At 41.3% G+C, this 141,259-nt stretch overlaps 4 protein-coding genes across 8 annotated transcripts in view; 2 read left to right on the top strand and 2 right to left on the bottom strand.

Annotated features, from left to right (window-relative positions):
* Positions 1-11,658: 11,658 nt before the first annotated feature.
* foxh1 (forkhead box H1) lies at positions 11,659-19,747 on the bottom strand. Its single transcript, XM_060938741.1, has 3 exons — positions 19,331-19,747; positions 12,925-13,029; positions 11,659-12,537 (listed from the first exon to the last, which is right to left on the bottom strand). Exons 1-3 carry the CDS (start codon positions 19,745-19,747, stop codon positions 11,659-11,661), a joined length of 1,401 nt encoding a protein of 466 aa, XP_060794724.1.
* A 14,796-nt stretch (positions 19,748-34,543) lies between these two features.
* Positions 34,544-122,719, top strand: ppp1r16a (protein phosphatase 1, regulatory subunit 16A). The gene is made up of 11 exons (XM_060939310.1): positions 34,544-34,672; positions 67,809-69,687; positions 69,939-70,009; positions 72,259-72,404; positions 73,978-74,081; positions 74,380-74,504; positions 74,589-74,714; positions 114,939-115,014; positions 115,237-115,366; positions 115,499-115,655; positions 118,392-122,719. The coding sequence occupies exons 2-11, from the start codon at positions 69,417-69,419 to the stop codon at positions 118,851-118,853; spliced, it is 1,668 nt and encodes a 555-aa protein (XP_060795293.1). The 5' UTR covers positions 34,544-34,672; positions 67,809-69,416; the 3' UTR covers positions 118,854-122,719.
* Positions 100,437-107,471, bottom strand: LOC132897472 (C-type lectin domain family 4 member M-like). Its single transcript, XM_060938740.1, has 6 exons — positions 107,331-107,471; positions 102,496-103,503; positions 101,667-101,809; positions 101,489-101,595; positions 100,881-101,021; positions 100,437-100,792 (listed from the first exon to the last, which is right to left on the bottom strand). Coding segments are annotated over exons 1-6 (1,503 nt in total). The 5' UTR covers positions 107,434-107,471; the 3' UTR covers positions 100,437-100,791.
* A 16,217-nt stretch (positions 122,720-138,936) lies between the features above and the next one.
* Positions 138,937-141,259, top strand: part of si:ch211-217a12.1 (alanine aminotransferase 2-like) — a 25,081-nt gene continuing 22,758 nt past the window's right edge. For 3 of the 5 annotated variants that reach the window (XM_060938735.1, XM_060938737.1, XM_060938739.1), the window contains exons 1-2: positions 139,290-139,388; positions 139,531-139,690. In XM_060938735.1, coding sequence (XP_060794718.1) covers positions 139,553-139,690 — 138 coding nt within the window. In that variant the 5' untranslated portion in view covers positions 139,290-139,388; positions 139,531-139,552. Of the gene's footprint in view, positions 139,048-139,289; positions 139,389-139,530; positions 139,691-141,259 lie in introns of those variants that run through there. The other 2 variants (XM_060938736.1, XM_060938738.1) reach the window with 2 other exon arrangements.

The raw sequence follows: 141,259 nt of genomic DNA, 5'->3' as shown, positions 1-141,259 counted from the left end.
AGATTTGGGACACTACGATATATGTGAACTATTTAGGACTTCTAAATACACCAGAGATCCTAAAGGCTTACAAAAGTACAGATGCCTACCGATATTCCGAGGCAGATTTTGTGCTGGAATGTTATGGGAAATTCCCGATAAAGAAAAATGCCTTATTATGACAAAGGTAAGCTCAAACAAAATAGACTTCTAACAGTAATAAACAAGCCAGGGCCTAGATCTAGCATATTTTATGGTGTTTAGCCTTATCTACATTATCAGTACATAACAAACATGCTGCTAGTCAAGCCAAGCATTAGGTCTAATAAAATGTATCATGTCCAAAGCCCACATCCAGATACACATTTTAACGTTGCACAGAGCTTTCATACTAACCTGATATAAAATGTTCTCCACACACGGGAATATTTTTATCAGCCAGTCTTCCTGTCTAACTGCAGCTTACTGTTTCTCTTGTCTTTCTGGGTTCACCGGGAAACAATGAAAAGTTAAACCAGGCTTAATTCCATGTCTGTTATTACATCCAAAAGCACTACAGGTCTCTGGCATCGTTCTTTTAGATGCAACTTCAACAAGTTTATCTGTAGATGTTTACTGAACTAGGCTTACAATCACTCGTGTACACTTGTGCCAGTCATCAAACACAAAGCTTTCCAGGCAACATGGCCACATAAACAAATCCGCAGTTGCGATGACATCACATGAAAGGCCTCTATTTATCTCCCAACGCCATTCCAGATAAGACCAGTTCAGTCATTATTACTGTACTAAGGTTGCAGTCTGGACTCTGAGAGAGGAAAGCCGCTCCAGCACTAGGGTAATTCACGCTGGATGATCTGCCCATAGAAGTCTACCCTGATATTGTATTCTCAAACCTGATTGGTCAGAAGGTGTTGATTCATGTTCTATAACATCAGCTTTGATTGTAGTGCAAATCACAGGTTTATATTAATGTTCTCGTTTCTGTAGCAACCGCTCATTCACAGGGACTTGTGTGTGTGTGTGTATATATATATATATATATATATATATATATATATATATATATACAGTGGTGCTTGAAAGTTTGTGAACCCTTTAGAATTTTCTATATTTCTGCATAAATATGACTTAAAACATCATCAGATTTTCACACAAGTCATAAAAGTAGATAAAGAGAACCCAATTAAACAAATGAGACAAAAATATTATACTTGGTCATTTATTTATTGAGGAACATGATCCAATATTACATATCTGTCAGTGGCAAAAGTATGTGAACCTTTGCTTTCAGTATCTGATGTGACCCCCTTGTGCAGCAATAACTGCAACTAAATGCTTCCAGTAACTATTGATCAGTCCTGCACACCGGCTTGGAGGAATTTTAGTCCATTCCTCCATACAGAACAGCTTCAACTCTGGGATGTTGATGGGTTTCCTCACATGAACTGCTCGCTTCAGGTCCTTCTGCAACATTTCGATTGGCTTAAGGTCAGGACTTTGACTTGGCCATTCCAAAACATTAACTTTATTCTTCTTTAACCATTCTTTGGTAGAACGACTTGTGTGCTTAGGGTTGTTGTCTTGCTGCATGACCCACCTTCTCTTGAGATTCAGTTCATGGACAGATGTCCTGACATTTTCCTTTAGAATTCCCTGGTATAATTCGAATTCATTGTTCCATCAATGATGGCAAGCCGTCCTGGCCCAGATGCAGCAAAACAGGCCCAAACCATGATACTACCACCACCATGTTTCACAGATGGGATAAGGTTCTTATGCTGGAATGCAGTGTTTTCCTTTCTCCAAACATAACGCTTCTCGTTTAAACCAAAAAGTTCTATTTTGGTCTCATCCGTCCACAAAATATTTTTCCAATAGCCTTCTGGCTTGTCCACGTGATCTTTAGCAAACTGCAGACAAGCAGTGGCTTTCTCCTTGCAACCCTGCCATGCACACCATTGTTGTTCAGTGTTCTCCTGATGGTGGACTCATGAACATTAACATTAGCCAATGTGAGAGAGGCCTTCAGTTGCTTAGAAGTTACCCTGGGGTCCTTTGTGACCTCACTGACTATTACACACCTTGCTCTTGGAGTGATCTTTGTTGGTCAACCACTCCTGGAGAGGGTAACAATGGTCTTGAATTTCCTCCATTTATACACAATCTGTCTGACTGTGGATTGGTGGAGTCCAAACTCTTTAGAGATGGTTTTGTAACCTTTTCCAGCCTGATGAGCATCAACAACACTCTTTCTGAGGTCCTCAGAAATCTCCTTCGTTCGTGCCATGATACACTTCCACAAACATGTGTTGTGAAGATCAGACTTTGATAGATCCCTGTTCTTTAAATAAAACAGGGTGCCCACTCACATGTGATTGTCATCCCATTGATTGAAAACACCTGACTTTAATTTCACCTTCAAATGAACTGCTAATCCTAGAGGTTCACATACTTTTGCTCCTGACAGATATGTAACATTGGATCATTTTCTTCAACAAATAAATGACCAAGCCTAATATTTTTGTCTCATTTGTTTAACTGGGTTCTCTTTATCTACTTTTAGGACTTGTGTGAAAATCTGATTATGTTTTAAGTCATATTTATGCAGAAATATAGAAAACTCTAAAGGGTTCACAAACTTTCAAGCACCACTGTATATATATATATATATATATATATATATATATATATATATATATATATATATATATATATAATTTTATGTGTGTGTATGTTGTAGTGTACTTTACACAGAGATGTCTGGGAGCAGTATGACAGAATAGTTGAGCCAACAGACATCGTGCAGAGGCGTCACTCGCCACATAGTGCACGCAGAAGCTCTGTGGACCAACTCGGTCATTACAAATGAGGCATGACCTCATCCTGTTATTCGCATAAGTTTCTCAAGCACGCTAAACTCCTTGATCTTCGATTTGTTTCATGATCTTATTTCTCTCTGGAAATGTGCAGCATGAAATAATAAATAACCCATTGTCTTCATATTCTACCATTTAAGTTCTTCTGACTTTTCACTATAATTTACACTGTCTATGGTTACCCAAACTGTGTCTCTGACCTGATTTGCACTTTTTTTTTTTTTTGCATTTATCATTTATATTTTAAGTGTGGGCCTGCAAGTTTCAAAACCCAATGTTTTTGCTCGAGATGCGTGTGTGGTACAGATTGGGCAGCATCATCACTACCTGATCTGCATCCCCTGCCTAATTTGCACCTCACGTGCATGGATTAAGTAACCACATGCCATGAACTGTCATCTCTGAAATTTTCATGAAATTTTAACAGCACCACCTGCTGTACTGGATTGAATATAACTATAAATAGATAGAAAGTGTGTGCACCATACTGTACAGCTTTACTGTTTCATCTTTTTTATGGCTATTAATCAATGTTTTAATTACTAACCATGTCAATAATTTTCTAAAAATTGTATTTAAAAAAATTTAAAACTCACAAATAAAAATAAAGTCATCATCATGGTGTGTAATAGCTAATTATTTGAAGAATTTAAACAGCAATATCTAAAAAATAAAAAAGCTCAATAATTTTTAATTCATAAGTAAATGTAAAGTGGACCCCATTGTTTTAAATTAAAATAAGTAAATGGATTTTTTTTTTTTTTAAATCTGTTTTAATCTGTATAAGTTGGGAAAATGTAAATATGAACAGAATGCTATGATTTTCAGGGAAGACCTTGTTTATTTCAGCAAGACAATGCCAAACAGCTTTCTGCACATGTTAAAACTAATGCTCTGTAGTAAAAGAGTCCAGGTGCTAAACTGGCCTGCCTGCAGTCCAGAGTTGTCTCCCATTTAAACCATTTGGCGCATTATGAATCACAAAATACGACAAAGGAGACCCCAAACTGTTGAGCAACTGAAATTATACATCAGGCAAGAATGTGGCATTTCTCTTTCAAAAGTCATCTTGATTGGTCTCCTCAGTTCCCAAACGTTTACAGAGTGTTGTTAAAAGTAGAGGTGATGCAACACAGCGGTAAACATGCCCCGTCCCAACTATTTTGAAATGTGTTGCTGACGTCAAATTCAAAATGTGCACATATTGTATTTTTCAACAGACAATAAATTATCAGTTTGTACATTGGATATGTTGTCTTTGTACTATTTTCAATGAAATATAGGATTCCCATGATTTGCAAATTATTACATTCTTTTTTTATTTACAGTTTACATAGCATCCCAACTTTTTTGGAATTGGGGTTGTAGAATATTATTAAATTATAAATACCTCTACAGACATTAATGAAAAGGAAAAGAATTAAGAATATTTCTGATATCATTTGACTGATGTATTTGCCCACTGTCTTTCTGTGAGTTGTGGTTAAAGGTGTATTTCTGCAGTAATCTGTGATCAGGACAGTGAATAAAGCCAGAGCGCTGAAGCCTCACAGATTCCTGAGTGTGATAAAAGCAGCAGGGAGTCGAGTTAACGCTCATCATTAGAACTGATTACTCTCTGTGATCCAACATTGGGGAAAGAAACTGCTCGGACATTATTTGAATGTGTGTAATGTAAAGATTCGCTGATATGATCTGTCCTGAGGCATCTTCACCATGACAGAGAAAATACATGAGGTGTGTAATGTCCTGAGATTCCTCACACTCAGGTGGATGATGAGATGATGATTATCGTACTGTAAACATTCAGTCATAGAAATGTTGTCCTGCAGGTATTGGATCTGTAAAAAAAAAGTTTTTATTTTATTATTCGGCATGCAAAATGTATTTACATCATTAAAATGATTTATTTGTGAATTATTTACCCTGTAAAGGGATTAGTTTATTAGTAAACCTGTATTATAAAATATTTGCTGTACTTCAGCCTGCACTGTTACTTGTTTAACTGCATTAGTTTATTTGTAAATTAATTTTTAAAATACTTTTATTTTGGCATACAAATATACAGTATTTACATGATTAAAATGAGTAATTTGTGAATTATTTATTATTTAACTAGATTTCTTTCTTTATTAATTTATTTAAGAAATAAATATTGTGTACACAAATCTTCTATACAGTATTTACATGATGAATATTTTACAAATGTATTATTTTTATCATGTAAATATAGTTTATTTATAAATTTATTTCAGAAAGTTTATTTTCAGATTTTTTTTCCATGTGTAAAATGATTCATTTGAAAATGGTCTTTGAAATGCTTTAGTTTATTTGTAAAATAATTCAATTCATTATTAGATTCAAATTTATTCAATCATTTTTCAGAGCATCTTTTTTACATTAAATTTCCTTTTTTACTTTTATTTTAGTGATTTATTTGGTAACTATATTTCTGTTCTTGTTGAATGTAGATCCAGAGTCCAGGGTGTAATATCAGTAAAATTAGTGATACTGTTGCTGTAAATGACATTCCATGAGAAATCATTTATATGATATCAGATTATTTCATCCTGTATGATTATCACACCATGACCCCTGGTATCATTAAAGTCCCGCTTAAACATGCAGCCCTTTTACAGCGATGTGTTCCGGGTCAAGATGAGGTTTATCTCTGTAAAGGAGAGCAGGCTCAGGAGGGAAGAGGACAGAGGGGTGTAAAACAGAGAGACAGGAGAGTGAGACACAGCAGGAGGTTGAGTGAGACACAGCAGAAGGATGATGCATCACAGATCAAAGACACCAAGCCATATCAGCATTTTCTGAGAATAAAGTTATACACTATTATATATCAGCTTCCTGTAAGACAAAGTGTGCACTACATAGGGTGTAGGGTTTATTAGTGTTTCCTTCCTAGACATTTTTTGTGTCTTGATATAAGACACATAGTGTACCAGATAGAGTGTAGACACCAGTGATAGCAGATTATTTTTCTACCATCGAAAGTCGATGTATAGGACATTACTATGAGATAAATAGTGAACTAGTTATAGTGTAGAATTCATTAAGGGCTCAATATGAGTGGCAGAGCACACTGGGTAGGGTGTAAAGGTCATTATTACTGTATCAGCTATATAGCATACTAGTTAAATTTGAGAGCCAGTTCACTGACATTCAGAGGCCATTATTTGTGGCCTATTGGATAAATAGTGCACTAGATAGGGAGTAGGGGCCACTACTGGAAGCCTGTTGAACATTGAGTGCACTAGATTTGAAGAAGGCAAGAAGCCTTTATCTGTCACACATACACTCAAATACAGACTTAAGCACACAGTGAAGATAGGGAGTAGGGGCCACTACTGGAAGCCTGTTGGACATTGAGTGCACTAAATAGGGAGTAGGAGCCACTGCTGGAAGCCTATTTAACAAATAGTGCACTAGGTAGAAAGTAGGGGCCATTACTGGAAGCATATTGAACAAATAGTGCACTAGATAGGGAGTAGCGGCCATTACAGGTGGCCTACTGGACATACAGTGCATTAGATAGGGTGTAGGGGCCATTACTGGATGCCTGTTGAACATATGGTGCACTAGAAAGGGTGTAGGGGCCATTATTGGTGGCCTACTGGACATATAGTGCACTAGTTAGGGAGTAGGGGGCCACTACTAGACGCCTGTGGAACATATGGTACAACCCCAATTCCCAAAAAGTTGGGACAAAGTACAAATTGTAAATAAAAACGGAATGCAATGGTGTGGAAGTTTCAAAATTCCATATTTTATTCAGAATAGAACATAGATGACATATCAAATGTTTAAACTAAGAAAATGTATCATTTAAAGAGAAAAATTAGGTGATTTTAAATTTCATGACAACACCACATCTCAAAAAAGTTGGGACAAGGCCATGTTTACCACAGTGAGACATCCCCTTTTCTCTTTACAACAGTCTGTAAATGTCTGGGGACTAAGGAGACAAGTTGCTCAAGTTTAGGGATAGGAATGTTAACCCATTCTTGTCTAATGTAGGATTCTAGTTGCTCAACTGTCTTAGGTCTTTTTTGTCGTATCTTCCATTTTATGATGCACCAAATGTTTTCTATGGGTGAAAGATCTGGACTGCAGGCTGGCCAGTTCAGTACCTGGACCCTTCTTCTATGCAGCTATGATGCTGTAATTGATGCAGTATGTGGTTTGGCATTGTCATGTTGGAAAATGCAAGGTCTTCCCTGAAAGAGATGTCGTCTGGATGGGAGCATATGTTGCTCTAGAACCTGGATATACCTTTCAGCATTGATGGTGTCTTTCCAGATGTGTAAGCTGCCCATGCCACACGCACTAATGCAACCCCATACCATCAGAGATGCAGGCTTCTGAACTGAGCGCTGATAACAACTTGGGTCGTCCTTCTCCTCTTTAGTCCGAATGACATAGCATCCCTGATTTCCATAAAGAACTTCACATTTTGATTTGTCTGACCACAGAACAGTTTTCCACTTTGCCACAGTCCATTTTAAATGAGCATTGGCCCAGAGAAGACATCTGCGCTTCTGGATCATATTTAGATACGGCTTCTTCTTTGAACTATAGAGTTTTAGCTGGCAACGGTGGATGGCACGGTGAATTGTGTTCACAGATAATGTTCTCTGGAAATATTCCTGAGTCCATTTTGTCATTTCCAATACAGAAGCATGCCTGTATGTGATGCAGTGCCGTCTAAGGGCCTGAAGATCACGGGCACCCAGTATGGTTTTCCGGCCTTGACCCTTACGCACAGAGATTCTTCCAGATTCTCTGAGACTTTTGATGATATTATGCACTGTAGATGATGATATGTTCAAACTCTTTGCAATTTTACACTGTCGAACTCCTTTCTGATATTGCTCCACTATTTGTTGGCGCAGAATTGGTGATCCTCTTCCCATCTTTACTTCTGAGAGCCGCTACCACTCCCAGATGCTCTTTTTATACCCAGTCATGTTAATGACCTATTGCCAATTGACCTAATGAGTTGCAATTTGGTCCTCCAGCTGTTCCTTTTTTGTACCTTTAACTTTTCCAGCCTCTTATTGCCCCTGTCCCAACTTTTTTGAGATGTGTTGCTGTCATGAAATTTCAAATGAGCCAATATTTGGCATGAAATTTCAAAATGTCTCACTTTTGACATTTGATATGTTGTCTATGTTCTATTGTGAATACAATATCAGTTTTTGAGATTTGTAAATTATTGCATTCCATTTTTATTTACAATTTGTACTTTGTCCCAACTTTTTTGGAATCGGAGTTGTACATTAGATAGGGTGTAGGGGCCATTACTGGTGGCCTACTGGGCATACAGTGCCGTAAATAGGGAGTAGAGGCCTTTACAGGTGGCCTACTGGATATGCAGTGCACTAGATAGGGAGTAGAGGACACAACTGGAAGCCTGTTTAACAAATGTGCACTAGATAGGGAGTAGGGGCCATTACTGGACACCTGCTGAACATATAGTGCACTAGATAGGGTGTAGGGGCCATTACTGGTGGCCTACTGGACATACTGTGTACTAGTTAGGGAGCAGGGGCCATTACGGGATGCCTGTGGAACATATGGTGCATTAGATAGGGTGTAGGGGCCATTACTAGTGGCCTACTGGACATACAATGCAATAGCTGGGTTTAGGGGCCATTACTGGTGGCCTACTGGTCATACAGTGCACTACATAGGGTGTAGGGGCCACTGCTGGACACCTGTTGGAACATATGGTGCACTAGATAGGGTGTAGAGGGCACTGCTGGAAGCCTGTTTGAACATATGGTGCACTCGATAGGGTGTAGGGGCCATTACTGGTGGCCTACTGGACATACAGTGCACTAGATAGGGAGTAGGGGCCACTACTGGATGCCTATTGAACATATGGTGCACTAGATAGGGTATTGAGGTATTTCACCTGACGTCACAGGGTTACGTGACGCCCCGGTGTCCGCCATTTTGAACGTCAAGCTAGCTAATGTCAACAACAGTAGCTGGTATGTTACTGTAGCAATGTTTACGTTCAGTCATTTGGATGACTGTTAAAACCTTTCAGTCTCAAGTTTTTCCTTTACTGGATTTACTAGTTTACTGAGCTAGCGCGCGCCGGCCGGCTGGCAGGCTAGCATGTGCGCCAGCCGGCCGGCAGGCTAGCGCGCGCGCTAGCTCCCAGCTTGCCCGAGCGTGCTAGCTCAGTAAACTAGTAAATCCAGTAAAGGAAAAACTTGAGACTGAAAGGTTTTAACAGTCATCCAAATGACTGAATGTAAACATTACTACAGTAACATACTAGCTATGATGTTGTTGACATTAGCTAGTGCTAACAGCTAGTTGCTAATACACTGCTACAACTACACCGACCCTAATAATACAGTTCTTCATCATTGCCTGGTAACAGCAAATTTATAACGGGCCATGTCTCAACAGACTAAGAAGTTATTTCAATGACATTTAATAACATTTTGTTTATCCTGAGGACCGAAAGTAAATGAAAATGTGAACAAACCTTAGCTGTAATAAGATGGCGACCACCGGCTCCAGGGACGACCCGCTGATGTAGGCATGTTACCCAGCCTGACACAAAATATCTGTAGGTATCCAAACTCTTATACGCTTTCAGATCAATACCTGTGTATGGCGATGGGTTTTTAACGACATAGGTATACAGATCATGTGGGCCGAAGTCAGGTAAAGACGAAGGCTTCGTGTACTTCCGTACGTCAGTGAACAATCCTGGTGGAAGCAGGTAAACATCGTTCTCTAAGCCTGCTAACCTCAATTTTTGCAAATACCTCTCCCTCTGCTCGCCCTGTAAATGCCCTACGTTGCTGGATAGTGAAGGTGTTTTCTGCATCTCGCTCCTTTTTCTTTTATGTTTTTCGTTTGTCGCCTTCCTCGCATTCAAACTGATTCGAGCCGTGCCGTCCAAAATGGCAGCATCACATGACTTGGTCACGTGAGTGAAATACCTCAATAGGGGCCATTACTGGTGGCCTAGTGGACAGACAGACAGACAGGCAGGAACAGCTCATTCACAGGGACGTGTATCATGGAAAGATTTAAAAAATGACTATTTTTTTGACATTCTGTAATGAGATGTTTATTGAATGTTTCTGGAAGGAGTCCCCAGTGCGAGTACTTTGTAACAGTCACAGGTAAAGCAGTCACTAAGTTTCCCAATATCTCCAAGACAGAGGAATTCACACTGTATTGTGTTGTTTCTTGTTAAATATAACAAGCTGCAGGTTTACAGCTTTATAGAAACATGTTTTGTATATGTTCCACACTGTAACTATAAATGGATAAACAGTACCGTACAATAGGTAATTACTTAACATTTAAGAATGAAAAACAAAATCATTGATAAATTGCTATGGTCAAAGAGGAATAAATACTTTGGGATGTGCCATTATAGGAAAATAATCAACAATTGACTAATCAATCTTTGATTACTTTCCTTTAATAACAGCAGCAACCAGTTTTATTCCTCACATCATTTAATTCACCAAAAGTCAATGACAAATTTTGTACTTTCTGCATTCACAGTCATATAAAGTAAAAAAGCAGCATGGAAATTGTTAAAACACAACGGTTGGACAAAGTGTTGTTTTGAGACCCATGATTAGATTAGCAAAGACACAGTCTATCTCAAGAGCTGCAGCGTGACAGAAGAGGGAAAAAGACCTGCAAAATAAAGGAAAAAATAATCTGTTCCATTTGCAGTAACAAAAAGGACAATGTGGGGAAAATGTTCCTTCCACCTTTGCAAATCAAGACGAATACAAATAAAAAACAACACCACATGTATAAATGGTGTGTGTCCCTTTTAAAATCCCAGTATAAAATACTTCCAAAGAGGAAATGGAAAAAAAATTAGAAAAACACCACAAACACAAGAGAACACACACAAAACGAGAAATGCTGAAAATTATACATACATAAAGCACATTTTTGAGGGAGGATGGGCAGGAAATGGACAGAACCATTGGAATGAACCTTTTTTTAGTATAAAAATAGCCCTTAACAATAGAGAACAATGTTACACCCACACCCCCACCTATCTGCATTTGATAAGTTTCCCCTGAATAGCTCAGGAGATTGCAGACTAACGACGAGCCATCAACATGCAGATGCAGCGGCACCAAGATTCTCTCCAACCGGGGGGGGGTTTGGGACTCTCACACATACACACACCTGTAACCCACATGATCAACACCATTCATCAGATCAATGTGACAAAACAGTAACTGGACCATCAGTTAGCATTACTGTTTACAGTAGCATTACAGCCACATGTGGAATTTAGCATACAGGCTAGCTATGTAGCATTTTAGCATTACAAAAAAGGTAGTAGCATTTCTTTTTAAAAACGTTTTACAATAAAGTTGAGGTAGGAACGACTTGAAAAGCATGTAAACATCAGTTCAGTACCCTGTTTTTCCACATCACCTTCCTTTTGACCTCTTCAAAATGGCGAGGTTTAAAATACAACATTCAAACGTCAAGGTGAACATTAAAGAGATTACGCATATATATATATATATATATATATATATATATATATATATATATATATATATATATATATATATATAAAAACTAACAAATGGTGCAACAAATGAGTGCAAACTGTCAGTGCAAAGTTTTTGGTCATTGTTGTACTACATTCACAAGTCGATTTTCCTGAAGTAAACACTGGCAGAGACAGTGGAAGTAAAAAGTTCCTGCCTTTGAATGGAGAGTGAAAATTTATCGTTAATCGTTTAAAAATATTATTTCAGTAGCAGCAGCACTAGGAATACTTGCTAAATGGAGGTCCATATTGATTTGTTGATGTATGCACATCAAATACACTCTTGTTGGGTGGAACTGACTGCAACATAGTGTCCAAGTCCATTAGCAGAGGTGGAGCTTGTAATGAAACACGCCCACTGGATATCAAGGGCCAGTAAGAACGAGTACCGAAGTGATTGGGTGCGACATGATGGCTGTAGAATGGAACAGAGCCAAGAGGGACAAAAGGATTTGTGTTGAAACGCATACTGGGCGGGGCTACAGCATTCGGGGGGGTGTACTTGGCGTAAGAAGTTGGCAGCTCCCAAGGAGGCGGCGCTGAACCACTGCGCTTTGCTGTTTTGCTTGGCGGGAAATAATCTTCATATCTGTCAGCTCCGTGATGTCCTGCATCTGTTCCTCGTTTCCCCGCCTCGAATCGCGTCATCCCTCTCCAATCTTCATCTGATGATGAGGAAGACACAGGACTAGCAGAGCTGGCTGATGCACTCCGATTGGACGACAAATATCGAGGGCGTGGTGAGCGATGATTCGACTCCCCCCATCCATCACTTCGACCCCTAAGAGCATCTGCTGGTCTAAAGCTGTGCAAGAGTGAATCGATAGCGAAGGACGAATCCAGTTTGGGACGATAAAGGTCTTCCGGAGTGGGAGACGGGCGACAGATAGACAGGTCAGGCGCGGTAGGCTGTGGTTCATCTTGCTGAACAGGAGTGTGCCCTTGCAGGATGTAGGGTGCCAGGTCCTGGGCGAAGATGGTTTCATCTTGCCTGGACACGGCTGTGTTCTGCCTCTTTAGCAGTTCCAGAGGGACCCTGCTCACCTCCACAGCCCAGAAATTCCCCTTTCCCTGAGGCTTCCCCGGATCCTTCAGCACCTGCAGAGAGATTATACTTTTACTTTTTATAACAAACAAACATTTGGGTTGATAGAATCCCAAACATTAGTAGGGTTGCGATTATCTAGGTAGCTTAGCAAAGACTGCCTAATTAAATTCATTATTTTAATGCAAAGCTAAGGAAGTGAAAAGAAAGATTGGTGACCAAAACTTGTTGACCCTCACAAAACCTCCTGAGAACATAAAAATGCCACAATACCAGAACACTACTGTCAAGTGAACATCACAACAGTACTCACTATTATGGTTATCTGTGTAGCTTTGTAACACCACATGCTTACTCCTGGATCAGTGCTAATTGGAAGTGCTTGAAATCAAAGTGTTTCTTCACAGGAGCCACTCCAGGGACGTTGAGGACATACATACCTTGACGAAGCAGTCGTAGGAGGACAGATTGTGCCGCACTGAATCTCTCCACCCTTTGTAGTTCCCTTTGAAGAAGGGGAAGAGCATGCTGATCTCTTTCAGGATCTGAGCACAGGAAAGGAGGTCACGAAGTCATGCATCATCACCATACGTGTACTTTAAAACCAACAAACAAAACAACAACAAAAGGGATTGTGGGAGTCTCGGGTGTAACGCAGACCACAGATGGTTGTTAGCATTCCCTCCCTGTGAAGTGTTTCTTATTGAAAATTTTTTAAAAGAGCATGTGGTTTGGGACAGTGCAGACATCATACAAATTATCAAAAAGAGAAGACGTTACAACTTTTTCACTATCAAGCTAGTCAGATAAGAGGGGCTAGCATTAGCATAGAGGAAGCCACTTTGAGAATGTAGTCTATTCAAGTTAACTTGTCAACCTACACCCATCCATCCACCTGCTGTTTGATGCAGTTCTCTAATCAGCCAATCCCTTGACAGCAGCACAATGTATCAAATCATGCAGATACAAATCAAGAGCTTCTGTTAATGTTCACAGTGTTCAAACATCAGAATGGGAAAAATTGTGATCTCAAAGTGTGACTTTCTTTCACTGTGGCCTGGGTGTTGGTTTGAGCCAGATGGACTGGTTTGAGTATTTCAGAAACTGCTGATCTCCTGGGGTTTTCACACACAACAGTCTCTAGAGTTTACACAGAATGGTGCGAAAAACAAAAAAACATCAAGTGAGTGGGCAACAGCTCGGTGGGTGGAAACAAACACCTTGTTGATAAGAGAGGTCAGAGGAAAATGGCCAGATTGGTTCGAGCGTCCAGGAAGGATATAGTAACTCATATAATCACTCTTTATAACCATGATAAGCAGAAAAGCATGTCAGCAGGCAATAGCAGAAGAACACATTGGGTTCCACTCCTGCAGCCAAGAACAGGGATCTTAGAATCAAGAAAAAGTTCCTATTAAAGTGGCCAGTGAGTGTACATGCCAACTACGCTGAAGCAATAAATTGAGGAAAATTAACATCGCAGCTATTTTACTGTACATGTTGTATACAGATTACACCATAAAATATTGTGCTTTTCTCACACTTAGTAAGAAGCAGTCAACATTATTTTTACTGCAAACTCACAACCCTTGGTTCAGTTTGTTTTTGGAAAATATCCACCATGCTAGCATTGTCATGCTACACCAATACTTGGTGAAAAAAGTAGTTTGTTCATGGAAAAACTACATTATTATGAAAATATCTTAGAGGTAGTCAACCTAGTTAGCTACTCTTCGTGACTGTACCATTAAACGGACACTTTAGTTCATTACACCCTTATCTTTAAGGTACGATTTAAATGCCCTGAAGAGCATTGTGGATAATTCTAGTGTTCAATCATTTAATTATCCCTCATTAATACAAGTGACATTTTGACCCTTACACACTTGATAGTGTGCATTACTTTCACTCCTCCTCCCTTCATCCCTCATTCTTATCACCCTGTCGGAGCAGATCTCCAGTTTCGACTCACTCCCTGCACCAAATACAGTCTGTGTGTGTGTGTGTGTGTGTGTGTGTGTGTGTGTGTACTGTATCAGTGAACAGTATTATACTTCTATTAAAATTTAAACTATTTAAGGTCTAAGGTTTATTAATTAATGTTGTTTATTGTATCATACTTCTTTATTTCGAGTTCATTAAGTCAATATACAGAATCATTTGAGATTTTTTTTTTCTCCTCCATAAAGTTCATCTTACCTTTTATCTTTAACCATGATCACAGCTAGCTATGAGAACATTAAGGCCTGGACCTCAGAAGTTTTGCATACTTTTGGTTTTTTGCTTAAGGGGTTTGTGCCTGGGTGGGAAATCAGCCCCTGTCTGCTTTCATTAAAAAGTAGACACTAAAGAGTTTATATGCACTTTTTAAAAAATTATTAAATTAATTACTGGACAAAACATTTTGTTTCTTGGAATATGTATGTTTTGCAGGTTTGTCGAGCAAAAACAATCATCTCATCATCCTGTTCTACAGGGTTGCAGGCAAGCTGGAGCCTATCCCAGATGACTACGGGCGAAAGGCGGGGTACACCCTGGACAAGTCGCCAGGTCATCACAGGGCTGACACATATGCCGCTTTTCCACTACCAACGCGGCTGAGTTGGGCTGAGCCGTGCCGTGCTGAGTTGGGCTGAGTCGAGCTGAGTGGGGCTGTTGGAGTTGCATTTCGACTACAACCGCGCTGAACCGTGCTGGCTGGAAGTGGGTGGACACATTGGGTGGAGTTAGCGAAAGTGGGTGGACGTCACGTGATGTCGTTAGGCGGCGCAAACAGTGACATCAGTGGCCTTTTAAGCGGTAGTCTCACGACCCGGATAGTAAACAATAAACATGGAGGACATGGAGTCGTTAGTGTTGCTGGTCTTGGTGCTGTGGCTTGTTGTCACCGACAACGCCAACAGATACTGGCAAGAGCGTATAGATGAGGCGAGGCGCATAAGGCTTCAGAAATTCTCGTAATTCGTAATTCTTCTTCTTCCGGGTTTACGGTGTTTACAGATCCCAGCGTGCTCGCGGGGCGTGTGTGGGCATGTGAGGACACTCCTCCTCACCAATCAGTGCACAAGGGAGTGTCTGCTCACGCCCCTAGCCCCACTCAGCTCGGTTTGGCTCGCTTCAGCCCTACTCCAAAACCGTGCGAGTTTTGGGGGCTGAGCAGGGCTGAAGCGAGCTGAGTCGCGCCGTTCTGAGGTAGTCGAAACGCGACCCATGTCGGGCTGAAGTGAGCTGAAGCGAGCTGAAGTGAGCTGAAAAAGGGTAGTGGAAAAGGGCCAATAGACACAGACAACTATTGAGGTATTTCACCTGACGTCACAGGGTCACGTGATGCCCCGGTGTCCGCCATTTTGAACGTCAAGCTACATACTAACGCTGCAGACAGAGAGGGAGAACCGGCTTGAAAAAAAAACGTGTTACAGACACCTAGAATAGATTAATTTGTCAGTAAGCACTCTATAAATAACCATGGTGTTTGCTTGTTGTGCTGTGGGCTGCCACAACAGACAGGGACAGCGTGCAGGACGCTCCTTTTACCGGTTTCTAGTGATGGGAATTTCGGCTCTTTTTCGGGAGCCGGCTCTTTTGGCTCTTCTTACTATAAGGAGCCGGCTCTTTCGGCTCCCAAACGGCTCCTGAGATTTTATTTTTGATTTAATTGCTGCAATTAACTAGTTAATTAATTACATTATTTATATTTTATCAATAGGATGTTTTCCATTTTATTTTTTAGTTTTTGTAGCCATTGTAAAGCTTTGTAAAGTATAGCAGTGTAACAATGTTCTAGCAATAGAAATAAAACTTACTTACAGTACCAGTTAATAAATTATTTTCTCACAAACATAATGCAAAACTGTGTTATATTACCAATATAAAATACACAGCGGGCGGCACGGTGGTGTAGTGGTTAGCGCTGTCGCCTCACAGCAAGAAGGTCCTGGGTTCGAACCCCGGGTCCGGCGAGGGCCTTTCTGTGTGGAGTTTGCATGTTCTCCCCGTGTCCGCGTGGGTTTCCTCCGGGTGCTCCGGTTTCCCCCACAGTCCAAAGACATGCAGGTTAGGTTGACTGGTGACTCTGGATTGACCGTAGGTGTGAGTGTGAATGGTTGTCTATGTGTCAGCCCTGTGATGACCTGGCGACTTGTCCAGGGTGTACCCCGCCTTTCGCCCATAGTCAGCTGGGATAGGCTCCAGCTTGCCTGCGACCCTGTAGAAGGATAAAGCGGCTAGAGATAATGAATGAATGAATGAATGAAAATACACAGCTGATTTTCCCCTCCTCAGGTGCCTCACAGACTCCTCTCCCCTGCGCTCCACAGCTTTAAGCATTACACCAATTTTCGTATTTTCGCAGCTGTGAATGACATCAACCCCCCCAACCAAAAAAAGTAGGCATACACCATGCTACTTTTTTTCCTTTGAATGGTAATAGACAACACAAAGACGCAATCGGACAGCAACTTTTTTTTGTGAAAGTCTCTCTCTCTCTGAGGCACCGAAGGACAAAAAACTAATTCGGCTCCCCAACTCGGCTCCCACCGAAGAGCCGTTCACTTCAAAGAGCCGGCTCTTTGAACTGGATCGTTCGCGACCGACACATCACTACCGGTTTCCTACTGACCCAGACAAGAGGGCCAAATGGATTGCAGCTGTGAAGAGACAGGATTGGGAGCCAACAGAGTACTCCAGACTTTGCAGTGATCATTTCATTTCAGGTTAGTTTATCAGTTAACGCAATTTTGATAAAATATATAGCAAAAAGTAAATGGGTCAGTGTTTGTTAACCCATCTGAGCAGTGAAACAAGGCAGTGTTAATTTGTCTAGGGTTGCATGTAGCAGACATCAGACATAAAACGCAATAACAAAGGCTAGAAAGAAACGGGACACAGAAATAAACAGGGAAATTAAGTAAAAAGAAAGAAAAAAAAGAGCGCGGATCTCCAAGCACATGAGAAGCCTATCTTACGCACATATCACGCGGACTCCACACCTCCACACACGCATCGCGTCTTAAGTCATAACTCATCAGGGGAAATCGTGCCCGCATTGGCATGTTCAAAAAATAACCTCGCGTCAACAATGATACCACACACAAGAAAAAAAAAAAAAAACAGTCAGGCTACTCAACAACCAACCTGGCAGCAGCAGTCGTTGTCATGTAAACAACACTTTGGATATGCAAATGCTTCCCGTTACACACGATTGCTATGTCAATAAACATCATTTTGCCAATATTTTAGAGACCCCCCAACATTTCCCAAATCATGTTTTCAAAGGATCTCATGTCTGTTTCAGGGGATCTCGGATCCCCCGAGTAACAAGACAGTGTTGTGAACATAGCCTACCTTGTACCGTTTCAAACTGCTGGGGTCATCCTTCATCAAACTGTTGACTTCTGTCGACAACCTTGGCTCCATACCAAGGCTGGGTACAGGTGTTTGTGATAAAAGACAGATCCAATTTAACACGAATCACAGCTTACTTTCTTGTTAAAATGTGCAAAGGTCTCCACCATCTCATACCGCCTTGCACTGAAGGACTTAAGCGTGCCGTCCAAAATGGCTGCGTCACGTGACTTGGTCACGTGGGTGAAATACCTCAATTCACACTCCCATTCACACCTACGGTCAATTTAGAGTCACCAGTTAACCTAACCTGCATGTCTTTGGACTGTGGGGGAAGCCGGAGCACCCGGAGGAAACCCACGCAGACATGGGGAGAACATGCAAACTCCGCACAGAAGGGCCTTCGTCGGCCACAGGGCTTGAACCTGGACAGTCTTGCTGTGAGGCGACAGCGCTAACCACTACACCACCGTGCCGCCCCCTCCAACATCTCATTTCTATAATTTATAATAACTGAATAAAAGTAATTTTTTAAGTGCTCTGTAAGGAATAGACAGGACTACAGTTCTGAGACAGACCCAAAGCTGTTTCAGGAATTCATTGTTAACTGGTGCTCAGGAAGAACAACCTAGATAGTAAGCTGCTGAAGACCTTCTACAGATCCTGCATTGAGAGTCTGCTGACATACTGCATCTCTGTGTGGTATGCCAGCTGCACTGAAGCAGACAGGAAGAGGCTGCAGAGAGTGGTTAAGACAGCGCAGAAAATCATCGGCCACCCTCTCCCCACTTTGGACGACATTTACAACTCTCGCAGCCCCACCAGAGCAAGAAATATGGTTAAGGACAGTTTTCACCCGAGCCATCAGTTGTTTGATCTGCTGCCCTCTGGGAGGGACTACAGGTGCATCAGGTCCAGGACTAACAGACTCAAGAACAGTTTTATCCCTAAAGCCATAACCCTGCTGAATGCTAACATGCACTAAACCCACTCCTTGTTGACTGTTCCATATTATTTATTATCTATCATTAGTTATCTACCTCAATAGTGCAATAATAACAAATGCAATATGCACTTTGTGGGGGTTTTTTTCCGTAGATGTATGTTGTGTGTGTTGTATGTTTTGGGTGTTTGAAAAAAATGTTCTATTTTATGTGGTCTTGTGTGGGGTTCCCCCCGTTCTATCTTTATATGGTCTTGCACTTTAAGGTTAGCTTTTAATTTTGTTGCACTTATTACAATGACAATAAATTCTGATTGTGTCATTTTTAAGGAATACAAAAGCAAACATCAAGTAAAAAAAAAAACAAAACACTGTGGCAAAATATATAATAATCAACTCAGATTAATCAAACTAACTGTAATCAGAGCAGTTTATGGAAGAATAGAAGGAGAACATAAGATTAAATAAAATAGCACTTAATGTAGCACACATTATGAATTGTGATTTATTATAGATTAACTATGACACATTTAGCATTTCTTCCAGGTGTGCAGTCTTACCTGGGACAGAGTGAGCTTCTTCTGCGGGGAGTTCTGGATCACCATGGCGATCATAGCCAGGTAAGAGTACGGAGGTTTCGGGTAGCGCTGATAGTTCTTCTTCTTGCCCACGTTCGGCGCCCATTCTCCAGCGTGCTGATCCGCGGGGAGTCGGGAGGCACTGCGAGTCCCGACCCGAGGCTCGTTCATCAGTCCGGGTACAGGTTTCTCTGCGGGGCCGGTTAGCTGTGGTAACACACTCCCCATAACCCCGCTGTGTTGCGCCAAAACCCTGTCTATGACCCCGGAGTTTGGGTGTAAAGTTTCCTCGGAGGTCCCGGTGCACCGCGGCGGGGCTGAGATCTGTAGCCGGGCTCCGGACTCTCTGTACGGGCTGAGCGCGCCGCGCCACTCCGCTCCCCCCCGGAGCTTTGTCATGCTGATGATGATGATGATTATGGAGGAGGAGGACAGTTGAAGGCACCACGTCCTCGCTGTCTGGAGAGCAAACAATTAACAGTTTCACGTCAATCCCGCTGTGTAAATAGAGAAGGAGCCATCAGCCCCCATCTAGAGGAGGGGGTGGAAACCAGAGCTGTTTCATTCCCATTTCATATAATTTCTTACTAAACATTTCTGAGGTCATATGCATGATCTTTGACCCATTATTGACCTTCCATCAGGTCTTTCAGCACTTCATGGATTCGTAAGCTGATTTATGGAATACAGAATCTCTTGCAAAAGAGATTCTGAATCTCAATGGGATTATTCCTGGTTAAATAAAGGTAAAGAAGAAAAGAAGTTTACTGCTTCATTTCTTCTGATTAAATTTTTATCTGGAATCTGGACTCCCAAACTAATTCCCAATTTCATGCTTACCAAACTCGACAAAGCGACCAACTGCAATAACCTCCCCCTCCACCTTAAAAGTTTTACATCCATGATTAGTTTTAAACGTAATCTCAAGAACCACCTATTCTCATTCCCCAGCCACACTTGACCTTTATCTTTAAGTAAAGTTCAGTACTGGATCAAACTGTAAAATATTACACTACACCATGCACCAGGCTTCTGTTATTAGTACAATATTTATTCACCATTTTGAAATCAATCAGTTACACTTTTTTTTACTTTATGTATAGATCCTAGGTTACATTTAATTCGTTTCTTATTTTCACTCATTAACTTATATTTTGTTATCTGCAATTGACATTTTGTTTATATTTGTTATTTCAGTTATGATACCAGTTACAGTTTAATGTATAATTTTGTTATAAATTATTATATTATTATCATTATTTGTTATTTACTATTGTTAATATAGTTATTCTCTAATTTGTTAAATTTGTATTAATTACTTGTTAATTTAAATGGGGGAAGACTTAGAACAAGCCATTGTGCTTTTTTCTTCCCCCAGCACGTTTTCTGTTTTTGTTCCATTTATGTTTATCCTGTAAATTTCTTTTATCATGTGCAAATAACTAAAAAAAATAAAATAAAATAAGCCTGTAAGGATTTTAAAATGCTCTTCTGAGAGCCAGAATTCAGGATTCAGGACTACATCCCAGCATCAAATGTCAACATCTCATCAGCATCGAAATCTTACATACTGTATAAACTTCTGCCAGAAAGTACAAGTACCCAGTGTACCTGGAGGGCCAAATCACCCTGAAACTCCCTCATTACCAGTTTGCTTACAGTCAGCACTGATAAGTATTGAAATGAAGTCATCGGCTCCAATGGGGGGGAAGGGAACCTGAAAAAAGGGGCTTGTTTGCAAACCAAGCATGACAGAAACTATGGGTTTTAAAAGAACATACAGAAAAAAGAAGGAAAGGAATGAGGAGAGAGAGAGAGAGAGAGAGAGAGAAATAATGTAACAGTGGTTTCACTCAATAAACAAAAGCACACAATATACACATGGCTAATAAACATGATCCCAGGTCACACTAAGAGATTAAAGCATCAGCACGAAATCATACATCAAACAACATCCAGGTCTTTTACACAGGAGACACTTTGAAGACCTGAAGTCATTTGTGTATTAAAACACATTCATCTTTAGTTATTTATTCAATCAGAAATATCCATGAAAATATTTCCTGTTTGGATTTTAGATAATCATATGATATATGAATATGAAATGGTTCCTCCAAAGTGCACTATGTAGGGTTTATAAGTAGAGTGCCCTTATGTACAGCACGTGGTATAGGGAACTTATTTCACATTTAGAACACATTTGGACATTTGGAACACAGCCCCTCAACCTACATATTCCAGACAATTCATATGCATTTAGGACAATCCATTGTGCTCAGTGTGCTAATGTCTAAGTCCCCCTCGTCAGTAAGACACACACACACACACACACACCACAGGGGCCAGAGGAGAATGAGTTTCAGTTAGCGAGAGATGAGACCGTTCACACTTCACCTGCTCACTCAGTCAGGGTGATAATGACAAGACTGGGCTGAAAGAAAGTTGACAAAAGTGCATGTCTGGGATTCCTGGGTGAGAAAAAAAGGAATGAAAGAATAAACCAGATCATAAGGAAAGAAAGTAAAGTGCTAAAAAGGAAAGGAAAGAACAGACAGTAAGATGGGAAAAGAAATACAGGTCAGAAGAAAAGAAAAAAATGACAGATGGACAAAAGCTGGTGGAGAGGGAGGGAGGGATTGATGGATGGATAGATAGTTACACTAAATGAAAGAAGAATAAATGTCAGAGACTTGCAAGAAAAAGAAACAAAGTAAGAAAGAACAAATTACACAAAAGAATGTATTTTATGCTGGAAGTAAAAGTTATGTGTCAGAGAGTGGGCACTCAGGAACCTGTGCTGAAGATAAACAGGTTTGTTCAGCAGGCACACACACACACACCACACACACACTTCACCTCCGTTTGAGTGAAAGGCTTTCCCTTTGGCACAAACTCTGTTTTTATTTAAAACTCAGGAGCAGAAACCCAAAGGAATTCTAATGAAGTGTGTGTGTGTGTTCATGAGGCTCCACATCACCAGCTGCAGCTCCAATTAGACAGACTGAGATTGGCCCAAACACACACCACTGAAACCAAGCACATCTCCAACTTCCATGATCTCTCTCTCTCTCTCTCTCTCTCTCTCTCTCTCTCTCTCTCTCTCACACACACACACAAAACACATGTGATGAGATCAGCAAGTGTCCATTTATCTCCCATATTATTTCTTTTGTCTAAGTGTGTATTCACATTCTTACTTCCTGAATTTCAGTTTTAACATTTTTTTAACTTAGTTTTTAAGCGCTTTGATCTTGATTGCACTGGGACACACACTTCAGGTTTAATATTAATAAAAAATAAGGATAAAGCAGCTAGAGATAATGAGATGAGATTAATCTTATCAACAACTTAGCAATCATAATGGAGCTTGTTCAGATAGGTTTAGTATTGTGTTCCTTTAAATGTCTCATCTCATCTCATTATCTGTAGCCGCTTTATCCTGTTCTACAGGGTCGCAGGCAAGCTGGAGCCTATCCCAGCTGACTACGGGCGAAAGGCAGGGTACACCCTGGACAAGTCGCCAGATTATCACAGGGCTGACACATAGACACAGACAACCATTCACACTCACACCTACGGTCAATTTAGAGTCACCAGTTAACCTAACCTGCATGTCTTTGGACTGTGGGGGAAAAATCTGCTTTTCAGATTTTTCAAGTGTAGGTCAGAAAAAGAATTTTCCCTAACACCCAGTTATTTTTGTTTAGTGGACCAAAAGCTACTAAATTCAAATTACAGACTTCCAATTTTATTCATTTTTTTTAATAGAACAGTTAATGAATTTAGAGACACGTGGCCCTAAATTCTCTGCTATTTTTTCCTGCTTCACCATGACCCAATTCAAGATACGATGTCATGCATCATCTGGCGGGCTTTCCCCGTTCATGCAGGGCATTATGGGATACAAATTTGAAACAGGAGAGAAAAATGGAGGACATGAATGTTCAAATGAAATGTGAAAGACTGACTACAGTAACGGAAAGTGAGAAAAAAAGATGTTATGTTGTGAAGGAAAGGAAACGCAGGATCAAACTAATAAATATCGGCGGTCAGCAAGCACCTCAATGTGATCAGCTGTTTGTTTAGTGACAGAATGATGTAACTGTCAGCGCACGGTCAAAGGTAAACCTGCGCATGCACACACGGACTTCCTCTGTCTGCTTGACTGCACAAAGCAAGCAATTTCATGCACATTATTTGCTAGGGAATCCTCTCAAATAACTTCCCAGCCACAGAAAGGTCTGATATTTTGTGAGATATTACAGAAATAAACATACATCACAATGACCAAATTTCAGAGGGAACTAAATTTAACCGATTTTATGAAATTGAAAGGCAGCCTAGCTTTATTTCTTGACAAAATAATTGAAACTTTCAAATATAAATAAATAAATCGACACGGTTTCTATTTTTAGGCTCCTATATGTAATAAATATCAACTTTTTTGTATTTATATTTGTATATTGTATGGTTAAGCCTTTTATTATTTTTCATTATTTTCCTTTTTTTTAACTTTTCTGTGGATGATAGATTTCAACTGAGTAAAATTCATGGCAATAAAAATAAAACAGAATTTTTCATGGTGTAGATTTTGATTAAAATTAGCAGTTTAATGTGACCGCGTTCTTTGTGTCACTTAAAAAAAATCCAAGATAAAAAGACTTCTGCGAAATTAACCAAACACCTGATTCCTCTTTCCTCAGATCCTCTGGCTCAAGCTGAGATCATTGTTCACTCACATCATTCTGAATTTCAAAAACAGATTTTTTTGCTTCTTCATTCAGAATGTTTTTCTCAGAACTGAATCACAACTTTGACAGACCAGTCCAAGCAAAACATGTTTCTGTGATGTTGATTTGTCAAACAGTACGTCCAGAACAAACCTGAGAGCAACATCTCCAAACGGGAAGTGACGGGATTGCTCAGCCACACCTTTACAGATTTACACCACCTTTACAGATTTACACCACATTTAACCTGGTTGTTACGTATGTTTAACAACATGACCTAACATTAAGAAAAAAGCTTCATTCACCACTTGGGAGGATGACTGAAAACAGGACGTGGCTTTACATTTTGCCTTCAAGTGCAGCTTGTCCTTGGGAATAAACACTAATGGCCCCAATGGCTCTATCCTTATGGGGAGGGTCAGGTGGGGTTTACATTAGACTGTATCAGCGGATCATTAGATTAACGTTTTAAAAACGATTAGTGTGCACACAGCAACGCCAATACACGATTCGCGTGCACACAGCAACGCCAATACATGGATACGCTTGGCTCCGCAGGCATCCTGCGCTCCAAATCACTCCGCCCTGAACAGCGAGTGCCCTCTGGAGGGTGCGCACTCCGGCCCTGCGCAGCTCACAGAGCACGCGAGTGAAGCACACAAGCAGTGATTTGGGACTGAGCCGCTGTGTGTGTGATCTCAGTGCATGTCGGGCATGTGCATCACTTACCACTTGCAAGTGGAAGGATGGCAAGCCTAAAGACAATCATAACTACACAATGGGCAGTATTTGCATCAGTATTTGCAGTATTTTCATACTTTTATACTCTTTAATGAAAGGTGATACAAGGCGGAAGTCCGCGCCGTTTTTCAGCAGTCACGTCACATGACCAATGCCAGCGAATCAGGAAGGTGGATGTCACAGTGACGTTGTCCAATGACGACGCCAGCTAGAGCTCAGCACAGCGTATCCGCGTATTCTCAATGTTTACACAGCACCGGACCAGACACGATCTGGATTGAATACGTGGACCCTGGTGGATTCCCGTTTCCCGGCGTTTCCAGGCATTTTAATGTAAATGGACAGTGCATCCGCGAAGAAAACGAGACAGATACGGTCTAATGTAAACTTGGCCTCAGTGTGCTCAGGGTGCTTGGCCCCCTTAATTGCTATTCTAAAGGACCCAATTTGTGTCTCTGATATTAGCGAGCATGCTAGCAGACCTGGATTCTGGTTTTAATTCTAAAATAAAATAGCCTAAATAACTCGGATAGCTACTTAATGTAAATTGGCTACTGTTTGAAATGTAAAGGATTAGCAAGCTAAAGTTAGGCAGTTTCATATTTTTTTTAAAAACCTTTATTCGTCACATGCACACTTCAAGCACAGTGAAATTCATCCTCTGCATTTAACCCATCTGAAGCAGTGAACACACGCACACACACCCAGAGCAGTGGGCAGCCCAGAGTGCCCGGGGAGCAGTCAGGGGTTTGGTACCTTGCTCAAGGGCATCTCAGCCCAAGGCCGCCCCACATCAACCTAACTGCATGTCTTTGGATTGTGGGGGAAACCAGAGCACCCGGAGGAAACCCACGCAGACACAGGGAGAACATGCAAACTCCACACAGAAAGGCCCTCACCGGCCTCGAACCTGGAACCTTCCTGCTGTGAGGCGACCATGCTAACCACTACACCACCGTGCCACCCTAATTAAAACTAGTTTTTTTTCACCTAAACATGGCGTTGAGTCAAAAAAACAAAAAGTGAAAGAGGAGCTGTGATGGAAGTTTTACTGAAGCGCTGTCCTTGTTTTTACTCTCATGGATATGATACATGAACTGCTGAAATTAGACAAATCCTGTACGGAAAACACACACACACACATTGTGCTCAACAAGCCCCCCACTGATTCCGAGATGCCGAGGCTGAAAGGTCGACTTGTCCTGCTGAGAAGATCCCAGTGAGCCCTACTGACTCCAGCTTTGTCCTGAATCGGAGTCTGAGCTGCTTTTAGACTCCAAAGGGACCCTTTTACTCTCACTTTCTGGACCAATGACTGGAGAAAACAGACAAGAAGCTTAAAGCCATCTTGGGACTCAGTGTCTTGGTTAATTTTCTATTTTTATCTTTTTTAAACAGGTTTTCTGACTTTATTTAAAGGAAAAGACGGCAGTTTTGCAGAAAGGAAGACAAAAATAAAGACATTAATGTAAAAACACAACACATTCCACTAGTTAAATTAATGTCTCTTTGACATGAATGTTAAAGTGTTTTAATTAAGGCTTCATCATTTATAAATCAGATTTCCGCAGTAAGAATGTGATTGTGGCAGCGGGGGCATGGCTAAGCAGCAGTCTGTGAATGGAGGGTGGGGTCGGGGAAGGTAAGTGGCTAAGTCATTCCACCTGCTGTCAATTAGTCTGTTTGTGTGTGTGTGTGTGTGTGTGTGTGTGTGTGTTACAGGGATGGAGCATAAAAGGAGAGAGAGAGCAGAAAAAGGGAGCTCTCTCCCCGACTACAATGCATGTGTGAGTGAGTGAGTGAGTGAGTGAAAGAAAGAAAAGCCAAAATAAAAGTGTTTGTGTAAACATTAACTCTCGCCTGCCGTGCTTCTGTGCTCCACCCACATCAGGAAGTGCTACAGTGGTGCTGAAACCCGGGAGCACAGAAGGGAACCACCCCATGGAGTCGTCGCCATTCGGCGAGCTCATCCTTGCCCTCACTACCACCCAGCAGAACCAGCATCAAGCGCTGATCACCCTCCAAAAGGAGCAGGAGCAACGCTTCGAAGCCTTGATGCTGGCCAAGCAGGAAGATCGCCAGGCGTTCCGGCACCTGCTTGAGTCAGCAGGGGCATTGACCACCACTGCCGCCACCCTCATGAAGATGGGGACGATCTTTGGGATTGCAGGACGATCCAGAAGCGTTCCTCGCTGTCTTCGAGCAAGCAGCCTAGGCATGGGGATGGGCGCTGGAGCAATGCGCAGCGCGCCTCCTCCTGCTCCTGACTGGCAAGGCGCAGCTTGCAGCACAGCAGCTCCCTGCTGAAAGCTGACTGGTCTACACAAACCTAAGGAAAGCCACCCTGCAACAGCTTGGCCACTCCACGGAGCAACATTGCCAGCGCTTCCGGATGCTGGCATTGGAGGGGGTCGGCCGGTCGTTTGCATTCGGCCAGCAACTCCAGGACGCCTGCCAGCGGTGGCTGAGGGCAGAAGACCGTGACACCGACGAGATCATCAATCTGGTGGCACTGGAGCAGTTTGTCTCTCGACTTCCGGAAGGAACGGTGGAATGGGTCCAGTGTCATCACCCGGTGTCACTGGAGCGAGCCATCGAGCTAGCGGAGGACCATCTGGAGGTGGCTCCGATGGCAGGCAGACGAGGTGTCTCTCCTTGCTTCTCTTCTCTCTCTCTCTTTTCTGCCCCTGTCTCTCATCCCCCTCTCCACCCCGTTCCCCTGCCAAGGAGACTGGCTCCTCCCCAGCCGGCCCATTGCACCCATGGTGTCCTCCCCTCTCCCTCTCCTGTGTCTGTGTTGTCTCCCCTTCAGGTAAGTGACACCCATAACACCAGTGCAGAGGGAAAGCCTGGGCCAGAAATCGCCCCCAATCGGGCCGGAACATATCACATACCGATCAGTATTCAAGGGGCTACATATCACGCTTTGGTGGATTCCGGTTGTAAAAAGACCTCAATTCACCAACACCTGGTGCAAGGTGAGGCATTGGGGGGAGCACAAGCAGTGAAAGTGTTGTGCGTGCATGGGGATGTTCACCATTACCCTCTAGTGTCTGTCCAAATTCTATTCTGGGGCCAAATGCGTAGAATAAAGGTGGCAGTTAGTCCCCGTCTCACCCACTCATTGATTTTGGGTACTGATTGGCCGGGATTTAAAAACCTAATGGAATATTTAACACGCAGTGGGTCCTGCACTAGTAGGTCATGGGAAGATCCCAGTGTGGCGTTGACTGGAGAAGCTGTCGCAGAGCCGTCTACGTCAACACTGCATCAGAGTGAGGAGCAGCCTGCTCCTCCTCCCTCTCTCAGGGATTCCCTTGGGGATTTCCTATTAGAGCAGTCGTGAGACAAGACTCTGCGGCATGCGTTTGACCAAGTGAGGGTAATCGATGGTCAAACTCTTCAGCCAAGTGCAGCACTGACCTTCCCCTATTTTGCCATTATTAAAGATAGATTGTACCAAGTGACGCAGGACACTTAAACTTAGGAACGAACAGCCCGGTTGTTAATCCCAAAGAGTCGTAGGGAACTCGTATTCCATGCAGCTCACTTTAATCCCATGGCTGGACACTTGGGGCAAGATAAAACACTAGCCAGAATAATGGCCCAGTTCTATTGGCCAGGGATTCGTGGGGATGTCCGTCGGTGGTGTGTGGCATGCAGTGAATGCCAATTAGTAAATCCCGCGGCCACTCCAAAAGCACCTTTGCACCCTCTTCCTCTAATCGAGACTCCGTTTGAGTGAATTGGGATGGATCTCATCGGGCCATTAGATCGGTCAGCACGGGGATATTGCTTCATTTTAGTTCTAGTGGACTATGCAACGTGATATCTGGAAGCAGTGCCTCTCCGCAATATCTCAGCACGCAGTATTGTGGAAGTGCTCTTCCGCTTTATCTCCCAGGTTGGGATTCCGAAAGAAATCCTGACAGACCAAGGCACTTCGTTTATGTCATGCACACTGCGCGAGCTGTATGGGTTACTGGGAATTAAGTCTATCCGCACCAGTGTCTATCACCCACAAATGGATGGCTTAGTAGAGCGATTTAACCAAACACTCAAAAATATAATCTGTAAATTCGTAAGTGAAGATGCGCGTAGTTGGGATAAGTGGCTCGAGCCCCTGTTATTCGCAGTACAAGAGGTCCCGCAAGCCTCCACTGGGTTTTCTCCCTTTGAATTATTATATGGGCGTAAGCCACGTGGCATTCTGGACGTGCTATGGGAAAATTGGGAGGAGGGACCTTCACCAAGTAAAAATGAAATCCAGTACGTTCTTGACCTGCACGTAAAACTCCACACCCTCACGCACCTAACCCAGGAGAATTTGTGGCAGGCACAAGAACGTCAAAGCTGGCTGTATGACAGGGGTACACACCTTAGAGAGTTCACACTGGGAGACAAAGTGCTCATATTATTGCCCACATTGAGTTCTAAATTAGTCACCAAGTGGCAAGGGCCCTTTGAGGTCACACGGCGAGTCGGGAACGTCGACTATGTGGTGAAACGAAAGGATAGGGGCAGGGCACTGCAAATCTACCACCTCAACCTTTTAAAATGCTGGAATGAGGGGGTCCCTGTGGTGTTGGCATTGGTAATCCCAGAGAAGGCGGAGCTGGGGCCGGAGGTAAAAAAGATAACATCTCGGACCACTCCGGTCCCTTGTGGAGACCACCTCCCACTGACCCAGCTCATGGAGGTAGCCAAGTCGCAGAGGGAATTTTCTGACGTGTTCTCGCCCCTTCCTGGTCGTACCCACCTCATAGAACACCACATCGAAATGGCCCAGGGGTGGTAGTGCATAGCTGCCCTTACCGATTGCCCAAACACAAGAAAAAGGTGGTTCAGGATGAACTCAAGGCCATGCTTGAAATGGGCATAGTCGAGGAGTCCCACAGTGACTGGAGCAGCCCAGTGGTCCTGGTTCGTAAGACGGATGGGTCGGTCCAGTTCTGTGTGGACTATAGGAAGGTCAACATGGTGTCTAAATTTGACACATACCCAATGCCTCACATTGAGGAGTTGCTTGATCGGTTAGGCGCTGCTCACTTTTATTCAACACTGGATCTAACAAAGGGATATTGGCAGATCCCCTTGACTCCTCTATCCTGAGAGAAAATAGCCTTTTCCACACCGTTTGGATTACACCAATTTGTCACGCTCCCTGTTGGGTTGTTTGGGGTGCCCGCTACATTCCAGCGGCTTATGGACAGGGTCCTCCACCCTCACAATGCCTATGCAGCTGCCTATCTAGACAACATCGTAATTTACTGTAATGATTGGCCGTGGCACCTGGAACACCTGAGGGCCGTTCTAAAATCACTGAGGCAAGCGGGCCTCACAGCTAACCCAAAAAAGTGTGCAATTGGGCGGGCAGAAGTACGGTATCTGGGGTTCCACTTGGGCCATGGGCAGGTGCGTCCCCAAATTAACAAGACCACAGCAATTGCGGCCTGCCCGAGGCCCAAGACCAAAAAAGAGGTGAAATGGTTTTTGGGGCTGGCTGTCTATTATCATAGGTTTCTACCTAATTATTCGGATGTCACCAGCCCGCTAACCAATCTCACCAAAAAGGGGGCTCCAGATCCGGTCCAGTGGACGGAGCAGTGCCAACAGGCCTTCTCTGAGGTAAAAGCTGCACTGTGTGGGGGGGCACTTTTACACTCCCCTGACTTCTCTCTCCCCTTTATTTTGCACACTGATGCATCAGACAGAGGGTTGGGGGCCATTTTGTCCCAGGAGGTGGAGGGTGAGGAGCACCCTGTGCTGTACATCAGCCGGAAACTCTCAATGCGTGAAAGCAGGTACAGCACAATCGAGAAGGAGTGTCTCACCATCAAGTGGGCGGTCCTCACCTTCCGATACTACCTTCTGGGGTGCAGGTAATTACGCTGTAATTAGCAGCACCAGAGCACCCCAGGGCACGGTGCTGGCCCCTCTTCTCTTCACCTTGTATATCACAGACTTCTGCTACAACTCGGAGCTGTGTCACATTCAGAAGTTTGCTGATGCCACAGCCATCGTTGGGTGTATCAGTGATGACAGAGAGGAGGAGTATAGGAGCCTGGTGAGGGACTTTGCTGTGTGGTGCAACAGGAACCATCTGCAGCTCAACACCTTGAAGACCAAGGAGCTGGTCATTGACTTTGGGAGGTCCAGACCAAGGTCACAACCAGTTCTGATCGAGGGAGTCAAGGTGGAGGCTGTGGATTCCTACAAGTACCTCGGGCTGTGGCTGGACAGCAAGCTGGCCTGGACTTGCAACACCAATCACTTATACAGGAAGGGACAGAGCAGGTTATACTTCCTTAGGAGGCTGTGGTCCTTTAACATCTTCAGGAAACTCCTGTGGATGTTCTATCAGTCTGTGGTTGCCAGTGTCCTGTTTTACACCATAGTGTGCTGGGGGGTCAGCACATCCAAGAAGGACACATCCAGCCTGGACAAACTGATCAGGCAGGCCGGCTCTGTGGTTGGCATGAAGCTGGACTCTCTGGTGACAGTGGCAGAGAAGAGGCCTATGGACAAACTATTGAACATCATGGACGATGCCAGTCACCCTCTGCACACCGTCATCAGCAACCAGAGGAGCCTGTTCAGTGACAGAATGCTCCTTCCCAAGTGCAGGATGAACAGACTCAAAAACTCCTTTGTCCCTCACGCCATCAGACTGTACAACTCCTCTCTGGGGGGGAGGGGTACCAGAAGGACGGGAAGGAGCAGTAGCCTAGCCTAACAATAAGCAATACCGGACAATGTGCAGTAGAGATTAGATTAGATAAAACTTTATTGATCCCTTTAGGAGGGTTCCCTCAGGGAAATTATAATGTGCAATATAAAGTGCAATATCTTTCCTGCTTCCCCCACCCTACCCCACACACTTACCCTAACCCCACTTCTCCTTCCTTTCCCCCCTCCCTCTCTTCCCCATATCTTATTCTTTCATATTTGTATATGTAAATACTTAATTTATTTTAATTTATCTAGAAGTTTTCTCTATTTCTTTTCTCTGTTTATCTGTAATGATGCTGCTGGAATCTTAATTTCCCTGAAGGAACCCTCCCAAAGGGATCAATAAAGTTTCATCTAATCTTTCACTCTCTGTTCGGACCACGTGCCCCTCCAGTGGCTCCACCACATGAAGGATGCCAATGCGCGGATCACCCGTTGGTATCTCGCCCTCCAGCCATTTAAGTTTGAAATGTGATCCACAGGCCGGGGGCGCAGATGGTGGTGGCGGACTTCCTGTCCTGTCGGGGGGGGTGGAGTCAGCTTCAGGCCGGAGTCAGGCGGTGGGGGTATGTGGAAGCAGGGGCGTGGCCAAGCAGCAGTCTGTAAATGGAGGGCGGGATCGGGGAAGGTAAGTGGCTAAGTCATTCCACCTGCTGTCAATTAGAGTGTGTGTGTGTGTGTGTGTGTGTGTTACAGGGATGAAGCATCAAAGGAGAGAGAGAGCAGAGAAAGGGAGCCCTCTCCCCAACCACAATGCATGTGTGAGTGAGTAAATGAAAGAAAGCTGAAAAGCCAAAATAAAAGTGTTTGTGTAAACATCAACTCTTGCTTGCCGTGCTTCTGTGCTCCACCCACATCAGGAAGTGCTACAGTGATATATATATATATATATATATATATATATATATATATATATATATATATAATCACATTAAAAAATGGGCATTAAAGAACAACAAAAAACCCTGTTTCTCAATTTAGGCATGAACCATATTTTCTTAACTTTATTATTTTTTTGATAATTATTTTTTTATTTTAAATATTTTCTTTCTTTGATGTACTGATTTGTATTTTTTTACAGAATTAATAATAAAATAATCTTTGACATGACTTGATATTTATTATATGGTCATTAAATGACTTTTTTTTTTAACCATTTCTAATTATTCTCTGACACTGGGGCTCCTATTTTCACAGAGAATTGCTGCACTTTTTATCCACAGTTCATACAGTCTGAAAACAAAATGAGTCAAATGAAAAGATTATTATTATTATTTTAAATTTTGCATAGTTTATTATACATATGTAGAAAACTATAAGTTTCTTATGGTTAAGGCTTTCACCAAACTTCTTTTATACATATCATGACCTGATTTCATTTTCCATTTTAAACAGAAGATTTCCAAAATTTCGTTTAACACATTTTTTGTAGTTCCCTTCCCCCTGGTAACTCAGATCATTTCATTTTCCAGAAACTCACTGCTTTGTGTTGATCTTCACTTTTCCATCTTGTAATCTCTGGGTGTGAAAGGGCATTTCTGCTGATAGGAAGCTGAATGACAGCTAATTAAAAGCAGACAGATGAGAGAGAGAGAGAGAGAGTGAGTGTGTGTGTGAGTGTGCAGAGGATGATGGGACACAGTGTCAGGAGCGTAATCTCCAGATTAAAGACTCAAACTGACTAAGGTCCGTGACTAAAGTGACTGTGTTTCTGTTTAGATTTGAGTTTCAGAACTTATCTCTATAAATATAAGAAGAAAAAAAACAAGATGATGGATTTTATTCTTTCATTGCCTTGTTTATTTGTCCATTCTTTACCTTTTAGCAAATTCTGAGTGACAGAAAATGACACTCCTAATCTTCAAACAAAGTCTGTAACAATACATTAAAAAAATCTGTGATACACATTGTTCAGTATTTAATTTCAGATGTGAAGAACTATGTTTATTAAATTATTTGTCTGTTTCTATCCATCTGTCTCAGAACAACACATTTCGAGGTAATAATGAGTAAACGTTTAGTGTTTTCCCCTAAACTTTTTAAGTCTACTTATATCCAATTTTATTCTGATTATTTTGTATTTAAAAATGAGTGAGTTATCACTAACATTAGCTGGATAGCTTGTTGCTAAGCAACTCACTGTAGTTGCTGTGCTGCAATTTCAGTCCAAAATGTTGCATGAATGTTTTAAGTCTACGCCAGTAGAACAGAACCAATAACCACTCAAGCCTGTAACCCTGCAACTGTAAAAGTATAAAAGCACCTAAAACCTTTCTGACAGAGTAAAAAAAACAACAACAACCCACACTTTAGTGGAAGCGTCCATGTTTTTCCCCTCCTATTTTTTAAAGTCACAAGTCTTGAGGTGGGTAATGAATGTTGATAAAGCTAGCAACAATATTTCTTATATTATAATATTCCTACCTAAAGTCACCACGAATGCAACATAATTGTGATATCTTTGGTTTAAGAAGAAACGCAGTGCACTTTCACCTGGGTGGTGTAGTGGTTAGCACTTTCGCCTCACAGTAAGACGGTTCTGGGTTCGAACCCAGCGGCCGACGAGGGTATTTCTGTGTGGAGTTTGCATGTTGTCTGTGTGGATTTCCTCCCACAGTCCAAAGATATACAGGTTAGGTTAATTGGTGGCTCTAAATTGACCATCAGTATGAATGGTTGTTTGTGTCTTTGTGTGTGTGTGTCAGCCCTGCGATGAGCTGGCGACTTGTCCAGGGTGTACTCTGCCTCTCGCCCATGGTCAACTGGGATAGGCTGACCATCTGTAACTGCGACCCCGCACGGGATAAGCGGGTACAGATTAAAAAAAAAAAAAAAGCTTCATATTAATGTCTCCATCTAGTGGACAAACTGAGTATAGCATAAATAGTCGCTGTTTTTGTCGCCGCCACATGGTCAGATGTGCACATTACAGACGGAATAATGAATGTGGCCCCCTGGCGGTTGAAGGTGATAAGGCGGCTGTCTAAGTGGGACAGCGGCGCGGTTGTTATGGAGAAGCTTTACCCCGCCGAGAGAGCTGCAGATATGGAGCTGCTTCTTGGGACATAACCGGGCCGATTGAACGCGGATATGATTTCACCGGGTCCTTGCAGTGAAACAGGTCGGGCAAACACAGCTTTTCTCTTTTCACGCACTTTTAGTGATTTTTTTAAGTTATTTTGTGAAGTCTGAGGGGAAAAACCCGCTCGCTCGGTTTCCGCGACAGGTTTCCATTCCAAGTTACGCTACGCTATGCTAAGCTAAACTACGCTAACTAGTTGGCTGCTCTTTTGCTTTGTAACTGATTAGCTAAATCGCCAAGGCGCGCAAAACACAACTTTTTCTTTCACTACTTTCTTAAACTTGGCGTCATTTTACGTCTGAAAACGCAGGTGACATGCAGTTTGTGATCTTATACACGATAAACGGTTTCATTTATTATGAAACATCCTGTCAGAGATAGTTGTGGCTTGATTCTCTTTCTCTTCCCATCCGTATTGCAACAAACCCCGCCTTCTTGTCCCAGGATTGGTCAATGTGCTCAGAGTTCTGCACTGTCGTTGGAGGAAAGCGTGTGAGTAAAACCGGTTAGCTAATCACATTAAAGAAGAAAGCGCGTGCCGGAATGCTGGTGTGGAAAGAAAACGAACGCGTAGTGGCTACCTGCTAGCACAGAATAGCACAGGAAGCATCCTGCTAACATCAAACACTGAAGATTGTGTTGAGAGGAATTTTTAATTATAGTGTTTTATTAAATTAACATAAACCTTATTTATAATATTTGGACGTGACGAAATTTTCAGTGTTATAACATCTAGTTTTGGAATAATTTTGACTTTTGTCAGGTTTTTATACTTTATTTAAAATAAGTGAAGTTTTTAGTGTTTATACATCACACTTCAGTGTATGGCTTATTTTTCATAATATTAATAATAACTTTTTTAAAATAGACATCTTCGAAAATAAAATCCAGAAATGTTCGTCTAAAGTTCAGCAATAAATCAGTAAAAAAAATAAAGTTGTGTAAGTTTTATAGGTTTATGATGATCATAGTTCAGAAATAAAGGTGTGCGAGTTCATTTAGTCCAGAATTTTCTTTATCTCAGATTCAACAGATTAACACGGAGTGTAACTAACACACACACACACACACTGGATTTCATGGCTAATATTTAGAAAAGTCACATTCATACAGAAGCACAAAAGGAAAAAAAATCCACCCTGCATCTCCTGATGATCAGTCATGCTCTCGTCATTATGAAAAAAACGTCAAGGTGCCAAGCGTTGGGTTTATTTTTGAGTAAGAAAAAGTTATCTGCTGTGTCTGTAAACACGTCCTGACCTGGAAAGACGAGCAATATTTTTATTAAATCATTTCACAGAGGGTTTTTTTGGGGGGTTAACTTTTTACTCATCATTACATGATAATACATGTCCATGCTTCTGTACGTTCAAACAAGTCATGTTAATGTTAATAACGCGTTATTTGCATTTTTTTTTACTGCATACAGAGGAACTTGGCTGCATCCGTCGACTGTCACTAAATAAACTAGTATTGTGTCTCAGATCTCGTCCTTATTACGCACTGAGTCCTTGGTCACACTGTAGCTCACGATGGGTTTACGAATACTTGGTGATGAAAAGTTTGTCGCATTGCTACCAAGCGTGTGGTGCATGGCGAAGGTTTGGCAAGCTTTGTAAGATGTTTTTTGGTGTGTCTCCACCTCCTGAGTGGCCAAAAATGTCAAACATTTCAATGCATGCATTGAAATTTGGTGGTGATGTTTGTTTTCATTGGCAAACGAAGCGGCAAGTACTCCCAGGTGGGTTTGGGAATACTTCCTGAAGCTCAGGGAACATTCATTGAGCCTCTTGATGTGTTTGTCCCAAATCCATGTCCCTGGTGCTCAGTGGCGAGGCATAGCTGAACCTTCAACAAGACTGGAAGTTTGCATTTACAGTACATTTTGGTGAGCCTTCACTGAGGTTTGTAATTGGTTGGGTGAAGGGTTCATGAATACAGTGTCTTGCAAAAGTATTCATCCCCCTTGGTGGTTCCTGTTTTATCACAAAGCTGGAATTAAAATGGATTTTTTGGGGGGTTAGCACCATTTGATTTACACAACATGTTTACCACTTTAAAGGTGCAAATTGTGTTACTGTAACGCAAACAATAATTAAGATAAAAAAAAAATAAACCCAGAAATCTGGAGTGTGCACAGGTATTCACCCCTCAAAGTCAATACTTTGCAGAGCCACCTTTTGTTGCAATTACATTACAAGTCTTTTGGGGTATGTCTCTATTAGCTTAGCGCATCTAGCTATTGGAATTTTTGCCCATTTTTCAAGGCAAAACTGCTCCAACTCCAAGTTAGATGAGTTGCGTTGGTGTACAGCAATCTTCAAGTTATGCCACAGACTCTTAATTGGATTGAGGTCTGGGTTTTGATTAAGCCATTCCAAGACATTTAAATGTTTCCCTTTAAACCACTTCAGTGTAGCTTTAACAATATATTTAGGGTCCTTGTCCTGCTGGAAAAATGAACCTTCATCCAAGTCTCAAACCTCTGGCTGACTCAAACAGGTTTTCCTCCAGAATTGCCCTGTATTTAGTGTCATGCATCTTTCCTTCAGTCCTGACCAGCTTTCCTGTCCCTGCAGATGAAAAATATCCCCACAGCATGATGCTGCCATCACCATGCTTCACTGTAGGAATGGTGTTCTCAGGGTGTTGGGTTTGCGTCACATATGGCGTTTCCCATGATGGCCAAAAAGATAAATTTTAGTCTCATCTGACCAGAGAATCATCTTCCATGTATTTGAAGAGTTTGACACATGCTATTGGGCAAACTTCAAACTTTTTTTTTCTTCCCTTTACACAATGGCTTTTTTTTTTCTGGCTACTCTTCCATAAAGCCCGCTCTATGGAGTGTATAGCTTAAAGTGGTCCTATGGACAGATACTCCCATCTCTGCTGTAGATCTTTGCAGCTCCTTCATTGTTATCTTTGGTGTCTTTGTTGCATCTCTGATTAATGCCCTCCTTGCCTGCTCTGTGAGTTTTGGTGGGCGGCCTTCTCTTGTCAGGTTTGTACCGTAGTTGTGCCATATTCTTTCCATGTTGTTATAATGGATTTAAGTGTTCTGTGGGATATTCAAAGTTTGGGATATTTTTTAGAACCCAGTGCTGATCTATACTTCTCCACAACTTTATCTCTGACCTGTTTGGAGGCTCCTTGGTTCTCATGTTGCTTGCTTCGTAGTGTTGCAGAGTCAGGGTCCTTCCAGAACAGGTTGATCTATACAGACATCATGTGACACTTTGATTGCACACAGGTGGACCTTAATTAACTAATTATGTGACTTATGAAGTGAATTGGTTGGACCAGCTCTTATTTAGGGGTTTCATATGCAAGGGGTGAATACCTATACACATTCCACATTTCTGTTTTTTTTTATCTTATTGTTTGTGTCACAATAAAACAACAATTTAACTACACCTTTTAAAGTTGTAGGCATGTTGTGTAAATCAAATAGTGCTAACCTCTCAACAATCCATTTTAATTCCAGCTTGTAATGTGACAAGAGAGGACAAACACGAAGGGGGATGAATACTTTTACAAGACACTGTATTCAGGAAATGTTAGATGACCCATTTATCATCATTGCTGATTGGTTGGTGCTGATGTCACGCATTGATGAAATCTATTGAGGAAGGCGTCCGTGATCATTCTCATGTCAGATGCCGATACGGACAAAACCCTCAAGCACGCCTCCGAGGAAAAATGCCTCCGCAAAAGAAAAAGGCCTGCTGCGTAACCACAACTTATAGCTCAGCTGTACGAAGTACACATCACCACCGAAACGCCTCATTTTCACCGATTGCGAGCTGTAGTGTGACCATCGCCTAACTGATTTTCCTCTTCTGCTTAGTGTTTGATTTTCAACCCTTTCACTAATACAGTAGAGAAACATCTTCTGGAGAAAGTCACGCAATGGTGAAAGGGTTAAAAAAATGTACAGAAGCTTTGTTCTGCATGCCAGTCCTCTGGATTTCCAACATTAGTAAATATTTTGAATGCAGGCTTAGAGTTTTTGTTTTGAGCTGCGGATCATGACAACAGTCACGGCGACGGCTGAGCGTTGTTTTAATGGAGACGGAGCTCCTCAGTCAGCGTGTTTAACGTTGCTGAGCATGAAATCGTTAAATCTTTTACAGTTCAGTGTTGAAACCTAATGAACAGGGATGATTTGTCTCTGATGGACATGACTTTTTATGCCTTCTGATGTATGCAAGATTCACAGCGAGTGTCTGACCATGAGGGTCGCTCACATTTTCTTCTACTTCTGCATGTGCATGTGAAATCATGCATTAAGTATCAACCAGGTTGCTTCGAATCCTTTGGTTTCAGTCACTTGTGTTAAATGAATGTTTTACTAATGTTATAAAGCATTACGATGGTCCTTAGTTATAACTCTGGACTGTTTGAGGACCCCTGGTCTTAGTGTTAATATCCAGATTAACAAGAGTGGGGGTTTTTTTTGTGTGTTTTTTCAAGTGTTTAGAGGTGAAGAAATGTCAACAGACTTGATGAGGGTGTGGCTGATGATCAGTTCCTCGGTACACTACGATATTTAAAATATCATGATAACGAGCATGAAGTGTCTGATACTGGTATTGTTCAAGCTTCTGTAGCTGGGTCATGTGTGTTCTTCTCTGAGAAGGTAATGCTGCTTAAAATCTAGTTCAAATGGATTTCTTTGTAAATTGTTTAATGAAGCATTCGTGGACAAAAGTAACGGCACCCTATTCTTCATTTGCAACCATGTGAGCAACACTGACCGTGGTGGAGGATATGCAATGGACATGTACACACACACACACACGTACACACACACACGTACACACACACACACACACACACACACACACACACACACACACACACACACACACAGAGTGATTCGAGTACAGACTGGAAGGTAAAGAGGAGTTGCATTTAGAAGCTTGGAGTCATTTCTCAAATCTACTTTAAAAACATTCATTTTGATTGCTTCAAACGATAGGGATCTAACGCACGATATGACACATTCAGTTATAAAAGAGCCCTCACCGGGTGAGGAGGCTGCAGTATTTGAGGTAGTAGATTGACGTGACTCTTGTTTGATTGACTCTGTGATCATTTGGGAAGATTCTTCAATAATTTTGCATTTCTTTCTGCGCTCTGTAAGCCTAGCATTTCAAGCTTCTGCTTTAGTACCATCTTTGATTTTGTTGTGGCCCATATTTTGTGTTTGAGCCCAGTCTGGATCTGTAAAATTGTAGAGATCAGCTGGTTTCCCTAATGGAAAGAAAAAACAAAATAAAAGCATCATCATCAAATTATATACAGCTCTTTTTAAAATGAAATAATCGTAGAAGCCTTTGATTGTCAGATCACATACTCGATGATGACAGCTTTGTCACGTTTGACAGTGGCGTGTTTCTGCACGAGGCAGCACGGTGATGTAGTGGTTAGCACTGTCATTTCATAGCAAGAAGGTTCTGGGTTCGAGCCCAGTGGCCGACGGGGGCTTTTCTGTGTGGAGTTTGCATGTTTTCCCTGTGTCTGCATGGGTTTCCTTCGGGTGCTTTGGTTTCCCCCACAGTCTAAAGACATGCAAGTTAGGTTAATTGGTGTCTCTAAATTGACCATAGGTGTGAATGGTTGTGTGTCTCTATGGCCCTGTCCACACGGCAACGGATTCGGGTGAATCTGATAAAATTGTTTATCGTTTCGGTCTGGCGTCCACACGGCACCGGCGTTTTGGGTGCCCCACAACGATATTTTTTGAGAACGGGTTCCAGAGTGGAAAAATCTGGCAACGGCGCCGTTGCGAAGTCGTCTGGATGAGTAGAACGGATTTGTTTACGATGACGTCACAACCACATGACTAGAACAAGCAGCACTCTCACTGTTTTGTATGAACCACTGCGTTGCATTCACTTTTGTATACAGCTTTTCTTTTAAATAAACAAGTGACTGAACCATTTCTTGAATTTCTTTTTTTTTTATTGGATAAGACTGCTTTTCAAAATGTTCACACACAATATAAAAAGTTATCTAAATTATATAAAAATGCTTTTCAAAATGTTCACACACAATAAGGAAATTAAGTTATATAAAACTATGCACACTAATAAAACTAATTTGTACACACAGAAGGCACGATTTCCTCGTGTAGTCGCAGCCATCTTCTTGTTGTGTGTTTGTTCCTGACAGTGCTTCACGCCGGGTAGAAGAAGGGGTTTATGCGCATGCATCTACTTCTGTTGTTCTGGTGTCTCCGATGGGACCGTCTTACAGCGCCCCTAGAGGTGTGGCATGTGTATTGCATCGTTTTCAGCAAGCGTTGCGTTGCCATATGTACCTGATATTTTACTGATCCGTTGCCATGTGGACGCGATATTTTTTTAATAAAATCTCGTTGCCGTTGTCGTGTGGATGTAGCCTATGTGTCAGTCCTGCGATGACCTGGCGACTTGTCCAGGGTGTACCCCGCCTCTTGCCCATAGTCAGCTGTGCCCGCGACCCTGCACAGGATAAACGGCTACAGATGATGGATGGATGGAGTTTCTGCATGACCAGACTATTAAATGATCCAATATTTCTTATCTATTGTGATCTTTCAGTAATAGCTAGTTTGTAGCACTTACCACTGTTAAAATGTTCCTTGCAGACTTGTGTGGTTTTTGCTTTCTCATTGCTTCGATCAGCTCGGTTTATGTTGGACAGCCATTGATGTCTACGCTCCCTTCGTGGACAACTCTCGTTTTTCTTTCCTCCCTCGATTATTTGTAATTGCTGGAATTCTAAAGAACTTGAGTCCTATTGTCTTGAATAGAGTTGTGCACACATCCAATTACTGCACAACGAGTTGGCATAGCGAAGAAACAAAAGGAATTCTCGAGCGTAACAACCTCTCGAGTTTATCTTCTATAGTGAATGTGTGCCGCATGAGCTTGTATATATCCTCCAACATGGCCCACTTCCGATTCGAGGCTTCATGCATAATTAGCTATGACATCACGTGCAAACAAAGAACACAGTCCACTGGAAGATTTAGCAGCACGCGATACACTTCCATTGTTTGCTCAGGAAGCATTTTGTCATCTTGGCCATCATCTTTCCTTTTATGGAGTTTTGTGGCTAAATGTAAATTTGTCAGGGGTAGTTTATAACTGATTGGTGCTTATCAACGTTTGCATGTGAACATGAAGAAAATCAGCAAAACTTCTGAAATGTATCAGGCTCAAGACAATGGAAAACAGGAAAAGGGAGAGGTTGGTGCATGGAACTGACCTACCATGAGCCTCAAACACTGTTGTTTTCTCTTTCAAATGCAGATCCCATGTATGCAAAAGAGGGCAGTCAAACAGGCGCATTCCAAAATCCTGGAATGTTTTGTAACAATCCATACTCATGAATAATCACGCCACCGAGATGTGTTTAAGTTCAGAGGCTGTTTCAATTTGACCATGGACCTGCTTGGCCAAAGCTTCAGCAGATCTGCACAAACCCACTGAGATGAAGTGTGGTTGGTGCACCAGGACTTGTTGATTTGAGATATCCCTGCTTTTACTGCCAGAGTCCTTTGTTCAGTCCATGCAGTGCTGCACCGTGGATCGTCATCCTCGCATTTGTGTTCTCTACAGTGCCAGAGTGGTGATGAAGAACAGAACCACTGGTGCGGGTTAGCTCTTCATCAACACTCTTGATGTTGCAGAAAACTTGTTCGCAACTTAAGCAGTTGCTCGTGGCTGTATGAGCAATTCTCCCTGTCGACTAAAGTTATCATAAAGATGATAAAGATCAATAAATATTTCAAACAGACTCCATATAGAGTGTGCAGAGCTGCAGAATGTGGACACACCACCGCAGTCAGGTCATTCCACATTCATATGTTGATTGGCTGATCTGCCATTTTATTTGGGTGAAAGACCTTTTGGTGTGCGTTTGAGTGATAACTGGTGCTGGAATACTCAGATGTCAAATTGTCGAGCTCTGACAGGCTGATAAGATAATCAGATCAAGCGACACTAGATATGGAGGTAGAGTAAAACGATGTATTTCATTATTGATTATCAGTGCGCACCTATATGAGACTCAGAGCTCAGGCAGTAAGCATTTTTTTTCCTGTTTCCACATCCTCTCTCTCTATCTGTACGTGACCAAGATGATCTCTGTAGGTTTATCTGAGGGCTTTAGGTTTCCTGTACTCAACACATCAGCATTCAGTCTCTCCTGCTGTACGCCTGATTTGATTAAAGGTGCAGTCAGTGGGTTTTTAGCCAGAACAGCAAAACATGCTGAAGTTCCTCTTGGCGTAATATCAGCAGTGGGCTGCCGCTTCACCCACCCAACCAATCAGGACATTCAGAACTCACCAAGCATGTGGTTTGTGGGCAGTGTTAAAAACATCAACTGAGAATGTGTTAAAAGCCGTAAAAATGTATTCAAGCGAAAGTTAAAGAGCTACTTTAAATGTAAAGGATTAAAAAGTAAATGTTTTCACTGCAGAAATGATTTTCATTTGGGAAGCAGGCCATTTAAAACTTATGAACAATCAACATAAGATGTTTTGCCTCACATCATTAATAATAATGATAATTATTAAAAATAATGACCAATATTTACCATTAGCTAGAAATTGACTTGCTGCTTATACTTAAGGTCACACACAGCCGGTTGATCTGTGAGAACCGTGGCTGGGGCTCCTGTGGAAATTCCGGCAGGTTTTGGAGGTGATCCATCGCATAAATTTGGGTGGAGTAAATATGCAAATAAAGTCACGGAAGATGCCAGTAAAATCAATGGAGGCAGCAAAGTATGGCCTCATAGACATGACGGCAGTGTGTACAGTTTTCAGGGCTGCAGCACGGAATAGCTACGGCAAGACATATCAACCACACCCCCTGAAAAGACAAACTTTTCACTTCCTGCAGAATAATGTTGTGTGAATATTTTGAGCTTGGTGGTTGTGACAGAATGCTACGGTAACTCCTGGTAGCCCACGTATGCCTCAAGGATGCTTTCACGGTTGTGACAGATGAATTCATTCGGCACTTGACTCACGGCAATTTTCGACACAAAACTTTCAGGGCATGGAAGTAACACCCTCTCGGTTGTTGTCAGGGTAGCTCTCAGGCTCTTGCGTATTCCGACATAGAGGCCCAGAAGGTGTGCTGGTTGACCCCTGGAAGGATCAAAATTGTCAACCGTGAAGTGATTCCAACTATGTGAGACCTTAGCTTTAGCCAGTTAATATTAGCTCCTGGATTTGATGCTAGTCTAACTTGGAAGCAACAACAACAAAAAAAGCTATCTTATGTTAAATATATCCAATTAATGTTAGCAATTTAGTTAATTTACCTCAATGTGCTTTTTCAAATTAGATGAGTAGTGATTTTTTTTTCCCTACGTTGATCAACTTGATTGGATGCTAAACTGAAATGCTTTGATGCTAAACTAAACCTGTTTGAGTGATGTCTAGCGTATGGTCATTGGCTGGAAGAGAGGAGAAGGACGTTCAAGATTTATATCAAGTGCTCTGAAAGTCTAAATAAAAATGTAAAGAGTTAAAACATTTAAGAGTTTAAAAAAAAGTTCTTGGAAATGAGCACAAATGACAAATTCAGGTATAATTACAACTACAATTACTTCCGGTTTGGAATTTTATTTTAAAAACTTGAGCTAACTTCCAACAAAAGTGATTCTCTGACTGCACCTTTAAATGTCTTCATCAACATAAGATCTATTTCCTGTTTATAGAACCCAAACTGAATTATGAGATGAGATTTTGGTGTCGTGGTGTGAGCTATGAGTATGAGCTGATGGTGTGAGTGATGTATCGCAAATCGTTTCACGTGAGAAGTAAAAAGGTATGAGCTCAGCAGTATTTTTACACACTGCTTCTAAAGTTGGACCTGGCCCAGAAGGCAGCCTATCTAGGTCACCTCGTTCTGCATGCATTACCCAACTGACACTGATAATAATTTGAAGTGCTAGCAATAATGAATGCATGTTCACTTTACATTTATCATCACTACTTCAGTCACTCTGAGGTTTATGGTGAAAAATGGTTTACCAAAACAATCAATGGATATGATGTGAATTTGTGACCGACTGATTCCTGTGCTAGCGAATGTGACTGAAGTCAGCAGCAGAAAGAAAGATGAAGAGGAAACAGATATGATTGTGTGGAATGTTCGTGATAGGGGAAGTATGCGAACACCCGAGGGGTAGCATAGGGCTGGATCTGATTCTCATCTGTGATAACGAAGCATCAGCTCAGCTTCTTTACAGAGCGTTTGTTTGGATGTGCAGGCTAGCTATCTGATTAAATAACTTTTGTAGTAGTTTAGCTCTTCTAACCACCACAATACTTGTGCACACATGACATGACCTTCAACAAAGTCACAAAGTGACCATATGACGTAGTACTTGATATAAATATGCACTGCTGGCATTTCCCTTTCTTCCTTTCACCGCATATACTCAGTCTTACCCTGGCAACACTGTTATCATTTAGTGGGCCAGGTCAGACATTATCATGCTGGCAGGTTGCTTTGTGTGGAACTGGCTCCTGCTGTGGATGCTAGGATCACTGACTGCAGCTGCAATAGCTTCTCATGAAGGGGGTCTGTCTGGAAGCAGGTCCTATCAGAGAGATTGTTACCATGGATGCCTGCCTTACTGTTAAGGGACAGTATGGTACTGTAGAGGTGCTGAAGGAGGGTGGAGTCATAGAACACCTCCACCACCTGGAATTGGGCGGTCTATGAAGCCTCCAAATTTACTGGTCTAATCTGACAACGTTATGTCATTCAGATGCATCAATTACTAGGGTGGCACAAGGTCAGAAGACACTCTCTGCCTTGCATGGGTGCTCCTCAAGTCGCCACTCACACTTAGACTCAACTCACTTGCCAGGATGGCACAATGTTGCAGTAGATGCTCTGTTGATGGTAGAGAAAGAAAGCACAACTTTATTCATCACACACTTGTGAAATGTCCTCTCTGCATTTAACCCATCTGAAGCAGTGAACACACGCATGCACACCAGGGCTTTACATTAACTTTTTTGCTCACCGGCCACTGTGGCTAGTGGTTTTCCCGAGTCACTAGCCATTCAGTCTTTTCACTAGCCACAATTTTGTTGCCAGGAAATCGCAGTTTTTTCTTCACCATGATACGTTAAAGTTCGGAAGATCTAGATTTAATTATGAATGGCAGTGTATAATGTATCTCTACAGTAGCACTCAAGTATTCAGTGCTGTTAAGGTAGCTCCCTATATGAAAACATGCAACCAATTCAGACAAAAATATAAACAGAGTATTCTGTTTATTGAACTCAAATTCAAGCCCCTTATTATATGATATTTCATATTGTATGAAAAATAACATTCAGTACAACTGAACTGATTCTAATATTAAAAGTCCAATTCAAAACATTTATTATTGAAAAACATTTGATGTTTTGATAAGCAAGTATTGTGTATTATTATGCATATTATGTATTATCTATTAGTAGTGAGTGTGTGTGAACATGTGTAGAGAGAGACATTAAAAGTCCTCATTACATTCAGGGGAATTAGCTCAAGTGGTAGAGCACTTGCTTAGCATGTAAGAGGTAGTGGGATCGATGCCCACATTCTCCAAAACAGCAACTTGCTTGCATTTTCTTAATTTCCTGAGGGAACCCGCCTAAAGGGATCAATAAAGTTTTATCTAATCTAATCTAATCATCAGATGAGTCTGAATGGTCCATGAAAAATGGTCTTCGTGACCTGAGGCTTCCAGCATGCCATAAGTTGATAGCTGGGGCGAGATCAACTTCTTTACAATCGCGTGAACGTTTCTAAACAGCAGCTCCATCCTCTCCAGCTCAGCCGACTTCATGACAGCCAGGGACTTGAAAGCAATGCTGTCCTGTAGTGAACCAGCCGTCTTCGCCGGTTTTGATGTTATAGTACCAATGTGTGCATTTGACTTTTTGTGGTCCTTTTGTAGTTTCGAGTTTAAAATTACTGGTGCCTGTCTTTGCCAGACTTTCTACAGTCTTCGCAGTACATGGTATTTTCGGTTTTGCTATGAACTAGCCAATCTCACCCGAACTTCCATTTGTCATTGAACGGTCTTATCTTCCTATTAGTGTCTTGTTCATCTCCATGGCCGCAGCCAGCTCTGAGGCCTCCGTGGTCCAGACCTCGGTCATTTTTAAGAGCTGAAAATACATTTGTATGCTAAATATTCAACTGGATAAAAAAATAAAGAACATTTAAAACGTATCCGTAAAAAGTGCATTGTTAATTATGTTAAATGTTGATTCTGTTTCGTGTGTGTGGCTCTGAGAACAAGAACACAAAAACGAATGAGTGTGCGAGTCGGGGAGGAACGCAGTGCGGGAGACACGGGGTTTCCATGGTAACAATCAGTGCACTTTCATGAAGCTGTTAAATTTACATTTTTGAAGCAGCACAGTTGTAGTCTACCTTGTTTGAGATTTTAAAAATAAATCATTCGATAAGCCAAAGCAATAGAGTGGAAAGTTTAAACTTGTTTGCCTTGGATAACTTTGTCTAAAACATGGTGGTGTATACTGATTTTTTTTTTTTTTTCCCCCAGAATGTTTTTTTTTTTTTTTGTGTGTCGGTGTAACGGATGCCAGATTGTTAATGTATCTTAGTTCCATAGGCTACATGGTTAGGGTATCTTTTGTCCTCATTGCTTGGGCCAGATCAAACCATTAAACAAGCTTAAATTATTCTTACTCTTGCCACATACATGATTTTTTTTTCAAAACTGATGATATTCAGTTCAAACACCATTAAAAGTAATTTCAGGAATAGATCTCTTGTGTGGCGTGTAATTCACCCCTCTCATTTAAATGTCAAATTTTTCGGTGCGCGCTTTGCGCATCACGGACCTCAGTGATTTTAAAATGCTGCTCCAGCCCTGCTCATCTCTGCCCCTTTTTTCCTGAGCAGCAGGGTTTGAAACTCCAGCTATATGCCGCCACATCGTGCGCTTGTCAGTCATCAGCAACTTTGTTGCTTCGTTCATTAACCGCAGGTTACCGTATCATTGATTTTATCTGAGACGTTAACGAACGTTCTAAATAATTCTAACATGTTGTGTCACAATGTTTATGCAGGTGCTCATGGGAGTTGTAGGTGCGTAATATCACATTGCAATGCGTTTATTATATCAGATGCCTTCAGAGAAAACTACAATTAAAATGTATTGTCATACCACAGAATAAACCACCCACCAAAGTGGCTAGTGGGACTAAAGTCATTACCCGCCAAAGCCGAATTTTACCCGCATTTGGCGGGTGCTAATGTAAAGCGCACACACGTGAGCAATGAGCAGACACATACCCAGAGCAGTGGGCAGCCATGCTAACAGTGCCTGGGGACCAGTTGGGAGTTAGGTGCCTCACTCAAGGGCACCTCAGCCCAAGGCCGTCCCATATTAACCTAACTGCATGTCTTTGGATTGTGGGGGAAACCGGAGCACCCGGAGGAAACCTGCGCAGACACGGGGAGAACATGCAAACTCCACACAGAAAGGCCCTTGCCGGCTGCTGGGTTCGAACCCAGAACCTTCTTGCCGTGAGGCAACTGTGCTAACCACTACACCACCGTGCCGCCCCAAAGGATACTCCCTTGAGTGTGGCATCTTCACCCTGAATGCTTTTGTTGATGTCAAATGAACTCCTTGTCAGCTGAGGTTCTCCCTGATGATGATGGACAGTTTGCTGGTGGATGAGAATGCACTAGCCCACAACTGGCCTCACTGTTGACTGCTGCCTCCGCTGCTGATTCCATCCACTTATCCCACAGAGTCCTACTTTTGGCCCCAGAATTACCTGTGAGGGGTTTCCACTGCTGTACTCACTCGTGGTTGGAACATCTTGGTATCCTCCCCAGATGAATGAATATACAGTCCCCTCTGAAACTCTCAGAACAGCATAGGCACGCATTTTGTTTTTGTGATGCACTAAAGACGTGGGTTTGAGATCAAAAGATGAATGAAATTATGGATTGGAATCCTAGCCTTTATTTCATGATATTTACAGTGGTATGCAAAAGTTTGGGCACCCCTGGTCAAAATTGCTGTTACTGTAAACAGTTAAGCAAGTTGAAGATGAAATGATCTCCAAAAGGCATAAAGTTAAAGATGACTCATTCCCTTTTATATTTTAAGCAAAAACAATTTTTTTTTTAATTTTCATCTCTTACATTTTTCAAAATGACAAAATAGGAAAAGGGCCCAAAGCAAAAGTTTGGGTTCCCTGCATGGTTAGTACCTAGTAACACCCCCTTTGGCAAGTATCACAGCTTGTAAACATTTTTTTTTTTTTTTTTTTTGTAGCCAGCTAATAATCTTTCAGTTCTTACCTAGGGGATTTTCACACGTTCGTCCTTGCAAAAGGCTTCCAGTTCTACAAGTTTCTTGGGCTGTCTTGCATGCACTGCTCTTTTGAGATCTATCCACAGATTTTCAATGATGTTTAGGTCAGGGGACTGTGAGGGCCCGGGCAAAACCTTCAGCTTGTGCCTCTTAAGGTATCCCATTGTAGATTTTGAGGTGTGTTTTGGATCATCGTCTTATTGTAGGACCCATCCTCTTTTTAACTTCAACTTTTTTACAGATGGTGTGATGTTTGCTTCCAGAATTTGCTGGTATTTATTCAAATCCATGCTTCCCTCGACCAATGAAATGTGCCCTGTGCCACTGGCTGCAACACAACCCCAAAGCATGATCGATCCACACCCATGCTTCAGAGTTGGAGAGGTGTTCTTTTCCTGGAATTTGGCACCCTTTTTTCTCCAAACATACCTTTGCACACTGTAGCCAAAAAGTTCTATTTTGATTTCATCAGTCCACAGGACTTCACTGTTCCCGAAATATCGTCGGACACCGGTCATGACAGACGAAAAATTCAGTTGTCCTACGTAATTAACATAAATGTCAGTCAACCTGACCGATAGCTTTTGTAATTAATATAAACATTCAAATCTAAAACATGCCTGAATTTAACGTGAGAAAAAAACCAAATATCATATTTATCGCAACTTAATAAACAAAGTTCTAACGCTCCATGCATCGATGTCTCTACGCGATTTTGCATACCTTAAATACACGTCAATGGTGCACAGAGTTTTCTCGCAGTGACCTACTTGGTTCATTGAGAAGATACTTTATCGATTGATATGCTGTCCGAATGCATTCGCGCCATATTTGTTTACCTTGTCACTGTATGGATGGCTCTGATTGGTCTGTCTATTGAGGCCTCTCCCTTTATCCAATCAAAAGGCGCCTTACTACCTCTTTTGGTTGCTCGCTGTCAAAATGTCCATGCTGAATGCGGCCAGTAAAAGCGTGCATTATTTTTTTTTGGAAAAAATGCAAAATCGGACACCGTCAAACCGCAAGTTGCTTTCAAAAGGAAAACATCTGTCAATTCTGAAGTGGGGAAGCAGCCATGTCGTCGTTTTCAAGAGGCACGGCGAGTTGGGAGGCCTTGGCTTTGTTACGATTACGGTAAAAAAACCCCTCATGTTTTGTGACTACTGATCGTGCTGTCAAGACTAGCAGGAACCAGCAGCAAGTTGTTCAGATGTGTGATATTGTTGATGTTGAAAGTGAAGCTGTGACTGGTTCTGATGGAGATGTTGAAGAACCTGTTCCTCAGATGGATGAGTGTTATGAGCAGGATTCTGATCTTGATGCAGGCTATGAGAGCTTTGATGAGCAGGATGAGGAAACTAACAACCGTCTGCTTGAGAAATTCAGAAATGAGCTTTGATGTGTTCAATGATAAACTGATACAAAAAATATCATCAGTAACCAACCGTTTCAATGTGCTGGAAAGGACACTGTCGAATAGGACATTGTGGAATAAATAATAGTCCTTGATTTTCTTGCTTGTTTTCATTCATTTTACACAAAGCTAAAATTGTCTGACAAGGTCTGAAAATGTCTGACATAGATCTGCCCAACGTCAGACAATATGACTGATGTTAAGGAAAGTTTTTCGGGAACACTGGGACTTGTTTCCAAAATGCATCAGGCTTATTTAGATGTTCATTTGCAAACTTCAGCTGCTAAATTTTGTGGCTAGGACTCAGGAAAGGTTTTCTTCTGATGACTCTCCCATGAAGGTCATCTTTGTTCAGGTGTCGCTGCATAGTAGAACAGTGCACCACCACTCCAGGGTCTGCTAAATCTTTCTGAAGGTCTTTTGCGGTCAAACAGGTTTTTTTTTTAAATTTGCCTTTCTAGCAATCCAACGAGCAGTTCTTTCAGAAAGTTTTCTTCATCTTCCAGACCTCACCTTGATCGCCACTGTTTCTGTTAACTGCCGTTTCTTAATAATATTACAATCTGAAGAAACAGCTACCTGAAAACACTTTGCTACGTTCTTGTAGCCTTCTCCTGCTTTGTGAGCATCAATTATTTTATTATTCAGAATGCGAGGGAGTTGCTTAGAGGAGCCCATGGCTGTTGATTTTAGGGACAAGTTTGAGGAGTCAGAGAATTTATACAGCTTTGAAATCTGCATCATCTGACCTTTCCTAATGAATTTGAACAAGCCACAGCTCAATAAGCTAATTAAGGTCTGGAACCTTGGTAAAAGTTACCTGAGAACTCAAATGTATTGGGGTGCCCAAACTTTCGCATGGTGTTCCTTTTCTTTTTTCACTCTCCAATTGTACAAAACAAAAATAATACACAAATCTTGCAGAAAACGCTGAAAAGGAATGTGTCGTCTTTACCTATGGTCAGTTCATCTGCTCACTTAACTATTCATACAATATCTCATTACTTAGTAGGCATCACAGTTTTGTTATTCATCATGCCTCTTCCTCCTCCTCCTCCTCCTCCTCCTTTTTCTTCCCCCTTTTTTCTTGTTTATTACTCCACACGCGCGCACACTTTTTAGAGAATTCCAGTGTAGTGTGAAATGTTTCTGCTGAAACGCACCGACAGTGTTCCAACTAACAGCTGATGTCATCGCAAATGTTACAGCAGTCGACCAATCGCAGCTTCTCTTCAACTCTTAAACTTCTAACACACATTCTCTAAAATCACACTTTTTCCTTTCTGCTTGTTTTGTTTGTTTTTCTTTATGCCTATATTTCTTTGTATTTTCCTTTTTTATGACCTTTTTCATTCTTTATTCCTTTTTCTTTCATTATTTTTTTATAGTTTGTTCTTCATAAGCTTAGTATAAATGCTTTACATCCGGCTGATTTACTGAAAGCTCTTCAGCAGAGCCAAACACAGGATGTATTGTTACCACAGATCCTGAACAATGAGCAAAGTGAAAGTGGTGAGGGAAATCTTGTCGAGTTGACCTGAAGAAACCTTAAGTGGAACCAGACTCAGAAGGGAACCCATCTTCTTCTGGGTGACACCGGGTAGTGAGATACGGGTGAACAGTGAGATACCTGTGGATACCACTCTATCAGTGATGATGCAGTTTCACTGGATAGTGTGATGCCATTGGATTTCCTAATTTTTGGTGACGCCACTGCCGTGGTGTACGTGTTGTGCTTCTGAAAAGTTTTTCGAAGCGAGTGTGACTTGCATCAAGTGCAGCACATTAATGTTGATTGACTATGGTCAATCCAGGTGCAGTAGAAACCAGCTGCAAACGTCATGCTCTGTATGCTCCTACCTTTGGTGTTGCTCTGAAGTGTGTTAGAAGAGTCAAATTCAGAATGAATCTTAAACGCAAATATCGTGACGTCTCAGAGGAGCAAAATTCATCTTGGCAGTATTTCTGGCTCATCGTTGATATCACCTGGAGAGTGAGATACCACCAGATGTTGCAGCTCTCCACCAAAAGTTCAAGGCAGCACTTTTTGGTTTATTAAACACAATCTTATGGTTGTGATTGAGTATAGTTGTGTGTGTGCGTGTGTACGTGCAGACATTATCAGAAGGTCGTAAAAGTAGTGAAAGTACAGTGAGCTTAACCTTTAACCTCATGTGACTGTGTTCTTTTGTGTTTAATATCAACCTAATTGACACACTCTCCATATGTGTATACTATATACCTGAGTCTGAAATAAAATGCTTTGCTACTGGCTAATGATCCAGACTCCACTCCGAGGATCAATCCCTTGATGTTGTTTCCTCAAGTCAAGGTGTGATGATGATGACTGAAGTATCTGAGCTCACCTATGACTTCTCACAAATCTCTCTGAGCAATCAGAGAAGCAGCTGTGCTCATGCTGCCTAAAATATGCTGGCTATCTAGGGAGCTAGGCTCTGAGTCACACAACTTTCCACTCCAGTGTTTACTGATGAAAGACACTTTATCTGAATATCAGTTTGATGTGATGTTTCACATCCGCTGTGCTGCTTCCTGCTCTGATCACTGCGAGATGATAATCTGACAGAGCTTCAGGTACTGGATAGTGAACAGCGCAGTCCCTTTAGTTGACCAGCTCAGCAGTGGTGTGCTGTTTACCACAGGATGTATGATATATCGATATTATGGTACACTTTTCTGGGGTATTGTGATTGGTATCGTAGCTAAATTTATATATTGTGTCACAGAAATGTTGTAAAATATCATGAGATTCATTATATCCTCAGTGTAGCAGCGAAATAATTACCATCTAGGTTTTCATTTTCTCGCCGTTTTATGTGAAACGCTGTAGAGCACGTTCTCATCCATTCGAACAAAACGAACGTTATTTCAAACATTTCAGTGTGTTAGTTTTCTTTATCACACATTGTGCACATCCACCCTTTGACTTCATAACTTCCTCCAACCTCCGTCTTATCTAGCATTCCAATCCCCAAATTCCTCCCAAATTCCTCCTGCTGTATCTGTTTAAACTCATGTTTCACACACAGCCTCCTTCTGACCATCTCTGAAGATGTACAGTCCTGGCAAAATGTTTTTTTGTCTTATGACTTCTTGGAATTAGTTTTCTTTTGGGGGGGGAAGCAGTGGGCATGCAAACTTTTGCACCATAAGCTAAAATGTTATTCTCATGTTCTTTTGATAGCAAACCTAAACGTTGTGTATCATGAACCTTCTTCGTGACTGATGTCATTAACCTGTTTATTATGTGGTCACAGTAGAGTGTCTTTGTTGCTTGTGTGTTACTCGAGTAGCCACACCCAGGGTTGAAACTTGGTGGTCACCAGTGATGATGAAAAACTGACCAGAGCCACTAAAAGTTGAGGTTTGATCACCCAAAGGGTGACTACGATTTGAGAAGTAAAGTTAAAAAAAAAATTTAAAAATTACAATACAATTTAAATAAGATGTACTTTCCTTTCCTCAACTCCAACTTTGTGAATTCTAGTAAAAGTTTAGTTCTAAAGTGCAAAATTCAAAGCCGTTCGCAGGGATGAGAATTTTCTGCCGATCGGCGGATTTCCGACTTTTTCAGACCAAAATGATCGTTTTTGAAATCGATGTAAATCCGTTGAGAAATTTTCGGGGGGGGGGGTATGGTTAATGATCTGTGGTCACCTTATAACGTCTTGATTCTTGGTGGGCTGCGGGTTAACACACTCGAGTCATTCGACATGTCGTAATTAACACTCAGTTTTGCGGCAATGTTCGACTTATTTGCGGGAGAATTTTTGGGAAATCCCATCGCGTGCAGTGTATAAACACAAGTACGCATGCTCTCCACGCGTGGCTTGCAATTGCTGTTCACCGACCGTACACACTGTTTGACGATATGCATTGGTAACATCGGAAAGACACGTATTCAGGTGGGATATTTTAGCATATCGACAATGGCAAAAGTCCTAGATAAGAAAGAAGAGGATCGAGTGAGGGAGATTGATAAAGGTGCAGGAATAAAGAACTGTTTTCTATGGGCTTGGTTAGAAAGAACACTGAATGTCAAGATCACAACGAAGCTCGGTGATCATACAGAAACTAGACGTCCCAGGAAAAGTACTTTGCTCATTGTGTTCTGACATGATAAACTACGCGAGTAGAGGGGCAAGGACGATCGAACTTCACATATACACCAAAAAACACAAAGGTAGGTCAAAAATTATTTTGCCTGTTCAATGATTCATTATATTTATAATGTATATTGCACGAATCAATGCTGTGTGTGTGTGTGTGTGTGTGTGTGTGTGTGTGTGTGTGTGTGTGTGTGTGTAATAAATAAATATATATAATTACACGTACATGCATACATTGGTGCTTGAAAGTTTGTGAACCCTTTAGAATTTTCTATATTTCTGCATAAATATGACTTAAAACATGATCAGATTTTCACACAAGTCCCAAAAGTAGATAAAGAGAACCCAGTTAAACAAATGAGATGAAAATATTATACTTGGTCATTTATTTGTTGAGGAAAATGATCCAATATTACATATCTGTGAGTGGCAAAAGTATGTGAACCTTTGCTTTCAGTATCTGGTGTGACCCCCTTGTGCAGCAATAACTGCAACTAAACGTTTCCGGTAACTGTTGATCAGTCCTGCACACCGGCTTGGAGGAATTTTAGCCCATTCCTCCGTACAGAACAGCTTCAACTCTGGGATGTTGGTGGGTTTCCTCACATGAACTGCTTGCTTCAGGTCCTTCCACAACATTTTGATTGGATTAAGGTCAGGACTTTGACTTGGTATTCCAAATTCCAAAACATTAACTTTATTCTTCTTTAATCATTCTTTGGTAGAACGACTTGTGTACTTAGGGTCGTTGACTTGCTGCATGACCCACCTTCTCTTGAGATTCAGTTCATGGACAGATATCCTGACATTTTCCTTTAGAATTCACTGGTATAATTCAGAATTCATTGTTCCATCAATGATGGCAAGCTGTCCTGGCCCAGATGCAGCAAAACAGGCCCAAACCATGATACTACCACCACCATGTTTCACAGATGGAATAAGGTTCTTATGCTGGAATGCAGTGTTTTTCTAATATGTAGTGGAAGTTCATTATGTCTAACTGTTTAAGTATTTTTAAGTTCATTTCTTAGACAAGGATTTTAAGATCGTTAGCTTGTTGACAGTTTCAGCGTTAATCTTCCGCCTTCCTCAGAAGTTCTGAGGAAGGTGGAAGATTCACGCTGAAACTGTCAACAAGGTAATGATCTGAAAATCCTTGTTTAAGAAACGAACTTAAATACTTTTGCAGTGTTTTCCTTTCTCCAAACATAACGCTTCTCATTTAAACCAAAAAGTTCTATTTTGGTCTCATCCATCCACAAAACATTTTCCCAATAGCATTCTGGCTTGTCCACGTGATCTTTAGCAAACTGCAGATGAGCAGCACTGTTCTTTTTGGAGAGCAGTGGCTTTCTCCTTGCAACCCTGCCATGCACACCATTGTTGTTCAGTGTTCTCCTGATGGTGGACTCATGAACATTAACATTAGCAAATGTGAGAGAGGCCTTCAGTTGCTTAGAAGTTACCCTGGGGTCCTTTGTGACCTTGCCGACTATTACACGCCTTGCTGTTGGAGTGATTTTTGCTGGTCGACCACTCCTGGGGAGGGTAACAATGGTCTTGAATTTCCTCCATTTGTACACAATCTGTCTGACTGTGGATTGGTGGAGTCCAAACTCTTTAGAGATGGTTTTGGAACCTTTTCCAGGCTGATGAGCATCAACAATGCTTTTTCTGAGGTCCTTAGAAATCTCCTTTGTTCGTGCCATGATACACTTCCACAAACGTGTTGTGAAGATCAGACTTCCCTGTTCTTTAAATAAAACAGGGTGCCCACTCACACCTGATTTCAATCAATGGGATGACAAACACCTGACTCGAATTTCACCTTCAAATAAATTGCTGATCCTAAAGGTTCACTTACTTTTGCCACTCACAGATATGTAATATTGGATCATTTTCCTCAATAAATAAATGGCCAAGTATAATATTTTTGTCTCATTTGTTTAACTGGGTTCTCTTTATCTACTTTTTAGGACTTGTGTGAAAATCTGATGATGTTTTAAGTCATATTTATGCAGAAATATAGAAAATTCTAAAGGGTTCACAAACTTTAAAGCACCACTGTGTGTGTGTGTGTGATATATATACACACACACACACACACACACACACACACACACGCGCATATATATATAAAAACACACACACACACACACACACACACACACAATTGTGTATCTTTTATAAATGGGGTTAGCTTATCTAATGTGGCATGTTGGGGAGAATCATAGTATCATATCTATATTTCTGATAAAATTTTAGGTATGATACCATGTATAACTCTCCTACTTATTGCTCATTTCATAGGGGGACAGGGGGGAATTGCTGGCATGTGCCCCGCGGGAGCGTCTGCCCAAATTTTTTTAGGTCAAGATGAACTTTATGGTTTTTGATTTAAAAAAAAATTTCCAATATGTAATGCCAATTGTACATGCCTGTTCTTTAATTCAAAATCACCATCTTGATCTTCAAATTGACCATATGGTATATGTATTACATTACATTACACAACATCCTGTCCAGATAAAGCCTAGTTAGTACACACAACAGTTGAAAGGGAAGTGATAAGTGATGTTGAATGTTACCTGCTTAATATGCAAGACCTCCTGCTACCATGATAACATCAGAAGAAAGCTTAAGAGAATTATATGATAGAACTTTTTTCTGGTTTGCACTTCATTGTAAAGGATTAGAGTATTCAAAGACATGAATAGCAAAAATACAGAAATATAATACTGTAGAGCTTGTTTATATTAAAAGGTGCATTGATTTGATTTTTTTTGAAGTCATCAAATGTGAATTGATTAAAAACAAGTCTCTTGTACCAGATTAATAATTTTCACCTGGTAGTCCACCAAGAAGGGGAATTTATTTCCAAATAAATTGCAACTTTTTGCTGATAAAATTAATGGTTTTGGGGTAAAAAAAAAAATAGCCAAAAATCATTAGCTCCCGCCCCCTGGGCCCCGCTGGGTGCCTGTGGCCCCCAAACCCCCGGCTTTTTTCAGATTTTTAAAATATTTTTCATTCTCATCCCTGCATTCATGAGTTTTCAGATTGCGCCACGATATCAACAACTTTCCCGAACTCTGACCTTTCCCATGATTCATTGCTGTCTCATAGCGGAAGCTGGTCATTTTCTTCCGCTCCACTGTGTTGATGTTTGTAGCTAACACTAACTGCTAGGTAGGTTGGGTAAAAGATGGTTATGCAGGTCCGGTTTTCTGACATGCTTTGGGAACAATACGATCAAAGTATCCCAACCATCTACCCTCATGGAACGGATAGATGACATGAAGTTGTGGCCCGACGTCAGCCATGTTGCCATTGTCAGTTATTTTATTCTTAGTGATGGCGTTGATGGTGGGGCGGCACGGTGGTGTAGTGGTTAGCACTGGGTCCTGGGTTTGAGCCCAGCGGCCGACAAGGGCCTTTCTGTGTGGAGTTTGCATGTTCTCCCCGTGTCTGTGTGGGTTTCCTCCGGGTGCTCCGGTTTCCCCCACAGTCCAAAGACATGCAGGTTAGGTTAACTGGTGACTCTAAATTGACCGTAGGTGTGAATGTGAGTGTGAATGGTTGTCTATGTGTCAGCCCTGCGATGACCTGGCGACTTGTCTAGGGTGTACCCCGCCTTTCGCCCGTAGTCAGCTGGGATAGGCTCCAGCTTGCCTGCGACCCTGTAGGACAGGATAAGTGGCTACAGATGATGGATGGATGGATAATACAATTGGCAAAATTGTATATAACAGAGAAGGTGAATTTGTTTGCTTCAAGGCTGAGGTTGAGCCTAGCCAGAGCAAAAAGTTGCAGCAGCTATCATCTGGAAGGTAGGTTATGTCAGAGTAGAGTGATTGTACAACCCCGATTCCAAAAAAGTTGGGACAAAGTACAACTTGTAAATAAAAACGGAATGCAATGATGTGGAAGTTTCAAAATTCCATATTTTATTCAGAATATAACATAGATGACACATCAAATGTTTAAACTGAGAAAATGTATCATTTAAAGAGAAAAATTAGGGGATTTTAAATTTCATGACAACAACACATCTCAAAAAAGTTGGGACAAGGCCATGTTTACCACTGTGAGACATCCCCTTTTCTCTTTACAACAGTCTGTAAACGTCTGGGGACTGAGGAGACAAGTTGCTCAAGTTTAGGGATAGGAATGTTAACCCATTCTTGTCTAATGTAGGATTCTAGTTGCTCAACTGTCTTAGGTCTTTTTTGTCGTATCTTCCGTTTCATGATGCACCAAATGTTTTCTTTGGGTGAAAGATCTGGACGGCAGGCTGGCCAGTTCAGTACCCGGACCCTTCTTCTACGCAGCCATGATGCTGTAATTGATGCAGTATGTGGTTTGGCATTGTCATGTTGGAAAATGCAAGGTCTTCCCCGAAAGAGACATTGTCTGGATGGGAGCATATGTTGCTCTAGAACCTGGATATACCTTTCAACATTGATGGTGTCTTTCCAGATGTGTAAGCTGCTCATGTCACATGCACTAATGCAACCCCATACCATCAGAGATGCAGGCTTCTGAACTGAGCGCTGATAACAACTTGGGTCGTCCTTCTCCTCTTTAGTCCGAATGACACGGTGTCCCTGATTTCCATAAAGAACTTCAAATTTTGATTTGTCTGACCACAGAACAGTTTTCCACTTTGCCACAGTCCATTTTAAATGAGCCTTGGCCCAGAGATGTCTGCGCTTCTGGATCATGTTTAGATACGGCTTCTTCTTGGAACTATAGAGTTTTAGCTGGCAACGGCGGGTGGCATGGTGAATTGTGTTCACAGATAATGTTCTCTGGAAATATTCCTGAGCCCATTTTGTGATTTCCAATACAGAAGCATGCCTGTATGTGATGCAGTGCCATCTAAGGGCCTGAAGAACACGGGCACCCAGTATGGTTTTCCGGCCTTGACCCTTACGCACAGAGATTCTTCCAGATTCTCTGAATCTTTTGATGATATTATGCACTGTAGATGATGATATGTTCAAACTCTTTGCAATTTTACACTGTCGAACTCCTTTCTGATATTGCTCCACTATTTGTCGGTGCAGAATTAGGGGGATTGGTGATCCTCCTCCCATCTTTATTTCTGAGAGCCGCTGCCACTCCAAGATGCTCTTTTTATACCCAGTCATGTTAATGACCTATTGCCAATTGACCTAATGAGTTGCAATTTGGTCCTCCAGCTGTTCCTTTTTTGTACCTTTAACTTTTCCAGCCTCTTATTGCCCCTGTCCCAACTTTTTTGAGATGTGTTGCTGTCATGAAATTTCAAATGAGCCAATATTTGGCATGAAATTTCAAAATGTCTCACTTTTGACATTTGATATGTTGTCTATGTTCTATTGTGAATACAATATCAGTTTTTGAGATTTGTAAATTATTGCATTCCGTTTTTATTTACAATTTGTACTTTGTCCCAACTTTTTTGGAATCGGGGTTGTATTATTGTATTGGTTTACTAATAATGTAGTGTTTTATATACTGTAAGTTGCTTTGGACAAAAGCGTCTGCAAAATACCACAACTGTAACCATATTAACCATAAGCACCTAGATCTAGTCTAATAGAACTCTACCAGCCTACTGTACCGTGATGTCTCTTGTATAGGCTCAAGAAGCAAAAGCTAGATCAGAGAAGCATCGGCTAACCATTTTCATGCAAATGCTGTCAAACTTTGGAAACAATAATGCCGCTTTTCCACTACAAACGCGGCTGAGTCGGGCTGAGTCGGGCTGAGTGGGGCTGTTGGAGTTGCATTTCGACTACAACCGTGCTGAACCGTGCTGGCTGGAAGTGGGTGGACACATTGGGTGGAGTTAGCGAAAGTGGGTGGACGTCACGTGATGTCGTTAAGCAGCGCAAACAGTGACATCAGTGAGCTTTTAAGCGGTAGTCTCACAACCCGAATAGTAAACAATAAACATGGAGGACATGGAGTCGTTAGTGTTGCTGGTCTTGGTGCTGTGGCTTGTTGTCACCGACAACGCCAACAGATACTGGCAAGAGCGTATAGATGAGGCGAGGTGCATAAGGCTTCAGAAATTCTCGTAATTCGTAATTATTCTTCTTCCGGGTTTGCGGTGTTTACAGATCCCAGCGTGCTCGCGGGGCGTGTGTGGGTATGTGAGGACACTCCTCCTCACCAATCAGTGCACAGGGGAGTGTCTGCTCACGCCCCCAGCCTCACTCGGCTCGCTTTGGCTCGCTTCAGCCCCACTCCAAAACCGTGCGAGTTTTAGGTGCTAAGCAGGGCTGAAGCGAGCCGAGTCGTGCTGTTTTTTGGTAGTCAAAACGCGAGCCGTGTCGGGCTGAAGTGAGCTGAAGCGAGCTGAAGTGAGCTGAAAAAGGGTAGTGGAAAAGGGCCATATATATATACCACACTTAAATAATTCCTTGTCTATGTATTTGTCCAAGCGTCTTCAACTTCTTAACTCGCCTGATCGTTCCAGATTTTGGATGGTATTTGTCAGCTATTTGTTTACACTAATACTTCAGCACTGGTCGCTCTTGGATTCTCTTGGGCTACCTTGGCTCCATGTGCTTATTGTTAGTCACTTTAGATAAAAACGTCAGCTAAATGACTGTAATATAGTGTAATGTTTGAATAATGTACAATGTCTAAACAACAATTGCATAGAATTAATGTTGTTGATTTAATCCATTTCTGGGGGCATACGTTAAACACTGTGGGGTGTTATTCGAGTAAAAATGGTTTAAAATTTTTTAGTGTTCGACTAGAGGAAATTTAAGGGCCACTTTGTTTTGGCCTGGGCCACTAAGAATTCAGGGATACTGGCCTGAGTGGTGACCAAGTACTGAAGTTCATTTTTAGCCCTGCACACCCACTGTTGGCTTTTCTTTACCTTGTCATAACACAGCTGGGGTGTGTGTGTGAGGGAGAGAAGAACGTTTTCTGTTTTATTCAAAGCCTGAAAAGATCCACTGTTTTGAAGATGAGGGTGGTTTTTTTTTTTTTTTTTTCCCCTCTCTAACCGCTCACATACACGAGACAGTCTCCTCAACACCATCGTTACTTATAAGATATAGAACACTCGTGTTCTGCTGCTATAAGAACATAGCGTTCACAGAGTTGCTGTAAACACCCTACGTGTTTTTGTTTTTTGCTCCTGAGGATGAGTAATTCATGAGTTTGCATGGCTCCAGCCAGTCACCAAATACCCGCGAGTCTGTTTATCCATGACAAAAGCATTCTATCCAAAACTTCAGACTAATTTACAAATTAGATTTTCAGAATTTTAACCACAGCTACACACTGGGTTCCCCCTGGGTTCTATAGAAGTCAAGTACACGTTCTCCACCTTTTTTTTTTTTTTTTTTTCTCAGTCTGTATTTTTTTTTCTTTTTCCTTTGTTATCGACTTATCAAAGTGGACTTAAATATATATTATTTACCAGCTGGGAGGTCCGTATCGTGAAATACCGTGGCCAAGGTCTTGAAAATACTGACCGAGGCCTCTGGGGCGAGGTCAGTATTTTCAAGGTCAAGGTATTTCACGATACGGACCGACCTTAAGCTGGCAAATATTTTTTTTTTTCTTTACCAAATTCTAACAGAAAACGAGAGCGCCCGAAAGGGAAAACAAAGCCAAGGCGAGACGGCATTTTGAATCCTCATTCGCGGCTGTAATGCAAATGGCTTCCTCCTCGGTATACTGGTGCACTTCCATGGCAGGAAAAAACTACATTTTGCTGCCTATGTAATCCTCTATTTATACAAAATTGAGTCATTCAGGAATCAGCCATGTTTTTGCTCAGCATCAGAAACAGTTACAGGTTTTCGGCTTTCTCCTGAAATGTTTTTTCTTTTATTTCGTCATCTTCAGGGTAGTAAAACTCGCTTTCGCTGTGAACACTGTCGTTATCACTATCCATGCTGTAAAATTAATGCTATTATACTGAGAAATGCAACAAAAAAATTGCTGCTATGTTTGTTGTTGTTGTGAACAAGGGAGTTGCCAAAGGTCCATAACCAGGGTCCGTATCGTAGGATTCCAGACCACTCGTGAGCCAATCAGAGCGCACGATTTGATGGAAACCGGACCGCGAAAAAAATAATACAGGTTAATACCAATTAAACTGGTACAATTCAAATATTTGTACAGATACAGCTAGGCCTCTTCATTACATATACAATTTGGGCTCCAGTCTCTAATAAGATGGACTTGATTTTGGGCACCCTGTGCACCATCAAGCTAAAATAAACCTCTTTAGTTTGAGCTTACTTAAGGTTATTTTAGCATGGAATCCTTCAAAAGAGGTATGAGGACTCCCTTTAGCCTTTACTTCAACACAAAACTTCATTTACAATTGAACAGGGTTGAGAAGAATCTTGGAACAACCAACTGTGAAGGAATCCGAATTTCCTATCAGTTTACGAACCGTACACAGAATGACACCATGTTTTACATCATATGTTCGTTACCCCACGGGTGTTTCTATTCTAGGTACTGAAAAGACCAGGGCAAAGTCAGGTTTTCCTGGAGCTTGTACTTTATAAAGGAGATTGGTACAGATAAGGTTGGGGAGGTTTCACCCACACATATTCAAAGGTTACGACATCTTTAAAAAAAAATATATATATATATATATTTGCACTGCTGTTTTTAAACATATGTAGTTCATTTCCGTTTCTGTCTGTCTCCTTTTTTTTTTTTTTTAAATCATGAACCATAATGTCTCAGGAAACTGACTAATGTGTCTGTTGCACCAATTCTAAGCTACATATTACAGCGTTCAAAATCCCAGATGACCTCCAAGTCAGTTGTTTTCTATTAATCTCTGACTTTTTTTGAGGGTGAAAATACCTGGGGCCTATAGCCCGAGTGATGGGGCCTAACAACACCACTGCGTTAGCCACGGGGATTCAACACGCCACACAACCCAAAACATGGAGCCCTTCAGTTGCTTGCAGGCTGACAACATTTTCACTTTGGCGGCGGGGGTCCGAAACAGTCTCCCCCATGGCTGTTTTGGCCCTTTGATCATCTTCAGTGCTTCAAGAAGCTTGTCCAAAATCTTGATCAGCTTCAACTGTGCCATTGTTTGGGTCACGGAGAGATAATTACGCCACCGCACCAGGCCGATTTGAGATGCATCATGATTGGTCAAAAGCTTGCCGCTCATTTGGTCATTCTGTGTAGTCAATTTTCATTGGTCACAAGCACGTGCTCATTGTTTACACTCTGGCTTCCTGCCGTCTCTTCACTGGGGTTGGATTTCAGCAAGCAGACGGATTTGTGGAGGGATTTCTAGAAACTATGACTTATGATAAAGATGACGACTGCTAGTAATTTCCACTTCGTCAGACATTTTTTGGGACACAGCCAAGTAATTCATGCAAATAACCAAACCGTTCAAGGTCACCAGAACGTGAGCGAAGGTTCCAGTAAAGCAGTGTGTGTCGCAATATCGCTGTATCTGGTTAGATTAGATTTGCTATGTCTTATTAAATAATTATAGCTGTGTAAGGACAATGACATTTTGTTCAAGGAGCGCGTTCAGTAAATGGCTGATTCTTCCACGCTGCACAACTGAGAGACACAGGAAATCATTCCTACCTGTTGCAGTCAAGCTGTACAATGCCACTGTATAACTGTGGTACACTGTCTTACCATGTATACTGTATCCTTAACTCGGGTGCAATATATGTATATAGGAATCATTTGTATATAAAATCACTTCATTTTGCTTTTACTTAAGTTATTGAACTTTTATTTTATTCTTTTTTTCAGGTCATTTTATCTTTTCTATTTTTAGACATGTTTACTACTTCTCTGATTCAGGAGCTTGGTAGCAAATTTGAATTTCCCTCCGGGGATTAATAAAGTAATTCTGATTCTGATCGGATAAAATCTCTCAAATGCTTATTTAAATATTCACGAACGTCCTCGGATCACCCGAGAAATGTAACATTTCATAAGCCGTTGAGCTGTTCTGTGATTCTGCATCGTGTGTGTAGATATTTTTTATTTTTTTAAGCTACTGCTCACTGAAGAATGTGTTTGGGTGTGACCTTGTTGTGAAAAGGTCCACTGTGTGAATAAGCTGACGGGATGGAAGGTGTGTCATCTCTAAACATTTATTTTATTTCTCTTACGCACGCACGCACGCAGCTTTCATGTTTCCAGTGCTCTTATTAACCTCATTAACACAATATAAACATAATTATTACACTAGTGACATTTAACGCTAACATTTTAAATTGCTTTGTGGCTTTTATTACATGCTGTTTTTATTAAACACTTTCCCAAATATAAATCTGTGTGTGTGTGTGTGTGTGTGTGTGTGTGTGTGTGTGTGTACACGCCTTGGGTGTGGCTTGATGATTTGGTTATATTCAGTACCATATGTGTGTGAGTTGTAAGTATGAGTGTCAAGGTAAGCCGTATTTTTAGGTAGACTCAGTAAATCTAAACGGTGTATTTTTAGGATACATTTGTTTTATGTGGGTGGAATTTGAAAGATTGTAGCCTGCTGATTGGTCAAAACAATGGTGATCAAATTTTTGCACATTATTTAACATTTCATGTTCATTCATTTAATCACATTTTATAATCACTGATATTCAGCTTGATTTCATAGCTATCATCAATGTTTAAAAAAAAAAAAAAAAAAACCCAAACCCTCCATCTGGATGTTAAACCTTGTCCTGAATAGCCGTCTGTTCAGTACATGTGCTCACTACTTAAGCCTAGGTCACAACCGGACATACGATTTTTTGGCCGTGCAATTTTTGGCGTTTCCCAAATCACTGCGGTTTTTTTGTTCATGAAGAAAGACGCACGTTGGCCGTAAGTTTGTCTTGCAACCTGAAAAAAAACGTACGCGCCCGTAGAGTTTGTTTGACATGACAAAGAACCTCTGCGGGCGGTCTGCGGCCAGTCTACGGCTCAAAAATCAGCACATCACACGCGCGCCCTCCGTGTGTTTCTTGCGTTTTTTGCACGTAGACCGGCCGTAGGAGCACGTACGGCCGGTTGTGACCGAGGCATTAGGGTAGATCATCATATTGCTTATCTAATGTAATTGTGAACAAGTCCGCTTAAGACAACAGGCACAACACTCCTATTAAAATGCTGTTTGACGCTCGCATAGCACCCAATGATGCAATCTGCACTCTGATTAAAAGTATTTGCACCCATGGCTTTGCTCCGTCAACGGGCGTCCATCTTGTCTTTACTGTATATCTATATAAAAATTTTTTCCTTCATTCACAGGCTCTGTCCTGTGAATTTTGTTTCTTCAGTTCCGCGTTCACATCTTTAATTCCTACCTGCAATTAGAAGAAAATCCTATAAGCATGGTTGTGTTCTCCTGTTCCATTGGCTATGACCTTTAGTTAAACCTGTCCAGAGACATCAAAGAAGAAAAATAAAGTTTAAAAGGAAGTAATAGAGCTTGTCGATGTTTCTGGTGAGTGTACGTAGCTGACACAGGTTAATTTAGACTTGTATTATTGGACTGTATGTAATAATGATGAATAATGACAGGCCTGAAGGCACTTCCTCTTAATTCAGTGAGGATGAAGCTAACCTTTGGAGCTGCAATGGTTTTACATAAAGTTGCTTTTCTCTCTTTTCTTTCCTGACCCTCACTCCTGTGTGTTTACCGCTTCACTGACGTTTATCAATAATGTATGCAGATCTGCAAACAGGAGTCGTTTACTGTAAAGTAGACGAGGACTGTGCTACAGATTAGATTAGATTTGAGAATGTCACACATGATTTATGTATATGTGAATCTGGTGCTGTTGCATTCCTGTAAAAAGTGCCTCACAGCGTCATTATATCACCAAGCTTTAATTCCCAAAAACATTTTTGTCCTGACTGATATTTATTCATTTGACCAGGTTTCAGTTCTCCATTAGGCCATCCTTAAAAAAAAATCCGTTTCCTGTCCACCGGGTGAGCAAAAAAATTTTCAGTCGGGAGGGAGGGATTTTTTTTTTTTTTTTTATATGGATGGATAAGAAATCGTAATGCTGTGTTTGCTTTTTCTTTCAGTACTTTTTTATTACAAAAGCAGACACATTTAATAAAATGACAGTTTAATCAACTGAAACTTGTACAAAAACTTTAAGTTAGCATTTTAAATACTGACTGCAACATTTGCAAAACTTTTACAAAGGTACTTAATGTCCGATACACGGACTTTTTGTAGTTCTAAATCGACCGTTAGGCCTAGTTCGGATGAAATTACACTATTAAAATGATCACTGAATGATTTGTTTTTCTGAATCTTTACTATTTTGTTGTTCGCTAGAATACCATTTTGCGATTTCACACTTGAGCAAATGTTTGAAAACTCCGGATCTCCTTCCTTCATGGTGGCTGCCATTTTTTTGTGCCGCACGGCGCATGCACAGAGCTGATTCAGTTCAGAGTGCGCGCGCAGTCGGCGGAGGCAGTAGTGTGTCGGAGGCGACATCGGAGGGAACAGAAGCAGAGATGACGCTTATTTTGTCTCCGGGAAACCAGTCTTCTCTCGTTCAGTTACGTGCTGGCATCAAAAGACACCGTTGGTTGTAAATGAAACCAAACTGAGTGGTTGGAGTGTATTTTCATACACGAATGGAGAAATGTTCGCTGAGTGTGTAATTGTGTAGCCCCACTGCAGACCGTTGTCGTTGTTAATTCATAGCATGCTCAGTTGCGTGAATGTGTCATGCACTGAAAATAAGAGATTTACAAGCCAGGAACGCCTCATGATGCAATACGCAAGAAAAGAAAGATTTACTGCCATTTTACTTTGTATTTGAGTAAAGTGAATGAAAAAATGGTCTGTGGAAAATACATTTAATCCTGGGAACTGCATGCACAGGAGTTTATTTTGTGTTTACTCCCCCCGGCTGGCTACTTATTTGTCATGGCTGGCTAGTATGAGCCTTAGTGGAAAGCCCTGGGAATGCGGAAATGTCAAGTTCGATTTTAGATTTACGAACCCGAAAAAAATGTCGAAAAACCGGCGTTAAAAAAAAAAATTTCAACCGCACAAACGGCACTCACCCAGCCGGTGGACCGGAAACAGAACCTTTTTTAATAATGGCCTTACAGCCTACTTGTTATTGCTGTGGTACAAGAGCAATAAAACACTTGGGGGCGTGCTACAGGGTGGTGACAGTGACTTCACTTTATCATGATAAATAAAACAGCATGGCACCACGTCCTTATTTATGTTTATATTTCTACCTTTTTTTTTTTTTTTTCTCTGTCTCAGGTTCAGTTGTGTCCCAAATCCAAAATTGACTCCTCATGATGGCTGTGCTTCATTTTCACACTCGCTCGCTGGAATTTAAACGAGATTCACTGGGCTGTAGTTTTGGATCCAAGTCCTGAGCAGTTGATGAGGAATGGAGACCTGCTGTGAGAATCCGGGTCTCGTTCTCTACTTGGCTTTCATTTAGAAGTGATTTTTGTTCTGATGCAGGAAAAATGGCTGATCAGCAGTGCTCCTCGCTACTGGTTTTGAATCAGCCGTGAATCTGCTCCGATTCATTCCAAAAATAGGGTCTAATGTTACAAACCTTGGCATTAACCACGCTGTTAACGTCGTTCATTTGAGCTCGGTCGCTGGCACAAATCCAACAAACTGATGAGGAAGACCAGGAGCACGACCAGACGATGACTTTCACTGCTTCCATCCTTTCTTACTTTTCATTTTTGTGGGAAATCTTGTGTCTGTCCTGCTGTACTTGGACTGTTCTCGCTGTTAAACCAAGAAAATAAAGGCAAAGGAGCAAAAACGGGATTTGTACAAGATGTAGAAGGTCAGATCTTCACCACTTCTGTACCTCAAGATTTATTTTTCTTCTTCTTTTGAAGCGGAACAGGAGCTGATGAGGCTGAAGACCATTTTGATAAACATCAGGGTTCCATTCATCAGCACGTTTCTCTCCTTCGCTTCATGGTGGTTTGATTCATTTCAGCTTGAACTTGGTGACTTGGAGGCCTTGTCCTAAATCGCCAAAAAAGAAAAGAAGCTAAATTAAAGAATGTATGTTTGTGATTTGAGATGTCTGCACAATCAGGAAAACTAAAACCAATCGTGGAGTCGTCTGAAGCAGTTTAGGTTGGTGTAGAAACGCTCACTACATGGGGAATGACCTAATACACCCTACATGGTGGACTTCATGCCTCATCAAACATTTAGTTTTCACCCACAGGCACAACTTCTTGTAACATTTATTTATTTTTTTTTTGTATTTTAATTTCCTTTGACAGTCTGCACTCAGATTAAAGTGTTGGCACCCTGGATTTAATCCAAAACTATTTCAAAAGAAGCTTGACTTGATGGAACTTGACAATCAGGAACTTTCTCCATGTTGGTTCCCTACTTCAAGACATTTCCTCCATCGTTTCAGGGTTTTGGTTCAGCTTTTTTGGAATCTGGAACGTTGTGTACTTTTTTTTGCTTTCAAACTCCAAGACCTAGCTTAGTTCATTTCATTTTGTTTTTCGTTTCCTGTCAAAGAATTTCATCTTTTGGTTTCTCATTGCACACTTGTGGAATATTCATCTCGTGACGTTTTTGTTTCCTTTTGAGGTAAATATCGTTGGTTCAGAAATGGACAAGCACTATCCTTAAGCTGAAACTAGAGCTGTGGTGGAAGTGAGGAGAAGGTCTGAAGCTTTCAGAAACATCTCTACAATCAGGAAATAAAAAGCTGTACTGGAACAAGAAGTTGCACCAACTTCAGGCCTGGACAATCAACACGACTTGCATTAAAAAAAAAAAGGCAATGCAAGGGATGATTAACTATTTCAGAAAAGTCATAATCAGGAAACGAGCCTAAACCAAACCCGAGCCTCGTTTTTGTCGCCGGAAATGGCGGAGCACGGCGAGCTGCTGGCCGAGATGACTAGTGTGAGCCGCCTCTCCACGACAGATCGACTGAAGCATGCACAGAAGAGACGGGTGCAACAGCTCAAGGGCTGGGCGCAAATGGAGAAGGAGAACGCACGCATGGGGAAGAACAGTGTTGCACAGAGAAAGAGTGATGCTGAGAAGAAGGGCAAGAAAAACGGTGGAAAGAAGGTGAGGTTCCCCAGCAACATCACGCTGCTGGAGGCCGCCGCTAGGAACGACCTTGCCGAAGGTAAATCCATAAATTATAATGCGCTAAATTAGCTTGACTTATACATGCTGGGCTTGTTTAGAGAACGACATGCCTACTTTAGCATTCCGGAGTGTGAGTGATAAACGCAGTGCTCATAACTGCTAATTTTGACTCCTGAGTGTTCAGCAGCTGGACAAATAAATCACCAAAAATGGAGGGAATGGAAATAAAATCTGGGTAGATGGAGAGTAAAACCAAACAGTGGGATAAAAATGGTGTGTGTGTTGCAGTGAGGGAGCTGCTGAAGAGTGGCGTTAGCCCAGACCTGTTTAATGAAGATGGACTCACAGCCTTACACCAGGTATGTGCGCGCACGTACACATGCCCATACATTGTTGTGTCTTTAGGCCTGTTTCCATCACAGGAACCTTTCTGGAAACTCTGGAAGCTTCACTGCACTTTCAAGAGCTAGGACTAGTAGTTCGAGAAAGCTCTGTGCTTCATGCGTCAGAGTCTGTACATTTCTGCAGACCAGGAGCTTACTGGGGTGGCTCTTGAGTACTGATTTGGTAAAATGCAAGCTTTGCAGAATTTTCCAACGCTGCTTTTGGGTAATTTAAATGAAATGTTAAAGGTCTCATTGCATCGTTTTTTCATTAATTGTGCAGTGGTCTCTAGTATGAATGAATGCCCTGTGAGCCGGCTTTGGTGAAAAAAAATGCTGTGGTTCTCCTGTTTCAGGCTGTTCTAGTTTGGTGGAGGAGTGGGTGGCGGGAGAACGACAGGATTTCAGCTCTTGCTCATTAATATTCATGACATGTAAACATGTTACCTCTGATTGGCTAACAGCACTGTGACGCTACCTCCATTGAGTCAGAACAAGCGGATGTGGGTGTCTTTGTAAAAACTGTTTTGATTGGCTATTATGGTCTCGACATCAACGTTTTGACCAATAACGATGTAGATAACACGAATTTTACATCACATTCAACGAGATTTAAACGAGACTAAAGATGGCGACTTACAAATAATGTGTAAACATTGTTGGAGTTAATAAAGTTTGAACAGCATGAAGGAACATACCCCAACCCCCCGAAATTAATTAATAAAAAAAAAAATTCTCAACGGATTTGGCATAATACAAAAAGGTCGTTTTTTTACTCCGAAAAAGCGGAAATCCGCCGAAAAGCAGAAAACTCTCATCTCTGCCTAGCTTGTGACCATGTCATGCATGCTAACGTGGAGAATATGAACATGCTATTTTGTAACAAAAACCTTCGAACAAAAAGTTCATGTTTTACTTACAGCTTGTGAGCTGGTGGTCGATCGTCTTGACGGTACAGATCCAAGTATTTAAAAACAACCTTGAAGCAAAACCACTACTGAAGGCACCAAAGTTTGAAAAGTCACTGTGGTTGAAATGATCAGAACACAGTACTAACGCTGCATTGTACTTCGCTGGTGGTGTTCCAAAGATAAATTCCAACCATTTCTTCTTCAGCTCTTCTATCTTGGGCAAGAAATGCAACGTTGCTCCGCTTAGGTTTCGTTTCTGTCGGTGGCTCCAGCCCGACTTTGGACGCTCGTAACTCGGGCAGGGGAGGTCCCAGCCTCCCCAAACTTGGCAGCCAGCGACCTCTGCCCTCTCCCCAACGAACCAGCACTGCCAGGGCAGGCTAGCCCCGCACCTCGGGACGTAATTCACCCCGAGGCGAGCCGCGGCGCTCTGCTTAGGTTTCGTTTCTGTCGGCGACTCCAGCCTGACTTTGAACGCTCGTAACTCGCGCAGGGGAGGTCCCAGCCTCCCCAAACATGCAACGTTGATGTGTTACTGCGACAAATAACACAGGCACGAACTTGTTCAGACATGTTTTCAACTTGCTGTTAGGTCCTCTTCGTTAGCTACTGACAAGATGGGCTCTGCTCAGTGTTGCCAGATACTGCTGACGTTTTCCAGCCCAAAATATGTTCAAATCCGCCAAAATGCACTTAAAGCCCAATCTGGCAACACTGGCTCTGCTATCTCTCCTCGCACTTAAATCCGAACTTTCTTCCCGTGAGCGGTCGCAAGCCAAGGTCGGTGAGGCCAGAAGATCGTATGGCTTTTTCAGCTCCGCTCGTTTTTCCGACTATTTTCTTTCATAAGTTAATGCAGGGAATGGGAGTAGAATTACATTTTCACATGCAGCATGCATATGCAACTCGAAGTGAACTATGGTATTTCAAAAAGAGCCAGTATTAAACGTTTTTGGTGGAAGGGCACCTTTTAATTAATGGGCATGTTTCCCACCGTGTGGTAGAAACCAACCACAAACCAGGAACTTCTCCAGGAACTGTACGTTCTTGCTCGGTTCTTAAAATAAAGCTTTTATTATTCACTACAGTCTTTCAGATGATTAAGTCCCGTTCAGAGGGTTGGTGAAGTCCCATAAGGCTGTACAGTGTGTGCAAATGATTTCGCCTAATGATTGTAGAATACCCGGACACAGCATGTGTGTCAGTTATTAACAGTGGGTTAGTGTTTGATAATGAAGGCATGTTTAAGCAGCTGTGTTTCGTTTCTCTGTCTTCATTTTCTCTCTCTCTCTCTCTCTGTGTGTGTGTGCCCAGTGCTGCATTGATGACTTTGTGGATGTGGTGCGCTGTCTGCTGGAGTCCGGTGCGAATGTGAACGCGTGTGACAGTGAACTCTGGACCCCGCTACATGCTGCTGCCACCTGTGGACACACCGGCCTTGTCCAGATCCTCGTCCAGGCGTGAGTGTAGTGTCTGTCCCAAATATACAGTGCCCTCCAGAATTATTGGCCCCTCATGTAAAGATTAGTAAAAAAGGCTTAGAAAAAAAATCCACCTTTTGGTGAAGTCGCTTCATCTCACACTGGGGGGGAAGAGAAAAATTAAACCTTTAATTGAAATAAACTTATTCAGAGGAAAAACAGATCCCTCATCAAGAAATAATTATTTTCAACAAAAACACGTGACACTATTATTGGCACCCCTGCACTTAATACTTTGTACACCCCCTTTGTCAGTAAAACAGCACTGAGTCTCTCCTATAACATTTTAGAAGGTTGGAGATGTAGAGCTGGGTGTCTGAGACCGTTGTGCTCTCTCCTCTTCAGCTCAGCCCACAGGTTTTCACTGGGGTTCAGGTCAGGGGACTGAGATGGCCGTGGCAGAAGCTTGATTCTGTGCTCAGCGAACCATTTTAGTGTTGATTTGGACACATGCTTCAGATCATTGTCCTGGTGGAAGATCCAATGACGACCCAGTTTTAGTTTCCTGGCAGAGGCAGCCAGATTCTGATTTAAAATGTCCTGGTATTTCATGAAGTCCATGATGCCATGTACCCTAACAAGGTTTCCAGGCCCTTTGGAGGAAAAACAGCCCCAAAACATCACAGAACTTCCACCAGTTGGGATCGGGTTCTTTTCATTATAGCCGACCTTCTTTTTACCCCAAATCCACCTTGAGTGTTTATTGCCAAAAAGCTACATTTTTGTTCCATCAGACCAGAGAACACGGTTCCAGTCAAAGTTGTAGTAGCATTTCACAAACTTCAGGTGCTCACGTTGGTGGTTAACTGACAGAAAAGGCTTCTTTCCCCCCCCAGAACCTTCCAAATAATCTGTTGTCATGGATGTGGAGTCTGATGGTGGTTTTGGAGACTTGGAAACCCCAAGATGTTACTTTTTCTTGTAATTCACCAACAGTGATCCTTTTTTTTTTTTTTTGCCTCCCTTACTGTATGTGAGGAGGAGGGTAAACTTGGGTTCTCTTCCAGGCAAGTTTGTAACAGTTCCAGTTGGTGTCCACATTTTTATTATTGCTCTAATAGTAGAAATGGACATTTTCAGATGATTTTTTCCCCTTCTTCATAACCATTCCCTGAGTTATGAAGGTCAACACACTTTTTTTTTTTTCCTTTGGTTTGTGTGTTCTCTTATCTTTCCCATGCTGATGGATGACTAAGGGAATTTGACCTCTGTGTCCCCTCGTATTTGTTCCCCAGTTAATCAGGAAGTCATGGATTACAGCTTGAAAGGTCCTACACACTCCAATCAACTCAAACATTTACAATTTAAATGGGAAACATGCTTCAGGTACATTGTGTTCACGATCATTTCCATTATGATGTTTCTCATTTTTTCAGTGCGAGATGAAGAGACTTCATCAAAAGGTGGAATTTTTTTTTTCTTTTTTTTTTTTTGTACAAGGTGTGCCAATAATCATAGAGGCCACTGTGTATAAACGCTAACAAGTTGGAGAAACCACTGTAACAGCTGGAGTATCACATGTTTTGAAGTAATTGTGTGTGTGTCTCTGTAGTGGAGCAGATCTGCTGGCAGTAAATGCAGACGGGAACATGCCGTATGACCTGTGTGAGGATGAAGCCACACTTGAGCTCATCGAGGTAGTGATGGCTGAACGGGGTGAGTTTCTTTCTCAACGACACGTCATATCGATTATCGCTGTAAAAATGCCTTTTTAATTAAAAAAAAAAAATCTTCTCAAAAATAAAGACTTCTGTTTGCCTTGTCCTGCTGCTTGCAGTGTGCGCCTCAGATGCTCCACCCAGAGACTGTACAATGTGTATTGTACACTTTTCTGGCTGTAGTTCTCAGAATCTTACTGACCATCTCATTGGTCAGTCAACTGTTCCATGTTTTGATGGACAGACAGGTTCCAGCTTGATTGGCATGCGTTTAAACGGTTTCTGCACACACGCAGGCATCACTCAGGAGCAGATAGATGAGTGTCGTGCTGCCAAGGAGAGAGTCATGCTGACTGACGTCCAGGCACTGATAGACCGAGGAGACAATCTGAACGCCAAGGACCAACAGGGAGCCACTCTGGTAAGAGACAGACATGCTGAGAGAGAGAGACAAACAGATAGTAGAGATATGATGCACATGTAAAAAGTGTGTGTGTGTGTGTAGCTGCATGTAGCGGCAGCTAATGGCTACTTGTCGGTTGGAGAGATGCTGCTGGAGCGCAGAGCTTGTGTAGATGAGACAGACGCAGATGGATGGACACCGCTACACGCCGCCTCCTGCTGGGGACAGGTGAGCAGTGCACTGTGAGCAACTTGTACAATGACTGAATACTTTATTACAAGCAGGGGTGTAACTAGGATTTTTCAAGGGGGGGGTCACACACTGACTGGCAACCTGAGTACATTATGTAACAAAAAGAATTACCATTGCTAGTTTTGGGTAGCTTAGAAACCGGCTCTTCCATTATTGTTGTTTCTTCCACGTTTTCTTGATGTTGTGTTCTAGAAGCGGCACTAAAACTTAGCTTCGAAGCCACAAAATGCAATTTTGATGAAAAAAAGTACATTATAAATTGCTTACCTCTTTTCATGTCGAAAGAAGAAGGAAAGTTTCGCTTGTTTTGTATTTGACATGGCGAATTATTAACACGAGGAAATACTCATAATTTGCAACTAAAAAGACTGCAGCTACACTGGCAGCTTGACCATGCTTTCTAGTGCGATCGTGTTGCGCTTGCGCAGAACTGTGTCAGTCCTGTGCACCTTGGCTCGTGCACCTGAAGGCACGCCTCGGACTACGCGCGCGCCTAACGAGCTCTGGCACGCTCGTTAACAGAGAACACCTGTATTTGTCTCTTGAACTATGTTTGGGCTATTTAAGGACTGCGCCCATGCAAGGACGATGTGAAGTATTACACCGCGTCTAGTGTGCCTTGCTGAGCCTTGTTTCCTGTCTGTGTTCTTGTTGGCTGCCTGGTTTTTCAACTCCTGTTTCTCGTCCCTTGATCTTGTATAGTTTTGCCTCTGATATTCTGTCCACGCCTCGATTGACCCTCCTGCCTGTTTCCTCGATTACGACTTTGCCTGCTGTTTTGGACTGTTTTGCCTGTTGTGTGCGTTTCACGCACTTTATGCTCATTTCGCACTGCGTATTATTTAACATATCTGCACTTACATCCGCCTCTCCCGCACACACTCTGACAAACTGGGTTTTCACGCCCAAACCACAGAAGTCCATACAAGGTTATAGGAACCCTAATGAGGCTGAGGTGACAATCCAGTTTTAAAAAAAATGTTAGAAAAATTACAGTGGGCCCTTTTCTAATATTCTTATGTGGCCACTGAAATAATGTATGGTCTGCCAAAGGGGGTCAGGGGCACCCTAGGATCTCCCCCTAGCTATGCCCCTGACAAGGAAACACTGAACATGATGGAGGGATGAAAGAAAGCTGAAAGTTTTTTTTTTTTTTTTTTTTTTTAATTTCGTGTTTTATACGGGATTTTGCAAGCTTCTCTCATTGAAGATGTTAATGTTCATGTCTGAGGTGATTTGGGATATTTTGAATCTTGTACACTTTGGCTTTGGACTGCTGACAATCTGAGAACACAACATACACAGACTGAGAAATATTATTCCATTATCACCGAGCATTTTATAAAATCTGGGACGGCACGGTGGTGTAGTGGTTAGCGCTGTCGCCTCACAGCAAGAAGGTCCGGGTTCGAGCCCCGTGGCCGGCGAGGGCCTTTCTGTGCGGAGTTTGCATGTTCTCCCCGTGTCCGTGTGGGTTTCCTCCGGGTGCTCCGGTTTCCCCCACAGTCCAAAGACATGCAGGTTAGGTTAACCGGTGACTCTAAATTGACCGTAGGTGTGAATGTGAGTGTGAATGGTTGTCTGTCTATATGTCAGCCCTGTGATGACCTGGCGACTTGTCCAGAGTGTACCCCGCCTTTCGCCCGTAGTCAGCTGGCATGGGCTCCAGATTGCCTGCGACCCTGTAGAACAGGATAAAGCGGCTAGAGATAATGAGATGAGATTTTATAAAATCTAAACTTGCAAGTTGTTTAAAGGTCTCCTTGCATCGTTTTTTCATTAATTGTGCGGTGGTCTCTAGTATGAATGAATGCCCTGTGAGCCGGTTTTGGTGAAAAAAAAAAAATGCTGTGGTTCTCCTGTTTCAGGCTGTTCTAGTTTGGTGGAGGAGTGGGTGGCGGGAGAACGACAGGATTTCAGCTCTTACTCATTAATATTCATGACATGTAAACGTGTTACCTCTGATTGGCTAACAGCACTGTGACACTACCTCCAGTGAGTCAGAACAAGCGGATGTGGGTGTCTTACTACGGCGAGAGAGAGAAGGAACAAACCGTGAAGGGAAAAATACCGCGCGCTGACGTCATTGAGGTGCAATGCGAGGAAATAAGAATAATTCAACAAATGTTTGGGTTTTTACTGAACAAACAAACGAATAAAATGAACAAGTGACTTAAAAAAAAGAATGTGGGTGTCTTTTTGTAAAAACTGTTTTGATTGGCTATTATGCTCTCGACGTCAATGTTTTGACCAACAACAATGTAGATAACACGAATTTTACATCACATTCAACGAGATTTAAACGAGACTAAAGATGGCGACTTACAAATAATGTGTAAACATTGTTGGAGTTAATAAAGTTTTTGAACAGCATGAAGGAACATACCCCAACCCCCCGAAATTAATAAAAAAAATTTCTCAACGGATTTGGCATAATATAAAAAGGTCGTTTTTTTACTCAGAAAAAGCGGAAAACTCTCATCCCTGCCTAGCTTGTGACCATGGCATGCATGCTAACGTGGAGAATATGAACATGCTATTTTGTAACAAAAACCTTCGAACAAAAAGTTCGTTTTACTTACAACTTGTGAGCTGGTGGTCGATCGTCTTGACGGTACAGATCCAGGGATTAAAAACAACCTCAAAGCAAAACCACTACTGAAGGCACCGAAGTTTGAAAAGTCACTGTGGTTGAAATGATCAGAACACAGTACTAACGCTGCATTATACTTCGCTGGTGGTGTTCCAGAGATAAATTCCAACCATTTCTTCTTCAGCTCTTCTATCTTGGGCAAGAAATGCAACATTGATGTCTTACTGCCACAAATAACACAGGCACGAACTTGTTCAGACATGTTTTCAACTTGCTGTTAGGTCCTCTTCGTTAGCTACTGACGAGATGGGCTCTGCTCAGTATTGCCAGATACTGCTGACGTTTTCCAGCCCAAAATATGTTCAAATCCGCCAAAATGCACTTTAAACCGCCCAATCTGGCAACACTGGCTCTGCTATCTCTCCTCGTGCTTAAATCCGAACTTCCTTCCCGTGGGCGGTCGTAAGCCAAGGTGGGCGAGGCCATGAATACTAATTTACGAAGTGACGCAAGATCGTATGGCTTTTTCAGATCCGCTCGTTTTTCCGACTATTTTCTTTCATAAGCTAATACAGGGAATGGGAGTAGAATTACATTTGCGCATGCATATGCAACTCGGAGTGAACTATGGTATTTCAAAAAGAGCCAGTATTAAACGTTTTTGGTGGAAGGGCACCTTTAACTGATCAGCCTAACAAAGTACAATAAATGAACAGTGTTTTAAAACCCCATCGACAGTGCTCCACCTGATACTGCCATGTCACCACCCAAATTACAGTGTCTTGCAAAAGTGTTCATCCCCCTTGGTGTTTGTCCTGTTTTGTCACATTACCAGTACAAGCTGGAATTAAAATGGATTTTTGGAGGGTTAGCACCATTTGATTTACACAACATGCCTACCACTTTAAAGGTGCAAATTGTTGTTTTATTATGAGACAAATAATAATTAAGATGAAAAAAGCAAAAATCTGGAGTGTGCATAGGTATTCACCCCCATTCATATGAAATCCCTAAATAAGAGCCGCTCCAACCAATTCACTTCATAAGTCACATAATTAGTTGATTAAGATCCACCTGTGTGCAATCAAAGTGTCACATGCAGTGTTTCCCACAGACCAGGTAGCAATTTGTGGTGCTCCACTGTGCCGATGAGGGAATCGTGCGCGGTGGAGTCGGGTCATTGGGGTGTATGCAAAGTGTTTACAGCGGGCGGTGTTCAAACACAGTGTTTTTCTTCAGAGTCACCTGCTGGGACTATTTTAAAGCTACAAGAAGCATTTGAGATTATTCAGTTCAATCTAAATTCTTTTAAGTTCTTTAAGAGAAGACAGCTAAAACAATTTTTACCAGAACCCTGCCTGGTTTCATTCCTCGACCCAACTTTACATTACAGGGCAGGCCATTAGTTTGCTGGGCTTGATGTTGGTGGAAAACCTGTCTTTTTAAATTTATGAAAATTACTCACCAAAATTGAAGTTCAAGTTTAGTTTTTACCTTAGTTTTTTGCCTTTTTGGTGGCAATCTTTCAGTCATTCTTTAGTTGACATTCAAGGAATAAATTGCAAAAAACAAGCTGGAGGTTTTTATTTTAAATATTGAACTCAACACTTACCTCAACCAATACTAAAATGAAATAAATAGTATCATGTAGCAGCAAAATAATAATAAAATAAAATATCATAATTAGATGTAAGAAACCACTTAAGGTAACACCAAGGCAACTAACAATAATGAAAAAGCATTACCCTAATTGGTGCAAAGCCAATGTTCAATATTGATAACGTTATAAGGCTAGCAGTTCATAAAGCTAACATAAGGCTACCTTTTCTGAGTTACATACTGGGCAAGTGTGTTTGAGCACAGTACATCATACTAACCTTTGGTAGACTCCACATATCGTTGACCGTCTTCTCTGTGCTAAATATCACGCAGCATTGGGTTTTCCTCTTGATAGCCCTCGAGCAGTATGCGTGGAGAGGAGGAGTGGGCGAATCAGCTGCCAGTGTGCGCGTATCAGTGATGCAGTGATGGTTTATCTATTTCGCCAATAAAGCTAATAAAGATGTTTCTTAAAATATTCAGATTTTATGCTTCAGATAGCATCAACTAGGCATCCCCACGAGTATAACATTTTATTTAGGCTAGTGGGAAATCCTTATTTATTGTGAATGTCAAGCCATTATTAATAACTTGCATGAAGCGGGATAAACGGGATAATGCAATAAGGCCGGTTCCTCGTGTCAAGCTGCTACTGTATGCATAAAAATTGGTTTATAGCCTGACTCAGGGATGTCTGTTTCATGTAAGCCAAGAAGGCTATGATAAAGCTCATCACAAGCACGACGTAGGCTACCTTTTAAAATAAGGGGTCGGAAGGCGAATCGGGAAGGCTGCGTTATTTTTAATTAGCCTAACAGGCCTACTTGCAGTCCGGGTATATGCGCAATGGCAGGCCTGTGTACACGCCTCTCCGTCTCTCTCTCTCACTCTGTGTGTGCGCACACGCGTGAACAAGAATAAAGAGCACTATGAATGAATGGAACGATACGCAACAAAATTTTTTTTTTTTCTTCAAAATCGCGAGTCTGTTTGTGTGGGGATAGGAATCCATTGTGTGGCACTGCGCCACACAATGGTCTATGTATAGGAAATCCTGACATGATCTGTCACAGGATGTCTGTATAAATCAACCTGTTCTGGAAGGACCCTGACTCTGCAACACTACTAAGCAAGCAACATGAAAACCAAGGAGCCTCCAAACATGTCAGAGACAAAGTTGTGAAGAAGTATAGATCAGGGTTGGGTTATAAAAAATATCCCAAACTTTGAATATCCCACGGAGCACCATTAAATCCATTATAGCAAAATGGAAAGAATATGGCACCACTACAAACCTGACGAGAAGGCCCCGCCCACCAAAACTCTCGGACCAGGCAAGGAGGGCATTAATCAGAAATGCAACAAAGACACCGAAGATAACACTGAAGGAGCTGCAAAGATCCACAGCGGAGATGGGAGTATCTGCCCACAGGACCACTTTAAGCTATACACTCCATAGAGCGGGGCTTTATGGAAGAGTGGCCAGAAAAAAAAAAACATTGCTTAAGAAAACACATTTGGAGTTTGCCCAACAGCATGTGGCATACTCCCCAAACACATGGAAGAAGATTCTCTGGTTAAATGAGACTAAAACTGATCTTTTTGGCCATCATGGGAAATGCCGTGTGCGGTGCAAACCCAACACCTTGAGAACACCATTCCTACATTGAAGCATGGTGATGGCAGCATCATGCTATGGGGATATTTTTCATCTGCAGGGACAGGAAAACTGGTCAGGACTGAAGGAAAGCTGGATGGCACTAAATACAGGGCAGTTCTAGAGGAAAACCTATTTGACTCGGCCAGAGGTTTGAGACTGGGACGAAGGTTCACGTTCCAGCAGGACAATGACGCTAAACATACTGCTACAGTTATACTGGAGTGGCTACAAGGGAAACATTTAAATGTCATGGGATGGTTAAAGCCCAGCCCTCAATCCAATTGAGAATCTGTGGCATAACTTGAAGATTGCTGTATACCAACGCAATCCTTCCAAAACTGTTTGAACAGTTTTGCCTTGAGTAATGGGCAAAAATCCTAGTAGGTATGTGCTAAGCTAATAGAGACGTACCCCAAGAGACTTGCTGTTGTAATTGCAGCAAAAGGTGGCTCTACAAAGTATTGACTTTGTGAATACATATGCACACTCCAAATTTCTGTTTTTTCATCTTAATTATTGTTTGCATCACAATAAAACAGCGGTTTTCACTTTTAAAGTTGTAGGCATGCAGGCCTAGAAATTCATATATTTTTTTCACCAGCCAGCCGGACTAGTTACCTTCCAAAGTAACTATCCAAACAGAAAATCAACTAGTCAAAATTTGTTCATGTATGAATTTTACTTCTGTCAAAAATAACGCAAAAGAGAGTAGCTACCATTGTTCATGACTAATGTGCATTTATTTCAAGACCCGAGTATTTTGATACTGTTGTTAAATACATAAATGAGAACAACACGGAGCACCATAATATAATATCAACAAATAATATATTGGAAAACTTGGCAACTTGGTGTATGAGTATTGAAAACAAATATACTTACTATCATGACTATAGCACCCAAAATATGTCCAACATGCTTTCTGTATTTCACCATTTATGAGAGAGAAAGCATTAGGCGCTTCATATTGACTAGGAATCAACTTGAAAAAAATTAATTATTCCATAAAAATCGTATCGCAGCCAAGGCCTACCCTGCTCCCACGTTTGCTTATAAGTCCGTTGTCGTTTCTCCTTCTTGTACGCTTTATCGGCGGCCTTTTTCTCCTCTTCAGACCGAGGTCGCTTTGTCCCCGTCTCTGGCGGTTTCTGTACACCTTTCAGAAAATTCCACATCGCAACGTAGCTTTGGTAGATGTAAACAACAACAAAAACACGTGTTTAAATGGGCGATAATGTGGCCACATCTATTGAATTTGATAACGTGATTACCGTGATATTCAACGAGATGCGTTATATGCAGGGGCGTAGCCATCATTTTAGAAGTGAGGGGGACAAATTGTTCAGAGGTCTATTGAGTGATTTTTCATCCTCTCGCATTCAATTGCACCTCTCCTTAGCAGCTAAAGAACCATATAACCACAAACAGCACAACACCAGGGAACCGACTTTAGTTCTTTAAAATGATATACTATCAAAATCTAAATTCAAAATCTATAACTCTATAAAGTAAAATTTATAAATAGAATTAATAATAGTAATAGTGACACAGCTAGTTATATTCTCTTCTCACCTGTGACCCTGCATAATCATCCCTGTTGGCCTCTGGTCCACTGTCTCCTCTCTCACCCTGCTCTTTCTATTGTGGCAATAAAGATTAAAAAATATGTGGGAAGTAACATTTTGAAATAGAATTAGGAATACAGTAATAATAATCAGCAAATTAATGTAATTTAAACTTTAACTACCACAAAAATAAATTAAATCTTTACAAAAATAACAGTCAAAGGAACACAAATACATTTATATTCTTATTTTCTACCCAGAAATGAGTAATCTTAGAGTAGCCAAAATAGTAACATTACTCAAGTAAGAGTATTGTTACTTTAGAATAATATTACTCAAGTAAAAGTAAAATGTATTTTGCAACAAAAGAACTCTTAAGAGTACAATTTATCCAAAAAGTTACTCAAGTAAATATAACGGAGTAAATGTAACTAGTTACTACCGCCTCTAAGTTAGCTAGCTAGCTTAACTAACTAAATTGATATCTATTTGTCATCTTTTAGCTAAACATTATCTACATTCAACAGCATTACTCAACTTACACGGTTTGTTTGGAAAAAACTGTCTAAAGTCTTTAGCCTCTTGGCTCGTTTGCTGAACATACAGAAGCGCTGCCCAGATCTGAGTCACGCCAAAGATACTCATACAATATTTTCTAAAGCGTCTCTGATCACACACGACAGCGGGGTTTGTTTGCCGCCTTAGCTCCACCTGCTCATGATGCGTTTAGAGGCGGCTCGGAAAAACGCGTTTCCACATGTTAAAAATGAATTGAGTGGTTGTAATGGCTATAAAAAGTGCGGGGGACAGAGGGCACAAATACGGGAAGTGCGGGGGACATGTCCCCCACGTCCACTACGCCCATGGTTATATGCATGCGCAGTAGTGAAAAAACCGACTGCCTGACTCGTACACGATATGATTCGGAATTCTTCTATATTTTCCGTCCTGCCGATAAACACATAGATGAACACAGACACGGCACGCACTTAATATGTGGCGGCTTTAGTTGACGGTGTGTCTGAATCTTCGCTTCATATATATATTTTTTTATTTTCAACTAGCCAGCCGGGCTGGCTAGTGACAGGAATTACCCGCCAAATGACAAATTAAGTTGCCTCAGGCAACTGGACCACCGTGAATTTCGAGCCGTGGCATGTTGTTTAAATCAAATGGTGCTAATCCCCCCAAAATCCATTTTAATTCCAGTTTGTAATGTGACAAAATGGAACAAACATGAAGGGGGATGAATACTTTTGCAGGACACTGTATATCTGATCAGTGAATGGTCCCTTTCCACGTGTACGTATGTTGCAATAGTTGAATAATCTACAAAGTGCAAGTATATGGTAGGTATAGCTAATAAAATGTGTCCAAACTACAATACAAGGTGAAACATATGTAGATACCTGATCATCATATTTATAAGTGCTTGTTGACCATTGTGTGCTTCTTTCAACATATGACGCGGTACGCGGTGGTCCGGACTACCGTTGTGGTCTGGACCACGCCGTTTTCAGGTGTGGTCCGGACCACCAAGTTCAGAAGACAAATAAATTTTAAATTTTCAGCTACTTCTTCCCCTAATTTAGAATAAATTCTTTCCTTTGCCCTTTCTTCTGTTGCTTTGTAGTCTCTAGCACATTTTTTCTTATTCCTTAGAAGCTGTTCATAACCACCCTGAGACATAATGACGAAAGTTGGTAAAATTATTTTTCACTTCCCTCGTGGCAGCTCCCGCTTTTTTACATGCATTAGAACTGGTATCTTTCATTGCGCGTGTGTTTTACGCATGCATTTCTCTTCCGGTTTGAGAAAAAATAACAAATGATGTACGACTTTGTAAAAAAACTCGTATTAAATGACAAACACAGTATGATTTTGGTAAGTTTTTATTTATATCGTAATATAATACAGCATACGGTGAACCGGACCACAATCCAGGAAAAATAATTAATTAATGCCCTCGTTTTGTATGGAAAATACGGTGATCCGGACCACCGCGTACCGCGTCATATTTTGGAACTTGACTGAAAAGATTCGCGGTCATTTAGCCGTAAAAGTGTTGTGTACCGATGATGGGTAATTAAGCCAGGCTCACAGTTAGCAATCCTTCCTGAAGATGTTTGATTGGGTTGAGGTCAGGGTTCTCGGGCACATTCTTTACCTCAAACTTTGCAAACCACTTCTTTATGGTAACCGCATTGCCATTTGTAGTCTGTAGCATTAAGATTTCTTTTCAGTGGAACCAAGTGGCCACGGGCAAACTATGAAAAACAGTCCCTGACCATTATTCATTCTGTACCAAACAATAAAGTTGGCCATGGGCATCTCTGCCAAACTCTGATTCGTCCATTAATCTGCCAGATGGTCAAGTGCCATCCATTGTTGTCATCACTGGCCTTTCCTTGCGGGCAAGGGTTTGTTTCAGGGACTTCCATGTCGGGCTCGAGGCAGCTTCAAGTTTGGAATGGAATTTCCTTGGATAGTCTGGGCAGGAAATCATTGATTGTATCTGCCATGTTTGGACGAGGGCCTCTCGTTCCTTGCATCACTTCCTTTTCTAGACCCTTCCCCATTCAGAGTGAGCAGTCCGATCCATAAAAATGGCTGCTCAGGCGTGGAAACTGCTGCTGCATCTCTGCTTGACCCTGTAGCTTAGCAAGAGGAATGACCATCATGATTCCACCACCGTTTGTGTAAACGTCAAACTAAGGACTGACCGCTACAAGCGCCATCCATGACTTTAAAGAATGTAATTCCACTGCTCCAGAATTCAGTGGTCATGCTTTACACCATTCCAAAGTTGCTTCTGAGCTCAGGCTCATGTGAAGCTGCTTTACCATCGAAAGTCAAGCCATGGAGGTTCTGACAAACATTTATTGTGCTGACGTGAGAGCTTGCATCTACAACAGATATCCTGTGCAAGCAGTGGAAGTATCTACTATGGCAGTGTTTCTCAACCAATGGAATTTTTTTCCCCCCAAGTTTGAAGCGAACTACTAAATAGTTCAGGATGTCGTAGTGTCCCAAATCTGGTAGCTGGTTTGACCAGCACCTTTCAAGTGGAATAAATACATTTGCGGGTAAATTAAGAACAGGTCTTTTATTATTATCATGTTCCTCCTTTGCATTTAACGCGCATGCACACGCAGTGGACAGAATAAATAAATGTTTGTGGGTAAATTTATATGGATCTGTGATACCCGCTGGACACCTCCATGCTCTTCCAGGTTTTCATCTGTTTGTCCTTGTAGAGCTATGTCTGCAGCAGCAGGTAGTTTGAGATGTCGGGGAACTCAACAGATGGATAATTTTCCAGCTCAGAATGAAAAACTTTATTTAAACATGATAAGTTGATCAGCAGAGCTGGTGGGGTTGTATATGTATGGGTTGTTTTACAATCAGGGTACAAAGTTTGTGTCACAGGGGTCCAAAATTAAAAAAAAAAAAAAAAAAACTATCATATCTGCACTTTTGGAAATTAATACACATATGAACATAGGCATGTGTAATAGCTTGTGTTATAACAAGATTAAGTGTGGCTTTAAGCAGGCCTGGGAGAAACAAATTAAGTGATTCTCGGAGAGGACATTTTTTTTTTTTTTGACAATTCAGAATCCACTACTTCCATAGTGCTTTTAAAGGGCTGATGACACAAACATGACTCTATGCAATTTCTTAAATAAACTATACAACATGGCAAACATGTTAGATTTCTGTTATAATTATGTGAAAAGAAGCTGTTGTTACGCAAATATCCAACTTTTAATTGCACAGCGCAAGAAAACTGGGTCCGTGGCTCGCGGCCATGTTGTGACGTCAGCGGGAGAACACGCTGCGGTTCACTGGCTGTTCTACTCATAGACATCCTATGGTTCTACTCTGGTTCTACTCAATGGAAATGGCGCATGAAAATGCCGGTGAACTCTCTAGTGCTAGCTCTTCCTCTTCTGGGAGTCTAGAATTGTGTTGATCTCTTCCGAATAGAATCTATGATAGCCTACCCTCTTTACCCTTTGCCTCTCATTGCTAGGCGGCAGTTACATGAAAGCCGCAAGCTTTCACAAGCAAGTACATGACTGATATCACGCCGACTTTATGATTACATTTATGATTATCTTGTAGAATCTATAGCTCTACGTACCTTTATCTTATGTCGTTTCACAACACATGTTCTGACAGGAGGACTGTCTTTGGATCCGGCATAGCTACTAGTAGACCCCCTCCGGAATACTGGCAGTGTTGCCAGATTGGGATTTTTCCCACCCAGTTGAGCGGTTTCAAGTGCATTTTGGTGGGTTTTGAACATATTTTGGGCTGGAAAACGTCAGCAGTATCGATACTGCTGACGTTTTCCAGCCCAAAATATGTTCAAAACCCACCAAAATGCACTTGAAACCGCTCAACTGGGCGGGAAAAATCCCAATCTGGCAACACTGTGTAGGCACTGCTGATGGTAGTAACACATGTTTGTGCTGAACTGAACACCCAAGAGATTCTTTTAAGCTGGGAAGGGTGTCAAAACAATCCAAATCGAAGTGTTCAGAGCACAGGATGGATGTTGGTGAGGGCTCCCACTTGTCACGAGTGCGCCTGACTTGCTTCACCCACTTCGCATGCAGCTCGGGATCTCTGGGAAACTTGAATAAACTTACCCCATCCTTGTAGGTTTTGGAGCAAAAGCCAGCAACACAACGCGAAGGCATAATAACTTTATATATATATATATATATATATATATATATATATATATATATATATATATATATATATATATATATATAAATAAAATGTATAATAATAATACTAATAATGACAAACTGAACACCTGTCGCATCAACAATAAACTGGTAAGTTAGGAGGAAGGTTCTTTTGCTGATGTCATATAGCTCCTCCGTCTCCTGGGTGCTGCAGCCCCGTCAAATTTGCCCAAATAGCCGCGTTTTTTATCATAACTTGTAAAATAGGCGCCTTCGTGAATTAATATATGGATCATCGGGAATTACTTTTTATGTTATAAAACATCGCCAAAGATGTCTCAAACGTGTCATCAGCACTTTAAATATAAGGCTGTAAGCTTTGTGTTTAGTTGTCTCTAATATTTATGTCCCAATATCTTGACCACATTTTAGGATGAAAATAATAATTTTAGATATGTTATTTTATATTGAAAAATTAGCTGTCTAATTTTGAGGACATTGTTTTGACACAATTACATACTAATTTGATCAAAATAGTCTGAAAACTTACTGGCATTCAACATTAAAACTTAACTATGTTTCCAATGATATGGAACCAAATATTTGTTTTATGGTATAAAGAATGATTTAAGTGCATCCCTTTTGGAGCTACCTGTGGTCAAAAAAGCACTTTTTCTAAATGACACGAGTAATTTTGCTAAATATGACATATATTGCCATACATTCATCAAAAATAACGTTATCACCAAATTTTTTTTGCATGGTAAATAGAGCTATCACAGGGCTACAATAAACAACCAAGTTTATTTAGTCAAGCCTTTTGATATTGAAGATAATAAGTGTTAAATGTGATTTTTAGCTTGCGTACCCTGATTGTAAAACAACCCGTACAGATATAATGTTGATTATCTCTTATGTTCACATTAACTTAAGAGTATGCATAACTATTGTCTTTGTATTTAATTCCGGCTACAGTAGGATCAACATCTATTCTATTAATATCAAATTTAACTTGTAAATTTTCCTTTCATAGGAAAAATCCTTCTGTTAATGAGTATGGATCTATCCCACTGAGTGGTTTCTGTTAGGGCTGCACGATTATGGAAAAAATGATAATCACGATTATCTTGATCAAAATTGTAATCGCGATTATTAATCACGATTATTCTTGATGTTAGGGAAATCACTTAAATTTTATTTCACTATATTCAAACAAACAATATGAACAGCTTTCAGTGCAGAATGACATTTAAAAGAGAAATTCTGATTTCCAAATGACAAATAAATGAAATTTATCCAAGAAATTACCAAAGGATGAAGGAACTGAAAACTCAATTGCAACAATTACATAGCATTATACTGAGGCCTACAAGTTTTTAGCTAGAAAGACCAGCCTATCAACATGCTCTGGCTTTAAACATGAGCGAAGGCAGGTCACAACATTGCCTCCAGTGCTAAATAGTCTGTTGTTCCGACCATGGTTAGCTTTTCTCTCTCATCTCAGTCTGCTACTCTCACGCTACTCTTTCTGCTCTCACGCTATCACCCCTTGAAGAAGATACCGCTGCACTGAAGCTCTGCACACTTGGCCAGTGTTGCCAGATGCTGCTGACGTTTTCCAACCCAAAATATGTTCAAAACCCGCCAAAATGCACTTAAAACCACCCAATCTGGCAACACTGCACTTGGCTTGCTTGCTTATTTAGGCGGAGTAATGAAACCTTGCATGCGTCGGTTCGCCCCCTAATGGTTTGGCGGAGTACTGGTCAAAAAGTGCTTGATCAGATATACAGCAGAGCTCGCATTTTAAATGGAAATAAATCGCGATTTTCATTTAATTTAATCGTGGCAGCCAAAATCGCGATTTTCGATTAAATTCGATTAATTGTGCAGCCCTAGTTTCTGTATCCACTGCTTTTGAGTGAACTTCTTGGTTTTAGTAACTTGCTTGTTTGCTGTACACAAACATGGCAATAAGTTCTTGTGTTAATGGACCAGACTCCACTTTTGGATCATTAATCCCTTTTGACTGAGAATGCCCTGCATGCATGTTTTTATCCTGGCTTCTGGCACATCCATTTTTTAAAAGCAAAAATACAATACCTATAATTAAAAACAGTTTGTTTCTATTGCATTTATTTAATTCCTGGGCTCCCATCTGTAACAGGCAGTGATGTTGCATCCCATAAATAAATACACTTTACAATAGGTTATTAGATTCTAATAGAATACATGAGCCAAAATAATTGGGGATCTTTTTTAATGGGCCCCGACTCGTTGCAAGAATGAATGTGGGCCTTGAAGCAGAAAAGGTTGCGAACCCCTGTACTATGGCATTAGTAATTAGAATACCTTGTGGCCATGTAGCATAAGTTGGACCTAATAAACGAGTCATTTTTCCAGTGTCCAGTACTGGGTGGTAATGAATTTGGTAATTGTTTATTAAAGAAATGGTTTGGCATTTTTGAGTTACTCTTTCCTGATCCTCTTCAAAAAGAAACTAAGCTGCAACAGTGAAATATGCGAAATCTGCAAATACCTTCCTGGGCTGATTTAACAGATTTGCTTACTATACCTAGACCTGCCAGTTTCTTCTGAAGAGGAGTATTCTCATTCTCTCCTGGTCAATCGGTTTTACCAGGTTGCTGTAGTTGGTCTGTAATTTGTCACTCAGGCCAAACCCACTGGAGCCATTCTGTAACGGTGCTTTTTGTAGTGCTGCCTCCTGGGGAATGGACATGGAGACATGGACATGTCCATTGATTAAAGTCACCTGTCCGGTACCTACATTTATTGGCTCTTGCGTGTCGGTATACAATTAATGACTGTCTCGTATGTTGCTTGGCACAGTCTGTCTGTCTGTCTGTCTGTCTTCCTATCTGGACCCCCATAGTACCACTTGTTACTAGATTGGTGGATCATTCCTCACCCAGCAATGGCACTGACATGATGTCTTCTTACGCTACGTTCACACTGCAAGGCTTAATGCTCAATTCCAATTTTTTTGTGAAATCCGATTTTTTTGTGAGGTCGTTCACATTAACAAATATATGCGACTTGTATGTGATCCTCAGTATGAACGAAAAGCGACCTAAAAGTGTTCCGCATGCGCATTGCAGGATACGACGACGTCACACGCAGTGAGCATGGCCAGTGTTTACGGAAGTAAAACCGCCCGGTTGCGGTATGACTCATCCAATCTAGCTTGAATAGCTGTATCCCCCCAAATGGAAATCAGCTCCCTAACCTCTGCTTCCTTCCATTGAGAAGATTCAGAACCTTCACAGCCCGAAGCGTCCCTCGCATTGATGTCATGCGCAGGGGCGCAGATACGTTTTTTGAACTGGGGGGGACAAAGCTGCCAGCAAACCAACCCCAAACCCCGATATGCCTGTCAAACTTGTTGTTAGTAACCATAGCAACCAAGCTCGAGCTCGCAACCTGTGCAGTCTGCGCAGCTCAACCAACCGAATATCAGTCTTTGTTTTGTTTTATGTGAGTTGTTGCAACTATGTATACACTGCTGTGCACCTCAATAAACCGAATGGTAATTAGTCTTTTGATTTTTCCGTGAGGTTTGCCTTATGCAAAGAAAGACAGCATAGACGTTTTTTCCTCCCTATAAGTGGGGGGGACCGAACGAGGTGAATTTAAATCTGGGTGGGACGAATCTCACCCGTCCCCCCCTCTATCTGCGCCCGTGATTATGCGCCATGTTGTTGTAACTTTTTTGAGAGACCCGCCGCCTACTTCAGCGCAGAATAGTGACGTTTGTGGCTTGTTGATGACGTGTAAGTCGGATGAATGCGACCTGGCGGTTCAGACTGAAGTCGCATATGAAAAGAGCGGATAGGAATCGGAATTAGGACCACATATCCAAACGGCCTGGGTCGGATTTGAAAAAATCGGATCTGTGTCGTTCATATTGTCAATAAAAGATCGGATACAGGTCACATATGGGCGAAAAGATCGGATTTGAGTCACTTCAGCCTGCAGTGTGAACGTAGCCTTTGTGTCTTTACTGTGCCAGAGATTGAACCATGAATATTGGTTTAGTCAGGATGAAGAGGCTAAACACACTGGGTCTCATTTATCAGTTTTTTCTTTTCATAAAGTTATATTTAAATGTTTTTGAATACCAAACCAAAAGAAAAACTTCCACCAGAGTTACAAAAATTTGGGTAGTGCTGGTTTATTTTGCATTTGCACCACATAAAAGGCAAATCTCACAGAACTGAAAGCATGAAACAAGGACAAAACAGCGAAAGGAAAAAAGCAAAAGTGGAAGTTATTTTGATCTACATCTACACCAGTAAAAAATATAATTCATCAGTGTAACAACACCTGAAATTAGGAACCTGTTTACGTTAATTCTGTAAATTAATATTCTTAAAAAGAAGAGTTACTCTGTCAATAGTGAGTTATGTGAAAAGGCGAGTTACAGAGTTAAAATTGCACAATCGTATTTTGAAGTAACTGGTTACAAATTGAAATACTACTGAGATGAAAGTTAAGTCAAAATAAAAAAAAAAAGATCAGATTGAGAAATTGTGTGTTGCATTGAAAAGTTTTAATTCAACACTGTCAAATAAGTTACTGTTCAATATAATACATAACTCGGTATTTCAAGGTATAGTCTTAAGTTGAAATGTTAGGAAATTCAAGTAACAAGATGTCAAGTTATAAAATTGAGATACTTTAACACACAGATGTAGCATTTCAAAAAGATTTTCACAACTTCTGGTTCAGGGATTGTGTACGACCTAGAGCAAATTTGTCTCCTGTTTTATTTGACCCTTTTATTTGCCGAGAGATCCCATTTTTCTGCACCTTCCACAAAAGGTATTTTGCGAGCGTCCTTAGTCTGTAGTTCGAAAAAAGTGTGTACTGCACCCGAGTTGTCGTTCCTGATGCTGTGAAAGTTGAAGCTGGTTTGTAACCTCACCCGATCTCATCTCCATTCTGATCTCTTCAGTAGCTCTGTTAATCCTTCAGCCCTGGAAAGATGAATAAAACTTGAAAGATGAATATGATCTCTGTACATGGGAACACCACATGTTGCCCTGAATAGAGAAGTTCCAGTGTGAGGTTTTTTGAAGAAATGGAAAGTGGCTCAAGTGCACATGTGGAAGTGATTATGTAGCAAAAACCATTTTCTCTGGAATATCTTCACTTCTGTTCACCACTCAGGATCCACAACCCGCCATTTTCGTCTGGTTTCAGAGGAGCTTGCTGTTAAGGTTTGAGAAATGGACTCTGCATGGTAATGAAGAAACGAAGCTTGTGGTCATGTTTCTGGAAGCATTCTATGACTATGCGTGCTCTGTGAAATGTTGTACTGCACGCAGAGCACAGGGCTGTACCAATCTATTATTGAGAATCCGATTGGACACTTGATGCATCTCATAAGAGCAAAATAAGACTTGTTTACTAAAAGGATGTTGGAATTAGATCAGCTTGTGTGATTATACATGATATTACACTGCCACCATAATTCCCTCCCATCACATGACCACTACCAGTCAGGGGAGGACGAAGGCTATCGCGTGCTTCCTCCAAAGCCGACTGCATCTTTTCAAACTGCTGATCATGCAACACCAGGGAGTGCTGTCACACAGAGGAAAGCACTGTCTACAAACTACATTGCTGATTCTGCATCCAGCTTTATCGCTTTCGCCAGTAATATAGTACTACATCCTGAAAAAAAAAGTACTGTCGTTAATTCCTGCTTTACTGTGTTTTGTTTTTTGTTTTTTTTGTCATTTATGTAAACCATTTTTTTTCCCTCAGTGTAAAATATCAGGCTGTCCTGGGCGCTTAATGATTTCAGCTTTTTTTTCTTTACAAACAGATTGTAGCAGGATGAACAGGTGTTGGGGACAGTCTATAAAAAGAGCCTCTTCAACACAAACAAGCTCTCAGCCACTTGTGCAGAGGTCATTCCTTTTTAACAATTTTTAAAAATCATGTTTTCCATATTTTTGTTTGTTATAAATCATTGTGCTGCTGCCATGCGATTGGATAATCAATTTAACAAGCGGGTATACAGGTGTTCCTAATAAAGTAGCTGGTGCGAGCTTAATAGTTGGGAATTAACACTATGTAAAATAAAGTCTCATCTCATTATCTCTAGCCGCTTTATCCTTCTACAGGGTCGCAGGCAAGCTGGAGCCTATCCCAGCTGACTACGGGCGAAAGGCGGGGTACACCCTGGACAAGTCGCCAGGTCATCACAGGGCTGACACATAGACACAGACAACCATTCACACTCACATTCACACCTACGGTCAATTTAGAGTCACCAGTTAACCTAACCTGCATGTCTTTGGACTGTGGGGGAAACCGGAGCACCCGGAGGAAACCCACGTGGACACGGGGAGAACATGCAAACTCCACACAGAAAGGCCCTCGCCAGCCCCGGGGCTCGAACCCAGGACCTTCTTGCTGTGAGGCGACAGCGCTAACCACTACACCACCGTGCCGCCCCGTAAAATAAAGTATTTAATTAAAAAAAAAAACTTAAGCCAAAACTGGAGACGTTGCTGCAGTATGTATAACATACACGCACTGGAGAGTAATATTATACAGTCAAGGTCAGAAGTTTAAGTACACTCATCATGGACATGTTATGGCAATATTGGAATCTGAAATCAACATGCATATAGCCACCTAATATTGGGTGAAATGTCCCTTAGCAGGTTTCCCCTTGACCAGATGCTTTTGGTCACCATGAACAAGCTTCTGTCAGAATTCTGGTTGGATATTTGTCCAGCCAAACAAATTCTTGGCAGAATTAGAAGAGTTCAATTAAATTTGTGTTTCCCCTGGAACGGATTTGACTTTTAAACACAGTCCATGTATTTTTGATAGGGTTGGGGTCAGGACTTTATGGAGGCTATTCCAAAAGCTGAATGTTCTCCTGCTTTATCCTCCACAACCAGCTTTGGTAGGTATGGGGTCATTATCTTGTTGGAACACACAGTTGTGTCCACCCTTTGTTGATCTCAGAAAACTCAAAACAAAGACATGTCCATGATGAGTGTATGTAAACTTTGCTGCCGAAAGACGGCCGAGTTTAATCCAAGAGACTGAGTCAGCACGAAGAGTCAGTGTTGTAGTCAAGTCACTAAACCTCACGTCCGAGTTCAGTCTCAAGTCCCCAGTGTTCAAGTCCTTAAAAAAATTTGGGTCCTTAAAAATAAATTCTCTTTAATTCTGTCCATTTGAACAGAATTAAAGAGAAGGACGTTATTGAGCTATCCATGTGACTGAGCTGGGGTATATGAGTATCATCAGCATAGAAATGAAGATAGTGTGGAGTTTATTATTTTACAATAACAGCCTGTCCCAGTATGCTTTTATTTTTTTAACTTATTTTTAAAAATCTATTTAATGCTGTGAAATATCCTTGGGAAAGGTTCATTCTTAAACAGTCGTTCCTTCAATAATTCGTTATTTATTATTATATGGAGTGTTTGCTGTACAAGTCCCTGTGAATGAGCTGTTACTACAGAAATGAGAACGTATTAGAACAAGCGCATTAAAATAAACCTGTGATTTAAATTAGTCAGCACTATAGTCAGCGCTCCGATTACAGAAAATTAATCCACCTTTCTTCAGACTTTTACCCAGTCAGATTGAGAATTTGGCAGCACTGTGAGAGAACATACAACGGTATGAAAACAGTTGACACTGAAGATCATTTCCAAAATGTGTGCAAAGGCAATTTATCATGTTTTAATCGTATTAATCTCCAATAAATTTGTGCTGCGTTTTGTGGGGCATGTATTTGAGAGTTCCCCATCCTCTGTGTGTCTGTGTTCGTACTGTACTAGAGTTGATGTTCCGGTTTCAGTTAAGCTGTTACGGTGGTGTTCCTTGTCAGAGGGTATACCAGGAAATATACCCCAGAGTCAGGATGCATATGTGGTAATATCACATGTATAGCTCTGAATGGAGAAGTCCAGTTGTGGGTACTTGCAAAAATGTTGACTTTGCTAAAATCAAAAGTGAACTGAAACCTTGAACCATACTAACCTGTCACTAAGGATGGGCCCGAACTTTACTGTATGATCAACTGGTACTGCTTTTAGTAGGCATATCAGGTGAAAATCCAAATTCAGTCCAAATTGCTTGAAACTGATCTCACTGAATTCATAATTGAATGCAGAGCATCATAAGCATTTTAATTCTCTAAAAAAGTATCTGTTCTTGAGATATTATAAATCAAAGATTGAAAAAACGGCTTAATTTTTAGAAAATTGCCGTAATATTCCGTATGAGGATCACGTGGTCCAAAATGGGCCTCATTAATGCACGAGATCAAATGATGTTTTTTTTTCTGAATAACTTTTTATTTTTCAAGATATTTACATGGAAATTGGCAGGTACATAGATGGTTGTATACTGAATACAAAGTTTGAAAAATTAATATAAATTATGCTAATTATATATTTTTTAAAAAAGTAAAATCGGTACACTCAATAAAAAAGAAGTAATAAAAGAATATTTCTAAAGCCTAGGTCACAACCGGACGTACGATTTTTTTGGCCGTGCGATTTTTGGCGTTTCCCAAATCGCTGCGTTTTTTTTGTTCATGGAGAAAGACGCACGTTGGCCGCAAGTTTGTCTTGCAACCTGAAGAAAACGTAAGCGCCCGTAGAGTTAGTTTGACATGACAAAGAACCTCTGCGGCCAGTCTACGGCTCGAAAATCAGCACGTCACACATGCGCCTTCCGTGCGTTTCTTGCGTTTTTTGCACGTAGACCGGCCATAGGAGCACGTACGGCCGGTTGTGACCGAGGCATAATACCCTCTTTGTGCTCTGTAGGCCTTTGTATTTCTAAGTAGGGCCTACTAGTGTTTATATGAAAGAATATAAATTATTATTTTGATTAATATTCACAGCTTTCAAGGCAAACCTTGAAAAAGCTGTATGAGCCACATCCAATAAACGATTCCCTTTAATTTAATTGAAATTGATACTCGCGTTTCCGACTCACTTTTTTTTTTATATTCCGACCACTAAGATCTCAATATTTTTCATTAAAACAACTACAGTTATATTCTAAAATAGTTATTTATTTACATGAATCAGTTTGATTTGAAAATTAAGTAGGTAAAGCTATGAAAACTCACTTCAGAGTCTCCCGTGAAGCATAATGTCAAAACTAGCTGACGGAAAATTTTCCTGAATACCTCATCAGAAACAGTGAGAGCGAGAGAACATCCCTATAAAAGTTATCTGATTGATATTCATGAGTAATCCAGTCAGAAACCAATCAGAAGAGAGACAGCCTGAACGCTTTCCTGTGACTCAAACAGAAAAGCACCGGCAGTTTCCTGACGTCACATGAGCAGAGTTTTTACTCTGTTGTACCGACTTCAACCTGTCGTTACTCCCAAAGTACTGAACAGGTCTTAACCCGATACATTTCTTTGGAAAGCGGCGATTTATAAACTTTTTAATGATGGTATTCATGATAGAAAATATTCAAGAGTTAAGCAATGACAGATTTGGAAACTTGCGTGAGTGTCTGCATGCACAATTTTCACAGCACGACTAGCGAGCATCTGATATGCCTACTCTTAGTGATGTACACAGAGTCACAGTTGATTTACATGCATCTGTCTCGCGTTGTACTGCACCGTCAGCATTCAGAACGGGACGCATGAATTGTAACCGATGGTTTTGATAGGAAATGTTGTAATTCCCTACTATATGGAAATGATTGGGTAGAAACAGTCCTTCACAAAAGCAAATCCAGTGGCTGTGCTGGTCAGTGAAGTCATGGTCAGGTTCCTAGAACCAGTCTATGATGAAAAAAATGTCTTGTGAAATTGCCAGTCCTGCTCATCATACAGAGAAGCTTGATGGGCTCATGCTGCTTTGTATTTATTTTGTACTCGTGTATGTTGATAAATGCCAATCATCCACATGCATCACACCATATAAAAGGGAAATCTCACGGAGCTGAAAAGCACGGAACGAGGACAAAACTGAAAGGAAAAGAGGGCAAATGTGGAAGTTTTGACTCCCACATCTACACCAATACAATAATATAATTCATCAGTGGAATAGCGCCTGAAATTAGGAACCTGTTTACAGTGATGCTGTGAATTAGTTGTGAATTAATATTCTTAAAAAGAAGTTACTGTGTCAGAATAGTGAGTTTAGGTAAAAAGGCGAGTTACAGAGTTGAAATTACACAATCATATTTTGAAATAAGAAGTTAGGAAGTCGAAGTTTTGTCAAATAATGAGATCATATCCTGAAGTAATGAGTTAAGCTAAAATACTGGGCTACTAAAGTGAACTCATACGTTAAGTCAAAATAATGTCATATTTTGAACGGAGGTGTTAGGTGGAAATGACCAAGACTATATCTTGAAATATTGAGTTAAGTTGAAATGTTAGGAAATTCAAGTAACAAGATGTCAAGTTATAAAATTGAGTTACTTTAACAAAATAAAGATGTAGCATTTCAAAAAGATTTTCACAACTTCTGGTTCAGGGATTGTGTACGACCTAGAGCAAATTTGTCTCCTGTTTTTATGTGACCCTTTTATTTGCCGAGAGATCCCATTTTTCTGCACCTTCCACAAAAGGTATTTTGCGAGCGTCCTTGGTCTGTAGTTCCAAAAAAGTGTGTACTGCACCCGAGTTGTCGTTCCTGATGCTGTGAAAGTTGAAGCCGGTTTGTAACCTCACCCGATCTCATCTCCATTCTGATCTCTTCAGTAGCTCTGTTAATCCTTCAGCCCTGGAAAGATGAATAAAACTTGAAAGATGAATATGATCTCTGTACGTGGGAACACCACATGTTGCCCTGAATAGAGAAGTTCCAGTGTGAGGTTTTTTGAAGAAATGGAAAGTGGCTCAAGTGCACATGTGGAAGTGATTATGTAGCAAAAACCATTTTCTCTGGAATATCTTCACTTCTGTTCACCACTCAGGATCCACAACCCGCCATTTTCGTCTGGTTTCAGAGGAGCTTGCTGTTAAGGTTTGAGAAATGGACTCTGCATGGTAATGAAGAAACGAAGTTTGTGGTCATGTTTCTGGAAGCATTCTATGACAATGCGTGCTCTGTGAAATGTTGTACTGCACGCAGAGCACAGGGCTGTACTTGATATGTATCATAAGAGCAAAATATGACTTGTTTACTAAAAGGATGTTGGAATTAGATCAGCTTGTGTGTGATAATCTTCTGTACATGATATTACACTCTCCAGTTTTTGAAGAAATGGAAAGTGGCTAAAGTGCACGTGTGTGCATTTTCATCAGGTTTCCGAGAAGTGTGATATTAAGGATTAAGAAACTCAGACTCTGCCATGTCCTGAAGAAATGAAGCTTGCAATCATGTTCCTGAAAGCATTCTGTGACAATGCATGCTCTGTGAAATGATGTGCTGCATGTATCTCTGAGCGTTACTGCTCTCAGGGCTGACACTGGCCTGAATGAAGTTTCAGTGTATATTTGGCTTGGCTAACATTAGACATGTACTGTATACACGCAGTCCTGTGCAAAATGTAGGCACATGTAAAGAAATGCCATCGACCAAAACTGGCTTGAAACTAAATGTTTCAACATGAATACGAAACAGTAAGCCATAATAAATGAAACAAAGTCAGTCTTTGGTGTGAGACGAACCTTTGCTTTATAAATAAATAAATAGTCTCAGGTACAATGATTGCATTTTTATAAGGAAATGAGCTGTAGGTTTTACTGAGCATCTTACAGAACCAGCCAAAGTTCTTCTGGACACTTTGACTGTCGCATTTGCTTCTTAATTTTGCACCAAAACCCAGTAGCCTTCATTATGTTTTCTTTTTTAATCTGAAATGTGCTCTCTTATGGAATATGCTGCTCAGATACAAACATTTTGTTTCCTGTGACACTTAATTTTGTGCTGGAAAACGAACGTTTGGAACTCTAAAATGTTTTTGTACTGAATCGATAATGTAGACGTCATAAAATAGAAATCTGTAACAGTTTATATGAAAAAAAAAAAATAGGGGGCCCAAGACTTTTGCGCAGTACTGTGTGTTTATTTATACACACGCACACAATTTTATTTATATATATATATATATATATATATATATATATATATATAATATATATATATATATACATTTTAACATTTATTCCACGAAATCGAGTCGTACATGAGCTGATGAGGCACATGGCACGGAGTTGGTTATAAGCCACGTACGATGATATTGAGTGGAATAACTGTTTTATCCACATTTGCTGAATTTTGAGAAACAAAGCTTTTTTTGTTTATTTGTTTTTTTAGTTATTTTTGTAAAATTTGATAAATGAAAACTTTTATACAAAATGTCCAACAAAATCATTTCCGCTTACAACGTACACCAAACGGCGAAATGACAGTAGCAATTTGTGAAAAATGCTAAAAAAAAATATGCTATTGTATAATAATTTCTTGAAAAAGATGCGTTCTTACCATCAAATACTTTTATTCTATATTTTGTTACTTTATTTAATTAATTAATTTATTTATTTTGGGGGGGGGGGTTGTTTTCGAGTAGAGCTTTTATTTCATCCTCTGTTGGTTCCGCAACAAGCGCCGCCATTTTGTTTTTCTCTCTTTGTGGTATACGAGCTGATAGCCTTGTAGTAGAGTAGCCAATCAGAGCACGCAATTGCTTATATCCGGTGAATGTGGATAGAATAATATACAATGAATTAACAACAAAAGGAACGGAAGAAAGATGAATGGAGGGAAAGATTTATTGTAACTTTTTTTTTTCCATTTAAAAATGCAAATTAAAAAACAAAGTCTTAGCATTCCACTCTTTAATACACTGTTACCTGTTTGCTGGCAGTGCTGTTTAAAAATGATGCTCGAAGCGAACAGGCTAATCAGCTCAGTCATTAACTAGAAATGCGTTCTTGTGTTCAGTGAAATCCTGTCATCCCATTTCATTTACCACTCCATTCAGTGACTGAGTAAGCAGCAGTTCTGTGAGCGAGAGCACTTTGTTGATGAGAGAGGAAGGTTATGATAACACAATGAACCACTCCTGTCAGCCAAAACCAGGGGAGTTCAACTGAACGTTCACCAACACACTTGACTTGTATCTCCATGATTTTATGCTTTGTGTTGCTGCCACATGATGAGCTGATTTGGATAATTACATCGGTGAGCAGGTGTACAGATGTTCCTAATAAAGGGGCTGGTGCTAGAGTTTGGTATTCCCACTGCATAAATTATAGTATTTAGTAAAATAAAAGAAGCTATGACTGTAAGCCAATGTTATATAGAAAGACATTACTGCAGTCCCTCGATAGCTAGTTAGAGTAAGGGCCTCTGCATGCTCTTGCGACAAGGCTTTCGCAGATAGCTTTTCGCAGACAGTTGTAATTTATCGTTGAGCGGGGAGTAATAGGCGTGCGCGATGTTATTCACCGCCACAACGCAAGGGGGCGCGAAGTCGCGAAATCGCTAGGAGTAGTTGGTGGGTGTGGTTAGTGGAGTGTTTATCCTCCGGTTACTTATAATGACTAGAACTGGAGTCGTATAGATGTACGTACTTCCTCACTTCCTCGATCAACCGCTCTTCGTGCTGCTCCATCTTCGCTCGTGTTTTTAAAAATGGTGGTCGTGAAAACAAACCAAACCGGGAAAGTAGGGAAGCGGAAGTGTGTGTACAGCAGATGTAGAGTGGACCAATCGGAGCCCTCTTGTCTGCGACGCTGTCTGCGAGGCTTCTGCGGTGGTCACAAATTTTGGGAGGTGCGCGCAGAGCGTCTGTGAAGGTGGGGGGGGCTACGCAGACACCATCTGCAACGCTGTCTGCGAGGACTGGGTTGTCAGCATAAATTGGCCTTAAGATTATAAGTGGATTGAGTACTCGGGGTGCTTTTGTAACACGGTCATTGGAGATTGCTGCAGACAGAGTTTAATCTGAGAATACAACACAGAGACTGCATCAGTGTTGCATTGTTCAGCTGCTACATCACTGAGTGTTTTATTATTTAATTTCTTCACTTACCATTGAGAAGTCGGTTTCTCACAGATCCATTTCACTTTGTTTGTGCACAGCCCATCATTCCAGCCCAGTTTACCTGGAAGATTCCAAAGCTCAGCACAGTCCTCATTACCTGCATCATTGGGTTCCCCACGAGCCCAGTTCCTGAAGTCCAGAGACACAAAATCAGAGTTGGATCAGAATGATTGACGCACTTCGTGAAAATGAGCCAAAAAGAATAAAACGTACCAGGAGTGATCTTTTGAGCTTAAAATAAAACTATGCCCCATCTTGCTTATTTTTAATGCAGTGACTCATCAGTAGTTGCATGGTTTGAAGCCAAAGTTCACAATTGTGAGTCTACTTGTACATAAATGTACACAATCTCAGGAGCAAAGCATAGGGTACAAACTATTTCTCTGAACTGGAATTTGATAAATACCACATTTCTGGTGTTAGTGCTCCTGCAAACGATTTACAGATATATTTTCATGTTGCGTTTCATAAACAGGTGAATGTTTCTACAGCTGTAGAGTCCTGCACAAAGCTGAACGATGATTACTTTGTTTGACATGAACTTTATGATGTGGTCAGATAATCCAGGGTAAATAGAATTTATTGAAAAGTCTTACGAAAATGTCAGTGCTGAACCATCCACCCATTTCCAGGTCCCCTCTTTGACTTGGTCATGTAAACCAATCCAAGCCTCATCTTTGCTCAGCTTCTTGACAAGGAAATCCTGTGAACATCAAAGAGTAATATGAAACCGTTCAGGCTTATTATGTTTCTTTCACTTTCATGCGCTCTCACCTGTTCCTCTTTGCTATTGATGATCACGAGGTCTGCTCCGTTTGTTTTGCAGTACTGTCTGGCGTTATTCCAGCTTTTCTTCTCAGTAGAGACATAGTAAAAACTCGAGCTGAAGTAGAACCAGCCTAGTTTGCTTTGTGCAGCTGGTAAGACAAAGGATAAACTCTAGCTTTAATACTTTTTATTTATTTTTTTTTTTAACTCTCTGTCTTGGCATTTTCCCTATTGGTCACTTGCCAATTCCCTTGCACCAGCTAGCTCCTGCCCATTATACAACAGCTACCAATGAGCTGCTTGCTGCATCACAGGTCAGCGTAACTCACTCAGAGGAAAGTGCTGTTTGTCTTCTTCCACATACCTGAACTCACAGAGACTCTAATTTGCCAGTGTCCCAATGACCGACAGCAGAGAGAGAGAATGCCCCTCCCACTTGGGGCAAATTTTGTTCCCCTGGCTTCTTACATGAATTGCTGTGGCATTACTGGGATTCAGTTCATGAAATATTAACAAATTAGTCATTTAAACCACCCTAACCAGGTGAAAGCAGGCACTACAGGTTATAGTTACTGCAGCATTATCTGGTATGTTCCCATGTTATTCAAAGCCTTTCTTTGTACCACAAATTTCATGTGTGACTGCCCACTGAAATATAAAAATCACCCCCCCCCAAAAGTCTTTGTTGGGTCCTGCAAGGTCCAAGTCCTCAAGTGCACCACAAGTTGGTACATTTAAAAAAAAAAAAAAACCTAGCAGCACTTGTACCAGCACCAGACACATTAAAATATAATTGGCACTACTGTATTGGGAGGTTTTTGACATATTTGCTTACCTATCTCTGCCAAATGGTTCTGAAGTTCCTCTTTCTCCTTCTGTAACTGGTCTTTTTGGTTTGCCATGGTGCTGTAGTTTTTCTGCAGTTTCTCCATTTCATTAGCCAGTTCTTTACATTTCGCCTGGTCCTGGTCTCTCATGTTCAGATTGTTGGTCTGTAACTGGTCTCTCTCGATAGTCAGATTGTTGTAGCTGGTCTGTAACCAGTCTCTCTCGACTGTCAGGTTGTTGTAGCTGGTCTGTAGCCGGTCTCTCTCGACTGTCAGGTTGTTGTAGCTGGTCTGTAACCGGTCTCTCTCGACTGTCAGGTTGTTGTAGCTGGTCTGTAACCGGTCTCTCTCGACTGTCAGGTTGTTGTAGCTGATTTGTAACCGGTCTCTCTCGACTGTCAGGTTGTTGTAGCTGGTCTGTAACCGGTCTCTCTCGACTGTCAGGTTGTTGTAGCTGGTCTGTAACCGGTCTCTCTCGACTGTCAGGTTGTTGTAGCTGGTCTGTAGCCGGTCTCTCTCGACTGTCAGGTTGTTGTAGCTGGTCTGTAGCCGGTCTCCCGCGACGGTCAGGTTGTTGTAGCTGGTCTGTAGCCGGTCTCTCTCGACTGTCAGGTTGTTGTAGCTGGTTTGTAACCGGTCTCTCTCGAATGTCAGGTTGTTGTAGCTGGTCTGTAACCGGTCTCTCTCGACTGTTAGGTTGTTGTAGCTGGTCTGTAACCGGTCTCTCTCGACTGTTAGGTTGTTGTAGCTGGTCTGTAGCCGGTCTCCCTCAACAGTCAGGTTGTTGTACCTGGTCTGTAACCGGTCTCTCTCGAAAGTCAGGTTTTCGTAGCCAGTCTGGAGCTGGGCTTTCTCAAGTGTGAGGTTTCTGTACTGAGTCTGTAAATCAGTGTTTTTTGTAGTGAGGTTGTTGAACTTGACCCACAGCACTGAGACAGCAAAAATCAGGAGAACACACAGCAGGGTCAAACACACTGCAGCAAGTCTGTAATATCTGCTTCCTGATATGTCACCTCCTAAATGAGAATAGGAGACAGATGCTTTATTAGAGTCTTGCAGCTACACTTGTTGGCTTTTGTATCGGGTACACCTCATGTATAGATGCACGTTATAGTATACATTTACTGACTGTAGCCCATTTGTTGCTCCAAACAATGCATCAGCCCTTTACCCTGACCAATAATGAGACACTCCCCCAAGCAGATTTTATTTGGGTCAAAGGCCACTCTTTGCATGGCGTGTGTGCGCGCACGCGCTGCTGGTACGAGTGCATCAGCTTGTTTATGTTGAATGAGAATTAACAGTTCTGGGTTTTTTGATGTGTTTCTCAAATGATAAAATGCAGCTCAAAAGATGTACTTCAGTGGGATTCAAACAATATATCAGCATCTAGGGTTACACCAAGGCCCTCAACCTGAGCTTTTGTTCTTACTGTCAGCATGTAGGGCAGGGGTATTCAATTAAAAGTCACTGAGGTCCAGTTATTAAATTTTGTCCAAGTAGAAGGTCCGAACCGAAGTCCAGCTTGTGCCTTATAGCCTTCCCCTATGTCCACATTTTCATATGGTTTCAACAATATTTATTGTTAATTTCCAATGCAGGAAATGAACTGAGTGCACAACTATCTCATTCATCTCATCTCATTATCTCTAGCCGCTTTATCCTTCTACAGGGTCGCAGGCAAGCTGGAGCCTATCCCAGCTGACTATGGGCGAAAGGCGGGGTACACCCTGGACAAGTCGCCAGGTCATCACAGGGCTGACACATAGACACAGACAACCATTCACACTCACATTCACACCTACGGTCAATTTAGAGTCACCAGTTAACCTAACCTGCATGTCTTTGGACTGTGGGGGAAACCGGAGCACCCGGAGGAAACCCACGCGGACACGGGGAGAACATGCAAACTCCACACAGAAAGGCCCTCGCCGGCCACGGGGCTCGAACCCGGACCTTCTTGCTGTGAGGCGACAGCGCTAACCACTACACCACCGTGCCGCCCGCAACTATCTCTTTTACCATAAATAAAAGTAGTCCCAGGAAAATAAATTCAAGGCCTTCATTTCAGATTAAAGAAAACAGAAACCTCAGAATAAAATAAAGTGCAAACAGAGTGGAATAATTCCTTTTTCTCTTAAATTAAAGAGGTCCCAACCTGAAGAATTGAAGGCCTACACTTCAAGTAAAAAAGTCAACTCAGAAAGCATTAACTAAAAAGTGCAAACAGAGCATTGACTTAACATTTTCTCTTCTTTGTTCTTAAAATAAGGAGGTCCCAGCCTAAAAAAATGAGGGCCTACTTTTCAAGAAAAAAAAGTCCACATCTTCAGAAAACAAGTGGCTTTTTTTTGGGGGGGGGAATGCAAACAGAACATTTTTCTTTGAACTTTTCTCTTTTAATTCTTCTTTTACTTTTCTTAATGAGAAAAATGGGCATGTGGCTGACCTGCCAGTAATTTAAATCTTGGTTGGAATGGAGTTAGTGCCATTCTCATGCAGATATGTAGGTGTTCATTGTTGAGCCTAGAACGGTACTTGGTTTTGACAATGTTCATAGTGGAAAAAGCTGACTCACAGCTGTAAGTCGATCCAAACATAGTCAAGGTGTGCAGTGTTCCTTTGGTTAGACCAGGGAACACACTCAGGTGGTGTTTACATTAGACCGTATCCGTCTCGTTTTCGTCGCGGATGCACTGTCCGTGCACATTAAAACGCCGGGAAACGACTCCACAGGCGGAACAACTTGAATCCGCCAGGGCCCACGTATTCAACCCAGTTCGTATCTGATCCGGTGCTGTGTAAACATTGAGGAACGAGGAAATGCTGTGCTGAGCTCGAGCTGACGTCGTCATTGGACAACGTCACTGTGACATCCACCTTCCTGATTCGCTGGCGTTGGGATCACACACACAGCGGCTCAGTCCCGAATCACTGCTCGTGCGCTTCACTCGCGCGCTCTGTGAGCTGCGCAGGGCCGGAGTGCGCACCCTCCAGAGGGCACTCGCTGTTCAGGGCGGAGTGATTTGGAGCGCAGGAGGAAGCTCTGAGCCGCACTGAGGTTTATTTACACATTTCAACTTATTTACCTCCTTCAGGCGCTTAAACCCAGTGAGAACATGAACATCACAGCCAGGTGTGTTTATCTGCTGGAGAAGGTGTTCGCTTGCCATCCTTCCACTTGCAAGTGGTGAGTGACTTGCGCATGCCCGATATGCACTGGGATCATGTGACGTGACGTCTAATTAGTCATGTGATTAGCGTATCCGTGTATTGGTGTTGCTGTGTGCACGCAAATCGTGTATTGGAGTTGCTGTGTGCACGCGAATCATTTTAAAAACGTTAATCTGATGATCCGCTGATATGGTCTAATGTAAACACCACCTCAGAAACAGTCTGTAACCAGAAAGTAGCAGGGTCAGTTGTCTCAAAATGCTCTCTTAATGCAGCATTTCCTTGCAGATCAATGTCTCAGCAACGGTGTTTAAGCACTCCTTCACAACTGTCCCATCACTAAATGTTTTTTTTTATGTTGCCCCAAAATCCACGCTACTTTTAAGGAACATTTCGTTTGCACGTTGCTGGGCTGTAAATATATGTGTGATGAGTCGGGTAGACCTGTCATACTGTGCTTGCAGTTCGGTTATTTTGCGTGCCCTCAGCTTGGACTTCAGGGGATAACTTTGCTCAAAAGAGCTGTGCTTCGTTTCGTAGTGGCGCTTCACATTGCCGCTTTTAATTAATGCCACGTTTTCGGAGCATATGAGGCACACTGGTTTTGAACTGCTCGCCGGAAGAATGAACGTCCATTCATCTTCAAAACAACGATTTTCCTTGTCTACTTTCCGCCGCCTTTTGGAGCAAGCCGTGTTGTCTCGGTCAGTTGTCTCTGAACTTAACTCTCTTCCTCTCTGCTTGTTGCTCTGCTGTGGTGCGCTGGTTAAACTAACGATTTTATTGGCTCAACTGAGTGAAGCTGTTGTCGTATTAACTGGAGTAGCAGTGCCTGCTGTCAATACCCACGACCGTCCAAAATAATGCTCCATGAAAATTACTTAATCTCGTGAATTTACCATTGGTCACGGGTCCGGACAGAACCATCACTGGGTCCGGATCCGGACCGAGGTCCGCCATTTGGTGATGCCTGATGTAGGGTGAAATCAGTTGCCTTCGTACCCACTGTAAGCATTTCCATATGAACAGAATTAAAGAGAAGGGCGTTATTCAGCTCTTCATGTGACCAGACTGGGATATACGAGTATCATCAGCATAGAAATGGAGATAAAGTGTGAAGCTGATTATTTTACAATAATAGCCTGTTCCAGTGTGCTTTATTCTTTTTGTATAACAGCAATTAATTACTGGTACATTGTGCTTTTTTAATGTATTTATAGTTACATTAAATGCTGTGGAATATCCTTGGGAAAGGTTCATTCTCACACTTAGCAGCTATAAACAGTCGTTCCTTCCTTCAATAAATTATTAATAAATGGAGTGTTCGCTGTACAAGTCCCTGTGAACGATCTGTTATTACAGAAATAACGTATTAGAACAATCATTAAAATAAATGTGATTTTAAATTACAGTCAGCACTATTGTCAGAGCTCCTGTTACAGAAAATTAATCCATATTTCTTCAGACTTTTAACCAGTCCGATTGAGAATTCAGCAGCGCTGTGAGAGAACATACAATGGTATAAAAACAGTTGACACTTAAGGTCATTTCCAAAATGTGTGCAAAGGCAATTTATCACGTTTTAATCGTGTTAATCCCCAATAAATTTGTGCTGTGTTTTGTGGGGCTTGTCTTAAAGAGTTCCCGCTCGTCTGTGTTCGTACTGTACCTGAGTTGATGTTCTCATGCATGTCATCATTGTCTACACAGGAATCGAGCCTGTTATACGAATCCAGGTGGCGTTTTTTAACTGAGACCTGTCTCATCTCCATCCTGCTTTTCAGTTAAGCTTTTACAGTGCTGTTGTCCTTTGATGTCTGGTAATGTCATATGTATGGCTCTGAATGGAGAAGTAAGGTTGTGGGCACTTGCAAAAGTGTTGAGGTTGCTAAAATTAATTCCTTTAACCAGTATATGATAAAACATGCCTTGTGACATGCATGGGCAGTACTCCTCATCATACAGAAACATTCGATGGGTTCATGTTGCTTGTACCAGAGTTTGTTCTTTCCACCAACCTGATACAAAAGCAACTTGGATTTGTACAAGACCCTTCCCTTAATGGTCTAATGCTACACTCTGTCCACTGGATTCCTGTGGCTGTCCACATCGTATTCAAAACACTATTGCTTGCACAGAAAGGCATAAACAGCCCGCCACCTGTATATGAAGGCACTTATCATACCTTTCTCACCACCAGAGACTTGAGCACAAGTTCACTTGCATGCAGCATCTGTCAAGATACAAGGAAGACCTTCATGGAGACTTGTCTCCGTCATGGCAGCCAGGTAGTGTATGAACGTCCTCTGGATGTCCGAACAGCAGAGTAACTATCTGTCTTCAAGAAGCACCTCTTCATCAACCACCTAATGGAGTACTGAAGATACTGTATTCTTGAGGATACACTGTTCCTGTGTCCGAAATCACTCACTCATTCCCTACCCCCCTATCTAGGGAATTCTATATAGAGGACTATATAATGAGCTCATTGGTAAAATGAAAAAAAAAACACTTTTGGACACTACTCCGCCACGCCGTTATTTACGTCATTCCGGTTGCACTATTAAAACGTGCCAGATCAGTCAGCTGGTGGGTTTTCCAAATAATAAATACATATTATACTGAGCATATTTCTCACATTAATAAATCCAAAGTACTTTGTGTCTGCTGCATCTTTCAGTTCTTCTAAATCGAGGCTGAATGAATTCTTCTTTGCCACTGCCTTTTATTAAATCAGATTTGAGGCTTTTTTTGATTAATTCCTCATTCTTTATTCATGTATTTTATCGGTATTATTCTATTTTAGCTTATTTTCTATTCTCACTATTTTTCATTGTACTTGAATGTCCGTTTATAATGGGTTTTATTTATTTTATTTTATTTCCCTCCGTCCATTCACCCCCAGCACACTACAATATTATTGTCGTTTTCGTGTCACAATCATTACAGACTGTGGAAACGTCACACTAGACTTCAAACACCTTGGATTCTGTGTCGCTCCACTCTTCCTCCAGACTCTAGGACCTTGATTTCCAAATGAAATGCAAAGAGGACTTTGGACCACTGAGCAACAGTCCGGTTCTTTCTTTCCTTAGCCCAGGTAAGACGTTTCTGACGTTGTCTCTGGTTCAGGAGTGGCTTGATATTAGGAATGCGACAGCTGTAGCCCCTTTCCTGAAGACGTCTGTGTGTGGTGGCTCTTGATGCCCTGATGTCAGCCTCAGTCCACTACTTGTGAAGCGCTCCCAAGTTCTTGAATCGACTTTCCTTGATGATCCTCTCAAGGCTGCAGTCTGTTGCTTCTGCACCTTTTCCAGCCAGCCTTTTCAGCAATAACCTTCTGTGGCTCAATCTCCTTGTGGAGGGTGTCGATCATCTTCTGGACACCTGCCAAGTCAGCAGTCTTTCCCATGATTGGGGTTGTGTGTACTGAACTAGACCGAGGGATACACGCTATTTATGCTGTTTTACTCAAACTTGAAATGAAATATTCTAATAATTTGAGATGGGTTTTTTTTTTTCCTGCCGTGGGCCGTAATTATCAAAATTAAAATAGAAAAAGGCTTGAAACATTTTAGTTTGTGTAATGAATGAGTCTAGAAGATATTAAATTTTCACTTTCTTAAATAACTGATGGAAAATATTGAACTTTTTCATGATATTCTAATTGCTTGAGATGCACTCGTACAGGGGTTTTCAAAGTGTGGGAGAGTCAGCCCCCCCTCAGAGAGCAAATAAACAACAGCGCCCCCCCCTTACAATTTTTGTTGTTGCTATACTTAATGTTCCATTCGTATTTGAAAAAATGGTTGTTGTACACATTATTTTTTTCTTTTACCCATTTTAAACATCTGTGCTTTTTGAAAAATCTTTTTTACACATTTTAAAACATGAGCTTTATTAAAACATTTTTTTACACATTTTAAACATCTGTGCTTTTTTAAAACCTCTTTACACATTTTAAACATCTGTGCTTTTAAAACATCTTTGTTTTTTTACACATTTTAAACATCTCTCATAGCATCGTTAGCTAGCACCTCTTGGCAGACAACACACTGTGGCAGTGGAGCATCTTCAGATCCAGTCCATGAAAATCCAAACTTTAAATAATCATGGTCATACTTCCTTCTTTTTTTTGTTTGCCCCAGACGCTGTCTCCTCACTCACTGTAGCTTTAGGTACTAAAAATCGATCCATTTTGTCTCTGGCAAAGGCTAGCTGAAGTTCGCTAAATGTCCGCAATAGTAACTTATTCTGGTTTATTTTTCCTCACGTTGTGCCCCCCCCCCCCCCCCCCCCCCCCCCGAAGAACTCTGGCGCCCCCTAGGGGAGGCGCACCCCACACTTTGAAAAGCCCTGCACTAGTATTGAGGTATTTCACCTGACGTCACAGGGTCACGTGACGCCCGGGTGTCCGCCATTTTGAACGTCAAGCTACATACTAACGCTGCAGACAGAGAGGGAGAATCGGCTTGAAAAAAAACGTGTTACAGACACCTAGAATAGATTAATTTGTCAGTAAGCACTCTATAAATAACCATGGTGTTTGCTTGTTGTGCTGTGGGCTGCCACAACAGACAGGGACAGCGTGCAGGACGCTCCTTTTACCGGTTTCTAGTAATGGGAATTTCGGCTCTTTTTCGGGAGCCGGCTCTTTTGGCTCTTCTTACTATAAGGAGCCGGCTCTTTCGGCTCCCAAACGGCTCCCGAGATTTTATTTTTGATTTAATTGCTGCAATTAACTAGTTAATTCATCTCATCTCATTATCTCTAGCCGCTTTATCCTTCTACAGGGTCGCAGGCAAGCTGGAGCCTATCCCAGCTGACTACGGGCGAAAGGCGGGGTACACCCTGGACAAGTCGCCAGGTCATCACAGGGCTGACACATAGACACAGACAACCATTCACACTCACATTCACACCTACGGTCAATTTAGAGTCACCAGTTAACCTAACCTGCATGTCTTTGGACTGTGGGGGAAACCGGAGCACCCGGAGGAAACCCACGCGGACACGGGGAGAACATGCAAACTCCACACAGAAAGGCCCTCGCCGGCCCCGGGGCTTGAACCCAGGACCTTCTTGCTGTGAGGCGACAGCGCTAACCACTACACCACCGTGCCGCCCAACTAGTTAATTAATTACATTATTTATATTTTATCAATAGGATGTTTTCCGTTTTATTTTTTAGTTTTTGTAGCCATTGTAAAGCTTTGTAAAGTATAGCAGTGTAACAATGTTCTAGCTATAGAAATAAAAACTTACCAATTAATAAATTATTTTCTCACAAACATGATGGAAAACTGTGTTATATTACCAATATAAAATACACAGTTGATTTTCCCCTCCTCAGGTGCCTCACAGACTCCTCTCCCCTGCGCTCCACAGCTTTAAGCATTACACCAATTTTCGTATTTTCGCAGCTGTGAATGACATCAACCAAAAAAAGTAGGCGTACACCATGCTACTTTTTTTCCTTTGAATGGTAATAGACAACACAAAGACGCAATCGGACAGCAACTTTTTTTGTGAAAGTCTCTCTCTCTCTGAGGCACCTAAGGACAAAAAACTAATTCGGCTCCCCAACTCGGCTCCCACCGAAGAGCCGGCTCCCGTCATTCACTTCAAAGAGCCGGCTGTTTGAACCGGATCGTTCGCAACCGACACATCACTACTGGTTTACTACTGACCCAGACAAGAGGGATTACAGCTGTGAAAAGACAGGATTGGGAGCCAACAGAGTACTCCAGACTTTGCAGTGATCATTTCATTTCAGGTTAGTTTATCAGTTAACGCAATTTTGATAAAATATATAGCAAAAAGTAAATGGGTCAGTGTTTGTTAACCCATCTGAGCAGTGAAACAAGGCAGTGTTAATTTGTCTAGGGTTGCATGTAGCAGACATCAGACATAAAACGCAATAACAAAGGCTAGAAAGAAACGGGACACAGAAATAAACAGGGAAATTAAGTAAAAAGAAAGAAAGAGAAAAAAAAAAAAGAGCGCGGATCTCCAAACACATGAGAAGCCTATCTTACGCACATATCACGCGGACTCCACACATGCATCGCGTCTGAAGTCATAACTCATCAGGGGAACTCGTGTCCGCATTGGCATGTTCAAAAAACAACCTCGCGTCAACAATGATACCACACACAAGAAAAAAAAAAACAGTCAGGCTACTCAACAACCAACCTGGCAGCAGCAGTCGTTGTCATGTAAACACAACACTTCGGATATGCAAATGCTTCCCGTTACGCACGATTGCTGTCAATAAACATCATTTTGCCAATATTTTAGAGACCCCCCAACATTTCCCAAATCATGTTTTCAAAGGATCTCATGTCTGTTTCAGGGGATCTCGGATCCCCCGAGTAACAAAACAGTGTTGTGAACATAGCCTACCTTGTACCGTTTCAAACTGCTGGGGTCATCCTTCATCAAACTGTTGACTTCTGTCGACAACCTTGGCTCCATACCAAGGCTGGGTACAGGTGTTTGTGATAAAAGACAGATCCAATTTAACACGAATCACAGCTTACTTTCTTGTTAAAATGTGCAAAGGTCTCCACCATCTCATACCGCCTTGCACTGAAGGACTTAAGCATGCCGTCCAAAATGGCTGCATCACGTGACTTGGTCACGTGGGTGAAATACCTCAATATCCCATCTCTATTGGCATTGATAGTATTGTATCCTTCCCAGTTTATATAGAACATGGACCACACTGAAATAATAATAGTGTTTTTGTAGTTTGATTTGCTCTAAATGTCTTTTGTCCCTTCATGGTAAAATGTTATTCTGGGTGGGTCACGTGATGGCAGCGAGGTGAGCGGTGCTTTTTTTAGTGGAGCCACTCGGCTCTAATTATGTGCTTATGCTGACAATAATTGCACGTTTGTGCCTCTTTTTGTAAGAACCTTTCATGCTATGTCCCTGGAAAACTTTTGGCTGTAGCCTTTTGGTAAAATGGCCAGAAACCGAAGGAAGATGGACAAAACGGACATCCCGCCCGCACCTGAAGAACACACACAAGATGGCGACCGGGCCGAATCTGATATCTCCGAGATTGATGAGCTGGACCCGGGTCTCGCGAAAGCCCTGAGTCTGATGACTGCAAATATTGTAAAAGTGATCAAGAAACTCAGTCCCCTCACCGAGACCATCAACAAGCGTTCGGCGGAGCTACAGTCTGCTGGCCGGTGGCTAGATGAGGCAGAAGACCAAGTTACAGCTGTTGAAACCTCTGCCACGGCGCACGACTCATAGATAACAGAGTTAGAAAAGCAGGTCAGTGCTTTATCGGAAAGTTTGGACATGGCAGAGAACTACAGCAGGCGCCTCAATGTTCGGCTTGTTGGTCTGGCAGAAGGCACAGAGACTGGTCAGCCAGTGGATTTCTTCGAGACTTGGCTGCCCCGCTTCCTCAAGTTGACTACCAAAGCTGGCCGCGTAAAGCTAGAGAGAGGGCAGACCGCTCGCTAGCACCAAAACCGGCTCTGATCAAATCACCCAAGTCGGTGCTGTTGTGTTTTCATTCATTCAGAGATGAGCAGAGGGTGATGGAAGTGGTATGTCGGGCCAGGCAAGACAGCACTTTAACCTACAACGGATCCAGGCTCATTCTACAGTGATTTTCTCCGCGTCAGTGATGAAACACAAGGCATTTGACGCAGTGAAGTAGCGGCTGCGGGAGCAGGGTATACTGTATGCTGTGCTTTTTCCAGCCATCCTGCAGGTGCCCCACGGAGGCTCCAAGAAGAGGTTCACCACACCGGAGCAGGTATGTGACTTTCTGGACTCCCTACCAGGATCTTAGTTTCCCCGATGCATGGATCTCACTCTGGATGTCCAGTTTTTAATATATTTTGACTGCACAGCTCCTCTCCCACATATACTGTCTGGATTTACGTAGCTATCAAGATTATGCTGTGAACTCCCTGGTTGCTCACAACGTGGCCTTTTTTTTTTTTTTTTTTCCCCTTTCCCCTCCTCTGTTCTCTCTTATCACATCATAAGGAGGATTCCTTTATTGCTATGCATACTCATTGCACTGTTATGTTGTAGCATTTTTCTATTTTGGAGGCAGGAGTAGGTTATGATGCCCACTATTACTATGTCAAATATTTTAACTATTTGTTTCCTGGAATTCATTTTCTCACCTAGTCTTTTTATCTGCCATGTGATGTCTGAGCTGTTTGTGTTTTGTGTCGTTCAAGGGAAAAATCAATAAAGATGAAGTTCTTCTAATGAATTTTAAAAAATGGTTTTAAAATTTCAGAATACCAATTTCAGTTATGAGTACCAGTTGTGTAATCCAGAAGTTTTGCTGAATTTGCATTCATCCTGCGCATCTCGATCGCCATTTCCCTTTTTGCAGTTTTAAACATATATTTCTTTCGTGCTTGCCTCACCCTTTTATTTATGTTTTAAAAATCCTGACTGAAAATTCCTGATTAAAGTGATAGAAGAAGGAAACAAGTAGGTAAGAATAAGGAAGTAAGAAAGGAAAAACAAAAGAATACAAAAATTAGTGTGTGTGTGTTCGGGGTCAAACATGAGCAGCTCCACGGAGTGTGAGAATGGAAGTGAAACTGCTGATCAGTCACCTGCTGTAACGTGTGTTATGACATCAGTTGAGTGGTGAAATTCAGAAATGAAGAACGAAAGAAAGAGTGATGTGAATAGTGTGTGATTACAGGGAATGTTTGTTAGGGTTTGAAAAGTAGAAGCAAAGCTGCTGATATGTCAACTGCTGTAACTCGTGTGAGGACATGAGATGACGGGCAAACATTTTGGGGCTGTGTGTGTGTTTTAACCTGAATCTTTTTCATCTGCCAAATGTCTTGCGAATGGAGAAAAGTGGGAGGAAAGAAAGAGAGAAAGGGGAGGAGCTTCTGTTAGTTACCATGTCTGTTGTAATATTAATGATGTGGGGTTTTTTTTAAGATATCAAACGCAATGTGGTGACGTGATGAAGCAGAATTACTGGCACCATCTCGAAGTTAATCGTTTTCCTATAGCAGCATATCCTGAAGTGTGTTGTTCCTTTTTTAAATTTATTTATTTATTAGGCAATTTGCCAATTTCTTTATTTGTTAAACTTTTTGCCCCTTTATCATTAGACTTGATGCTATGATTCATTACTTTCAGCTTCTATAGACACCTTCTGACCAATCAGAACAGAGAATTCATCAGCACTGTGGTTTAGTTGATTGATTAATTGTTATGCAACCTCACATGACTTGATATCCATGGTGTGTGTGTTGTCATGTAGCTGCAAATGGTGGAGCTCTTGGTGGCTCACGGTGCGGATCTAAACGCCAAGTCTCTCCTGGATGAAACTCCTCTGGGTGAGTAAGACACTTAAGTGTGTAAATGTTCCCTGTTAAGTGACACATATTTACTTTTTTGGGCCAAATCACAAATGGAGCGGTCATCCGTCTAAGTGCACTGGATGAGATTTTCTTTTTTAATGCACCACTGAGGGTATAAAAGATGTTTCCTGTGGATTAGGGTTAATGTCCTATAAAGTGCACCATATAGTATTGTGCTGAATCTGTGTGTGTGTGTAGATGTGTGTGTGGACGAGGAGGTGAGAGCAAAGCTCCTGGAGCTGAAACACAAACATGATGCCATCATGAAGAACCAGGACAAACACAAAGGCTCACTGCAGAGACGAGCGTCCAGTGCCAGCAGCCGGGGGTCAGTTTGTTTGTGTGTGTGTGTGTGTGTGAGAGAGAGAGAGATAATATTGCTTGATAGATTATGAACACTGAAGAATCTGCACTGAACAGGAAACACTGTGTGTGTGTGTGTGTGTGTGTGTGAGAGCAGTAAGGTAGTGAGAAGGACGAGTGTGAATGAGCGCAGTAGTCTGTACAGGAGAGAGCACCATAAGGAGGCCATGGTGTGGCAGGACAGAGGGAGACAGGACAGACAGGCGGAGGATGAGGATGACGACAGACAGACAGATGCTGAACTCAAACACATGGTGAGAAAACACAAATACACAAAAAAGTGATGGGGGCGTTCTCCCTTATGAAATGGCAGCCATTTTAAATTTACCCCAGACACACTTCAGAACGTGTCACACCTAGGGCTGCGTACCTAAACGTAACATCAGGTACAGGTACTGGTACAGAGGTTTAGGTACAGGTCCGGACCTGTACCTGAACAATTTGACAAATTCTTCTGAACTTCTTCAATAATGACAAACATTAATAAACTGTTGACAACTTGTCAGTATCTTTATTCAAAGAAAACCGAACATAACTAGGTTTCCTACCTCACTTCTCAGTCACCCTATAGTTAACTTGGGACAAAAAGTCATAAGTTGTCTCACAGCGAGAAGTGACTACACTAGAGTACTACAGACTACGTGCAGTCCGCGGCCTTTAACTTGCGCGACAAAATTACACAAAGCAACAAAGGCTGCCAATGCCAGCAAAGGAAAAATGGCTGACCTGCTTTTGAGTCTTTTTGACCAATCAGAACGCTGGATCAGCCGAGCTCTCGCAATGTCTCGTGAGACTGTGGCGAGAGGATCTCAAATCAAAGATGGCTCTGATTTCAAGTTTCAGCGCGGCATTTTACGTCTTTTCCAGTGCTAAATTTTCGTCTTTATGGTAGGATTTACACATCTTCAGTCACAAACTAAGCAGATACTTGGTGTAAATTTATATCGGTACAGTACCGGTACTTCATGAGCCGGTATTTTGGACCTGTACCAAATCGATTTTCATGGTACAGTACCGGTACACAGTATCGGTACGCAGCCCTATTCACACCCTCTATTTTTCAAACACATTTCCCTTAATAATTCACAATGTATATGTGCTATGAAGATGAAACTTGTTCTGTATATTTATGAAATTTTTGATGTAGAAAACTGCCCCCCCATTTTTTTTTTTTGAGCTATATCAAGCTACAAAATTTACAACAAATTTACCTTCACTACATCTTAAAAGTCAATAAAAATTGTGTGTGTTTTGCTTAAGGGTGTAACAATACACTCCAGTCACAATTTCAATTAAATCATGATACTGGCTTCACGACCTAGTTCCATTTGTTTCTCAAATATTATTTACAATTTTTATATTTTAATGAAGAAAAATTACAGCTGAAAAGACATTTTATTTCTGAATCATAAACAGTGCAAAACGGCCTGCGTTTTTGTCTGAATTAAACTCAATAAATCAAAAACTGCTCCGAACAAAGATTTAATTTTGTAAACAAAAATGTACTACAGGTTCCCCATATCTTATAAATAAATCTTTAAATTCTCCCAAAGATTTGATTCAGCACTCAGTCTCTGACCCCAGGGAAAACAATGGATTGAAGTAGAAGAGATCATGAGCTCCGTAGCAGCTAACCCTCATTTTAACCAGAACTAGAGCTCCAAAGTCGCTAAAATGCCTGACTTCCAGCCTTTTCTCAGACATTGTAGATTGCAGTGCAGCGAAGCTGGTGGTGTTTGAAAGCTACTGAAGAGCTCTTTTTAACTGTAATGTGTGTCTGTTGTTGTGAGCCAGAGCAAATAGTACAGGCTCTGAATGAAAGACTGTAATCACATGACCAGCATGCACACTGAACTCCATGTATTTTAACTCTCTCTGTTGTGTAGAGCTACATTACATATATTTAAGTTATTCCACAAAATTGAGTTGTACGACGAGGCGCGTAGCACCGAGTTGGCTTTTAGCCATGTGCAATGCGAATGCGTGGAGTAACTGTTTTATTCTACCCAGCATTTTTATTTTTTGCAAATTCAGTAAATAAAAACTTTGTATAAAACGTCCGATAAAATCATTTCCACTTAGAATGTAAACAAACCGGCGAAATGATAGGAGCAATTTGTGAAAAATGTGGTGATAATTATTGAAAAAAATACATTCTTACCATCAAATACTTTTATTTCATATTTTGTTACTTTTTTTGGGGGACGGGCTGCTTTCGAGTAGAGTTTTTATTTTGTCCTCGGTGGTTCAGCAACACGCTCTGCTGTGTTCTCCTTCTTCTTTAGGGTTTTTAGCAGTTCGCAAACCAACTTAAAGATGCATTACTGCCACCAACTAGGCTGGAGTGTGGAACAGGAGATATTGGGGGGGCACGCAACTGGCTATGTTCTTTTAGCTATTTCTGTTTCTTTTAAATACTTGGTAACAAAGTGATTTGATGCGCTCCGCCATTTTGTTTATCCTCTACTCACGGTATATGAACTCGTATCCAAGTAGTAGAGCCAAATATTTGGTTATGATTGAAGTGACTGAAAATTTGGCCATTTTGTTGGCATATTTGTCCTAAGAAATGGTGAACAAATCAGCAAAATCTGACATGCTGTACTTCCACCCCCTGCTTGATTTGACATGGAGTCACCCCACGTTTTTAGCACCCATCCCTAACGTGATTTGTGTCATTAGTGATCTGTAAGATGACTAGGCATGTCTGTGATGTTATCTCTAAGGCAAATGACTGACCATGTCTACAAGGTGATCTCTGAAGTTTTAGGCCCTGTCATTAACGTTATCTTTAAAGTGACTGGCCGGGTTATTGCTGTTATATCTAACATCAGTGAGGACTGGCCCTGTGGTAAAGCTGACCTCTCTAATATGACCCACTGTGTCATTGAACTAATCTCTCAGATTAGCTAGTGTCATTAAGGTAATGTTGAAGATGATTTGTGTCATTAAGATCATTTCTAAAGTGACTGGTTTTTCCCCTGATGTAGACGGCAGCCTCGAGCAGAGTCCAGGATTTACATTATCCGGATAACGACAGAGGATTAGAAAACGGAGACCGCGACTCCATCGTAGGAAATGGCGGCACCTTTGTGGCTCCTCCATCGTTGGTTCCCGGAGAGCTGCATAGCAGTGGACGCAGGGAGCGCAGCGCCTCCTATCAGCTGACTCCAGCACTGCCAAACGCTGACCCCGGGGACACGGATAGCATGACACGGGAGAAATCGCACCAGACGTTAGCTGAACTCAAGCGGCAGAGAGCTGCAGCAAAGCTTCAGAAACGACAGGCTCCTGCTCCCCCACTACTACCTCCCACGCAGGAAGAGGCGGGGCCTGCCGAGCAGCCAGTGTACTTCACACCTGCAAGCGGAGATCCACCATTACTGAAGCTGAAGGCACCAGAGGAAGAGGAGCCGGCCAATCAGAAAGAGCCGTGCTGTGGACTTATGTAGGGAGTGCTTGCGCGCGCACACACACACACACACACACACCACAATTCCCTCCAGTGAGAATAATTAAGACAAGACAGCTAATCAGAATTAACTAAGCTGTGGACTCATACAGGGAGCACACACACATTTAATACACATTCTTTCAGTGAGCTTTCAGACCACACACACACAGCTTCACTGGAAAACACAGAGAGCAGAATTCCTCAAACATTCCAGCAATAAATCCCGCCGTTCTCTCTCTTTTTTTTTTTTTAATTTTTTAAATAGTCTTATTTTTGTCTTTGACACTCCAGTCGATGATAACTTCACTTCATGTGCTCATTATCATGACTTCCTGTTGTATTTATATAAACCACACGTTCCTGTCAGAGGGGAGAGAACACCGAGCTCGAGCACTTTATTAGTGACAACTCAACATTCCATTAACTCATGTATTTGAGTCGTTATTGTTATTAATTCTCCATCTTAATGGCTTCCTAGTGCATTTCACAGGGCATAGAAGCTATTATTATTATTATTATTATTATATACCCTATATAATGAACTTGTGTAAGGTGTAAAGAGCTGAATCCAGAGTGGTTCCTTAGTGCAGTACGTAGGGTGCAGAATCCAATGTCGTACCCTATCTAGTGCACTTATAAAGAGGATAGGGAGCTGAATCCCCAAATTCTTCCCTGTTGGATATCTAGTGCACTACATAGGGAACAAAATCCATTAGTTGGTACCCTGTCTAGTGCCCTTGTATACTGTAGGTTTAACATTTAAGCTTAAAACATAGAAGTTATATGATGAAAGAAATTCTCTTTTCTAAAAAGATTTATATTTATTGTCCTATAAAAATGAAGATTGGGGGGGGGGAAGCTGAAATATAAAATGTGTGTTGAAGACTTTACCAGAACAAATCTCTCGCTCAGGCTTTACCGCACAACCGAGCCTCCAGAACGGCTGAAAAGATTTCAGATAAATGAAAGTATTTTTGTAGACATTATTTTTAAGAGGAGAAATATTTTAGCTGCATTTTGTCCCTTGTGGAAAGACCAGCGGACTTCCTGGGCACCACTTCGGCTGATTAGTTTTTGTAAGCAGGATGTTTAACTCCGTGTCAATTATCACATTTTTGTATGATGTTATTTGCAGTTGGGGATAAACAAGCACTAGATTTGGCATGAACTTCCTGTCACATGTGTAAATGCGACACCAGAACTGTAATTTTATCAAACACAGATTCATAGTCAAGTTTGTGAATCTGTTCATTTGTAGCATGAATTGTGTACGCGCACTTCTTTTGACTTTTAGCCCCACCCACTCAGCTCTCTGGAACCTTTCTGTTTATCCCCATCCACTCAGCTTTCTGGAGCCAACCCCTTAGCCCCACCCACTCAGCTGTCTGAAGTTATTCTTTTAGCCCTACCCACTCAGATTTTGGACCTACCCCTTTAGCCCCACCCACTCAGCTTTCTGTAGTACTGAAACCCTCAGGTTGTAATTACGTACTTGGGCTGCAACAGCAGATTGTCAGGACATCAACTGTGCCGTTTCACTGTATGTAGTAAAGGTGTGAATTAGAAATCATAGCGATAATACAAAGTTTACAGCACAACTGCAGGTTTATGGTCTGATTTATGGATTTGTGATTCATACAATTAATCACTGTGTTTATGCACATTAGTGTTTGATAGCTTGACAGGGAAAATGTGATACTCAGCACACGGTTAAAGAAGCTGGAGAACGAAGCAGACCCTCCTAATAAACACATTCATCATGAAGAATAATTAAAAACATGATCACTTGTGGATAATAATCCAGATTTCTGTCTCGGTCTGAACAGCGTTTACAGGCTTCAGATATCCATCCTCAAAACCCATCATATTTCTGTTTCATAATGAACCGCGATTTTACATCCATTTATTCAGAATAGCTCCGTGTGTTGAGTTCAGTCTCCCAGTATTACACCCTTGTGTTAACTTTTTAAGCAATAATGCACTTTTTGATTTGGTGAAAACTTTATACAGTAAATTTTGTTTTAAAGATTGATACGAGGGGACACACTGTTAAATGATTTGGGTCACATGACCATCTTCCTGGAAGTGAATGCCAAATCCCTTAGAATTTGAAGATTTGGTGCACTTGGTAGGGTGTAGAAATGTTATTTTAGCCTACGTAGTGCTATAAAAAGCTGATTTTTGATTCAGGCCAGCCGTAGATATGACATTTAATGTGTGTTATTAATGTTTCTAAAATATTCAATATTGCTAACGGTGTTTATTGTAGCTGCAAAAACGGTCCGTTCTTATTTTACCATGGGTTTTTTTTTGTTTGTTTGTTTGTTTTTTCTCCTCTCCTCACATGAATGCTGACAATAGAAAAGCTTCCTTTCACATGAAAACCATTTTGGAAAATGAATTTGTATTTTTGCTAACATACATTATTTGTTGCGATATTTTCAATATTGTCCAGCTCTACTTTGTTAATTATCTATAAATAACATTTTCCTTGTCATTAAATTGTACATGCTTTTAAAATATGAAAGCTATATCTCCATAGAAGTTCTCTTGTGCAGGAAGGATGATGATGATTGGTCATGTGCAAAGATGAATGAGCCACATTGCTAGCTATCAGGAGAAAAAAAAAGTGACTTGTGCTGTACACAATTGTGACATTTAGCGTTTGTGTGGGGTTTTTTTTGTTTTGTTTTTTTTTTAATTTTGGACACATTGAGCACGAACACTGTCAGTATGTCAAAGCGCTGATCTGATCGTTTTGGCCACTAGCTAGAATGCTACCTCGTGAATTCAAATCCTGACAACTCTGTGCACAGAAAATTAAATCCGTTAAACAGAAGTAAACATTATTATTAAACTTTGGAAATGCAATAAAAGCAAAACATCAGTTCCTGGTGTGTTGTTGTTGATGATCTCATACCTAGCGAGACGACTAGTCACGCCTCCATTTTTCTCATGGAATTAATCAGAATAATTTCTGCCACAAGTGATGATGAAGAAAAATAAAATGGACCTGGAAGATTATATATGACAAAACATTAGAGATTTATTTATTTATTTATTTGATGAAGCACTGGACCGCTGAGGAGGAAGTGTGAAATGACTTTTTAAGGTCCGGTTAATATCTATTTAGTTGTTTTCATCCTGCTGCCTTTAACTGCTGTCTTTTTATGGGTTTTTTTTTTTCTTTTCTTTTTTTGGGGGACTGTACAGACTCGCAGCATAAAAGTCTATATTTTGATAGGGAGTCGACACCGTTTTATTGATCACTATAGATTTTTTTAGAAATAAGATTTATACAGAAGCTATTTTCATGACATCTTTTCACGGTTGATGTACTTTTCATAATCTTATTAAAAAAAAAAAGTCTTAAGTGACAGTGTCTACTGTCTCATATTTACACTGCACACAAGTTCCGTTTGATTAAATTTAAATAATGGACCTAAAACTGTCATTCTATTTTTTTTTTTAATCTTTGATGCTGTATTACATTTTCATATTATGATAGTTCTCAATTTTTATTATAATTTGTGAAATTTTTTTTTCAATGACCACATTTGTAAAAATTAATTGCGAGTCCTTTCGAGGGTAAGTGACATCACATCCATACATCTTTGCGTTCTGTTGCAATACTGACGTTTTGGCACGTGCCGATTGCATTCTGTCAAATGTCTTTTCTTTTTTTCTCTTTTTTTTTTTCTTTCTTTTTTTTGATGATTAAAATTGTCTTTATTTTAAATAAGTTTTGTGTATGTGTGGGGAAAAGTGCTTAAGTCCTTAAGATAAAAGTAAAAGTGTACCCTTTTGTTTTGCTTGTTTAAAAAAAAAAAAAAACAGAGCCGGGTTCTCCACGCTGATGAGTTTAAAAATATGAAGAATAAAACAAAATTTACTCAAAGTCTTGACTTTGTGATTTTAATTTTTTTTTCTGTGATAGATAGATGGATGGATGGATGGATGGATGGATAGATAGCTAACAAAGGGGGGCATTCGACCCCACACTTTTTTTTTTTTTTTTTTTAATTGTTATAAAGAGTGACTTTATTTACAGTGTAATAGATCAAACACATACTTAGAACTTAACTGGCATTAAATTCGATGATAAAAGTGCAACTGGTTTCCAACACGTCAGTTTTTACAGTGAAGCCGATTCCCCACAGGCGGCGGGGCAATAAACCTCCAGAGGAAGAGTCCGAATTTCTATTTAATTTCACTGGGTTAGTTATCACATGTTCCCATCAGCTCTGGAGGAATCTGCAGTCATCGCCGACATGCTGCTGAGAAATTCCATGCATTTTCAATGTAGTGGTGAAGAACGCCCCTCTCAAGTACCCCACAGGGTCGAATGCCCCCTTTGTCCTATACATATATACATAGTTTGAAATAACCAAAAAATAAAGTGAATGTATTTAAACTAAGCGTATAGTTTGCTTGTAAGAAGGCTGGAGAGTTGCTTCTGTTTTTCTTCCCTAATTCCCAGACAACACAATTCCCATTAGGAGGAGATTGTAGAGGATTGGTGGTGTTCTTCTAAACCGAAGGGGCAGGATGTGAATTGTGAATGGAGCGGTGTGTGTGGTACCTTCCATAATTATTGGCCCCTTGTGTAAAGATTTAGTAAAAAGGGTTCCAAAAAATTCCACCTTCTTTTGAAGTTGCTTCATCTCACATTGGAAAAATGAGACAAATCCAACTTTTTAATTGAAATAAATTTATTCATTACAACCCCCTTTGTCAGTAAAGCAGTGCTGAGTCTCCTCCTATAACATTTTATGAGGTTGGAGATACTAAGCTGGGTATCTGAGAACGTTCCTCTTTACACAATCTCTCCAGATCATCCAGGGTCCTCGGCCCTCTCTTGTGCTCTCTCCTCTTCACAGGTTTTCACTGGGGTTCAGATCAGGGGACTGAGATGGCCGTGGCAGAAGCTTGATTCTGTGCTCAGCGAATCATTTAAGTGTTGATTTGGACACGTGCTTCGGATTACTGACCTGCTGGAAGATCCAGTGACGACCCAGTTTTAGTTTCCTGCAGTGGCGGATTTAGCAAATTGGGGGCCCCAGGCGAAGGTATGTATGGGGCCCCCCTCATCCGATCCGAAACAAAAAAAAAAAATGTACCGACTGCATGGTGGATAGGCAGGTAAAGCTAATCTATAGAGAAGTAAAGGTTGGAGAGGAGAAAAAAAACATTCCCCTTTAAACCCTGCATACACTTCTTTACTCCAAAATGAAGATGGAAAGCAGAGAACACAAAGTGTAGCACTGCACAAACTAATAGTCATGATGGAACCCAACAGAGAATAAGATTTCAGATAACATCTGTCTTTGCCAAAATGCCAGGAAAACCAGCACTGTTTATTTTTTTAAAGATGAGAACATTTCAAACATTCTATAAATAAAACTATGTACATGATTGTGTGTGTGTGAGAGTGAGTGAGTTAATGTTTGTGTGTGTGTGTGTGTGTGTGTGTGTGTGTGTGTGTGTGTGTGTGTGTGTGAGTTAGTGTTTGTCTATGTGTGAGTGAGTTTGTGTGTGTGTGTGTGAGAGAGAGAGAGAGAGAGTGGGTGAGTGAGTGAGTGAGGAGAGATGAGGTGGCATTTGGCTCTAAGCAACTCCATATCCATGTGAATGTATGTGTCAGTGAGTGAGAGAGAGTGTTCTGTGTGTGTGAGACAGAGAGGGTGAGTGAATGAATGAGAGAGTCGATGAGAGAGAAAAGAGAAATTGTTCTCCACATCACAGAGTCCTACTTGTTGATGTCTTCTCACAGGTCTTCACACGTACATGGTGCACAGCCAGATGTAGGAAAATGTAAAATAATTAAAAAATTGTCACCAGGCGGCACGGTGGTGTAGTGGTTAGCGCTGTCGCCTCACAGCAAGAAGGTCCTGGGTTCGAGCCCCGGGGCCGGCGAGGGCCTTTCTGTGTGGAGTTTGCATGTTCTCCCCGTGTCCGCGTGGGTTTCCTCCGGGTGCTCCGGTTTCCCCCACAGTCCAAAGACATGCAGGTTAGGTTAACTGGTGACTCTAAAATTGACCGTAGGTGTGAATGTGAGTGTGAATGGTTGTCTGTGTCTATGTGTCAGCCCTGTGATGACCTGGCGACTTGTCCAGGGTGTACCCCGCCTTTCGCCCGTAGTCAGCTGGGATGGGCTCCAGCTTGCCTGCGACCCTGTAGAAGGATAAAGCGGCTGGAGATAATGAGATGAGATGAGAAATTGTCACCAACTAACAATATGGTCATCATCATCGGTGTCAAAATGGCCATCACTGGATAACTCTTCCACCTCATTTGTGTCAACATTGACACTGTCGGTGATGGAAGGTGGCAACAACGTGTCTTGCTTGACGTTATCCTCCTCAGCTAGTGCCACTTCACAGCAGCTAGCTGCTGCTGCTGTACCGGCATCATGTTCAGCATTTTGAATGATGTTGACGTTGTTGTCGCAGTCTCTATTGCTAACAGTAGTTGTAAAAAAAGTTTCCCAACTTAGGCAGCATTGTCACATATTTCTCAGCGTCTTTTCGCCTTTTTCTTTTTTTTTTGATCCGCTTGGGTAACTTTTCATTTTCGCGTTGTTCAGACTCCGGTCACTGCGTGTTTACCTTTCGCACTGCGCTGCGCAGCGTTATGGACTAGTCCATTTCATTGTGAAAGTATGGGGTGTATGTGTAGGGACAGATAACCATGAACTGGACATTTTAACTACTACTTCAACGTATTTCTTAGGAATATTAGTAAAATGTACCATACTTTTGAAGTCTTCATGAATCATGATAAGGGGCTTTTTCTTTTTTTGAGGTTGGTTGGGGGCCCCCCTACTACAACCGCTGGTGGGGGGCCCCAAGCAGCCGCCTACCTATGCCTCTATGTTAAGAGCGCCCCTGGTTTCCTGGCAGAGACACATTCTGATTTAAAATGTCTCGGTATTTCATGAAGTCCATGATGCCATGGACCCGAACAAGTTTTAAAGGGCCTTTGGAGTCAAAATTGTAGTAGCGTTTAACAAACTTCAGGTGCTCACGGTGGTTAACTGACAGAAAAGGCTTTTTTTTTTTTCTGGAACCTTCCAAATAATCTGTTATGGATGTGGAGTCTGAGGGTGGTTTTGGAGACTTGGAAACCCCAAGATGTTACTTTTTCTTGTAATTCACCAACAGTGATCCTTGGGGATTTTTTTTTTTTTGCCTCTCTTACCCTCCTTCTCACTGTACATGAGGGCAAAATAAACTTGGGTTCTCTTTCAGGTGAGTTTGTAACAGTTCCAGTTGGTGTCCACATTTTTATTATTGCCCTAACAGTAGAAATGGACATTTTCAGGTGAGTAGCTATACGGTGTGTGTGTGTGTATATATATATATATATATATATATATATATATATATATATATAAACCCGATTCCAAAAAAGTTGGGACAAAGTACAAATTGTAAATAAAAACGGAATGCAATAATTTACAAATCTCAAAAACTGATATTTTATTCACAATAGAACATAGACAACATATCAAATGTCAAAAGTGAGACATTTTGAAATTTCATGACAGCAACACATCTCAAAAAAGTTGGGACAGGGGCAATAAGAGGCTGGAAAAGTTAAAGGTACAAAAAAGGAACAGCTGTAGGACCAAATTGCAACTCATTAGGTCAATTGGCAATAGGTCATTAACATGACTGGGTATAAAAAGAGCATCTTGGAGTGGCAGCGGCTCTCAGAAGTAAAGATGGGAAGAGGATCACCAATCCCCCTAATTCTGCGCCGACAAATAGTGGAGCAATATCAGAAAGGAGTTCGACAGTGTAAAATTGCAAAGAGTTTGAACATATCATCATCTACAGTGCATAATATCATCAAAAGATTCAGAGAATCTGGAAGAATCTCTGTGCGTAAGGGTCAAGGCCAGAAAATCATACTGGGTGCCCGTGATCTTCGGGCCCTTAGACGGCACTGCATCACATACAGGCATGCTTCTGTATTGGAAATCACAAAATGGGCTCAGGAATATTTCCAGAGAACATTATCTGTGAACACAATTCACTGTGCCATCCGCCGTTGCCAGCTAAAACTCTATAGTTCAAAGAAGAAGCCATATCTAAACATGATTCAGAAGTGCAGACATCTCTGGGCCAAGGCTCATTTAAAATGGACTGTGGCAAAGTGGAAAACTGTTCTGTGGTCAGGCGAATCAAAATTTGAAGTTCTTTATGGAAATCAGAGACGCCGTGTCATTCGGACTAAAGAGGAGAAGGATGACCCAAGTTGTTATCAGCACTCAGTTCAGAAGCCTGCATCTCTGATGGTATGGGGTTGCATTAGTGCGTGTGGCATGGGCAGCTTACACATCTGGAAAGACACCATCAATGCTGAAAGGTATATCCAGGTTCTAGAGCAACATATGTTCCCATCCAGACGACGTCTCTTTCAGGGAAGACATTTTCCTACATGACAATGCCAAACCACATACTGCATCAATTACAGCATCATGGCTGCGTAGAAGAAGGGTCCGGGTACTGAACTGGCCAGCCTGCAGTCCAGATCTTTCACCCATAGAAAACATTTGGCGCATCATAAAATGGAAGATACGACAAAAAAGACCTAAGACAGTTGAGCAACTAGAATCCTACATTAGACAAGAATGGGTTAACATTCCTATCCCTAAACTTGAGCAACTTGTCTCCTCAGTCCCCAGACGTTTACAGACTGTTGTAAAGAGAAAAGGGGATGTCTCACAGTGGTAAACATGGCCTTGTCCCAACTTTTTTGAGATGTGTTGTTGTCATGAAATTTAAAATCACCTAATTTTTCTTTTTAAATGATACATTTTCTCAGTTTAAACATTTGATATGTCATCTATGTTCTATTCTGAATAAAATATGGAATTTTGAAACTTCCACATCATTGCATTCCATTTTTATGAACAATTTGTACTTTTGTCCCAACTTTTTTGGAATCGGGTTTATATATATATATATATATATATATATATATATATATATATATACACACACACAGATGGTCGTCGACTTACGACTGCGTTTGGTTACGACTGACCGCTCGTGAACCGATCTGGTCGTAAGTCGGCCTATGTTAAATGAACGTAAGTATATTGTGATGTGTAATGATATTGTAATCATCTTAAAGTCTTATTTTATCAACATTTTCTTATTTCATTACCTTGCATACTACACTGCGTACAGTACAGTTCGTTTAATATGTGCAAAACAAAAAATACGAAATACAGGTGTGAAAAATAGAAAACATTTTAGTTTGAAACATACCAAAATACAAATGTAAAACATAGCAAAATACAAAACTTAGTGACCGCTGGCATCACTGGTGCTTGGCTGTGGGTCGTCTACATCATGATCAGCTGTTGCAGCGCTCGGGCTGGCGGGAGGATTTCCTCGTTTCATAAACCAGGAGCTGGGGCGGAAACTGTATGACGGAGTGTGCGAGGGAGCGCGAGAGAGACTGCGTGTGTGCTTGGACCTGGGGCGGAAACTGTCGTACGCTCAGCTAGCTCAGCTGGGAAACACTTGCCAATCATAACCAGACGGTCGTAAAGTCAATTGGTCGTAAGTTGCATAGGTCGTAAGTCGACAACTACCTGTATGTGTATATATACTGTGTGTGTGTGTGTATATATATATATATATATATATATATATATATATTATACAGTATATAACTATTCCATGAGTTATGAAGGTCAACACACTTCTCCCTCATTTGGTTTGTGTGTTCTCTTATCTTTCCCATGTTGATGGATGACTAAGGGAATTTGGCCTCTGTGTCCCCTCATATTTGTTCCCCAGTTAATCAGGAAGTCATGGATTACAGCTTGAAATTTCCTACACACTCCAATCAACTCAAACATTTACAATTTAAATGGGAAACATGCTTCAGGTACATTGTGTTCACGATCATTTCCAGTGGGGGCAATACTAGTGGCACATATTTTTGTTGAAAAAAAATTTTTTTGATGGGGGGTTTGTTTCTCTCTGAATGAATTTATTTCAATTACTGTCAGTCTCATTTTTTCACTGTTCTTCAAGATGAAGCAACTTCACCAAAAGGTGGATTTTTTTCTAACTCTTTACTGATCCTTACAAGGGGTGGTGATAATTGTGTGTGATTTATATATATAAATTAGTGTCTTGCAAAAGTATTCATCCCCCTTTGTGTTTTGTCTTGTTTTGTTGCATTACAAGGTGGAATTAAAATGGATTTTTTTTTTGGGGGGGGGGTGGAGTTAGCACCATTTGATTTGCACAACATGCATACCACTTTGAAGGTGAAAGTTGTTGTTTTATTGTGACACAAAAAATAACATGGAAAAAACAGAAATCTGGAGTGTGCATCGGTTCCCCCCCCCCCCCCCCCCAAAAAAAAAAGTCAATACTTTGTAGGGCCACCTTTTGCTGCAATTACAGCTACAAGTCTCTTGGGGTATGTCTCTATTAGCTTAGCACATCTACCTACTGGAATTTTTGCCCATTCCTCAAGGCAAAACTGCTCCAAGTTAGATGGGTTGCGTTGGTGTACAGCAATCTGCAAGTTATGCCACAGATTCTCAGTTGGATTGAGGTCTGGGCATTGACTCAGCCATTCCAAGACATTTAAATATTTCCCTTTAAACCAGTCCAGTGTAGCTTTAGCAGTATGTTTAGGGTCATTGTCCTGCTGGAACATGAACCTTTGTCCCAGTCTCAAACCTCTGGCCGACTTAAACAGGTTTTCCTCCAGAATTTCCCTATATTTAGTGCCATCTGTCTTTCCTTCAGTCCTGACCAGCTTTCCTGTCCCTGCAGATGAAAAATATCTCCATAGCATGATGCTGCCACCACCATGCTTCACTGTAAGAATGTTGTTCTCAGGGTGATGGGAAGTGTTGGGTTTGCGCAACACACAGCATTTCCCATGATGGTCAGAAAGATACATTTTAGTCTCATTTGACCAGAGAATCTTCTTCCATGTGTTTTGGGAGTCTGCCACACACTGTTGGGCAAACTCCAAACGTGTTTTCTTAAGCAGTGACTTTTTTTCTGACCACTCTTCCATAAAGCCCAGCTCTGTGGAGTGTACGGCTTAAAGTGGTCCTGTGGACAGATACTTCCATCTCCACTGTGGATCTTTGCAGCTCCTTCAGTATTATCTTTGTTTTCTTTGTTGCATCTCTGATTAACGCCCTCCTTCCCCGGTCTGTGAATTTTGGTGGGCAGCCTTCTCTTGTCAGGTTTGTAGTGGTGCCATATTCTTTCCATTTTGATATAATGGATTTAATGGTGTTCTGTGGGATATTCAAAGTTTGGGATATTTTTATAACTCAATCCTAAGCTATACTTCACAACTTTGTCTCTGACCTGTTTGGAGGCTCCTTGATTTTCATGTTGCTTGCTTAGTAGTGTTGCAGAGTCAGGGTCCTTCCAGAACAGGTTGATTTTATACAGACATCATGTGACACTTTGATTGCACACAAGTGGATCTTAACTAATTATGTGACTTATGAAGTGAATTGGTTGGACCGGCTCTCATTTAGGGATTTCAGACGAAAGGGGGTGAATACTTACACACTCCAGATTTCTGTTTTTTCATCTTAATTATTGTTTGTGTTACATTTTTTTTAAACGGCACCTTTAAAGTTGTAGCCATGTTGCGTAAATCAAATGGTACGAAATTCCATTTTAATTCCACCTTGTAATGCAACAAAACAGGACAAACACCAAAATACTTTTGCAAGACTGTGTGTGTGTGTGTGTGTGTGTGTGTGTGTGTGTGTAAAAAAAAAAATAAATAAATAAATAAATAAATAAATTCATGGATTGTCCTTTTTATATGCTGAAGAAAATAATCTGAATTTATGACATCAGAGCTACATCCCTCAGCTGAGATTCTCATGAGCTTGATTTGTCTCGCACACACACACTTTCTTTTTCTCAGACTCTCCACTGGCTCCGTCCTCAGTTCCCCACTGTTCTTTATACTTTCTCTTGACTTTGGACCCTAAAATGGGTTGAGGGTGTTGATGCGGGAGGAGCTGACCATGGCTATCTGTTTTCTCTGATGTCACAGAAGTCAAAGGTTTGTTCCTCAAACGGGGAGCAACTTTGAGTGTGTTCATCAACTGTGCCTGAAGTGAGTATATAGATCTTGCAGTCACGTGACCGGAATGTAAACAGCCGCCATCTTGTCGGTAAAAAACACAGCTGAATACTGCTGCACTCGTATACAAAATGGATCAACCGACGGACTACATGGCTCATTTTTCTAATGAACAGATAATTAGAGATATGTCTAAAATAAACGACCTACAGATTAGTGACCCTTATCGCTTACCGGACATAGTTTTCACAACCGTGTCAGTGGATATTGAACTGCCAGAGGTGGAATACCCAGACGTGTATAATTACCTCATTAACTTTCCCTCGCTGTTCAGTGGTGAAGCACTGCGTGCTTATAAATCTCTGGACAGTTATCTTTACAGAAATTCAGGATTTGTCAGCAGCTCAGCCCCCCTCAGATGTGGCATCTTGTAAACATGAAAATAACAATCCTCATTGGACGGGTAAGTCACTTAAGAATTACTAGTACTGATACTAGATATATCAGTAGTATCTAGTATAGCACTGACCAGCCGATTATAGAATAGAATAGAATAGAATAAGGTAATTCCAGCTGTAATTCCAAATCGTCCGTCTTGTTTACCATGGATCTGGCGTTGGAGAGGTAGAGGCTTGGCAGTGGAGATTTGAGTGGCTGTTTTCTGAGCTTAGTCAACAGGCCGGCTCTGCCTGCAGCCTCGCTTTTGCTTCCGCTCCCAATGCCGCCTCCTTCGCCTGCTAGACCCAATAACAATCCACGGAGATCCTGCTGGTCTCGCTATCTCGTCCGGAATGTTGTGCATGCGATGGAAATCGCTACAAACTGTCATTTTCTGCTGGAAACCAATGTCCAGTAAGTCCATACGGTTGTAGTGGATATTGAAGTCCAGTACAGACGAACAACACGCAAAAATACACATAAAAAACATGCACAGGTAGGGAGAGCTTGTAGCTGCAGTCGTTGTAGTAGAATTGTAGGGTTTTCCAGAAGAAAAGGTAGAAGTAGAAGCAGAAGTAGAAGTAGAAGGCGGAAATATGGCGTTTGACTGACAAGATGGCGTCTGTTACAATCTGGATCAGCTGTGACGTCACATGCAAGATCTCTATTAACCAGACCCTCCGTTGCAATTATATCCAATCACCGCAACTTTCCCGCAAATTTGACCAATCGTTGGCGTCGTCTTGAGGCGACGTTGACAAACTACCTTCTGCCTTAATTCCAGTGTTGCCAGATTGGGCAGTTTCCTGCCTAATTAGGCGGTTTCTATGGAATCAATTTTGTGCCAAAATGTTCATACAATACTTTTGAAATATCAAACAAAAACGATAAAATAAAAAAAAAAAGGTCAATTTTTTTTAGACTGGCAAACAAATTATTCATGTAATCGTGCAAAATATCAGTCTATTACTCTTCAGAAACCTTTTATTTTTGTTCTGCGTCTTTCTCAGTTTTGTTTGACATAATTTATTTTGGTTGCGATTCCAGCTTTCTAGTTTGCGCTCCCTGACTTTTTGCTTGCAGTTTTGGCACAAACTTCACGTGTGGGTGGGCTGTCCAAGAATGCATTCCCATTGGGTAACTTGTGTTTGACTGACAGCTACGCTCAGTGATTCCCCCGGAGGCTGTTGCGGCCATTTCCTACTCGGATTCTGGTGGACTATTTGACGAGTGACCGATCCATTGACGGTAAATAAGGATCGAGTGGACTTCAGTGGCAACTATGATATTGAATTAATTCAACAAAGTGTAAGTACGGAACAAATATGTTGTGTGTGTTGCAGTAGTACACATTATGCAGCAGTGGCGGCTGGTAGTCTTTCAAACAGGGGAGGCTGGTCGGTTACGATATTTCCAGATTTTAAAAGAAAAAAGAAAAAACACAGCAATTTTGCCCATACTCTTGCCTCTGATCTGGCTGATTGTTGGCAGGGTCATAAACTGTGAAATAACAGGTTATTTTGGCCCATTAGCCTACTGTCCAATATACATGATGGTGGTGTTGGGGGGGGGTATATTTTAACATTTTATATTTTAAAATTGTGGCATGTTGTTTAAAAATTGATCATTATTGAAAGCAGCTCTTTGTCAGGAACCTCAGCAGTAACAGCAGAGTGTTCTGGAATAGGCACAAGCACTGACCTTGGGGAGCCAAACATAGAGCTGGGTGCCACACATTTCATTCAATGACACTTTCCCTATATTTTACTTATTTTGACTGAGAAATGTTTTACTGACAATTTTGATAACCCTTCACTTTTAATCCAGGTCTGTAGTGTGAAATGTTCTCGGCTGTGTTTTTGTTTAAAAATGTTTTCCAAATTGTAGCTGTGTTTAATTCATATCCAGAAAAATATATATTCCAATATAATATACTCAGCATAAACATTTTAAATAGATTCTATATTTTTGGTCCATCCATGACATATTACTAAAGTAGCCTAGCCTGGCAAGCCAGACTAAATGTGAATATTTAGTCTGGTCTCGGTCGTAGACATTTCCGAAGGGTGTGGGTAGGAACAACCCGTTGTCTTTCAAACTGTCTCTGTGCGTATAGGCCAACGCTCTGACCAATCAGCGAAACAGTGACTGTGACGTAGTCAGAGCGACAGAAAGCAGTGGGGGAGGCCTTGAAATAAATAATTTTTCAAAATGCATATTAATTAATAAACAGGTTCTAGATATTAAGAAGTTTGGAGATAATGAGCACAAGTTTGGAGTCTGTACCACATACTTAACATACACTCTTATTTTTTTTCAAGTGTTTTTCAAGGGTTTGCTTAAACTGTTTTTGAGAGTTTTTATTTTTATTTAGTGGTGTTTGGTGAAATAATTTCCCTTAAATTTAAAATAACGGGAAAATAAGAAACAATCAAAAAGTAATGTTTCAAAGCTGTTTATTAATTCTTCGTACTGCACAAACTAGCCCTATCCTTTTGGCTACCAGCGGAGCCAGCTGGTAGATCAGACTTTTGCCATAGCCGGTCGGCAAAACAGCGAAAATGTCCTTCTTGAAAAGGAATGAGTGGAGAGCCTCTTCCTGCTCATGTTTCAACGAAAACTCCAAGTCTAATTCTTCTAAAACTGATTCCAAAGTGGAGTCAAATGAGCACTGTTCACTAGCCATAACCATCTTTCCTGTTGTGCTTTCTCCAGCTTCGCGCAGCCTTGTCGTCACTCCTGCAAAAGCCCGCCCAAAGAATCCAAACAAAAACCTTGCGTTGTGATTGGCGGGCACGATTTGATACCCGGGGTGTTTTGTTGATATGGACCGAGGCTAGACCCACTCGTAGGCAAAAATATTTTTGGCCGCTAGGCGGGTGGGTCTAGTTTACTAGGTTAAAAGTAGCCTATTTACTGTTGTTGATGTGGGTCACTTGCTGTTAGCCAATTCACTTTCTCGTACCAGGAGAGCTGAAAGGAATGAGTATTATTCCCTACCTTTTTCACCAAGTCAATTTAAGGCGTTGGTCTACCCTGCTCTTTAATTTTTTCCTTGAAAGGAAGACTGGCAAATGGCTTCGCCAAAATTAAATCAGCAATGCTTGGCATCCGTGCGCAGCTTTCTTGCTAGCTGACTAGCCCCCTCAAGTTCAAGTTCAGTCACTCAAATAAACGAAATTTCTGGAACTAAGATAGCAAACTTGACAACACTATATTTACACTTTATTTACAATGAAAATATATACAAACTAAAAAAGCTGGTAGAAACCGTATGTAATGAATGAAATCGAAATGTAAGCTGATCTCTTACAATACACCACAGCACTTGCGAATCCGCATGGGACTGAACTGAAATTCACCGCTGCCTGTATATATTTGAAACGAGCTGTCAATCAAGGAAAATATCCGGCTGCTTTCACCAATCACCAGTCTCCTCGCGGAAACTGCCATGTCCCTCCCACTGTGAGGCTGGGAGTCCGTGGGGCGGGCATTTTCGCAGTATTTGTCCAGTAACCATCTTGCATTTTGAGATTGACAAGCACATAGCTCTCAAATGCCATTGAAGTCCACTGAGGCTGGGAGTCCGTGGGGCAGGCATTTTCACAGTATTTGTCCAATAACCGTCTTGCATTTTGATATTGAAAAGTGCATAGCTCCCAAATGCCATTGAAGTCCACTGAGGCTGGGCTGCATCGCGCTGTCACGAGGGGGAAAAACTCACGCACACATTAGGTGAACTGGGGAAAGTTATAACAGAATGATTTCGCACTGTAGTTGGGTTGAGCACATATATTTCTATGATTCTGGATCTGAAATAGCAATGTTATAAGGTCGGCTATAACATAAGCCTAGCGCAATTCATCCTACATGATGTTCGTCATTTTTAGAGGAGGCTGAGCCTCCCTCGTTGTCTTAGAGCAATCGCCCGTGTTATGCAGGTGTTTCGTGGCAAGTCAAATGTTAGACTTAGCTCCACTACCCAATATAATAGCTGTCTTGCTAATGTTAAACACACCTGCATAATGTGTACTACTGCAACACATACAACACGTTTGTCCCGTACTTACACTTTGTTGAATTAATTCAATATCATAGTCGCCACTAAAGTCCACTCGATCCTTATTTACCATCAATGGATCAGTCACTCGTCAAACAGTCCGCCAGAATCCGAGTGGGAAATGGCCGCAACAGCCTCCAGGGAAATCGCTGAACGTAGCTGTCAGTGAAACACAAGTTACCCAATGGGAATGCATTCCTGGACAGCCCACCCACACGTGAAGTTTGTGCCAAAACTGCAAGCAAAAAGTCAGGGAGCGCAAATGAGAAAGCTGGAATCACAACCAAAATAAATTACGTCAAACAAAACTGAGAAAGACGCGGAACAAAAATAAAAGGTTTCTGAAGAGTAATAGACTGATATTTTTTCACGATTACACGAATAATTTGTTTGCCAGTCTAAAAAAAATTGACTTTTTTAAATTTTGATTTATCATTTTTGTTTGATATTTCAAAAGTATTGTATGAACATTTTGTCGGGTTTTGAACATATTTTGGGCTGGAAAACGTTAGCAGTATCTGGCAACACTGCTTACTTCCGTGTATACGTTCAAGAGAAGCAGCATGTGCGAGTCAGTGTTCATGTAGGCTTAAATTCTGTTACTGAAAGTGTGTTATGTTTACAGTGAAGGACTGTGTGCACTTTACATTATTTTTTTACTTAATACAAGAAATTAATGGATGCCAATATTTTTGCCAAAATGGTATTTTATTTTCCATTGTTTAGGCAGCTTCAGCATCATACTGTGAAATTCTGTTCAAATTGTTTTTTTTTCTTCTATGAAGCCTGAGCCATTTATTTTATTAGTTTATAATTATTGTTTAATTTAGTCTTCAGGAGAGACTGCCTGCACACAGTACTAGTATTAATAGTTTTTTTTCTTACATGAAAGTTGAGGCATTTATATCATATTTTAAGGTAACTTCATGTTGTGCTGTGAGGTTCTATGCACTTTAACTTTTGAACCAACAGGTGCATTTGGATAAGTAAAGCCTATTTTTCTGCATTTTTGTAGTCCTGGTAATCTTTTATATTGGTAAAGTTGTTTATAGGACCATTTCTCAGTGTCATTGTTTTTTAATCAATAGTTTTTCAGTAATAACTTAGTATTTAACATATCACTCAATTTTAATCACAAAAAGAGAAAATCGCAACAATTTCTCACAACTTTCACTTCCTCCCGCAATGTAATTGCAACAAAAACCTAAAAAACACCGCAACTTTCATCACAATTTTTTTGGAAACCCCCCTGCAACATCAGACATTTTAGCCCGCAACAATCACAAAAAAGGCCCGCGAAATCCTGGGGGGACTGATTAACACTGGGTGTTTTTGTGTGTGTGAACAGGTTTCTTACAATGAATATATTTCACCTGAATGATACAGTTTGTTTCCTAATCAGTGAAGTTAATTTATATTTCGCTAGCTAATTAGCACATAGGTTATTGGTCTGATCAGGTATTCAACATGAAGGTGTTTGTGGCTCTTTTGGTTATTTATTTATGTTTTGTTAAAAAGAACTAACTGTGCAGCAATTTCATATCCACATTGGTTTTGACCTTCATTTTCCTTCCTTCCATCCTTTCCACATGGCACATTCTTCATAGTTTACATTTCCTGTCTCATTTCTTTAATAAAATTTTTTATTATATGCATTTCCTTGTATACATTATCCTGTTTCAAGTTACCCTTTTGGGCAGCACGGTGGTGTAGTGGTTAGCACTGTCGCCTCACAGCAAGAAGGTCCGGGTTCGAGCCCCGTGGCCGGCGAGGGCCTTTCTGTGTGGAGTTTGCATGTTCTCCCCGTGTCCACGTGGGTTTCCTCCGGGTGCTCTGGTTTCCCCCACAGTCCAAAGACATGCAGGTTAGGTTAACTGGTGACTCTAAATTGACCGTAGGTGTGAATGTGAGTGTGAATGGTTGTCTGTGTCTATGTGTCAGCCCTGTGATGACCTGGTGACTTGTCCAGGGTGTACCCCGCCTTTCGCCTGTAGTCAGCTGGGATAGGCTCCCGCTTGCCTGTGACCCTGTAGAACAGGATAAAGCGGCTAGAGATAATGAGATGAAGTTCCCCCCTTTTTTTTTTAAATAGTGTTTTATGTCAGGTATTGATCCTCATGGAGTCTGCTGGGGTCCTAAAAGATGATTCTATTTGCGTAGCTTTACAACTCAGAAGTTGGAAATTTCTGACAGCTTTGTCATCCTGTGTTGTTGATGTTTCTCAAAAAGTCAGGTTAGCAGTGTGGTTGATGCTAAGTGCAACTGCAGCGTAGCTTTAGTCATATGGAGTCTTTTCTCAGTGATTTACCAACATATCAGAGGGAAATGTAAGACATTCCTAGTGTTTAGAAAAATGATGATGGTAGAAGAGGAGAGAACCTAGACAAATTGTTCATCACTCCCTAGCTTGTCACAGTTGGGACGAGAGTTCTGTTCCTTTCCCCGGTCACAAATGTTAAATTATAATTTTAGTTTGTTGTTGTATGATTTTGTGACAAATTTATTAAACTAAACTAAACTTATCATTCGTGCTTCTTGGTTGCCTAGCAAATTTATCTTTATTGAGTGTCCTTTTTTTTTAAAACGACAAAATCACAAATTGCTTGATTTATTTCATGTCCAAGCCATTTGCAAGACGTCTCTTGCTACTGACAGCAATGTTTTAAGATTTATGTTTTTGTTTTTGTGAGAACTGACACAATTCTCAGCATTCTCTTACAGGAAAATAATCACATTGCTGTGATCCAGCCCGACACAAAGCAGAGTTATCTTCTCACTTGCATTATAGCAGATATAAATGGTCATTCCCTCCCCCTCCCCTCTGACACTGTCGGCTCCTTCCATTAATGTATTTATTGCTCTAGAAATAATGAAATTAATATAAACCTTTGATTTGCATCTGTGTTACTCAACATCATCCAACCGATCAGAATCCAGAGTTGTGGTATAAGAACTAAAAGTTTCACATGTGAGTTAAGCAGTGTGTTCGCTAATTTGATTGATAAGGCACATGCTAATTATCCTGCTAGGTTATATATGCTCTCTAAACACCAATTCTGTCTCTCTGCTAAATTTTGTCTGAAAAGTTCAGGTGATCCTGAAGAAGCTTCAGCTGGTCAGAATGTGTCCTTGCAGGACGTAGCGTGTGATCTTTTGAACACGTGCAGTTGTAGAAACTCTACACTCGACCATCAAGATGCATGATGTATGCTAGTCAATTTTAAAAATAGCCGGGCCAGCATGTGCTTCCACTCATTGCCAAATGTCATGGAAGCTCAGTACATACTGTAACGTCTTCTGCACTATTTTATAGGTCATAGACTTTTTTGACTAACGCAACACCTTTTTTTGAAGTGTGCGCTCTACTTTAGAGCCCCTCTCTCTCTCTCTCTCTCTCTCTCTCTCTATATATATATATATATATATATATATATATATATATATATATATATTTTTTTTTTTACCTCAGCAGGAACTCAAGTAATTTCCATCATCTTGCACAGATAGATGGGTCTTCACCAAGTAACGGACACACTCACAAAGTGAACATCCTGCCTGCCACGCAGGTGGTGTTTTGATTGTCCATAAGGTAAGAAAGGTGTTTATTTATAAAGAACCTTGTAGCAAAATGCAAAATTAAAAAAATTAATCTTAAGACTGATCTTGATGCAAAAGCAGTGAGCAGCATATACACATGAGAGATGTGAGAGAAGTGTCCTGATTGATTGGATGTTGGTGGTCCTCACGTCATGGGATTTTTTTTTTTTTTGGCTAGCAAAGCGAGTTTCTCAGAATAAAATCAGGGTCTTGGAAAGATTCACATATCAAAACAGAGAAAAGTGCTTACAGAGTCTGTACAGACGAGTTTAAAATGTTTAAATGATTATATGAATAAGAAGACATTAACTGGAGCCATTCCAACTTGTTAATGTAATGTTGTGCTTATTTAAATGCTAGCTAATTACAGTGTAGGATTTTTTGTTTGTTTGTTAATAACTTAACTAGCTTTTACTTGATTGGGTCTGCTGTGTTTATGTCCACTGTTATTTCTTTATCTGTTACTTCCTGTCAGAGGGACTCTCGCCAGAGAAACAATGACAAACCATGCTGCGGTTCACAGTGTAAAGGTGTTGACGATGGACACCATGAACCAGAACGTGAAGAGGGTGGAGTACGCAGTGCGCGGGCCCATCGTGCAGAGAGCCGTGCAGATTGAAAAAGAACTTCAACAGGTACAAATGGGTTTGGTACACTGTGTTCACCTGGAACTATAAGAGGAACTGGAATGAAGGTGTTTACATGGACTATATAGTGAACAGGGCGAGTGGTTTGGGACACATCCACAATGGATTGATGATGGGGTTTATATTGCTTATACATTACAAAACCAGTCACATGGGTCACGTTTTCAGAATTGAGTATTTTCATGAAAAGTCATGAAAAACATTTCCAGTGATGCACAGACCAAGAAATTTGACCGATATACCACTGTAGTCAGATGTTACTTTTTTATGAAAAGTCAGAAATTGAGAAATCTGCTTGTAAACTTGACGACATAAACGCCTTAGCAATGCTTATTTAAAAAAAAAAAAAAGATATTCAAATTAAACTCAGGAACATATTTTTTATGGTTTCACACCAAATATTTTCACTGTACATTTTTAGGAACGGGGTGGCACGGTGGTGTAGTGGTTAGCGCTGTCGCCTCACAGCAAGAAGGTCCGGGTTCGAGCCCCGTGGCCGGCGAGGGCCTTTCTGTGTGGAGTTTGCATGTTCTCCCCGTGTCCGCGTGGGTTTCCTCCAGGTGCTCCGGTTTCCCCCACAGTCCAAAGACATGCAGGTTAGGTTAACTGGTGACTCTAAATTGACCGTAGGTGTGAATGTGAGTGTGAATGGTTGTCTGTGTCGATGTGTCAGCCCTGTGATGACCTGGCGACTTGTCCAGGGTGTACCCCGCCTTTCGCCCGTAGTCAGCTGGGATAGGCTCCAGCTTGCCTGCGACCCTGTAGAACAGGATAAAGTGGCTACAGATAATGAGATGAGATGAGATTTTTAGGAACATGTTATGAACATCCCCTCCTAGAACTGCCACCTTATTGTGGTGGAGGGGTTTGTGTGCTTGAATGATCCTAGGAGCTATGTTGTTGGGGGCATTATGCCCCTGTTAGGGTCTCCCAAGGCAGACAGGTCCTAGGTGACAGGCCAGACCAAGAGCAGTTCACCAAAACCCTTATGGATAATAATAGATCAAGGACCATGATGTAGAGCCCTGCACTCCCGTCGGAGTCCCGCAGGACCCGCCGCAAAGCAGTGCGGCACGGGACAAATTTTGAAAGCTCATTGCGGGCACGGGCGGGACCGGAAGTGCACATATGTGCACGCGGGCAGGAGCGGGAGTGCACATATGCGGCGTGGGCGGGAGTGGTGATAAGCTGCAGTCCCGCTAACTAAAAACGTGTTTGAAATAAAATTTATAAATTATTAATTTATGTCTATCATATATAATTTGTGCTGGATATTTTATTTGGGATAAATAAAAACATTTTAAGATGCCTAAATTTGCAGAGAGAGTCAGATTGCCAGATTGAGTGAGGAATGGCATCTTAAATTTGCCATTGATCACCCTAACGGGAAATCCTTTGATCACTCTAATGACTCGCAGTTCACACCCAGCTAGCAAGAGAACCATGAGTGAAGTGATTTACTGCTTGCGTTAGTCTACAACTCGAATCAGAGAGACAAGTTACACAGTGACGGGAGGCTTGACTCAATGCTATCTCAGAAATCCTTCCTGTAATATG

The sequence above is a fragment of the Neoarius graeffei genome, chromosome 14 (assembly GCF_027579695.1).
Source record: "Neoarius graeffei isolate fNeoGra1 chromosome 14, fNeoGra1.pri, whole genome shotgun sequence".
Classification (NCBI taxonomy): Eukaryota; Metazoa; Chordata; class Actinopteri; order Siluriformes; family Ariidae; genus Neoarius; species Neoarius graeffei.
The sequence above is the reverse complement of the archived record's forward strand: the minus strand, read 5'-3'. Positions and strand labels throughout refer to the sequence as shown.

What these genes read in the sequence shown, in the direction of transcription:
- LOC132897472 (XM_060938740.1), bottom strand. Translation starts at nt 107,433, where the DNA reads ATGGAGATGAGACAGGTCTCAGTTAAAAAACGCCACCTGGATTCGTAT. An exon ending in GAACCATTTGGCAGAGATAG is followed by an intron (nt 101,810 to 102,495) that starts GTAAGCAAATAT and finishes TTGTCTTACCAG; the next exon opens with CTGCACAAAGCAAACTAGGC. An exon ending in GGTTCAGCACTGACATTTTC is followed by an intron (nt 101,022 to 101,488) that starts GTAAGACTTTTC and finishes TCTGGACTTCAG; the next exon opens with GAACTGGGCTCGTGGGGAAC.
- foxh1 (XM_060938741.1), bottom strand. Translation starts at nt 19,747, where the DNA reads ATGACAAAGCTCCGGGGGGGAGCGGAGTGGCGCGGCGCGCTCAGCCCG. An exon ending in AGAAGCTCACTCTGTCCCAG is followed by an intron (nt 13,030 to 19,330) that starts GTAAGACTGCAC and finishes TCCTGTGCTCAG; the next exon opens with ATCCTGAAAGAGATCAGCAT. An exon ending in CCTACGACTGCTTCGTCAAG is followed by an intron (nt 12,538 to 12,924) that starts GTATGTATGTCC and finishes ATCTCTCTGCAG; the next exon opens with GTGCTGAAGGATCCGGGGAA.
- ppp1r16a (XM_060939310.1), top strand. Translation starts at nt 69,417, where the DNA reads ATGGCGGAGCACGGCGAGCTGCTGGCCGAGATGACTAGTGTGAGCCGC. An exon ending in GACTCACAGCCTTACACCAG is followed by an intron (nt 70,010 to 72,258) that starts GTATGTGCGCGC and finishes GTGTGTGCCCAG; the next exon opens with TGCTGCATTGATGACTTTGT. An exon ending in GTCCAGATCCTCGTCCAGGC is followed by an intron (nt 72,405 to 73,977) that starts GTGAGTGTAGTG and finishes GTGTCTCTGTAG; the next exon opens with TGGAGCAGATCTGCTGGCAG.